The following is a 136004-nucleotide window of genomic DNA, read 5'->3' on the forward strand; positions in this document are numbered from 1 at the left end:
GCACTGAGACATCTCTGACTATCCAAACACCCTTTATAAATGCCGCAAGGTGACACACAGAGCCACTCTCGCAGCTCCGAAGAATAGCGTGTGTGCGCTTTTGGCGCTCTGGCGCTTCATTTTTTTTTTTTATTTTTATTTTTTTTTTAATAAATAAGTTCTAAAAAGATGTCCCTGCATTGCAGATACCGAAACTTAGAATATTACCAAGCTTCTTAGTACAGCGAGCACTAACTCAAAATAAGATCTCCTCCTTTTATTTCCTCCTTCCTTCGCTCCATTCATCCCTGGCTGCTGACGGCGACGGCGGCGGCGGCAGGAGGGTGATGGGCGGGACCATGTGGGGTCGGGGAAAAGCGGGGTGGTTCTTCTGGACGTCATAGCGCAGCGACGCGGTCGGTGTTTATCACCCGCTCGGCACCGTCATGTTCAAGGTGAGGAAATCGTTGCCCCTGTCCGTGGCGGTTGGTGTTTCCCGCCCGTCTCTCCCTAGCCCCGCTCAGTTGACAGGGTTCCCCGTCCTCGCCCCGGGGGGAGCGGGCGGGAGCTAGGTGTGAGGCACTTCCCTTCAGGCCTCGCCGCTTGGCCCGACCCGGGGCCTTGCAGCGGGACGGCCCGGTTCGCTCGGAGGCGGCAGGTTGGCTGCCCGTGCCGCCGGGCCCGTCGCTCCGCGGGTGTCCTTGTCCGGCGGGGCCAGGCCGGCAGGGGGCGGCCCGGGAGCGCGGCCGGAGGGGCCCCGCGCTGAGGCGGCCGGGGGCGGGTGTTCGGGCCCGGAGAGGCCCCGCTTCCCCTGTTAAAGCAGCGTTTGTGACGCGGTTGACGAGACGCGGTATAGCGAAGCCCCTGGCGTTGTCACCAACGTTTGTTTGTTTTGTGGGTTTTGTTTTTTTTTCCACGTTCGAGATAAATCTCTTCTAAAACGTGTGTTCTCTGGTGACAGCTGTACCCAGCGTACTTCGTCTATAGCTCTTACGAGCTGTTAGTTTTACGCTTGTTGCAGCAGCATAACCTCTTAACCTCTCCAGTATTTCCAAATCGCGTGCCCTGTCCATGTGGTGCAAAAAGAAACGCACAAACCCCACGTTCGTTATCTGAAATTACTTCATAGATAGGGCAGCACGGAGCTGTGAGTGAGTGTTGTTGCAGAGTTGGGATTCGTAGGGTTGTGTGAGTCCTCGTCCTGAAATCTCCCTTCCTTGCGTGTCGGTTGTCAGTGAAATCTGCGGAAAGGAATGAAACGTGCATGAATCTGGGCTTAAGTCAGGCAACTGTCTCTGATAAGAAGAGCCCCAGATCCCTTCAAGCTAAAACCAAGTTGTATGTTTCAATCAAATGGTTGGCATGACTACTCGAGAAGCTGGAGGTTTTTTTAAAAGCTGTTGTCATATATTGGTAATATATCAATCTATTGATATGCTGAGGCAGCCTATGCTTGCTTTGCTCTTGTCACAACTTTTTTTTTTTTTTTTTTTATACTTTAGTTTTGGGGCAATTGCTGGAATTCTTATGTAAGGATTTTATGTCAGAATCGTTGGGAATTCCATATGTGATGCTGAACTGTCATTAAAGGGACTATACGTGAACCTGTAGATTGAGGTAGTATGCATAATACTACTATTTTTATTCAACCATTGAGGTTAGGCAGATTCTAGTGCTTCAGGCCAACCTAATTTTTTGCCTCTAAGAGCAAAAGGAGAAGATGGCTTCTTGTCCTTGATATTTGTGCTCAAGAGTTTGGGCTTTGGGTTTTTTTTTTCAGTTGGGGTTGAGAGATAGGGGGAAGAATGGAAAAAGAAGAGACAAATGAAGCAGCTTCATACATTAGGGCAAATATTAGCTTTCACAGAAGTATGATTAAGGATGTTTTTCCTTTTGTTCTTCCTTTCCCCAGGTTAGACAGGCTGACAATAACAGTAACAAGTGAACTGAGAAACCACAGACAAGAGGAAAGACAGACAAAAGTTCCAGTTAATCTTTAGCTCTTCCCGCCCTCTCCCCCCTCCTTTTTTTTTGTATTGAGGGCTCATATGGGATTTATTCTTCCCAGAGGCATTTTTTTTAGTTAAGAATTAAGAACTTTGTCTTGCTTTACTGTCTGTCTTAATGGAAGATGAAATGTGATGGTCTTTTTGCCTCCAACTTTCAGATGGAACTTGCTTGTCAGTGATCTGGTGACTGCAGATAAAGTTGAGTTCTTCAGCTAGAGAAAGGAGTAAACTTTGTATCTTTTATTTTACTTAGAGTAAATGCAGAGCATTACCTAGAGAGAAGAATGTCAGCTCTACTTTTTTGGTATCAACTGAATAGCTGTAAGACAGGCAGCTGTAAGAAGGCACAGCTCAAACCAGTTGGTTTAGTAATATGTGGTTAATATGAAAGTAAGAAATGAGATCCTAGAGTGAATTTTGGAAACAGAAAGTAGAACGATTAATCTTTCATACTACCGAATAAATCTTTTAGGGTGCGCATCTATACGATTCTTTAGTACCGCTTGTATCTGTCCCATAAACTTAGCTGATATAGAAGACCATTGTAGTATCACTGGAACAGTGCATTTAAGGAGAGATTCTTCTTGCACTTTTAGTGGTTAATTTTGTTTTGTTTAAAATGTAAATGTGAAACCTTTGGAAAACATGTGCACTTCAGTATTTTGATAATATGTTTTCAGTATGAGTAGTTCTGTCATCACTGATACTTGTTTGTGAAACTAACAATCCTTACGCTCTGCTGTTTGTGTGCATCTTTATATACAAATCTCAAATATTTAAAATATTTGGTTTACTGTTTCTGCTGATGACATTTAGATAATTTTCAAACAATATAAGTGGTATTGAATAGCAGCAAAAAACACCTGTTGTTTAACACAGCAGACTAGATTTATTTTTCCAAAACAGAGGTTATCAATAATTAATTATACCTTAATTAAAGTATTATTTTTTGATGTTGCTGTTGGGTTTTTTGGGATTTTTGGTTTGTATTTTACTGCAAGGGACGCTTGTAGAAATGTTAAATAGAAAATGTAAAAACTATGCATGTGTATTCATGTAACAAACTTTTGCCGTATTCAGGAATTAAGTCTTAGACACTTGTCTCTGACTCTCTCAAGTTGTGTTTTTCAAGGCTTATTTCAAAAGCCTCCTCTGCTGGTAACCTCTTTTAAGTGTAGTATACGCCATTGATTTAGTAGTCGCTCCAGCAAAGCTCTCTGTAGCTTTAGACTTGTTTGAACTTTAGGCTCACATGAAATATTTGCACTGAATAAGGCTGGTCAGGTAACTGGTAGCTGTAGTTTAAATAAATTTGAAACTGCTTTGAGGAAAGTGAATGAAATAGTGAATGTCTTGATGTCTTTTCTAGCTGCTGTGTTTCATTCTTAAATGTTCCAAAAATCACAGGGAGTAATGTTTTACTGAAAGCATATTTTTCAGAATGAAAATGCATTTCAGATTTTTGCCTTTTCAGTGGCAGAACAGTTTTGCAGTGAAAAAAGGAAAGAATGAGGAAATATGTTCTACAGTTATTAATGGTTAGTGACGTTCACGTTTTTATCTTGGCTAATGAAAGTATGTGAAAAGTCTTTGTTTAAGCAAACGTTATTAAAGATTGCTCACATCTTTCCTTGGCTGTGAAACAGCTGATCTGGTTATTGTGGTGTTTCATTATAGTGCTGTAATAATGAGTCCATAAATACAAATAAGGAAAAACTTCCATTTTAAGCAAGTTTTTCCATACCTTTTGATCCATCAGATCCCTTACGTCTTTCTGAAAAGCCATCCTATGACCTAGTTCTTGTGTGCTGTTTCTGTACACGTAAATGAACATTTTCAGGAAGTTTGACAGCTACATAGTCGAGTTTTGAGTTTGAAGAGTCTCTTGGTTACATTTAATAAATGTTCCATCTGCAAAGCAGTGGAAGAAATTTAAGCTGCGAATACTGTTCCGTTCACAATGAGCAAGTAGTCTGCATCATTTTAAAGCTATTTTCTAACAGTTCTGCAATGGGCAGAAACAAAGTTTCAGAGTAATTGTCCTGGTGCTAGGTCAGTTGTCATCATAATGGCGTGAAGGATGTATTGGTTTGGCCAAGTCTTCAGTTTCACAAGCAGCTAGGTCAACGTAACGTATGTACCCTTAGTATTTCTGAAAAGGAAGAGGGCTTGCTACCTTCTCCTTTTTCATCCCCTCTTCCCTGGTCACACAGTTCCTCTGGTGCTTGTCAGGCTGTTTCACGGCTGGGTTCAACGTACTAACCCCGCACAAAGCTCTCCACTTCTTTTTCAGGATTAATCTTTTGCCAAATTGGCGAGGTGAATTGCCTCGCGGTGGAAGCGTCCGGCCACCAGAGCTAGGGCAAGGTGAGCAGCAGGACTTCTGGGAACAGATACCACGAGCAGAGCCAGACTTCTCCAGTTTGGTGGCCTCAGGCTGGTAGATCCACTTACACTGTGACCTGATACAACAAACCACAGGCTGTTGTAACTCGCCACGTTTGTCTGAGCAGCAGCGTGAATATGAGATGTTGAAAGGTTTCCCATCGGAACTGCCGTTGCTTGAGTTAAATCTCGCTGTCAATAAGGATGTGCATTTGTTGGAAAATGCTTTCTGTGCTTTCGTGATTCGCTACACATTGAAGATTTTTATCGTCTGTTTTTGAAGTTAAAGCAGTCTCTCCTGTTAAGAAAAACAATTTAGTGTAGGTCCTGAGTATGGGAAGAATTATATTTGCCTTATGGTGATTGTGTTGTGACTGGATTAAATCTGAAGTACTCAAAAACAGTCAAGTATCTGTCATGATGCACTGTAATTCATGTTTCTCACAGAAAAGTAGGAGACATTCCTAAAATTCTTAGAAAGCAGTGATTATGTTCTGATACTTTCAACTGTAAACCATGACAGTCTCTTTTTTTGTTTGTTTTTCCTAAATCTAGATGCAGATGATAACTAGAAATAAAATTAACTTTTTGGTACTAACTGTGGAAAAATGGAGGTGTTACAGACATTCACGAAGTTGTTTAAAATATGAATATAATACTGTTAATATCTGTACTAAATTGACAAAAATATGTTTCAAGTGAAAGAAAACAGAAGATTTTTTGTGAGATGAAAACTGATGAGATGAGCATTTATATCCACTGTCTCCTTTAGCCTTAGGCTTTTCTAGATACCACCTGAATAATTTAGGTGTTATCATTTGAGTGCCTGAGAGCATTAGATTGTGTACCACTGACTCCCCTTTCTCCTACCTTCTAAGCATCTTATTATATCACTTATTAACATATACAGGGACATAAACATTGTCTGCATGGATGTATTCAAACATGTTGCCATTTTCTTTCAACTTAATGATGTACAACTCTTCCTGTAATGTTTCTAGGTAATTCGGCTGGGGGCCACCCCTGTTAGCCTGAGCTTGCTCTCTATCCAGGTTTATGCTTCCTCTTCAGAGAAGGAGACTTCCAAAAAGGAGTTGCTGAAAATTGAGGAGGTAAGTATGGTTAGAGCCCTAGTGCTCTTCTATCTATACGGAAATATCTACAGAACTCTGAAAGACGTTATATTTTGATGCATGAAAGCATTTAGGTACGTCTCTTCTCCCTTTGCATTCTTGCCTTTAAACTTGCTTTCTATTTTCTTTAATAGAGATGTCGATACAGTTTTGCTTCCTTTACCTGAGGGCTGCATTTGATGCCCTCTGCTTGACAGCGTCAGGCTTGCTTCTGTGCAAGATCTTTTTTCCTACATTAAAGCCTTCTGTTTTTCATTCAGAAATTACCTTTTCACGTTTGTAGATTTTCTTCTGGTCATGTTTCAAATCCCCAGGAATATTTTCTTTGCTTTTTATCCAGGTAACACCATGTATTTTTTATTACAAGTACTGTTGACAAATTCTAATAAAATTTCATTTATGTTCTCCAGTAAAACAGAAAAAAAAGTTTTTCTTTCTAAAAACATTCTCTTTTTTTACAGGCAAAATTCTTGTCTGAAATGCTTTGAATCAGACATAGTAGCCTACAGAATTTTATCAGTTTTCCTTTCTTTACAGCATTCAGACCTAAACAACAACAAAAACAATAAGTAGGGATAATGAAAACCTGTTACTTTACTGTTTCTCTAAGACATTACAAACGTCTTGGTTATATCACAAGTAGAGCTTTAAAGCACCATGTTGAACTGTAGACTCACCAGGCTACAAAGGGTAGGCTTTTAACAGTTTCTAACATTAAAATAAAAAAAAAAAGTAGTTCATAACCAAATACAGCTTTATATCCATGAGAATTTGTAGATGTTTAAACATTTTAAGTACTTCAACCCAAGCTAAAGTGGTGTTACATGGGCAGTGAAACTAAATGAATCTTATTTTTGTGTATACTTAGGTGTCTTTGGATGTGTCTGCATGGGCAGATCCTCACGAGAGGGTCCATAGCTGAGGCAGTCCCCTGGCTTCACCCCAGTGAAGGAACCTTAGCTTGGGCCGTCGCGTGCCCTACACCGCCGCTGGCGTGAGTCAGTAATGAGGCAGCAGTTTGAAGTTACATGTGTGCTGAATAATTGGCTTGCCCATCAGCTTCAGCAAAGCAGAATGTGCAAGCCGTGGAGTTTTGGCTGCCTTTCTTACCATTCACAGAGTATGTTAGTTTGGATCTCCGCTCTGTCAGCTGTCTAGTTTCATAAAATATATGGGAATTTCCTTATCTCCGAGACTTCTGTCCCTGTGCCAGACATGGCTGTTAGGTTGTCTAACAGGATCAAAGTTAAACTGATTGTGACTATGATTGCCAGAGATGAACGGATTTCTTAGGGAAATGAGACTTAAAGTGCTTGTCTTTCAAAGTATTATGGGATGCCCAGCTGCACGAGTGATAGGATTATTTGATAAATTCTATGTCATTATATATTTTGTTACGGTTAGCAGCTTTTTTTATTATGATAGAGATACAGTTCTTTTCCAGCTTATCTTGAAAAGAGGGCTAGCTACACTTGGGTGCACCAATATGTGGAAACATCAGTTTATAATGAACTACCAAATATAGTAGAAATGTGATATAAAATACAAGCTTTTTGTACTAAACATCACTATAGTGTATAAACTGCTAGGAATTTGAACATCTTTTGTTTGGATTTAAACTTCGCTGTTCTTCTTCAACATTATAGACATCAGTCTTTTTTTTAATGGAATACAATTTTAAATATGTTTAGGTAATTGTAATAAATACATTGTGATGCTAAACACTGAATACGGTGGTTTAGAATTTATTATGTGAAGATGCCCATTGCTTTTCAGGTGGATGTTACAGTTCTTATTTGCTCAGCCTCATGATGCTATTAACGCTGTCAGTTGCTTATGTGGGTAATGATGGCAGCACTGGGATGTTGTACCATTTTCCTGCTAGGTAACAAACAGACAAATTTGTATCGGATGTTACCTTTGTTAGAAACTACTTACTCTTTAATGACGGCTTGTGCAAATATAGAAAATGAAATCAAAAATAGATTGTGATTTCAGAGTTCTAGTACATTTAGTATGTTAACTGGAAACCAGAAGTGCTGATTAAGACCAGAAACATTTTTCACAATTATGTTTTGTGTTCTCATTAAACTGGTTTAATATTAATTTATAACCTGTGACTTGGATCATATAGCAGCTATGGATGAATTGCATAGCAATTAGAAGTCATGTTCATTGTAATATATAATTTAAACTTTGCTCATAATGGTCGTCTCACAGCTGTGCCTGAATTTTTATTATACATTGTTTATGTAGTAAGCACTGTGTTAGGTGTCCTCTGGTGAGACTGTTCATGCCCTGAAGACCTACTTACACAATTACATCTTTGGTTTTAACCTCTTGTTTGCTAATATTCACAGCTGTCACTCTACACCTCTCCAGCTCGTGAGACTAAATATGTGGAGAATCCACAAACCCAATTGGAAGAGGGGGTTTCGCGTTTACGGCATGTTATGGAGCCATACACAGCCTGGTGTCAGGTATAAGGGGTTTATATCACATCTGGTAATGGGGCAGTGGTAAGGGTTGAACTGTGGGGTTTTTTAGACACACAATTAATAGATAGCAGCAAAGTAAAAGTTAAGAGCTGTAAAGAACTAAACCCTTGCTTTTTCACATTTTTTATGAATTAAAAGAATTAAAAGAATTAAAAGAAAATTAACTAAAGCATAGAATTGCTATCTGAAAGAAACTTTAAGCTTAAATATATCTAGGGATATCTGGAAGGAAGACAGAGAGTGATTAAATTTTCGTTCTCCAGGCTCAAGGAGAATGCCATAAAATATCAAGCAACGTGTTTTGGGGCGGTGATACAGAGTTGTCCTCACTGCAACTGTGACACAATGCAACTTTGCAGAACACCCGTCTAGTGGAGAGTGTCCCTGCCTGCAGCAGGGGGGTTGGAACTAGATGATCTTTGAGGTCACTTCCAACCCTAACCATTCTATGATTCTATGAAAACAAATTGGTATTTGTTGAACTGGAATGCTGAGGGAAGGAACGTGGCTCTCTGGAAGAGAGAAAATCCCAAGCCACTAGTAGTGGCAAACCTGGCCCCCAGACCTTACCCCAAAACTTTCTCATAAACATGCTACCTAATAAAATATATACTAAAGGGTCATTACATGCAAAAATAGTCTTTGGAGTATAGAGGAAAACCAAGGTCTTTGTAGTCAAGGCCTAAATTATTGATACTGGATTGCAGAGTCATGTGATGTCTTTCTTGCTCTTTCTTGGCCCAGCAAATGTTGAGGCTTACTTTTGAAGCAAGAGCATCCTTGTCATCTGGTTGCCTCTTGGCAACTTTAGGTGATTCTCTGCATGTGCTCTGGCTGTTGTCAGTCCTTTTCTTAAGCTGCAAGCTGTTCTTCCAGTTCTCTATAGAAAGCCAAGATGTTCAGATCAGGGTTCCCTTCTGTGTTGTGGTACTAACCTTTAATGGTACTGAAACATTTTTGCAGAAATACTCAAGGTTACTCAGTCTAGTGATGTGTTTCTGAAGTGCCATGAGCAGGAGTACTGACTTCAGTTTTGAAGGACAAGGGGGGATTTTCCACAGTATAGTTAGAGCTCTGACCTCCTGCACACATGGGTTCTGTTTAGTTGCCTGCCGTAACCGTAACCGAGAATGAAATTTGAGGCGAGGTTAGTTGCCCAGTTGGACTGACTGCAGGTAAGCCTTGAACAGTGCTTTATGTCTCACTGGCCTGTTGTCTTCCTATTTGCTTCATTTTTTTGTCTACGTGGTGATCATTTACATAAGATGTGCTCGTCTGCTCACACAACAAGCCATTTCCGGGCAGTGGTTTACTGACTCATTGTATGAAGTGGGCATGTAAACTTTATGGGTTTGGGGTCATCTTGCTTGCTTAACTGTAGTCAGAGGTAGTTTTGGTTTTACACCACCCCCACCCCCTGCTACATTAAAGAAAATAACATTTTAGGTGTCTCTTGGTTGACTTTCAAATTAAAAACATAACCCAGGATAATGAAAATAAAATTGGTCATGTTCATATATCTGTTTTACTTTTTCAAAACTGCTTGCTTAACCGTAGTGGAAAGTCAGTTCAAAACACAGATGTAGAAATGAGCCAGTTATGTGTGAGCTGTGACAGAAGATCAGACTTACATAGTCTCTGGGATCTTTAGAGTATGTCCTTTTTTTCATTGCCTTTTAATAAGACCAACACCCATTTAGAGCTGTGTTCTCTGTCACATGCTAACCCTTTGGGGGTTTTTTTTGTGACAAGTTTTTTAAGTCACTCTTGCCAGTGAGGAAATGAAAGTCCTAAAGATATTATCTCCCATGCAGTATCCTAAACAAATGATTTCACTTCTGCACAGCTACAGCTCAAGTGGCATTGTGAGCCCATTCTCTGCTTTAGCTTTGGCCATACATGTTTCTGAATTTATTCCCTAATTGATAGACAGTCTTACACTGTGTCTCTGAAGGATTATTAGCATAATAACAATTAGCAGGGTTGCTTTTATTGGGATTTTTTTATTGTTGTTTTAGTTTGATAAAATGCAATGTGAATTCTTTTACTTCTTGTGTATTTTCAGTCTGAGAAAAAAAGTCTAGGACTAGTTTGTGGGGTTGATGCAGTGCTCTGTTGATTTACTTTGGACATTGTATGGGCATCTCATTTTCCAAGTGGCCTCAAAATTACACTTTTTTTAGTCTAAGATATCTCTTGTGAAGTGGAATTTGTCACATCACAGAATGAGTCATGTACCCCTGTGAAGTGCTAGGGAGTACAACATTAATAAACTTCTCCCTTCCTTTGCATCTACTCAAGTATTTTTGCAATACCTACATAACACTGAGAAACCTGAGATAATCCCAAGTTTCAGCTACTTGATCAGGAACTCAGTGGAGTATTGAAGTCAACTTCTGTGTTGTGAGGTATTCTATTTCATCTGTGTCCAAAAACTACTTGGAGAAAAAGCTGTATGTTATGCCAGACATAATGCTGAGCAAGCATAGCCCTTTAACTGAAGGGTGGAAGTGGGAATAAAAAGTTTTTCTAGGGACTCAACACTTTTTTGGGTTTTTTCTTTTCTTTGTCAGGTCAGTCACAATCTGTAGTTTATATTTTACTTACTTGGTATCTATTTACTGTTGTTTTCTTTTTTTTTTTTTTTTTTTAGGATCTTTATGCCAAAGCTATGCCCAAATTAGAAAAAGCTGTTGAGCATGGTAGAGGTAAATCAGTTTAGTTTTCTTAATGAGCAATTTAAAATACAGGACCATGCAATATCTTGTGTTAAAAGGGAATTCTGCTAAGTGTTACATATATAATAATTTCTAATGCATTTAAGACTACTTTATTTGCACTGTATATCTGTTTAAATTTCCTTTGTAGGTCATTATGACACTACATTTCTAAACAGTTAAAATCCAAGACCTGCATCAATGTCAGCCAACGTCACTAAAAATGACAGTTATGCAGGAAAAGAAGGAAAAAACACCTCACAATTTATTCCAAGTCAGTAGTATTTGCTTGACTCAGTCTAGGAACTGAAACTTCCTGCAATGTTTATTACTTGTCACAAGTGTTAGGGCTTTTGTTTGTAATGTTTGCAACCTTTTCATTTTGGTTTACTTCCTTGGATCTCCTAAGAATTCTGAATAAATCTGAAATAATTTGTATTTATTTTTGGTTTTGGAAGCATCCTTCTATACTTAGGCTCATCAGGACTGAGCATGGATGCTATCTAGAGCTCATTTCAGATACTGTGTGTCTTTTCCTTAACAGTCTCAGTCTTTTGAATTCCTTTGTATGGAAGATTTTTTTATAGTTTTCCATTCCCCCATTGGACTCCCATCTTGGAGCGAGCTTTGTTTATGCTGTGTCTTTCCTTTGTTCTGTGATTTGTTTTTTGTACAGTGTTTTACTGAAACTAATTCTTGTTAACATGTAAATGTAAGAATCCATTTTGCAAAGGTTTTTGTCACTAATTTGAAAAAAGATATAATCGAGATGCAAAAGAGCAAACCAAAACAGATGGCCCAGGAGCAAAGGCAAAAGCTTCTATGAAAATTGGTAAATACAATACGATGTTCAGTTTCATTCATGTGTCACTAGAGAAGATCTCAAAGGCTTTGAATTTTATGCCAGCAGATCTAAAATGTGCATGATAGTTAAATGTGTTTTGATAACTCTTTATGTTTTGTAACAATTGCCAGCATGTATTGATGATTCCTTATCACAAAAACACTTTCACATTACATTAAAGCACTTTGTTCTGACTTCTCTTCAGAGGGCTGTGGATTTCTCCAAAACCCCCCTGCTGGATTTTATCCAAGGCTTGGTGTGATAGGTTTTGCTGGAATTGTTGGATTGTTTCTTGCTAGAGGTAAGTGGGAACCTTTTGAACTGCTTATGTTATCGTTTGGGATAAGTAATTTATTTGTGGGGTTTTTTGGATACTAATTTTTAATTGTGACGCATGAGATCTGACGTAACTGTACAAGCATGTTTCTATAGTGTTCCTCCAATAATAAAGAAATTCCATGTAAAAGGTGTGTAATAACCATCAATTATTGTTTATGAATGCTGTATTTGTTACTGGAATCTAGTCTTTGATCTTTTCCAGTTCTAGCTTATTATAGCAAAAGTAGGAAAGGGGCTTTTTTTAGCCTAAAAATCTTTTTAATTCTTTAAATTCTTGATCACATATGTCACTGTAGAAAACTAGAGAGCAATAAATTATGCTAAAATCCGGAGGATCCTGAGCTATGATTCCATGTACAATTGTATATTCAAGTTCCTTCAAAGTATTGTGTGTCCAGGCACAGAGCTGCTGCAGGTTGTGATATTCGGCAAAAGTACTTGTGAACTCTGGGTGTACTATAAATACATGCACATTTTGTGCTATAGAAATGTGATACAGTTAATTTCATCACACTGGTTGAAGAAACGAATATGTTTATGCTTTCATAGAAATAAATGTTATTTTAAGAAATGCTAATTGTGAAAAAGTATTTTGTGTTTGTATTGAGATATTCCTAATACATTGAAACAAAGTAACACAAAAAGAAAACTTGTAGGTAACAGAACTGTAAAGTTATAGAATTTAAATACTAGTGAGGATTTCCTTTGGACAAAAATACACCTTTGTGGGGCCTGTATATGTTGAACAAACTGGAAGTGTGTGCTTGGCTATGTAGAAATGGAAAGCATTCTGTAATATATGCATTTATGTATGCACTTCTCAAAAATATTTAGTTTTCCAATGAAAATGAGGAAAGCAGTACTTTAAAAAAAAAAAAAAAAAGAAAATCAAGGTCTCCATCCATTTGAAGTTCTTCCTCTCCAAATTCCTGCTCCTTGAGTTACGTGATTATAAATGAGATCAGTTTCCAGCATTTACAACTGTAGCAAAATTGGGGGGGAAATGCAGTCTTGAGGCTTGATCTGAGAGATTAGAGGGTCTTAAGTTTAATAAAATTAAAAATCCCTCATAATACAAATGTCTGATTTGTGAATCTTTTATGATGGGAGCCATAATTTTAAAACTTTTTGTCTGGTTATAGTTTACAATACTAACTGTTATTTCCAGAAAGTATTCAAACTGTAAAAGGAAGTGCCTCTTAATTTTAATGCTACAGAAAGTTAGAACCTAATTTCCTCTTTTTTATCCCTTCCTTCCTCGCACTGGAAACATTCCCTTCTTGGAAGGTACAGATAAAGTCTTCCAGGTCTAACCATAATACTTGAACATACAGTTGCCCACTAAGTAGAAACTACGGTATTCAGAGTTTAATCATGTGAATATTGTGCAATCATCCAGCTTGGTTTAAAATCCCATTGTAGATAATTTGTTCTAACCTTGTTGAGTGGTACTGGAATGGATACAGGAGTATTCCTGAACTTCCCTCTCATGGGTATCTCCAGCAGGTAGCAGCCTGCTGCAAGGCATTAATATCTTCAACTATTACATTTATTTCTAAAGTGATATTGTAGGGACACTGATAAGCTATCACTAAGGAAGATTTCATCATTCCCAGAAATTAATTTTTCTGACTATAAAGATGCAATAAAGCTTGCCTTTTCTGTACTTTCTAACAGCTAATTGGTGCCAAGTTCCCTCTTCACGAGACTAGCAACATCCCTTTATAAATGCCTTTTGTTTACTGCTAAATTTCTCATCTCATCATGAGCATACGTTAGTGGAAAAATGAAACATTTCTAATTTGCATTTCCTCTTCAAAATTCATTATTCCTTTATTAGAAGGATGTGTGGCTTCACATATAGAACAGGCTGTTCTATGAGAAACAGAACTACTGTGTCGTGACTCCTGTACGTCTGTCCTGTGACCTGTTGTCTCCTGTACTGCTTGCTTTTCTCCTTTGCCTGCTCCCTTATATGTTCCTGTCTGACTGGATGTGCTGCAGCAAGCCCTGTAACTGATTCAGTGATGCATATTGTCACTGGCCAGCTAGGATGCACAACCTGTGGCCAGCTATGATAAGAGAATGAACTTTTCAGGCAGTTAAATTATTTTAGACTTGTATAATTGAATTGAGAGTTCAAATTGATTAAAATGTTCAAAATTTAGTTGGGGACTAAGCAATAGGCATAATCATAAGTACTTTAGTTTACAAGTACTTTCAAATGCTTTGCAAATTGCTATAGTGAATTGAGAAAAATTATTCATAAGAGAAGTCGTGGAAGAAACAATATTTGTGAGTCAAGGTAACTTACAAAGTTTGTATTGGAATGTCTTTTGTTCTGCTTGATGTATCAGAAGAATGCTATCCTAACCTGTCTTTGCCTGAGTTTTTCCTTTTAGTTTAGAAAAGAGTGTCGGTTGGTATAATTTTCTTAAATATCTCTTAGCTGTGGTTTTTACTTCATTATTCAGTACTGAAATAAATTATCTATTATTACAGTAAATATAATTTAAGATAATTTTCACTATGGAAAGATGTTAATAAAAATGTTCTTTTAAAAAGGTTAAAAGAATAATTACTGATCAGAGTAATCATTTCTTAAACCAGTAGGACTGAACAGAAAATATGCTAAACTGTATTTAACAAAATTGTTTTGATTATAAATAAAAGGATAGAGCCAGCTGTTTTGGTTAAGATATGCTCTAACAATGTTTTGGGTTCTTTTGTTTTTTCTTGTTATGAAACAGGCTCAAAAATAAAGAAGTTAGTGTATCCCGCAGGTCTCATGGGTATTGGTGCCTCCATGTATTACCCTCAGCAAGCAGTTTCTATTGCAAAGGTCAGTGATGATATCTTTCTTTGGAGAAGTGTCTTTTACTTTGATTATTGCCTCCTACCTTCAAATTAACTGGTAATCCGTTTTTAAAAGCCATGTCAGTGTGCATGGCACTTAAAAGATTTTGTCAAAGAACATGCAGTCTAGGCTGAAAGGCAGTAACATGTTGTTTCTTTTGGTGACTTTTTTTGTTTCCTAACATCTGCAGCAGTGTCTTCAGTTTGAGGAACATAATTTCCTTTCTGAATCTCTAACCTCAAGTAATTATAAATTAATGTAAATATGCTTAGTAAGTGCAGTTTTCATGTCTACTTACAATACTAAAGAAGCCTGAAATATATTGAGAGCAAATGAAAACAGGATTTGAAGGAAAGGAGGGGAAAAAAAAAAGGCAGATTCTGTAGAGAGATCATAGGAACAACATTTTGAGATAAACATTGTTATTGAAGTTTTCCTCTTCTTGTTGGATAGAGTTTTAAGAAAGATAGCATGCACAGTATGAATTCTGCTGCTTATTGGATGCCTTTCCTGTTTATGCATTTGTTGTTTCAGACATAAGAAACCTGTTTAACTTAACTTAGAGTTGCTTAAGTGGATTTCCTGTGAAAGAAAGAACTGAAGAGACCAGACAGTTGCTTACGGCCCCTACTGATGTTCATTCATGTGCCTTGCTGTCCACACTTAATTGTACTGGCAGATTCCTCAGTTGTCCACCACATTCTTTTTTTTGAAATCCAGCTTTTAACCACTCGCAGTGCACGTATTTCAGTGTGTCAGAAATTATTTATATTTCAAGCTTTGGTAAATTTGCTATCTAGTTATTGGTGAATGACACTGAGATGTCAGGATGAAAATATGGTATTCTCAACAACATATGATGTTCTTTGAAAACTGAAAGGTCATTGACTTAAGGAGAGTCAAAACCACTGTGTTTGAACTCTGCCAGCATGGTGATAACCCGATCTTTGATGGAATCTTTTTTTTACTGCTTCCAGAATTCAGATGCTCTAAATGCAGATAGTTCTGTTGACTTATTCTCAGGGAGTGAAAATTATGCAAGTGGCAGGAAAAAAAAAAAAATCAAAATTTAAGAAGCGTAGACATTTCTGTTGGAAACTGTATTGAAATTCTAGTTGCCTTTGGAACAGTGAAGTGGGAAGTGATTGAATGGCGTTCAAGCTGATGTTATTGTTTTTAAAGAAGCTCAGTTCAGTCTTAACTATGGATTTGCTACTAACAGCTTCACAATACCTTGTTTATTTTACAAAAACTTTGAAGTGCGTGATTGCCCTTTGATTAATTCACAGTTCTTAGTTTGACTGTAACGAAAAATCTGATATGAGGCCATGAGCCTGAAACTTGATTGGAATAGCTTTGTTGACTTGGTCAGGACACTAGATGTATGAGTTTGGAAAATTCTGTGGAGAGAGTGATATCCTAGATACTGCTTTGGTTCCTCTAATCTGTCTTGCGCTTTTTTAAAAAAAGCAAAGTTTTAAGCATATTAGATCTTACTATCCATAATTTTTATGCTTTAATCTGAAATTGGAAGCAGTTCCCTGTCTAGTAATTAATTTGAAATGTTGCATAGGCCTTTCAAAAAAATTCTGTAAGCCTAGACAGGGATGCTGGCAGTACAAAGCTCATTTGTTAAGTTAATAGAACTGTATAGGAAATATTCTGGAACATAAATTTTGATTTTTTATTTATTCTTTATGTTATGTTGTTTTTATTTTTCTTCCATATTTGAGTACTTCATCACTGCTTTTTCATTTACAGTGGTATAGTTCCCTTCATTCGGTAAACTTTCAGATTTGACCATACTTTAAAAGACTAAAAAAGTTTTGGGTGGTGTTTGCAGTTTGTTCTTTTGATTGTTTATTTTTTTCCCCTTCCCACTTTTGTTAAAGATTTTTCATTAGATAAAAGATAGAATGGTTTGGGTTGGAAGGGACCTTAAAGATCATCTAGTTCCAACCCCCCTGCCATGGGCAGGGACACCCTCCACTAGACCAGGTTGCCCAAAGCCCCATCCAACCTGGCCTTGAACACTTCCAGGGATGGGGCCTCCACAACCTCTCTGGGCAACCCGTTCCAGTGCCTCACCACCCTCACAGCGAAGAATTTCTTCCTTATATCTAATATAAATCTACCCTCTTTCAGTTTAAAGCCGTTACCCCTTTTCCTATCACTACAGTCCTTTTCCAGCTTTCCTGTAGGCCCTCTTCAGGTACTGGCAGGCTTCTCTCAGGTCTTCCTGGAGCCTTCTCTTCTCCAGGCTGAACAACCCCAACTCTCTCAGCCTGTCCTCACAGGAGAGGTGCTCCAGCCCTCTGATCATCTTCATGACCCTCCTCTGGACTCTATCCAACAGCTCCATGTTTTTCTTGTACTGGGGCCCCCAGAGCTGGATGCAGAACTCCAGGTGGGGTCTTACAAGAGCAGAAGGGGCAGGATCACCTCCCTCGACCTGCTGGTCACACTGCTTTCAATGCAGCCCAGGACACGGTTGGCTTTCTGGGCTGCAAGTGTACATTGCCGGCTCATGTTGAGCTGCTTGTCCACCAACACACCCAAGTCCTTCTCTTCAGGGCTGCTCTCAATCCATATCCATTTGACAGTTGGAAATAAACACAGCAAAATATATATGCAGTTGAGGTGCAACACTTGATGCATCTGTCTGGAAGAAAACTTTCTTCTTTAATTAAAATTAATGAGTTGCTAAGTGAAGTTATAGCAATAGAGTTCATCATTGGTAATAGGTAGTTTTCAGACACTTCATCTAACTGGTGATGAAAGAAATGCACAGACTAATTATTTTTTTTCCTGCTTTTGTCATCGTTCTAACAAATCACAAAATTTGTAAGGGATTTATTTCCTCACTGCTAGCATTACTTTAATTGGTATAATTTTGAACAAATGGTTAGGCTGCGTATGTGGTGAGGGAACTGAATTTAATACTAAAGTTTATTTTGTTCTGGTGGAACTTTAACTAGTGTTTTGGAACTGTATTGCTTTCCAGCTAGTCATAATACGTTCAAAATATTTTGTATTTACTGTGACTTATCTTCCATCCAGAAAAAACTTTCCATTATGAAGTTATTTAAATCAGTCTCCTTATCATTAGAACTAATTTTTGTTCCTTGTTATTAGAACTTTTCAAATTTCCTGAAATGTGTTATGCTTACCACCTTCTTGAAAGAAAAAAAGCTTCCTCATACGTAAGTTCCTTTCTTTGACAACAAACTAAATTATTTCTATGTCTTTTGAAGCTATACCTCCTCCCTTGCCCAGTTCAGTCCATAAGGCACAAACAGTTGTACTGGCGCAACTGAAAGCATGACATGATTACAGGAGCTGTGGGTTGAAAAGAAGGAGTTTGGGTCACTTGATCCATGTTTGCTGTAGAATGAAATGCTTGTGAAATTGCGCTGTGGCTACTTTTGTTAACAATATAAATGTAGAAAAGCCAGCAGTTAAGTTTCACAATGTGCGATGTAGGTAAAAAAATGGCTAACCATAATTCTGCTCGATAATCTTGACCTATAACATATGGCATAGTCAATATTGTATGCTTCTGGTCCTGTGTGGAATTAAAATATGGGAGCTTGTTTACATGTCCATCAGGCCTTGGAGGCTGCTGATGCTGTCCCAGTAGTGCCTAGTACGGGTGTTTGTGGCCCAAGGTCACTTTTCGAACTATTTCAGAGTCCCTGTTGAGAACCACTCGATCTGACTTTTGAACTTGATTGTTCAAATTTTAGTGTACAAACTTAGTGTTGCATTGAACAGAGATGGTATTTTAGCATGTTGTAATTTAACACAAACAAGCTGGAAATTGTTATCTTCCAGGAATTAAGAATTCCAGATGAACGAATGGAAAAACTTGCCCCTCTTTTGAAAGGAACTCTTTGTATGAATGTTGGAATGAACACTTTGAACAATTGAACAAACTGTTTGTATTATTATTGTTCCTTTTACTTTTCCTGGTTGGAACTGCCACTCCCAAGGACAGTGGTGGCAACTGCAGTACCCACCTGCTTCCTCTTCAGCTGCTGCATGAGAGAAAAAGGTATAAACCACAAGCCTAACACATGACTCCAGTGCTGTGTCCATGAGAGGATGCGCTGGGTGGTTATAAAAATAACTTGTAGCTTGCAGTCTATATAGAACTCTGTTTTTCAACCCATGCGAACTGTGAACGTGTGCGTGGGTCCCAGCTCTTGGGAGGTGTGTACGGTGTTGAAACATAGGTTGACTGTGGTGGACTAACCTACCTTGTGATGTAGCTACTTTACTGCAGCAACATGAATGACCAGTTTATCAGTTAGTGCAATTCCTAATTCCCTTGATCATATAACTCCTATAATAAGAATATTTTTAAATTTGTACTGTTGGGTATTTAGAGTGTTTTTAAGTATTTTAATGGAGTATTTTTAAGCAGGAACAAAAAATGGCTTATGGATAGTTGTTGTTTCTCAGTTTATGTTGATAGCTGTGTCCTCAGTAACATCACAAACAAAACGCCCTCTGTTTGTTTATTGTGGTTCTTTTTCAGTCCTGGTAGGTTTGTACTGCTTGCACAACTGATCACAATATCTTACCAGATGAGCCATAGGCTCCTCTGACTTTCAGAACTAGTTTGTTGAAGTACTTGAGAATGAACACTCCTGATACTGAAAAAGAAGGTAACTGTCTATACCTGTAACGTTTGAATTGAAGGATTTGGGAGATTTAAGATATTCATCCCTGCAACAGTTGGTGTGCTTTTTTCTGATGACCTTTATCACCTTCAAATATAGAGAAAACTCAGTGCAGCATACAGACTTGTTTAAAACCGAAGTACAACTGTAATTGTCAAATGTGGTGACAAACATGCTAGCTCTTTGTATTTAAAACAGCCTATGTTTTGGATTTAGTTATGATTCGGAAATGTAGTTGCTGATTTGGGTTTGTTTTCTTTTAGTTCTAATTATTAAATAACTTCTGTAAGGTAGTAACATGATGTCTGCCCAGAAGCAGATCCCTTGGCCCATAACCGGTATAGTTAATTTTGTTCAGGCAAACAAAGGGAAGTGGTTCTTCGCACCGTGTGTGCCCAGCAATAGAGCTCCTTGGCGCAGGATGTTAAAAATCTGCACGGGGTTCAAGGGGAGGTGCAGCAAGTTCCTAGGAGGGATATTCCTTCGGCATTGTTATACATGTAGTAACCACCTCTAGCTCAGGAAATCTCTGAGCGGCAAATTGTTGGAAACTGGAAGAAACTGAAATTCATTCAGAAACTGTTTCAGAAACATCCTTTATGCTTGCCCTCTTCTCGTAGGTTTAGTTTTCCAGCTTTGCCTGCTGTGGGAGATACGGCGATACCTTCTTACTTCTCGATTTCATAAGTTTTTTTAGTTTAATAGCTGTCTGGTTGGGCAAATTGTCCATTTTTGCCATTCTTTATTTGTAAGAAAATTGGTAGTGATGTGACGGTGAGTACTGACCTGAGCCTGGAGCTGTAAAAACCTAACACTCTTGAGTTTTAAAGGATGCTATGAATATTACGGTTCCATATCATGTAAGGAGGAGGAGATACTCTTTTATTAGACTGAGGGATTTTTCCTATCATAAAATTACCTGTTGGTGTAATATATCAAACAACGTCTTTCCTAGCTGTCTTCTGTGTTGACAGTTGACAACTGGTTATTCATTGCAGCTATCTGTTGGGAAATTAGGGCTTTCTTCTAAATAGCAAATAAAAAGAAACAAAGGGGTACTGTTCTGTCAAAGCAGTGAAAATGTAAAACTGCAAAATAGTGACAAACTAAGTAGGGGATTTTTTTTTTCCTTTAAAATGGTCAAATTAAGAAATGATTTGCTTATGTTAAACCTGTTGAGTGTCGAATACTAAGAAAACCAGAATTATTTCCATGCAGCATCATTCCACCCCTTTTTATACAGATATGTGTTCAGGTGGTCTTCAAACAGTTTTTGAGCAAGTTGGCTTTTCTTACTGCTTATGTATATTTGTTTTTCCCAAGACGTATATTAATGCTTTATACCCTGAGCTTGAACAGGAAGATGTCGAAGATCTTGTGTTTTGAGACCTATTCCACTTAAAAAAGAAGCAAAATAATATTTCCCAGATTATTAAATTCATGCTTCCTAATATCTTCTGTTTCAAAGGTTGCTGGTACACAGCTGTATGACTGGAGTCTTCAGGGATATATTGCTGTAGAATCGCTTTGGAAGGATAATCCTAAAAAGAAGAAATCTGGGAAAAAAAGCGATAAGGTAAGAAGTATGAGGAACTTAAATTCTGAATTTACCATTGCATTTCTAGATAAAGAATATATGAACAATAGTGGGTTTTTTTCCACTCTGACTGAGCTTTTATTTCTGAAGACAAAGATTTCATTCTATCTTTCTAAGCTGTGGAAAAATACTAAGCTTATTTCAAGCTAAACTTTCAGAAATGCTGTTTGGTAGTTTTCTTTAGTATCATCTATGAAGTGTTTAATAGGAAAGTTGGCAGTATTGTTAGCAGAATGCTAGAGATCAAGGCTCTTGCAGTCTTGATTATTTAAAAAAGGAAACTTTTTTTAAAAGTAATTTAGTTTGACAAGCTCTATCTTAAAAATCTGAAATAACTACTTTTTTTTTTCCATTACATATCTCCTCTTTGAAAGAGAGAAAATCTTGTTTCAAATTTATTCCCTTTTTGGTGTTTTCTTTTGAATGTTCACGAATATTTGCTCTAGCATGATGATGTCATTGTATGCTGCTCTATTAAACGCTATTATCTAGTCATAAAACCAGCAGTTTATAGGGATATGCAGTTCTTATGGATTTAGTTGTAGATTTATTACTTACAGCTCTATTTTTAGGAAACTTTGGCTTAATCAGTTCTCATACAGAAGACTGCCAATAAAAATTGAGTTTCTTCTGAATCTGCTTTGAACTGGGCATCCTGGTGAGATATCGAGCGCAGTCATTGCTGAAAGTTTCTGCTTTCTAGATTTCCGATTGTTAAACACTGTATGAGGAGTCAGACTAACATTGACATATGTGATTATTTTTTTTACTTAGAATAACATTAGTATTTATTTTCTGTCCTACAAGTCAATTTTTTTTTTGATCTGGCATTACTGTTCTGTGTTATGCTAAGCAGACTGATGTCTTGCCTTAGAGATGCCTGCATCTGATGATGGAACAAATGCTAACATAATGGCTTTGTTTTCCAGAGTTTGGCAAGCACTGAAGTTTCTTTAAGACAGCATTTTTGAATTAACATTGCTAATACAACTAAATGAATGTCTACATGCTTATTTTTAATTTTAGAATGGAGCAGCTGTCTTTATTTCCCCTACAGAGCAGCTTCCCCTAATTCCCCTACAGAGCATCAGTGACACAGTATGATTTCCTTGCGTACTTCACCAGTGAAGGGAAGACTTTTTTCCAGCACTATTGTGGTCCATGCTTATACAATACCACCATTTTAAGGCATGTATGCCTTTAGTTACTTTAAATCTCAATATCTCAGCAAGTGTGCTCTTCCATAGTTGACTTATAGTCATCAAAGTAGCTGCACTATCTATAAGTCATATTATTCACTGTACGTGAATGAATTTATCCTTGGTTTTGAGTTTGTGTTTGCATTGGTATCTAGCTATTTGCTTATAGGTTTAGTGTGTGTTAAAGCAGTGCATATTCAGACTTTATATTAGGGTTTGGGGGTTTTTATATATATATATAAAATGTATATTATATTTCTATATAAAACCACAGACTGGTTGAGGTTAGAAGGGACTTCTGGAGGTCATCTGGTCTAACCCCTTGCTCAAGTGGGGTCACCTCAAGGCAGTTGTCCAGGACCATGTCCAGACAGCTTTTGAATATCTCCAAGGATGGAGACTCCACAACCTCCCTGGGCAGCCTGTGCCAGGGCTTGGTCACCCTCACAGTGAAAAAGTGTTTCCTGATGTTCAGACGGAACCTCCTGTGTTTCAGTTTGTGCCCACTGCCTCTGGTTCTGTCAGTGGGCAGCACTGAGAAGAGCCTGGCTCCGTCCTCTGTGCACCCTCCCTCCAGGTATTTACGCACATTAATAAGATCCCTGCTGAGCATGCTCTTCTCCAAGCTGAACAGTCCCAGCTCTCTCAGCCTGTCCTCATAGGAAAGGATGTTCCAGTCTCTTAATCATCTCAGTGGTGCTTTGCTGAACTCTATCCAGTATGTCCATGTCTCTCATATACTGGGGTACTTGAACTGGACATAGTACTTAAACTTTGCCTGTAGAGTTGGTCGAACATAATACGCAACTGTAGTGAATTGTAGGATTTTTGTGTATCTATAATTGTTTGCTTCTACAAATTGCTAGATGTTGTCCAATAGAGCAGTACACAGTGACATCATCGTGTTAGAGCAAATATTCATAAATACTCCCCCAAAAAAGTCAGAAATAAGATTCTAATTTGCTGCTTCAGATGCAAGGGTTATCAAGGTTCAGAAGACGTAAGGAGTATAGCCACTGAGAGATGTTTTGGAGAGACAGTTGCACTTGAATAGACTGCAGGTGTGGGACCAAGTTCCCTAAGTAGGTCTAGATGTGGGACTAGCTCAGACAAGCTGGGTTGGAGAAATGCCTGTGTGTCCTGTCAGTTGCCGAGTCTTATGAGTATGGAGACTTTCATCAGTGGATACTCATCCTGTATTGGTCCTAGGCGCTTCAGTAAATGCACTTATATAGATAGCTCTTTGAATAAACAAAGGTTAGTTGATTATACTGTACCTTTCCTAAAACCTAGGCTGACAAAAAATCTCAAAAAACCAGGCAACATTAAAATATTTCAGAAAGACAAACTGAAGGCATCAGTAAAAATTAGCTGACCTTTTTATTTTATTGTGTCCCAGGCTTTCAAAAGGAAACATGTGGTTGTTATTGGAAGGCAAAAACTTTTGAAGCTTTCATCTTATTATAAAGCTTATTCAAGCACTTGCTACCTCAGCAGAAAAACAAATGACATGCAAAATTGCAGAGACCACTAAATAAACACACTTCTCTCTCTTCCTCCTTGCAGAATCTTTAAATCACACCCCTTAGTTGCCGAAATATGTTACTTGCACAAAGGAGTGCCATTGAATGGTTTCCTCCTAAAGTTCATTTAATTCATCAGATACTGTTCGTGTTAACTGCTGCCATTTAACTGCATGGATTAGGCAAGATACAAAAGTCCTGTGACTCAAATGAAGAAGCACTACGCACTTAATGAAATCGCCTGCATTTCAGATGTTTGGTGATCTCTCACCACTGGATTGTATGGTCTCATTGTTTCTTTGTCCCCTGAAGTTGTTAAAGAGAGGGTATTGTCTCCCTGGTGTCTAGAGAAGCTGAACAGCAGTTGTTAGAAGTCACATGCTTTCGAAGTCACTGGAACATGGACTGAAACGTATTTCTAATAGAAGAAGTCTGCTCTGGAACTTCCTTTTGGCCAAGCAGTATGAAATACGTAGTTGAGAATTTGGGGGGATGGGGATTAGTTTGAGTTTTTTGGGGTTTTGGTTTTGTTGTTTGGGTGTTTCTTAAGACAGTATTATGATGTTCTGTCAGGAAGTGATCAGTCACAGTTAGTAATGAAAACCTCTACTTTTTTTTTTTTTTTTTTAATACATATAAGCACCAGTGTGACCCTAACATGAAATGTGAGAGGTGAAGTTTACCCTAGAAAAACTTTTTTAGTCTGTCTCTAAATGCTGTGTGGCTATACTAGTGCAATAAAGTACTTTTTTGTTCATACAGATTATTAGATCCACCAAATTGATATCAACTTTTCCAGCAAAAGAATTTCTGTTATAAATATAAGTTGCATTTTTATTGGTGCTTTTACTGATACAGAAGTGTCATGGAAGAAAATAAATACTTCTAACTGTCATGTACTAAAATTGGCAAAGCATTCTAGGATAGATTCTGGGACTTCAATCTTAATTTGACAGCCCTGTGAAAGAATTGAGTTGTTTTTATGTATTTATTTCATATCGTTGTACTAGGCAGCTAGATTCCTTAACTAGTGAAGGCAAATATAAATGTTATTCTTGAGCTGTTGTTACAGCAGATGTAACCCATTTAGTGAAACCATGCCAGAGCAAAAGATGTTATTTTTTGTTTGTGACATTCACTCTGGCATTTTCCTGTTGCTACACAAAGTATTCTTGCAAACAGTCAAGCAAGATATGGGTGGCTCTTCTTGGCTTGTGCTAATTTATGTTGCTCATAATTTGTTTGATAGTCATAGGTAGCACAGCTGTGCGTAACTTCATGTTTGTGCAGCAATGTGTCATTAAAATAGATGTGGTATGTTAATTTTCTGAAGGTTTTATGAAACAAAAACCTGTGCCAAATTGAGGTCATATCAACTGAAATCTAAGTTCTGCCAAGAAAGATGAATTCCAGGACCTTCTGCTGCTACATTTCAAAACACTATGGCTGGACCCCCTCCATAGAATGAGTCTGTCTGATAAGGTTTTGAATACACTGTTTACAGTATAGCATTCTGGTATCCTGAAGCTGGCTTGTTGAAGGAGCCAGCTCTTTGGAATGTCAGGATGAAAGCCCTCTGCTAAAACTATACAAGTACCATAAGTAAAAATTGGTGTTCATGTTTTTAATTTCCAGAAGGATGAAACATTTTTCTAATGGGGACAGCAGGAGTGGTCATTCAGCTTCTGTGTACTTTATCTTGATACAAAGTGGACAACTTTTCTACTTCTTCCCCTCCAGGTAGAGGAGATGGTAGAAGAAATGTAGCTATCTTGTTGGGAGGCCAGGAATATTTTAAGGGTTTTATCTTCTGAAAATCTTTTGTTTACTTGAGTGATCTTAACTCACAAGAAGTAATTCCACAAAAATTGGTGGAATTGGTGTCAACATTTATATCATCAGGTTGTAAATCCTTAGGGGAAGCGATAGTGAACTGGAAGATGTGTCCCTCAAACCTTGTTTATCTTAAACTTGGTTTGCAAAATTTGTAGAGAACTGTACCAGCTGACGCCTTTATACAGATTTTTAGAATGATGCATCTGAGACTCTTTTGAGTAGCCTTAGGCGGCATCAAACTTTGATTACTGGGGTTTTGCAATTAGAAGGCTAATACCCTGCATTGCCTTCAGCTAGTCTTTGTGAGTAACTGGTCCCCTGCTCTGCCCAATAATATCATACTTCATGCAAGATCATCTTTTTCTACATTTCTTTTCTATACTTCTTTGCCTTCCAGTGCCTACGAAAGTGTTGAATTAGCTGAACTATTAAGCCAGTGAAGTACAGCTTTTTTTTCTTCCCTCTCCCCAGCAATCTGTGTTTAATACTGGCTGAGTTTATCAGCTTTAATACCTGTCCTTAGGTCCAAGGGATGGACGAACCAGAGCTGCTTGAGGATTTTGTGCAACAGCATAAACTTAAGGGCTGTGGTTTTATATACAAAGGATTATAATTTCTTTACAAAACTGCTTAAAGATCAGTATTTCAGAACCACAGTTCAATATATACCACCTGTAAGTTTGGCAAACAGGACCTGATTGTTAGAGTCAGCTCATTTTCATGAAGTGCAGCCTTTTTGCCCTTTCTCCTCTGCCTCAGGTTTCAATCCTTCCATAATTTGTACTGTCGTATTGTGCTATAGGGTTGTTAGCTCTGATACTATGATGACTGCAAACGACAGGGGCATGTGTTAATGGCACCAAGTTACTTAAACCCAGACTTTGTTTCAGCCAATGAGCTAGTGTAGCAGATTCACAGATTGGTAGGGGTTGGAAGGGACCTCTGGAGATCATCTAGTCCAACCCCCCTGCTAAAGCAGGATCACCTAGAGCAGGTTGCACAGGATGGTGTCCAGGTGGGTTTTGAATATTTCCAGAGAAGGAGACTCCACAACCTCTCTGGGCAGACTGTCCCAGTGCTTGGTCACCTTCACAGTAAAGAATTTTTTCCTCACATTGAGATGGAACTTCCTGTGTTCCAGTTTGTGCCCATTGTCCTGTCACTGGGCACCACTGAGAAGAGTCTGGCCCCACCCTCTTGCCACCCAGCCTTTAGATATTTATAAGCATTGATCAGATCCCCTCTCAATCTTCTCTTCTCCAGGCTAAACAGGCCCAGCTCTCTCAGCCTTTCCTCATACAAGAGATGCTCCAGTCCCCTCATCATCCTTGTAGCCCTCCGCTGGACTCTATCCAGTAGTTCCCTGTCTTTCAGTGTGTACTGAAACACGCAGAAAAACAATTTTCTTCAGGTAGTTCTCACTTTGTCCTGTCTTTATACCACTCAAAGACTTTTGCTGTATTTTCAGCAATTCTCTCTCTCCCTCCAACACTGAATTGGGCACCCATTTTACTGAAGTGTCCAAAATGTGAAAAAGCAGAACAGCATCAGAGCTCTAAAACCACCCTTCTTTTCAGGTCTTCTTCCTTTCTTCATGTGTGTGCTCTTTCCCACTTTGGTTTAATCAGTGATAAGATCTTACAGATATTTTTTTTTTTTCCTCCTTCCTGTCTTTCATTTGATTGTTTAAACAGCTTCAGAGATTGAGAGAAACTCTTGTGGCTTACTGTTTGGTTTTCATTCCTGCCTGGTCCGTTCATAGACACTATTGGTGACTTACCAATACTAATATATAATAGATATTTATTTAACCTATAGATATTTATTGCACACATAAAAATATATAAATATTAAAAATATATCTATATGGCTATGTTCAGGTATTTCATTAAGTGCTAGCTGGTGACAGAGTGCTTGCAAGTGCAAATTCTGCTCAGTTTTGGGTGCTGGTTTCCTGTGCTTGCTCAGAACAAGCATCAAGGAAACTGTGGACATGAACTTTGCTCACCCGAAAGCTCTGGTGGAAGTTGTGGTCTCAGGGTGTTGACTGAGGAGCTTTACCGTCAGCGTCACAGATTGTGACCATAGCAAATCTTAAACTGTGTTTTAAGAGGAAAGTTTTTCAGTCACTTGTGTTTTGATCATCCTTTAAAACACAACCTAAGCAGCTGAGAGAGCTTCTTTCTGCAGCAAATGCTTGTAAGACTTGTCTTTGGTAGCTTCTGAACAGACAAGCAAAAGTCTGGTCATCTGAACTAAAAGATAAATGTCTACTTCTGACAGAAAATACTATTCACTGCCATATGCTCTCCTTTTATTGTTTGGTAGTAGGAACAACAATGGAGGAAAACTTGTAGGAATTATTACTTCTTTTGGATTGGATCCTTAATATAGGCAGTGGTGAATTTAAATGTGTTAGAGGTAAGAAAGACAGAATCTACTCTGCAAAAAGTTGGACTTTTTACGGCAATTTAGGGTAACATTTTAAAATGTGCTTCATATTTCTGAAAGCTAAGTTCAAGCTCAACTAAAAATAAAGGAAGGAGAATAAGTTATTGATTGACTGGGAGAGGATGAATAAGGTAAACCAGTGTTCTCTTTATTCTAAGCAATACATTGCAAATAAAAGAGGACAGAAGAAAAGGTAAATTAATAATCGGTAAGCCTACATGAGCCTTTGTTTTTCTTTTGTAGCTGTTGTTTTTTTCTTCTGGTGGCTAGACTCTGCCTTTCAAGAGTATTCGATAACCGTGAGAGATGTACACCTCCCTCTGGGGTCATGATTTCAAAGGTTAGGTGCCAGCATGAAAGGGCCTGGCAATCTGCAAGACTTTCCCAGAGCAATAGAAATTAACTTCTGCATCAGACTAGGCTGTAACGTGAGAAAAAAAGCCACCCCGCATTTTGGGTTTTTCACGTTAGGATAGGTTGCTTTGGGCATTTTACTCCATATGGAAAGAAAATTTTCAGAGAAATCATTGTGGTTTTGGGTTTTTTTAAATTTGTCATTTAAAATTTATGTCTCAATGTATCTCTGTTAGATACTGTGAGCTAAGTTGGAGTGTCTTTTAATCGCTCGTGTACTGAAACCTTACAAAAAGCATTGTGTACAGTCCCCTTGGCTCCAATATTATTCTCCACTTCAAAAAATGATTTTTTTAATATATTTTTTAAATTCCATGGAATCTCAGTGTAAAGGACATTTTACTAATGAATGTGTTAGAGATCTTATCAGTCACCTTTTGATTGAAATTGTCAGATGCATAAGAATGCTGCAAAATATTTCCCCTGCTGCTGTGGGGTAGGGCTGTGATGTATGAACTCTGCTGGCCACCCAGATATATTATGGAGTGGTTGTGTTGAGCCAGAAAGTAGAAAGACCGTCTTGAATATGTGCCTGCTTCTAATTATGAGAAGGCATTATGGCACAGAGGCAGCCTGTCTTCTGGGTCATTGATCTAAACACGTTTTTTGCTTCTGATCTGGTTTTGAGTGTAACTAGAGGACCTTGACACTTTGTCGTAAAATGAGGTGTGTGTATGTTCTGTGCTAGCGCAAAGGACGTCCTTTTCTGGCCACCCATATACTGTTTGATCAGTCTCCGGCTCACTATTTATGTAGTGGGCCCATACAGTGGATGGAGTGAAAAGAACTTCTTAATTGCTAATTCGGCAAATGAGTTTTGTGCGAGGACTGACAGTTTATCAGTGGATTGGCTAGAATTAAGTAACTCAGGCTTAATAGATCTAGTGAAGACAAGCCCTGTGATGAGATCTACCAAGGTCACAGAAGCAAAGGAACTGAGCAAGACCCCTACTTTCCTCTCTGTGTATGTGTGCGTGTGCGCGCATTCTGCTTTGGGTTTTTTCCCTCTTTCAGGACAAAAAAAAAAAAAAAGCTTACCTAGATGATATTTGCTTTTTACAAGTTACAAGAAAGTGGAAAAACATAAACTCTCTGTGAACAACTTATTTTTAGTTCATTTGTTCAGGATTGAGTAATCCTTGAGATGCCTCATCGTGAGTCAGATTATTCATTATAAGTTGGAGTAAAATGTCATAACTTACAAGTTCCTGTACAGGAAAATTATGGAGTAGATCATTATTCTGAAATGGGTGTGGTTTGTGGATGTGATTTCCTGTAACATGAAATATCCAAGGTAGTGAGCAAAACAAAATGGGTTTTTGAAAGAAAGAATTACTTTTTAAAGGTCTTGCTAGGCATATTTTGAATAAGAAATTTAAGAATTATCTTTGTAATTGAATCGTGATGTATTGAGTCCATATCTCCAGCGCAGCATATGCAGGGTATCATAGAATCAGTGCCTTATTCATAGGATTTAATTTATGCTGGGACAGAAATTTGACCCATCCTATGAAATGTTTATGTTTTCCAGTCTCTTCTGGCTTCTTTTGTTACATTTTACATCACATTTAAGTCATATTGGTAAAAATATATTTTTAGAATGAAAAGAAAATGCCATGTAAGTTTCATGTCTAGAATTTAAGAATGACTGAGACTGGGTGCTCCCTCTGATGATTTCATCCAACCCCCTGTTCAAAGCCTAGATGGCTTCTAAGTTACATTTGGTGGATCAGGCCTTGTGCAGTCAAGTGCTGAATATTTCCAAGGGTGGAGATTCAAAAAGTTATCTGGAAAACCTGCAGTGCTTGATCAGCAGTCTGATACACTTCCCCCCCCCCCCCCTTAGATCTAAGATAAATTTGCTGTGCTTCTGTGTCCTTTTGGTGTGAACCTCTGAGAAGAGCCTAGCTCTTCCAAATCTGTAAATGCCCATTAAGGAACTGTGGATAGCAGTTAGGCTTCCCCTTTGGTCTTCTCCAGGCTGGGCAGACCCAAATCTCTCAGCCTGCCCTTGTATGTCACGTGCTTCAGCTCCCTAGCCATGTGTGTGGCCCTTTAAGGTTTTTTTATTGATATATATTTAAAACTGTAATCACATGCCTGTTTGTTATAGCATACTTGTATATACTTAGTGTATATACACACTGTATATATGTATGTATATACTGTATATGTATGTATATTGTATGTATGTACTATATATATTTAGCATATATAGACGCTACAACAAGCCTCTCTCTGTTCTTTGATTTCTATCAGTTATTTTGGGGAAAGTACAAGAACACTCTCTCAAAGGATATGCACTAAAAGAGACCTATTGTATAAATCCACACAGAATTCAAAGAATGCAAAATAGCAACTACTCTGTGGGAATTCATCCTCTGTTATTAGTACAGGCAAAATGAGTCAATTAAAACATTTCTGTTGAACTACTTGTTCTTTCAAATCCTTTAATTGCTCAGCTAACTACAGGAAGACCAAAATCTAGAAACCGTTTGGGAGAAGAGCATATTTGAGTATATTATACTGAATTAGTCTCATCAACCACTTGATTTTGCAAGAAGTTTTTGTTTCAGATTTTGAAGAGGGTTTCTGTTCTAGCAAAACACTAATCATGGATTGTCTCAATTGAGATTTTGTGCATATTTTTTCTCCTCAAGAGTGATGGAGATAGCGACAAGCCCCTGGAAATCCATGCTTCAAGTGAAGAGCAAGCCCAGAAGTAGAACACCAGATCACTTGGCATCAAACAGGTAAAGGATAAAGACAAGGGCATGTAGTGATAGGATGAGGGGTAATGACTTTAAACTAAAAGAGGGTAGATTTAGAGTAGATGTTAGGAAGAAATTCTTCACTGTGAGGGTGGTGAGGCACTGGAACAGGTTGCCCAGAGAGGTTGTGGATACCTCATCCCCTGGAAGTGTTCAAGGCCAGGTTGGATGGGGCTTTGGGCAACCTGGTCTAGTGGAGGGTGTCCCTGCCCATGGCAGGGGGGTTGGAACTAGATGATCTTTATGGTCCCTTCCAACCCAAACCATTCTATGATTCTGTAACGGCATGTGGCTACAGCAGCAAAATAACCTGGAAAAGCTGAACATTTGCAAGTTTGGCTTGCAGTTTTCTTCTTTATATTAATGAAGAAAGAGGGGAAGAGAGGTAATAATTTCATTCATCTTAATATTTGTCAAGAATATGCGTGCTCCTTAACACTATTTAACTTACCTAAATTCTCCATCTTCAGAGCATAGCAAGTAAACATGTCTCCTCCAAGGGTTCTGAGTTAATTTAGCAAGGCCTTGTTAATGTATTGTTGGTTGGGGGTTTTTTGTGGGTTTTTTTTTTTTCCTTCTTCCCTTCCCATTTCTGCCTCCTGTACCAAAACCCTCTTTGCCCTCTTTGTCACAACTGTGCAGGTAAGGAGGGGAAAGAAACCTCTTCCCTGCTGATACGTTTTCTCTAAAGATTTGTCAGTGCCAGGGTAGAGCGTTATCTTACAGCCTGTAACAGTCCACCATGAGCCTGACCTTGCATGTTGATGCACCTCCCTAATGAGCCGTGCTTCATCAGTTGGGAATGAATGATGGAGGAAATGGGGGCAGCGTTTCCCAGTTCTCTGAGCCAGAAACTCGAGACGCCAGTTCTGTTTCTGACTTGGCCACTGGGTTGCTTTCTAAACTCAAGTCCCATGATTGTTACAGCTTCTAGAAAAGCAAAACAAAAACACTCTCTCAACTTTTTAAAGATGGTGCAATTTCATAGGACAAAAATTGCTCTGTATTTGAGGCTTATTAGTAATAATGATAATGTAATTGGACATCATTTAGTACCAAATATCAGATAATGTCTGCTCTGTCATCAGTTGATAAAGGATGTCTTTTCTAAACATGTTTTCCAGTTGCTTGTCTTTGCCCTATATTATTTTCATATTGTGTTAAAGACTTATTTTTCATTAGAAAGTGATCCTAGCATTGTAGGGACTCCTCATTATTTTTGTATGCAGTGTTCCACTTACCAGTAAAATTCCTTTTTTTTTTTTTTTTTTCTAACTGCCAACTGTGTAAATAGAGTCTGGATTTAGAAAATGACACCAATTTTTTCTTCCACGCACCATCAACAGTCACAAATGTTTGCAGATGTGATGGAATGCACACATCTGCTGAGCAACAGCGTTCCACTGTTACATGGTCAGCTTTAAAAGCAAAACTAGTTTCTAATGTTGTCTTTCCCTTAGTGTATTTTTAATTGCTCTAGCTTATGCTTACAATGGCAAAAAGGTATGTTGACTGGCTGATCTACTGTGTACATCAGTTTTACTTTCAGACATATGAATATAAAGTCTTTAAGAATACATGTTTTCCAAGTATTTTATAAAATAGCCACGTAAAATAAAAATAATAAAAAAAATAGGAAGAACAGTTTTGTTTTGAGTAAAGATACCCAGGAGAACCAAGAAGAAAGAAAAGCTTCCCTAAAATTCACTAAAATGTTGTGCTTGTTGTGAACTAGGACAGAACTACTAAATGATAAAAAGCCAGGAAAATGAAACTGTTGTTTATATAAGTGGGACGCTGTACAAACATCAAGGGTCATTACAAACAGAAACCTGTAAATAGCTTTTATTTTCTTTCAGCATTTCTTACTATGTGAGGTCTTTATGCACTTTTTGAAATGTTAGTGCTTTTTGCTGAAGGTGTGTTTTCATTTGAAGGAGAGGGTGGGTGGAAGAATGGGAACGAAAGCTGTTGGGAAGACTTATGCTAAAGTTCGTATCCAGACCCTTTGTCTTCAGGATTTTAATTATAGATATATTCATGCTATATAAGTAAGTTTTGAGGAAAACCTCAGTAACAGCTGCTGTCTCAGATGTTCTACCGTCTTTCTTTTTAAAGAGTGAAGAGAATTGGTCAGGTTCTTAAAGTACCTGGGTGCTGCTGGTTTTGAAATCTTCTTGCTTTGCCACATGTTGTTTGTGGAGGAGTTACATAAATGGAACTACTAGATTTTTGACCTAGAGCAACCAGATGGTGAAAGTTCAGTTCAGTATCAATTTTCAGCTGTTCTGCGGGGGTGGCAATTTGTTACTTCTGCTTGAAATCAAATCCAGTTATTTAACTCCATGCCCAAGTCCAGATGTTTTGTTGGATTTGGGTGATCCCAAAGGTTGGAGAATACTGCTGTGATCTTTGAAAAGACATATTTGTTTATTCTGAATGAGATCAATCCTTAAAGTCTCACTGTTTTTTCAACAGTTGGCAATATTCCTAGTTGAATCTGGTTACTAAAATAAATACAATCTCATTTTCCTCATAAAGATTTGCCACAGCATGGGTCTCTGAATTGTGAATGGTCAGCCAAGGACAAAAATCACTTTGGGTTGGAGACAGTAACATATTTCTCCATTCCTTTGTTACAGTATGTTTGTCATCAATTATTATATGCAAACATCCCATGGTGGGAGAAGCAAGCTTTAATTTTATCCAGCTGTTGTGCTGAAGAGTTGCACGGAAGTGACGTGGCTTTGTGTTTTTCCATGAAGATAGTGAATCTCATTTTCACTCTGTTCAGGTTCTGTATTTATGTAACTTCATTTGTTTGAGTTACATTACCTTTACACCAGAGTAAGTGAGATTAGGGAGAAAATGCAATTGATGTGAATTAGAAAGAATTCTATTTGAGAAAGTTGGTTTATTACACAATATTCCAGTTGGTGTTTTGTTGCTATGAAGCACTCGTTCCTTTTATATTTCCATACAGTTCAGCTCTAGAGCAGACATAATCATTAGTGCTCCAGTGTCGATGATATGAAGAGTTAAATATCTTTACTAGGATTAAATTGGTATTGAGAATGTTTCTCAAATAGATTTTGATCAACTTGCCACATCAAAGGAAAATAGTTTTAATTGCACCTTGGAGAGAAAAGGCCTCTGGGTACTGTCATCCTGCCTTCTCCCTCCTCCCCTCTCCCCCTTATCCTCTGTCCCCTTTCTTTGGCTACAGGTGAATAAAAATATAGATACGAGCAGCGATTTCCCAAGAAAGAGGAAAACCATCTGAATCCATTTTGATTTTGAATGTGACTAATCTGCCTTCTGCCTCAGGAAAGACTGACAATGTGCTGCTTGCGCTTCTGGTATGGAATCTGTGCAAGGACACTACATGTTTTGGGTCAGTCTTGAGACCTTGTCCTCAGTTCTGCAGTTGGACTCAAGTCTCCCCACGGTTGTCCCGTTGCAGGATCAGCATTGCAAGTAGCAAGTCTCAAAATTCCTCAGTCTCTTGTTATTATTTATATATAAAATAAAATTCCAGTTACACAAAACGATCCTGGGTTTTTTTTCCCTCCTCTTACCTTCTTTAAACTCGTGTGTGTGACATTTGCAGAATCTGTGAAAGGTTTTCGAGATGCTGTTGACAATGCCTGTATTTTTTAACGGTGAGGAAAAGCTTATAGTAACATGATGTTTTGGCTAACATTAGCTAATAGAATTACGTATGAGAACAATTACAATGACTCTTGTGTTTTGTTTGAGTCTCCCTCTCCTTTCTATACAAATCTTCTGCCTCATCAGTGCCAGCAGGAGGTATATAATGAAGCATCTGTGAGTTCCTGTCTAGTAGATGGATGGGAATGGAGCTGTTAATGTTTGTTCTTGTTTTTTGCTTGAATGCACAGCTCAGTGGGAACCAGAACGTTACGGTGGTGGGAACCAGCTATAGAATAACTTGGCTGTTTCCTTATTCCCAGCCAGGGGAGTGGAGAAAAAAAACGAGGTGAAGGGAAATACAAAAGGATTTCCAGCATGTTGAAATTGTTGCACAATAAAACCCTTTCATCATTTGTTGCCATTGCCATGAGTCTCTCTTTTGGGGCATGATGCTTCACAAGTTACTGTAATCCAAGTAGCTCAGAGCATTTAAAGCTCTATTGCCAAGTCTTAAATGTTCCTAAATTAATCAGTGAATATGAGAAATGGGGGAAGGATGGACTTAAATGTGTCCTTGTACCATACATTCACTTTCTAAAAAGAACAGGGAAGAAAATACAAAGCAAATTGGATCAAAATGCTTTTAAACATCTTTGTTATTACTTGGTTAGGTATTCTGGCTAAGCGTGTTCCACAAACTTTTAGAGAAAAACAAACACATCTTGGCAATGTGAATACCAGTCTGCGTAGGCATTATAAACCAGACCAACTCTTTTTTTTTTTTTTTTTTTTTTATATAGGCATAAGGCAAGTGGTTGCTTCAGGCAGAAAAACGGTATCTCCCAACATACTTTTTATGATTGTTTCAGGCTGGTAAAGATGGATGTTGATTTAGCAAAGGGAAGAGAGTTCTTGCGTGGGGTTTGGGGCGTGTGTGTTTTTGGTTTTTACTTTAAATTTGCCAACATAGTTCAAACAGGCTTGGGAGGATCAAAGTAGTATTTTTGTCAATAGCGGAAAGGAAACTTGGGAAATATCCATCATAGCTGTAACTGCTCTGGTATACCATTCTTGCAATACAAGTATAGATGTGTTTCTTCCATTAAAGATAGTCCTTCACTTATGCATTCTTATATCCTGTGTAAAATGATTACTACTGAGCTAGGAATACAGATTTAGGTGCCTGTATTTTTTTTTCAGTAGTAACCATGTGCCACATGAGCATTTAAGAATATAACTACTTGATAATTCAGGTGTTTTCACCCTTAGACTCCACCAAGATGTGCTTTCCTCATTCTTCTTTTTGATGCAGTTATTAGCTGTTCAGTTTCTTTTTACTGCCTGTGAGAGCAAAGTGAAACTTTTCATGTCCAGTCTGTTTCATTAGCTAATCCTAATGCAAACACAACAGTTTTTAATCTTTGTTTACATATATGTGTGTACAAGTTTATATATGTGTGTACATGTTTAAAAAATCCTGGGTTAAATAAGTATCACTTGATACTTGTTTTTTACTTGATCGCATCTTCCTACTGCATATTTACACTGCTGCTTAAAAATGTCCCAAATGCTAGACATCAAACCAGAATGCTTTCATCTGTCAGGAAATGACTGCCTTGGAGCACCTGCATACACACATGACAAGGAGAGGGCTCCAAAATGTGAGCAACATCACCCTAACTGAAATCCTTTCCTTACGTCGTCTGGTTTTTTACAAGTACAGGAAATAAAAAAAAGTTTCACGCTGGTAAGAGTGCAAGAGATCGTAAACATTCAACTCACTTGGCACAGACTTTCCTAACGAGGAACAGGAGTGCAGCTGACCACTATTCATATATATGTACGTATGCACACGTACACAGATGTGGGGAACTAATTTGTGTATGCACGTATTATCTTTTGCCAGACTTTGTGGGCATTACACCATAAGCTAAACCCAAGATACTCCCCACCCAAATTTCTCATCAACAGTTTGGTCATCCTTCCACTCCAAGCTTTTTGACTCGGTAACTGGAGCCTGTGCAACTGAGGAAATGGTGTTCTCATCTCGGCGTCCATGGCCGTTAGCAGATGTGTTGGGGCTAGGTTGCAGTGATCTCTCTTAAAAACACCATCTTTAATCTCTACAGCACGTGAAAATTGTAGAACTGGAGATTATCGGTGGCCTCTGCAGCCCTCTGTGCTGGGATGACAATTCCTGTCAGTAGTGTGTTAGTTGTCTGAGTAAAAGTGGACAGCATAGCCTCTCTTTTGGTAGAAGAGAGCTATAGATAACTGCAGTGCAATAAAAAGCAAGATTGGTATGGAGGAAATAATATTTTAGACCTAGAGAAACAGATACCCTGGGAGTTGGAGGGCTTTGCTACCGCTCTGTTCATTAGCCCTGGCAGAAAACTCTCAGTGTGAGCACATTTGCTTCAGAACAAATATGAGCTCCAGCTGCATGTGTTTCTTTTTCTCTTCATTTTTTGCTTTCTAAAGGTTATTGCCATACCTTCCCATGAATCCCAAGCTCCTTGTAAAGCCAGCTTTATCATAATAAACTGCTGTTGACAAAGAGCATTTTGGCTCTTCAGGCGTGCTGGGGAGGCATGTGTGACTTCCTGCTGGACCTTCCTGGATGGAGCATCCCAAAGCAGGGGTGGCGATTGCACCTGGATGGCCTGGCAGCTGGCTAGGTCAGCCCCACTGCAGAGTGGTTTTGACAGGTACAAAAGCTTCTTGTTTACAAGGAAAATCTTTGATAACAATATCGTAAAAGCAGAAGATGTTTTAGTAGAAAAAAGATGTTACTAATTGGGTAACAACCTCCTGTCCTCTTAAGTCTGGACCATTAGCTGATTCTGATATTTTTTGACTGTGTAAGCTTCTCAAATTGACTGAAGCTGGCAGCTTTCTCTGGGTCTCTCTGGAAGCAACATTGGTATATTGATGGAATTGTATTGTTTTCTCTCCTTTCATGTTGGTGAAGTTCATTACTGGTCATCTCTGGTTAAAAACCAAAGTCTGATCTGAACTTTCATCTTGTCTTGAAGTTCACGGATTCCACCAGAATGCTGCTCTCACCACCACATTTTCAGTCTGGTGTTACTGGTAGCCATTGCATTGGTGTTGAAAACTGGAGAAATCAAAGGTGGGCTCAGGATGTCTCACAGCTGGTTCTTCCTCTAAAATTACCTTTCTGCATGGGAAATGGAGCTACAATGCCCGTACCATCCTAAGTTTTCTTGACTCCTCCTGGTCTTTTATTTTGGGTGCATTTAAAGGACTAAATCTACCGACTAACACAAAGCCGTCAGTCATGTGGGCCACATCTAGCTGTGTCAGGTAAGCTGGGTGCGATGCTCCGTCACCAGGCCCAGTTACTGACGCATGAGCTTGTTATTGGTAAGCTTTGCTGGATCTCCTGGAGAGGAAGCTAGATGCTGGGTGACTTGCAACTGTGTGCCTGGGAATAGCCATGCAGCAGCCTGAGCTGTGCTTGGACTCACAATCCCAGAGTCTTTGTGCCCACCATGAAAACAGCAGTGGGGGCAATGGGGCAGCTTGGTCAGGGAACTTCTCTTTTTGTTTGTAGTGTGAATATAAAACTGCACAAGACTCAAGAATTTAATTTGACAGAGGCTAAAGCAACATGTGCTTTACGTGTAGTCTGAGGGGCCAGATTGTGGTCAGCAATCAAGTTTGTAAGATAGTCCCATGAAGTAACAAGATGGGTTACTTGCTACACACCTTTTGGCAGAGAGGGCAGATGCTGTTGCTCCTGTCCTTTACCACTTGGGTTCATGAGTCCTTCTACCCCAGGAAGGTGGTGTGCAACCCTGAGACCGCTGTGCAGACGAGTGCTCAAGAGTGCTTGAAGGGTTTCGTGTGAGCACCTGCCTTGCTTCAGGGGCTTGCTCAGCGTGTGTTTTAAGGTAGCAGTGAGATCAGCAACCGCATGCCTGGATAAAAGAATACCCTCAAGAGGAAAACCTCTTTTCTTCCTTTGTTGGCTGTCACGGTGTGAAGGCTGCAGTACCACCTCCCATACTGAAATAATTCAAAATACAGTGGTCTCAGTCCCACCGCATCCAAATCTCCCAACACTGTCTTAACCTGAAGTACCTTCACTCAACTCCAGGGTGCAGCACTCGTGCCTTTGAAGAAGTAATCTCTTTGAGCTGAAAATGAGCCACATCCAGCACTTGGGCGGGAGTGCTGAGGTGCCCTGCGAGCCTGCTGTGCTCTGCAGGCAGCCGGCTGGAGAGGCAGAGGAGGAAGGAAGGAAGGACGGACACCCCGAGCAGAGGTGTGCGGTGATGCTCCCTCCATGCCAACTCCCAGCTTTACCTGAGGGGTGTAGAAAAGGTCTCCCACTTTCCCAGCGATGGGGAGGATGCTGAAGCACGAAGCCAGAAGTCTTCGTGGCTGTATGCATGCACCAGCTAAGGGTCATAGGCAGACAGCTGCGGAGGCAGCCCTCATCATCCCCTTTACTCTTTTTTTGTTGTTAAAAATTGCGTACAGAAACATGTAGAGTTAGTTTATCAACCTACAGTGAAAGAAAAGGGATTCTTCCCTTCCCCCCATCCCCTGCCCTAGATTAAGTTCACGAACAGCCTCTCTGTAAATTTAGCAAGCTTCAGACTCACTTCCTTTTGTAAGGAGACCTGAAAGAGCCATTTCCTGATTCGTACAGTGCTCTTGTATGCACCCACTAAGTGCTCATTCATGCTGTGAATCATAAAGGTAACCTCCGTTCAAAGCACAGCTCCAATACTTTGGCGTTGTACAAAAAAAAAGAGGTTTTTTTTATTCAGCGCAGCACACTGAAGTCATCTTTGCATTTACCAGGAGCTGTGCCAGTGTGTTTTTTGATCTTCTGTTTAAAAGTATCATTTACAAACTGCCCGAACTAAAACAGGCTGGTAAAAGCACCAAAGCCAGCCCAAAGGAATATGTTTACTGTCGTGTGCCAGGCTTGACACATTTTCCATATCCTGCCAGAGATGAGGAATGGCATCAGAAGCTGCAAGTGAGTCAGCCTCGGCCCCCGGTGTGGTGCCACGTACGGTGCTTACGCAGCAGCAGCTTCACCAGCAAGCCCGGGCAGGCTCGGGGCTCGGCGCAACCCTTCGTACACTAGACTGAATGAAGATGCTGGAGAAAACTCAGCTGCTAGCAGCACCAAAGGACTTACTTTCACATCTGCAGTTCAGAGGGACATCAGTGAGGCAGAGTCTGTTGTGTTTATCCCTCCTGTGCCCACCCCCAGGTTTATCTGACAATAAAAGAGATGGGCTGTTACTCGGTGATGGAGGAAGGAAATGTGCATCTGCTCAGCTCTCCCCTATCTCTGCCAAAAGCAAGCGAGCCAATTCATACGCAGTATTGGAGTCCTCTGCCATTTAGCAGCTTTTGCGCAGCATCCAACTGTACAAGGACATGTTCCTGGGGCCAAACAACCTTTGGCTGTACTTTTGCCTTGGTGGAGTAAGATCAGTATGATCTATCCTTGTACAAGAGAGCAAAATACACAGATGTGAAAATCAGCAAACGTGCTTTGACCAAGAAGAAAACAATAAAGGGGAAGAAGTCGTAGCTTGTGGAAAAAAGAGGTAATACAATGTAAATGTAAGCACATCCTCTCTTACTACCACGACCCTTCTCAAACTCTTTATTTACTGGTTGCTTTTTAGCATTATTGTTTTTACACTATTTTCCTATTTGTAGATAACGTTAGCCTGCTACGAAGATTCTCTTGTTTGAGGAATGTTAGAGAAGCGCTGGTATAAAAACACCCTCAGCCCTGGGCTAGCCAGTGACTCACACCCAGAAGTAACAGAACTATGGGAACAAGAAACCCAAGTGATTTTAGGTTCCGGGTGGGTAAGCTAAGCTGTAACATGGATGTGCAGAACTTGTTATGTACCTCAGGCCAGAAGTCTCCAAGCTAAGAACATGCTGTGCTTGGAGCCTGTTTTTTGTTCTGGAAGGCTACAGGGTTAACTCCCATGAATAAACTCTAGCCATCAATTGTAAGTAAACTGCCATAAATAAATTCATAACCATTAAGGAGGTGTGAAGTGGTAATTTTAATTGGTAATGCTGCAGGATTTCCCATATGTTTGTATTTTCCTTGCAGAGTGAAAGGCACAAGGGGAACAGTTTTATTTGCACATGAGTTCTCCCCTCTTGCCCCGCAGCTGAAAAACTGCTCTGCCTGCGGGAAGGCCGAGGAGCATCATGTGAACCACCCGGCTCACCTGCCAGCCCTGGAGGGATGCTCCTGGAGCATCAACACTGTCCCTCCCAACTGGCAAAGAGGCATCCTTTCTGCCCACCTCTGTGGGAACTCAACCCCGGGGCCTCTAGGCAGAACATCCTGTAACGTTTCCATACTCAATCGTTGACTTAATTCTCTGCACCGACTTGTTTACTCTTGCCTTTTTCCTCTCGCTGCATTTGAGATCTCTCTGGTGGATGTTCCCAGCTTTGCCTGGAGCGCCTCCCTGGCCCAGGGGCCCTGCTGAGGTCTTCCCAACATTTTTCTCTTGCCTCGGTAATTTCCTTCAGGAATTCTGACACCTCACCACCCCTGCTTTCAAGGTTTCTCATTAATGGATTCCTCTCGCTGCTTCTCATGTGTGGTTACCACTAGCAGCTTTTATTACTGATTTTTCAGATGGCGTTTCCTTAAAACCTGGTCAGTTATTATTTTGAGAGCTGGAGAACAATCGGCTCACTTTTTTTTTTTTTTTTTTTTTAGTATAATTTGTTTTAAATGTCAAGGTTTCAAGCCAGATTAATTTTTAGTGGTGATGGCTGTGCTGGTCCCATGGCCTCATCTGACCCGGTACGGGGGGCCTCGGCTCTGCGCCAGCATGTCTGGATCACTCCTGGTGCCCCCTGAGCTGTTATTCTTAAACACGTGGTGCATGGGGCCATGGCACGTCACCCAGTGCCAACATGGGTGCGTGCAGGTTGTCTGGCTGTGCTGGCGCGGCAGCAGCCTCTCCTCCCTCGTGGGACACGCTGCAGATCCAGGCGGCCGTCCCTAAAAGCCTGGCAACGGCAGCTTTGCAACGTTTTTGGTACCCTGCAGCCAAAACCATCTGAAAGGGTGTTACAGCATGCCTTGCAAAAGAGGGATGTGTTTTAAGGATATGATTATTCATTTATGAAGAGATCGGCGTTGCATTTGTTTTTCTAATGCCCAGTTTACTGCTCGTGTGAAGGCAGCTACGGGGGACAGCCGGCCTGATGGGGGGGGGGCATGGTGATACCTGTGGGCAGGTGAGCTCCTCAGACCAGAGCTTCCCTCCCTGCTGAGTGCGAGGAGGAGGGCCATGACAAACCAGAGAAAAAAGAAACATCAGAGCAAGGGAGAACAAAAGTGTGTGATGTGATCGGAAAGGATGTGGTGAAAGCATGCAAAGAAACTATGGTAGACTTTTTGTATGCATGCTCTCCATTATTGACTTTCTACCCCCACTGGTAAGGACCACTTTCCTTCCTCTCCTTTCTCATTCCCAGCTCAGCAGTACAGATGGAGGGGGGCCACGCTCCTCCCCAGGTTAAGGCTTAAGGGATTTTTTGTGAGCGATTTCCAGCCATGTAAGAGGAACACTTCTTATTTCTCCAGGATGCGCAGGGCTGGTGATGGGCAGGTGCCCAGCCACACAACCCTCCCAGCCCTGATGTCACTCAAGGTGCTACAGTAGCCCCCTAAGTCTTGTTATAATCACTTTTTCCTAATGTACCCTTGTAGTTGCAAGAGGTCTTTATGTTATTTGTTTCGTGGTAGGGCACAACGAAGGCAGAGTGCTAATTTGTGTGCAGAGGAGAAACCCTGCCTGCTAATAAATGTAGGACAGTTTTTCTCCCCTTTTTAGGTGGGATTTAGTTTTTACTAGAAATAGCAATTCTTCAACAGTGTGCTGACAACAAGCATGAGAATTACATCAAGTTTTAACTGTTGAAAGGGAGTGCTCAAAGACATATTTCATGCTGACTTTTATTTTGATTATTCTAGGAAATATATTCTGTAAACATTTTGACATTTAAACATTTTGACTTCAGGAGAAGGAAATTAATATGAGATCTTTTAAAAATTTGTAGAGAACAACTTGTAGTAAGATGTACAGAAGAGTTGCTTGCTTCTCCTGGGATAGAGATTTAACCATTGATTTATTCATCTGATCTATTTAATTTGAAGAAAAGAAAAGAGAAAAGAAAAGAAAAGAAAAGAAAAGAAAAGAAAAGAAAAGAAAAGAAAAGAAAAGAAAAGAAAAGAAAAGAAAAGAAAAGAAAAGAAAAGAAAATAAAAGAAAAGAAAATAAAAGAAAAGAAAAGAAAAGAAAAGAAAAGAAAAGAAAAGAAAAGAAAAGAGAAAAGAGAAGAAAAGAAGGAAAGAAGGAAAGAAAAGAGAAAAGGAAAGGAAAGGAAAGGAAAAGAAAAGAAAAGAAAAGAAAAGAAAAGAAAAGAAAAGAAAAGAAAAGAAAAGAAAAGAAAAGAAAAGAAAAGAAAAGAAAAGAAAAGAAAAGAAAAGAAAAGAAAAGAAAAGAAAAGAAAAAGGAAGAAGTAAGCAAAATTGTGCTTACAACAAAGAAGAAACTATCTGGGCCCCTCCAAGCACGCCTGTGCAATTACAGTGCCTCAAATCTCTTTATAGATTAGCAAGCTTGAGCCATCAATTATCTTACTGAAAACAAAAGCAGACACCCTGAAGTAATATATCATCTGATAATCCCAGTCCGGTGGTGGTTTTGGATTAATAAATGTTATTAAATGCTTTGCTGAAAAGCACACCAGATGTTTTTTCCTGGTGCATTCTTGATAGTTACAGCTGCGTCTTGTAACCTTTTAGCAGCCACAGCAGAGGTGAGGATTTCCTGCTGAGCAGAGTTACCTGGGCATTATTTACATTCAGATGAGTCAGTGAAATGAGGGGTTGTTGCAGGGCAGGAAAGGACGGATAAAATTGAGTGTTGTGGAGCCTCTGACTAAAAAGAAACTGGCAGGTGTCAGATGCCCAACTGGTATTTTTAGGGCTCACTTGCAGGAAGCTGGTATTGCAGGCCGCGTTGGCGGGATCCCATGGCGTCAAGCTGTGCCGAGGCCTCTCGCAAGGTGACGACCCGAGGAAGGTGGTCTGGAGGCAATGCTGACACTCTGTGCTCTGCACCTTAGGACGACCTGGTCGGCCCCACGGGCTCACTGCAGGGTCCCTGCCCTTTTTCCAAAACAAAAGGCAACAAAAAAAGCCCAAATGGCACCCAGCCACCCCCTGCCCTCCAGGCAAAGAGGGGAGATGGGCAAGTTGTAAGCAAAAGGGATTGCACTGGAGACGTGGCTCGGCCATTAGTCAGCCCTGCTGCGGGGCTCAGCGGGATGTGGGTGCTCCTCCCTTGCCAAAAAGCCCCGTAACACCCCCAGGGAGGCAGCTGGCAGGTACCGGCTGGGGCTGGGGTGCTCTGCAGCTGCTGCTTCTCGCTGTGGGGACCAGCTCCTCACCCTGCTGGGACGCAGCTGGGGACACGCCAGGGCCGCTGGGTGCAGTGTGTCTTTCTCGGTTGGGCAAAGGGGACACAAAACATGGCACTGGGTTGCAATGGGCAACCATTGGGCAACCCCAAAACAGAGGGCATAGTACGCACTTGTTATTGGTGGTTGTTAAAGTCTCTTATTTAATGCTCTAATAGTACAGTCGCTTGTCTCAAGAATAAAATACTTAGAATAAATTACTTTATACATAAATGCAGCATTTAGTATCTTCAGCCCACTTTCTGTAGGCTTCCTTGCAATATGGTCATTTAGAAATTCACCGTTACTCCTTTAATGGAAATAACACAAAAATGCATCATGACCAGGTGCAACTTAGGCACCATTTATGCACGTTATCACTCAGGTACTGTATTTGCTGGGAATTAAGTAAAATTCCACTATATTTCTGTGGGAAAAATATTTTAACTATAGGTTTAATGGAGCAAAAGAAGAGGAGCTCATGTACATGTGCTCACTCATCCATTGTGCAATAACTATGAGGCTGTGCAATGTATTAAACTGCGCTGAAGAAAAGAGGATTTAGTTGGTGGCAGCTCTGTGGTCTGTCCATGGAGGTCGTTGGTGGGTGTCACAGCAAGGGCTGGTTCAAGGGCAGCCCTGAACATCCTCCTGGCCATACTCGCGCAGCCCCGAGGACGCCCCGGTGCTCTCCTGAAACGTGGGTGTGCAGGCCCCAACTGCCGGCAGCTCCCTGGCCAAGGCGGTGGCTGAGTTTGCAGGGTTTTGGTAAAAGAGGGTCTCTGGGAAAAATATTTATGTTTTGTGCCAGCGGTGTTGCAGAAAGCTGTTTGTGGGAACACCTGCTGTTTTGCTGCAGGGTGCTGTATTTATTCACTTATAAAACTCCGTGTTTTACCCAGTGTGCTGGGCAGCAGCCTGTCAGGCAGGTCCCCAGGTGTCTGTCCATGGCCCCATAACACAGCCTCTGCATATCACATTCAAGCCTGAAAGTCTCTTCAGATGAGACACTTCCTTGTCTGAAGGAGGAGAAGTGTGAGCTTCCTCTGTCCTGTGGTGTAAAATGGCCGCCGAGGGGGCCCGGCAGTGGAGCAGACCCGCTACCGGCCCTCCCCTCCCCTTGGTGTGCCTGGGCCTGCCCGACAGATGGTCAGATCCCCAAGCGCCTGAGGAGGGACGCACCCACGTCTGCTCCCCATGTTTTTCCTGCGTTCACCTCAGCGGGTTTCTCCTCCATCATGCTCCCACCATGGACCACAGCGAGCCCTCAGACGTGACTCCAGCTTTCACATCCCAGCAGGTGCTAAATCTTGTCTGCCCCAGCTCAGCCCCACTACAGAGAAGCTGTCTCGGACTAAACTGGGCTCTTCCCAAATACAGTTTGCTGTGTCAGGAGATTGCTGGTGCTCAGCCTCACTGGAAAAGGACACTGTTTTGGCTTTGCCTGGCAGCGGCACGCAGCCGCATGGCGTGTCAGCAGGCGCTGAACCTGCAGAAGACGTTCCCCATGCTGCAGCCGGGCAGGTTTGGCTGGCTGCAGTAGCACGAGGGACAATGCAATGAGACTTTGATGCTTGGAGTTGTCTGTGATCATTTCCCCGAGCAACCTGCTCTCCCGTGGAGTACTCGGTGGGACCTTCAGCTTGTGCACCAAGGGTCTGAGACCTTCCAGCTCCTCATGGCCAACACTGTGCCCTTCCACCCTGCACCAGCTCCCACAGAAGCTCCTCTGAAACACCTACTGCAGCACCTGTGACAGGTTTGGGAAGGGATGTGGGTGCTGTTTGGAGCTGTGTGACGTAAGGCCACCATGGCTGAACTTAGAGAAGACCACGAAACAGAAGGACCAGCTGCAAGTGCCACTGTCCCCATAATGCTGGGGCTATGAAGCACAGAGGGCAGCCCAGTTCGGCCCATGACATACTTGGGTTTCTAACCCTTTTGTTGCGAGCTGCACATGGCTTTAGGCAGATTTACATTTGTTTTACTTTCTTTACTCCTGCAAACACTAGATGCTTTATATTTTAAATGAGAGGACCATCATTTCTTAGAATCATAGAATCACAGAATGCTTTGGGTTGGAAGGGACCTCAAAGATCACCTAGTTCCAACCCCCCCGCTGCGGGCAGGAACACCCTCCACTAGACCAGGTTGCCCAAAGCCCCATCCAACCTGGCCTTGAACACTTCCAGGGAGGGGGTATCCACAGCTTCTCTGGGCAACCTGTTCCAGTGCCTCACTACTGTCACAGTGAAGAATTTATTCCTGATATCTAATTAAAATCTCCCCTTCTTCAGCTTAAGGACATCCCCCCTTGTCCTGTCACTCCATGCCCTTGTAAACAGTCCCTCCCCAGCTTTCCTGTAGACCCCTTCAGGTACTGGAAGGCTGCAATCAGGTCTCCCTGGAGCCTTCTCTTCTCCAGGCTGAACAGCCCCAACTGTCTCAACCTGTCCTCACAGGAGAGGTGCTCCAGCCCTCTCATCGACTTTGTGGCCCTCCTCTGGACTCTCTCCAACAGCTCCATGTCTTTCTTGTACTGGGATCCCTAGAGCTGGATGCAGTACTCCAGGTGGGGTCTCACAAGAGTGGAGTAGAGGGGCAGGATCACCTCCCTTGACCTGTTGGTCACGCTGCTTTTGATGCAGCCCAGGACACGGTTGGCTTTCTGGGCTGCAAGTATACATTGCCGGGTTATGTTGAGCTTCCCATCAATCAATACCCCCAAGTCCTTCTCCTCAGGGCTGCTCTCAATCCATTATCCACTCAGCCTGTAGTTGTGCTTGGGATTTCCCTGACCCATGTGCAGGACCTTGCACTTGGTTTTGTTGAATGGTTTGCATGGGCAAATTTCTTGGATCTCAAAGGCTCACCAGCTTCCTAAGAAAGAACAGGAGATAATGTCACATCCTCCTCTACACCTCATGAACCCTTCTTGCTTTTAGACCTGTGTTAAGAGGACCTTTGGCCTTTGCAGTCCTATGCTTATGCCAGAAAATATTCTAGTTGAGAAACCAGATGTATGTGTGTGTAAGGGAAGCCCCAGCTGCCTGAACTGTGCTGGAGAGGCACATGGCTATGGGTGCGTAGAGGCAAACGTGGTCCTGCCTGGGAGTGAAGCAGAGATGTCTGAGCACGTTGAACTGCAGGGGTGAAAAGTGCTTTGGCTTTTAACAGCAGAAAATAATAGCTTTCTGATGTCAAGCCCAAACGGCGAGAAAAGGAGCTCTGGAGTTCTGGCCATTGCACAGCTTCCTCCCACATGCAAAGTTTCCCCTGGGCACAACTCCCTGCAGTACTTCTGTAATCAAATTTCAGTCAAATCTTGGTGATGGCAAACTCAGCATGGAAATGCAAGATCATTTTATTACTTCCCTGTACTGAGAAAGTAGTCAATTGATGCCTATAAATCCTGAGTATTTGCTTATGAAAATTGATTTTTTTTTTCTTCTGGGATTCTTTAACCTTGTCTTCACCGTCATTTGGACCAGCTGTACTTTGTAATGCAGTGGACTTTGTTTTATCAGTCTTATTTACAGTCTGCCAGCTTTCAGAGATATGTAGTTACATGAAATGGGTATGCTTCCTTGCCTGACTAAGGAATAGCATTTACTGGCTGCCATTATCCCTTGAATTTTCAGCTAGTTTTGTTTAAAACTAGATTAATATATGTTATTTCTTTGATGCTAGTGCTTGTTGCTGCCTCTATCTGCCAGTTCTGCCTGTTGCTCTTCAGCAGCAAATAATTCCTGCTCCTGCACCACTAAATCCAATGCTTGCTAATCCATTGAGTTATGGCTAATGAGATGGATGGGAGGTAAAAATAATCTATAAAGTATTAGTTTATCCCCGGAATTTACCTCTGAGACTTCTCATTTTGCGAAGTGAGTCTTCTATTTTTTTCTGATTACATTTACTTGGAAATAACAAAGCCTAAACCATTTCCTTTGATGCCACTGCCTCCATGGAGCGCATGGCTCCCTGTGGCAGCCTACGTGGTCAGCCCCTGTGCCTGGCATCCCTTCACCGCTGCAAACCTCTCCTCCTGCCTCTTTTTTTCTTTACATTTTCTGCCCCAGTGGCAAAGCGACAGCTCTGTAAAGAGGTTATTATATTACCTCTTGGGGTGGTGAAAACAGATTTTGATCCTTCCCTCTACATTGGCTCTGAAAAAGGAAAAAAGGAAAAAAAAAGACCCACGTGCCTGCAACTGTAGCTAAAACGTATTCAGGCTGTGTGGTGGGAAATGTTCTTGTACGTTCGTGTTAGCCCATGGTAGGAAGTTGCCTGGGGAAAAAACCAAAATTCTACGTATGAGCTGATTGCAAAAGGCATGAGACTATAGACAAAAACTACAAGTCCTTTTGTTTCCTCCTGTACAAGCTGTGCCGTGGTGTTTCTATGTATGTCAGTGACTGAAATGGGTGAAATGCCAAAGTTCAGGCAGATCGTGAAGAGCCCAGACTGGAGTTTGCTCATCATGAGAGCAATTAGAGGAAGACTGTTCAAAGGTATCTTTGCAGTGATATCTGGGTGCCTAATTATAGTAATCAGCTTTTTGAAAAATTTCATCCTGCACTTTTACCAGTGTGTTTTGAAAACATCACTGCAATATCCAGGTTGCTTGGAACACTGATGAGCTTTCATGTGGAGAGCTACTGTCTCTCTCATGTTTTTTTCTCCAGGTGGAGGAAGGTTTCTAGTAGGAATTGCAGGGGTTCATGTCCCTTCCTTGCATGGTGGGCTCCTGGGAGCTGATTTGGAAGATGTTAAGCCACCTCATCATGCTGTACAGCAAACTATCAGGAGAGGACGTTCTTTTTAACCTGTTTTGGTGGAGAAGGGAAACAGAACTCAAGAAAATGGAGATGGCTTTTCCCTTTGAGTGAACGTGACCAGCTCACACCTGCCGTGTGAACAATAGAAATACGTAAAGGTCGAAATGCAAATAAACAAAGGGGAGTTTCTGCAACTGGTATTTGTTTTTCATCCTCATGAGCTAATTGTCCCCTGGGGCTTTTTATCTCTTTATTTGGCCTGCAGTAAATCTGTGAAATGAAACCGAAACTGGTTTAAGATGGAATTTCTTCTGCCCTTCCCCCCCGCTATTTTTGGTAGAGGTGTGTACCTGTCCTTTATTCTGTTATCAACCACAGTGAGCCTTTCTGATTGCAGAAGAAGTCAGGGCATGGCAGGGCAAAGCCTGGGGAAGAGGAGAAGTGCACCTGGCAGTGCTGCACTGGTGTCGGGCTGTGCTCCTACCCCTGAGCCCATGTCCACTATCTTCGGCCTTACACCCTCTCCTCCACGAGCTCCCTATGGGGACTAGTCTGAACTCCTGATGGGCTCTAAAGCCCTCCATCAAGGTTGCACTTACCAAAAACCTGCTTGACAGCAAAAAAAAAAAGGTAGCCAGGTCTTGGGGGGGAGAGAAGAGTCCTGGGAGGCAATCGGGCCTGGATGGAGAAGTTATGGCCAGCTTTGAGTTTGCAGTGAGATTAAACATTAGTGGCAGGCACATGAGTTGCGTGTGTTTTGTTTCAGAAAGCAGCTAACGCCTTTAGTTAAATTATGGCCACTTCTCTGAAACCTGAGTTCCGAAAAGAAAAAACAAAAACATGTAATCAATCCTGCCCAGACAAGCAAAACAACTGGGCAAAGCCGAGTCTGTTACGTGAGGCGAATTAGTTACACCAAGGCAAACAGCTGTGCGCTGCAGGTTTGATCGGTGCTGGCATCAGTCGGGGGGGGGGGGTGTGGGGTGTGGGGGTGTGTGTGCGCACTCCCTCTGCTCGGCTTTTGCTCCCCTAAGGCGTGTGGAGGGAAAGCCCAGGGGGGGTGAGCGCTATGAGGAGGAAACTTCTGCAAGCTGAAGGAAATCAACCTTCTCGTCATTTCAAAGAAAGGGAGGCGTGAAGCACATCTCCGTGCTAGCCTCTAGCCTGAGGTCACGCTGTTCTGCAGGGTGAATTACGCAATGGTTTCCTGAGGCCCTGCTACATACCTAGCTGGTGTTGTCCCTGCAGCTGCATCAGCGAGACCTCCGCATTCAGCTGGCCGGGCTCCAGGATGGCAAGTCTCCCAAGACAAAACACCACGTGCAGGAACGCATTAAAGCACCTATATGCTCTTTGGGGGAAAAGTTTATGTTGAGAGCAAAGGCTCTTTAAAAGAAGAGAGGAGGGGGAAGGGTTGTTTTTCTTGCATATATTGTGTTTTAACTCAAATTATGTAGGCAAAAAAGCCTCCTTCCATGCTGTCGCTATGGCTACAGCTCGGATCATTGTGTGGGAGCCTGCGAGCAGGAAAACGCCAAGCGGAGAGGGGGCGGCGAGCCCGGCACTCCTCGCAGCCGGGTACAGTCCCCTGCCGCGTCCTCCGGCCGCAAGTTTGTCCGAGGTGACCTTTCCATCCCCACCCGAGGGGAACGTGGAAACGCTGCAGTTGCAAAGTCTTCTGCTGGCTGGCTCGGCCTGAGGAGAACTTCCCAGGTCATGAGCTTGAGAGCGACAGCAAGAAAGATCTTTGCACCTCACCTGCCCAGAGATGCTATCAGCGCTGGCATAACACCTGCTCTCTAACTCTTCCCCAGAGGCAGGCATGCTGCAGTGAGGAAATAGGGTAAGGCAGAAGGCTGACATACCTGCAAGCCCCGCACAAGCCCTGTGCCTGTGCTGTGATGGATTGCCACTGGTGGGGTACCAGTGACCAGTTCAAAGCCTACTGGTATTGCTTAGCCCTGATCATATGCTCGCATTGCAGCTTGGTGGCTTAATCATGATACTAGAAACAAAGAAAGTCAAGCTGGGGGAGGTTTCTTCTGTGTCTAAACCCATAGCAAATACTCATCTGTATGTCTCGATGGTAGCTACAATCTGTTGTCTTTACTTTCATGTGTGAATATTTAAAATTATCACAGTTGGCTAGAAAAGGTCTTCTCATTTAGCACTGCTTCATTTGTTTTCTGTGGCTCCCTGAGACTCTATTTCAGCAGAATTCATTTAGAAAATGCAACGGTAAACTGCATGGGCAGAAGATGATGAACAAGATATGATAAACAGTTTTAAATTGATTGAAAAATTTGACTAAGCTGCTTACTTTCCTAATTATAATGCCTAATTAGTTAGCTTGTTCCATTCAGTCATGCAGCTTTGATAGCCTTATCGTGCCCCAATAAGGGCACAATAAGAAGTCTGGGGCCTGAGATTTAAGCAGGTCTGTCCTAGATATCTAATGAACAGTTAATTTGAAAATAAAAACATTTTTAAACTGCTCTACTAGTAATCACCTTCTGGACTGATATACAGAGCCAAAAGAACGAGCTTGAAATAACTTCAAACCAGATTCCACTAGGACTGAGATGCACGAGTAGGTTACTGCAGCTCTTTGAGCTACCGGTGCAGTTACTGCAGCTTCACTGTGTGAGAAGATACAACACCCTGACGCTCCGCAAGAGCTGCTGGAGGCCATCTCGTCCCTCCCACACTGCCTCCAGCTCTAGTTCTCGGGCTGGTTCATCAGATGGGCTTACTCTCACATCCTTTGGCTTACCAAATTGCAGAAGAGTACAGGCTCAGCGAGAGCAAGTAGGGCAGTTGGTGGCCTAGCAGTTCATCTGCTGTCAAGTGAGGAACCCAGATTTCTGTTCCCCTTGGTCAGGAGAAGGATTTGACCCTCAGGTCCCTGCGCACGGTATGAAAACTGTCACAGCTGAGGTGCTGCGCAGACACGGGGGAGTGCCTGGAAATGATGGTTTCTTTACGCAGAACCTGAGCTGCTAAATCAGGGTTATCTATGCGACAGATTCTGGGCTCAGTCCAGCCCGCGTTTGTGCGGACAATCACTTGGACATACGTTACCTCCTGCTCTCTTCTAAGAGCTCCTCTATGTCTTACTGGTTTTCTCATTCCTGTGGCAACAGCTGACAGCCATCTCTCACACCTGGGCAGAGCTGGCACACTGCTGCCTACACCTTAGTTAAAAACAAAAACAAAACAGAAAACAAGAATAGTTTCATGCTGAATGGCCTGTACAACCTGCTGCTAGTGCTAGGCAGAGGGACATCTTGTTCTTAAATTTCGGTTAGGTTTATGCATGGTTGAAGCAGTCACTGCCCACTCCTCTCTCGGATGAGAAGACATTTTCCAGATGACACAACTTATGCAGCAATCAAAATCAATTTAAAACCTTGTTTTATTTAAACTAGTGCATGTTACAAGGCAGGTAAGTCTCTTCCCTTCCTTTGAAGTGAAAGCAGTGCTGGCCAAAAGAAGCCTTTTATTGTGGGGTTACTACAGAGCAAGAGGAGAGCTGCATAAAGCCGGCACACATCCACTTTCACCATCAACTTCTAAGGCAGGCAGACACAGTATTGCAAAGTTGGTAAGTTTGTTTCCAAGCCAATTAAAAAGTGGGTAAGCAGCATTGATTTTCTCTCATTGCTGTACAAGGGTTTAAACATGCAGGATCAGAGTTTTTCACTACTTAACACAGCACTTAATTTCCAGCAGCTCACCACTGCCACCGACTACACAGCACTGAAGCACATGAAAAACTCTGTACAGTATCTAAGATCACATACATAAATCCAGATTACCAGAAGCATTCAAGTTTGATCTTTTAAGACTGACTAAGGGAGGGGTTTTTTTTTTTTTGTGGTTTGTAAAAATACTTTCTCCTACTCTTAACCAAAGTTATTTTTGCAATTTAGGCTTTGAAACCACAGCTAGATAGATGCATCTTCCCCTTCAAGACTACACCCTCCTGACCGAGATGCTCTGCAGTTAAGTGGAAGTCCCAAGGAGGCAACACCATAAGCTCCAATTTTTCTGGACCCCCCTTCCAGATGGCTGAGACCAACAGCCTAGTTGTAGGACTCCAAGTGAACCAACTGTAACTCAGATGTAGTTCACTGGCACCAAACACTGACTAGACAGGATGCTGTTGCACCACACAGGAAGCAGAAACTGATCTCAAACCTCTCCAACTGCTCAGCTCCAGCACAGGCACAGAGCTCACCCCCAGGTCCCACTGGCACTCAGGTGCACCCATCATCTCTCCAGGACTGCCATAAATCAAGCCTCACCCATGAAAGTGTTTGGGCAAATGAGAGTCTTCTGTTAATTTGCATGTTATCTAACTGAAAAGTGTATGTGAGAATTAAAGTCGAAACTATTGCCATGAAGTGAAAACACTATTTATTTTTATAAAAGGCAATAATTAAAACAAACCCTACCAGTGTGTACATTGTACACATTTGAATGACTTACAAGAATGAAGTTTCCATATACAAAGATTACAAGCCCACACTGGTAAAGGATGCACACATGCACATAATGAACTTCACAGATGCTTCAGCTCCAGATCACAGTATCAATTACTCTATGACCACACCTGCATAGCATTGTCATTATTAGCATCCACACTACTTTATTCCACTACAAACTGTACACAAAAAGCAAGAAGGAGTTTATTCAGAGATCATACACGTTCGCAGAAAGAATTTATTTGCTGGAATAATCTCTCACTCTTCTGTTGCCATCTTCAAAAGATACTCTTTGTCAATTTTGAAGAGCCTCCACCCCTCCTCAGTGGACAGATCAGAGGCACCCCTTCTCTTATAGAACCTGATGGACGGTTCATTCCACTCTGCAACGAGGAAGTGCATACTGCTGCAGCGGCACTTCACAGCAACCTGCAAAAGCACACAACAAGACATGTTTCAAACAGCAGCCCCAGATAAACCTAGTAAGAACTGGTGAGACTACTCAGCAACTAACTGTGTATCACCAAAGTCATCAAGTTCATTCTGTCAGTCATTTCAGCACTTGTCACTATTTAACATACTCTAGACAATGTTTTAAGCCATCTAGTGTCCTCTCACCTCCTTAAATTTAATTGAGTAGCACAGAAGGAGCAGCTCTTGTGCAGTTAGCAGAAGAGCAAGAATACTGCCTTGTCATGTGTCCTCAGTTCTGCTTGTTTTGACTTTTCACTTGGACATACCTGACTCAAGTTCTTCAGAATTTCTGACCCAATGCCCAGTCCTAAAAAACCAAAAAACAAACTTAGTTTCTCATTGTGTGTTTTAAAGAAGCAACTCATCTAATTCTGTGATACACACCTCTATACTCAGCCATCACATAAAAATCTTCAAGATACAGCAGTTTTCCAATCCACGGATCATAAGTGAAGTAATACATGGCAAAGCCCACGATGCTGTGTTCTGAAACAAAAGCTGTAACTTCAGCTAGTCTGAATTTAAAAGGCAAAAATATTAAGTCTTACATGCAAGTTTAAACATACAGATTTTCTTTCTGTGACATGCAAACATTTGCTATTAGGTTAGAATTAAGAATGACGTTTTGCAATAAGCACACAACTGAAAATATGAGTTCTAACAAACTTGTATCAACCTAACAGAATGAAGATTACCCTTGCCATACTCTGAAATCCTCAAAAATACTATTATAGTAAGTGCTGAACACAAGGCTTTTTTTCTACAAATGCATATACCTACTGATTTATCAGTACTTCCATTCTGGGATACAAGTAAAAACTTTACACAGCAGTTCACAGTCTAGACAATTGCTCCAACTCTGCTTCCTTAGCAACCAAAACAGTCTATCAAACACTAAAGAACACTGATCTTTCAATGTATATTCCTCAGAAACTACACTGTGTGAGAAGGCATGCTCGCAGGCCACCTTTACAGCAGCATTTCCAGCACCTCAACTTATCTTTCCACTGAGAGCACCACACTGTTTTCTTTACCTTCAGCGCTATAAAGTCAAGGTAAGTAAAGCCGCAGCTTCAATTACAATTCTGTGGCTCAAGATGGAAGAGAAACCAACTCTTCCAACAGCAGCCCACTCAAACCTAAACCTTGAGTATTTTAGCTACATCTGCCATAACACTCTGCACATACTTAAGAGAAGCGTGCAAATAGATTTCTGATCTACTGTGTCTTTGGTAAAGGTTTGGGAATAGCACTTGTCCCTGTAGACCTTACCTCATATTATGATCATCTACTTTATTGTGTAACGGATCTTTTAGTTACCTCCCCGCCCATCCATGTACACGGAAGGGCCATGTACATGGCGAAGCTAGAGACTGTAACCTGAAGATTGGGGACAAATTAAAGAAAAAAATGTGATTCAACAGGATTACATAAAGGTAAGTCAGGGTCAAACAAGAAAAGCCATTTAATTAATTGGAGTCAAGTACATTATGTTATACCTGATCTTCCCACGCCTCCAGGATTAGCAACTACTTCAGCAGAGTATCACTATATGTTACTGCATTTAACAGTTAACCTGTTCCTCCTATCCCAATTCATTGGTGGAACCTTATGTCTAATCAGTAACATTACGTATAAGATGCCTCCTGTGTATTTAACATCTAAAAGTAAGTATTGGGAAGTCTCACCTTCAGATGACCACTGTTCTTTTGGCACTTCTGCAACCAGACAGTGGTAGAAAGGGTGCTCACCAAAACCATCCTCAAGCAGTTCTAGAAAACAGAATAAACGGGCACCTCAGCTACAGATACCGTCACTAGCCTACCAACCCAGCGGTGAGCTGACACCGCTTTTATACCTTTCTCGGTTAGCACCACTTGATCCTCCATGTCCTCGTACTTCGCTAGTTCCTGGAAGAGAAGGACATGTCAGCGCACTCTCCCCGCAGCCGCTTCCCTATTGGCCGCTCCCCCCCCCGGCAGCCTTGCGCAAGAGCTTGTTTTTGCTCAGACGGAGGGCAGAGGTGCCCCCCCCCCCCCCCGCCGCCGCAGGCTGCGGATCTGCCCCAAACCCGGCCGCCCACCACAGGGAGACCGGCGCCTGACGAGCCCTCCGGCCCCGCCGCGCCCCTTCCCCGGCAGGGCATGGCCGGTCTCGCCTGGCGCCGGAGCGACTCTGCCCACCCCGGCCCCCCCAACCGGTGCCTTCCCTCCGCCCCTCACCTTGATCAGTCGCAGCAGGTCGGGGCAGTCCTCAGGACGCGCGGCGCGGATGCTGAATGAGGCCATTTTCGACGGCGCTTCCCCCTGCGGCCCCCTCGGCTGACGAGTCCCCGATGTGTGAACAGGAGGAGTAACTGCTTCTTCATTCGTGTCCCGGGCGCGGCGGCCACCTGCGGTCAGTCAGGCTGCGAGCATGTCCCGGCGGCGCTGAGCAGATAAGCAACCCCCAAACAGCTCCCGCTGCTATCCCGACTCCAAATGTGCCTGCCGCTCGCTCCGCGATCCTTATTTATAGACGCCCACGCTCCGCCTCTCCCTGCACGCAAGCCAATGGGCGCGCCCGTGGTACTCGCCCTCAGCCAATGATAGCGCCCCTCCCCGGATTCTGGCCTCAGCCTGCCAGCAACAGCTGGTGCGGGCTGTCTCGTGACTTCCCCCAATCCACTCCCTTTCCCCCTCCCGCGCGGTGGCGCCCCCTAGCAGTGCCGGGCGGCGCTGCAGGGCACCCCGGTGAGGCCCCGCCCCTTTTCCCTCAGCGGTGCGGGGGGCAGGTGGCGGGCCCGGGGGTGACGGGGGACCCCCTGCGCGGTTCGGGGAGCCCCCCCGGGGCTGCGGACAATTCTCGGCACCGGCTTCCTCTCCAGGGGCGCCAAGGGTTGTTCCCCGAAAAGTGAGCCTGTCGGTGCCCCTGCAAGTGCGACTGCGCCGGTCTGGGGGCTCTGCCTGCGGGGGCGCTGAGCGCTGCGGCACGATCTTAGGGGCCGTGGTGGCGCCTCGGCCGCAGGCGCTGGGCTCAGGGAGCACGGCCGTCTTCATCACGGTGTTTTGATGTTTTTTTACTGCTGTGTGTGTGGAAAAAAAAAAAAGCCTTTGTTCTTGCTTGAAATACTTAGTAGTGATCCGTATCAAACCCTGCGTAGGGGGACGGGGGGGGCCTAGTATGGCCCTGGGCAGGAGCGCCCTGAGGGAGAAGGTTTCGAAACATTGAGGTTTTACTTTGGGCTTGGGACATTTTCCAGCCTGATGCACACTGTAACCAACCCGGTTTGCCAGCCTGACTGGAGAGGAAGGGGTAGCGCTGGGAGAAGCACAGAGGACGAGTGTTTTCAAAAGAGGAGGGGTCAGCCATAAGGGAGGCTGAGACACCTTCCTGATGGAGGCACAGATGTTCCTGAGGAGAGAAGTGGGCGCGATGAAGAAATTCAATCCGAATAAACTCCCCAAAATGTCTTTGGAGTATGAAAGGATGGAGGAACTATCCCTAGCCCAGCTCTTCCTCTGAACATTACCTCCAGATGTAGATCTGTGCTGCAGACTGAGAGCTGGATCCTAATCTAGATGACCATGCGTGTCTATAGACCTACCAGCTAGGCCACCCAGAGAAGTATAATGCTTTAGCATATGTGTGATTTTGTTTCCACCCTCTTCTATAAACTTTGCAACTATCATGTCCATCCTTAGGTACTGTAAAGGAGCTCTTTATTTTACATTTAGCTTAATTGGACTTGTTTTAAGAGTGATTTGCGATATGGGAAGACACTAAGTCATGCTACTGCTGCAGAGTAAACCTTGCTTAAACCCTGGATACCCAAACACTCTCACAACAATTACACACTATTTTTCAGTGTATCTGACAACCTACAAAGTTCACCTTCATTTAGATAGAGGGCCCAGCATGGAACATGGTGCTACAAGAGAACTGTATAAAGAAGTGTGTATTCTGGTAGCTGATGTTAGCCAAGAAAATCCTTTGGCACATAGTGGAAAGTGCCTAGAGTCCTCGAAAAGTAATTTAGGATTTATGCAAACACCCTAACTGGCTCAGTTTACCTTCTGTCAGAGCAAAAATGGAGATGCCCAAAGAACAGAAGCATTTCCAAAACACAAAGCAACAGACACTGGTTAGTAGTAGAAAAGTTTTGTTTCAGGAGTTATGGATCTGGAAATGCTTCAGGACAGGGCTTTTGGCAGGGAGACTGAAACGGAATAAACTAGCAAAGAATAGAGTCAGCCTAAGTACATTCATTTAATGAATATACATGTTTTCAACCCCTAGAAGTGATCTGACTGGGATCAGAAATGGGAGATACTGTGTTGTGTCAACTCTTTGTTTTGCATTTCACAGTGAGGAAGTCATGCTGTCAAGAAACCTACTGTTGTGTAAGAGCAGAAAGTGCCTGGTTTCTTTCATTCTCAAGTCAGGACAGTCATATGATTTTAGAAGTTGAAGTTTCAGCAAAAAAAAAAAAAAGCATTTTCCACCTTGACTGTTTTTGAAAGTCCTGCTTTAACTTGCTCAGAAATATGCTGATAATACGTTACCTCAGTGAATACAGTTCACTGGAATTGGCTTTCAAATTCACCAGGCAGAAGAAAAAAATATTAAAAAAATTCCTAAAATATAAAAAATAGTTTCATGAACCAATAGGAAATGCAGAGAATAAAAAAAAAAAAAAGGAAAAGGACAAATATATAATTAAGACACCTAGATCTCAGAGACTATACTGTAATTACCTAGTTATGTATTACTAGAGGTATTTTTTCAGAATAAGGATAAGTAAGGCTAATAAGAATGGTAAGAATATTTTACAAAGAGGTTCTAACTCAATTTTGTGAATGAATCCGACTGATGTACTTTAGAAGCAGCTCCTTCCTTTTGTCTCACTTCTGTTCATCTCTGAGCAGGTTTTGTGTTATTTTCTGTTGCTGAGGTCAGTGGTGAAATGTCTAATGACTGGCACAGGGCTCAGATTTTATCCTTGAGTGGTCAGCTTATTTATTTGCGCTTCTCCTGGAAGGAATGAGTAGCAGTAAGACTCCTGAAAAAGATCAAATTTTTCAAACGTGTATGCTGGAAAGTGGTTAGCAAACGTGTTTAAGGTAAAACGATGTTGAAATAACCTATTATAATGAAGAACCTGCTGACTGTGAATCCATCTGCATTTCCACCAGGAGAGTTGGTACTTACTTCAGTGTTTAACGGGTATGAATGGTTAGAATTATCAAGACCATGCACATTGTTCCTTTTATTCTCATTTTATCTCCTCCCTAAATATTAGTTCTAAGTGGAGAGATGGAAAAATTTGTGCAAAATAGCAAGCAGCACTTTCTTTTTTAGTGTGCAACAGGAACTGGAATTAATACAAACACGCAGAGCGCTACATATCTTAATGAGGCAAGTTTTCCCCACATCCTCTCCAGAGATGGAGGTCTTGTCTAGTCTCAAGCTACAGGAAATGGCCATGCTAGTTTCTCACGATCCTTTCATGGCAATGCAACTCAACAATTTATTCAGAGAGTTATGGGACCTCAGCTGGATGCTTGTCTTGATAACATATTTTTATTTGCATCTAAATTTCTGAATATCTTCTCTTCTCGGAGGCTGGATGGAAAGGCTTAAAGTGGGCACCAGTTTTCTTCTTTACTGTTCAACTAATCAAACTCTTTTTACTTCTCATATTTTAGTTTTTTATTTCCTCCTTCGCTAGGAAGATTCCTTGAATTCCTGTATGAATGCCTCTCTCATGTCTCAAAGGTTCTCTGTTTACAATAAATGAAAGAGGGAAGGAGAAGAACTGCTTATTCCACATTAAAATGCAGTAAGTTAATATTTTTTTATTAGATTACTAAATGTTCTCAAGTAATCTAAATTGTATCTCCAAATTATATCTCCCATCAAATCTCTGGAGCAAAATACAGAAAATGCAACTAATATTCAGTGTTGACCTGTAATTTTTCCAGATTAATCTTTAGACAACATTCAGGATCCTCTTAGCATTTTCAACTGAGTAATTTCTTTCTAATACTCAGAACTTTCATTGACATGAGTTCACAGTTGCTTCCAGATTTTTTTTTCAAGCAACTTACAGTTTATTGACACTAGGCTGTACATAGAAAAAAAACCTATCAGAATAGTACAGAATAGTAAATAAATATTGCCGTAGCACTGCTCAGAATTTGGGACAAATGCAAAATGAACAGTTTCACATAATAAAACTACATTAATTTCCATATGCTGGAAATAAAAGGACCATCGTTTTATATTATTACCTTTGAAGACATATTTTAGGTCATTAGGACTCTGTTCCTGGAAGCTGATACATCTCATCTGTCATTTGTAATTATGCAATTTGATGAATTTGGGATTTAGACATAACTAATTATCCACCGGCATCCACAAATCATCTACATCATGCATGCAAATAATTTGGGGTATAAATATAGAAATAAATGTTGGGGAAAAAATCAAACCAGGCCTCAATTTTATAACTTTATGTTTTGGATACAGTAGGAGTCCCTTTGGCTCTGATCCTGTGATATACTTAAATCAGTGTTCTGGGCTGCAGCATGTCAGGCTCTAAAGAGAGACCCAGGGAACCTAAATTTTGCCTTAAAGCTAATGGGGGTTTGCACAATGAGCAGGTGTTTTTCTTAGACATCACAATCACAATTTTGTCTTTTGGCACAGTCTTTTGCTCTGTCCAGAGCTGATTCTTTTCAGGGCATCATGGTTTTTGAACCTTCAGCATGCACCCGTACCAGGTTTCCACATTTTCCCCAGATGAACAAGCAGCTTTGCAATAGCGCTCTCAACTTTTTCCTCTGTAGACACGCAGAGCTGGCGTATGTGTGGTCACGTAGGAAGAGGGGTGTGACTGTACGGGTGGGCATATACAAGGGCTGTAGCTGGGGACTGCACTTGTAAGACTTTTGGGGTGCGGGCCAGCTGAGAGGGGTCTTTCTGCTTTCATGCTGTGCCCGCCACTCTGCCTGCTCTCTGCCCCCTCCATGAAGGAAGATCACCCACCAGGCCCCTCGCTTGTGCCTGCTTATGTGGTTGTGAAACAGGATGGAAGCGCTGGCACCACATCTGTGACAGAAAATCCATGTTAGTAGCAAGGGTCAGTTCCAGGCGGGTTTTGCTCCGTGTACGAGGCACGCAACTTCAGTCTCTCCGTCTTTCAAAGCAGAAATCTCCACCCTATCACAAGTCTCATATAAAAAACTCGTACTGCCTATAGGCACCATTTTGCTGCCAAGTTGAGATGACCAGTGAGAACAACATAAATCCTGGAAAGTCACAGGCCGTGCCTGGCCACCTGTACTCAGTCCCTCGGAGGTGCGGACCCGTGAGTGGTAGTTGTTCTGTGACAGGCAGAGCTGTACCAGCTGGACGGCGACCCCGTGCAGGGCAGAGCTGCCTCTCTGCCCTCAGCCCCCCGACGCGGGCTGGTTGTCCTCTCTGCTCCAAGGTTCTCTAGTTCACGGTAATAAAGGTAATTCTAATTAATTCAATGGGTTGATTCCTCGCGTGTGGAAAGCGCGCACCTTATTTAACACGGCAGTGTTTCCTTAAACCTCTTCTTCCTAGAAGACATCAAGGCTCTTAATTACCTTCCCTAACAGTGCCACCAAGTGACCGGCCAGGGCAGGAGGCCGTGTCCCCCACCCGTGTCCTGGTTGCACACAGCCGTGTGGGCACCGGACCGGCTGCTGGGAACCCGCTGGCTCAGGGTGTGCTCTGCGGCCTGCGGGGTCTGGGCCCAGCTGTGTGCCCGCGGACCTGCCCCCTTCGGGACAGTGAAAAAAGGAGTATTTGTGGTGGGCTGGCCATGGCTGGAGGCCAGGTGCCCCCAAAGCCACTCTGTCACTGCCCTCCTCAGCTGGGCAGGGGAGGGAAAATGTATCAAAAGGCTCCTGGGTCGGGAAAAGGGCAGGGAGAAATTGCTCGCGAATCATTGTCACAGGCAAAACAGACTCGACTTGGGAAAATTAATTTAATTTATTACCAATCAAATCAGAGTAGGATAATGAGAAATAAACCCAAATCTTAAAAACACTTCCTCCCACCCCTCCTTTCTTCCCGGGCTTAACTTCACTCCCGATTTCTCTCTCTCCTCCCCCCAGGAGCACAGGGGGACGGGGAATGGGGGTTGTGGTCAGTTCATCACACGTTGTCTCTGCTGCTCCTTCCTCCTCAGGGGGGAGGACTCCTCACACTCTGCCCTTGCTCCAGTGTGGGGTCCCTCTCACAGGAGACAGTCCTCCACCAACTTCTCCGACATGAGTCCTTCCCATGGGCTACAGTTCTTCATGAACTGCTCCAGCATGGGTCCCTTCCACGGGGTGCAGACCTTCAAGACCAGACTGTTCCAGCGTGGGCCCCCCATGGTGTCACAAGTCCTGCCAGCAAACCTGCTACAGCATGGGCTTCTCTCTCCATGGGGCCACCGGTCCTGCCAGGAGCCTGCTCCAGTGTGGGCTTCCCATGGGCTGTAGGTGGATATCTGCTCCACCATCAACCTCCATGGGCTGCAGGGGGACAGCCTGCCTCACCATGGTCTTCTCCAGGGGCTGCAGAAGAATTTCTGCTCTGGCACCTGGAGCACCTCCTCTCCTTCCTTCTGCACTGACTTTGGTGTCTGCAGAGTTGTTCCTCTCACATATTCTCACTCCTCTTTCTGACTGCAATTGCTGCTGGTGGGGTTTTTTCCCCCTTAACTATGTTATCCCAGAGGTGCTACCACCATCACTGATGGGCTCTGCCTTGGCCAGCGGCGGGTCCCTCTTGGAGCCAGCTGGCATTGGCTCTATTGGACATGGGGGAAGCTTCTAGCAGCTTCTCACAGAAGCCACTCCTGTAGCCCCCACGCTACCAAAACCTTGCCACACAAACTCAATACATTCTACCCCTCACCTCTGTGAATCACTTATTGAAGAATTATCATTAAAATCCATATTCATCCCACAGTCTTCACAAACTTCAATCACATCCATGAAAAAAAAGAACTCCCCACACCAAAATCAAAGTAACATCATCACAACACAGAACGAAAGCAGACAATTTACACACACAATCCAACCCTCATCCCTTCACCACAATTACAACAACAGAAATTCACCACAATCATTCCACTCTCTAGCTGTGTTCAGTCCGTGTTTTGCCCATTACCTCTCCCAATTACTATTCTTATCTTGAATTCCTCATGCCCCATGTTGGATGCCAAAAAGGACTGTGGTGGTTTAACCTTGGCTGGAGGCCAGGTGCCCACCAAAGCTGCTCTATCATTCCCCTCTTCAGCCAGGATAGGGAGGGAAAAGAAATAAGATGGCACCCCCTCCCCCCAAAAATCCTTGTAAGTCAAGATAAAGGCAATTTAATAAAGCAAAAGCAAACGGCCATATGTGGAAGCAAAGGAAAACAGAAGATTTATTCTCTGTTTCCCATCATCAGGTGATGTCTGGCCACTTCCCAGGAAGCAGGGCTTCAGTATCTGTCGCGGCTGCTCTGGAAGACAAATGTCATAAATAACGAATGCCCCCCTTCCTCCTCCTTTCTCTCAGCTTTTAATGCTGAACAGTCCTCATATGGTATGGAATATCCCTTTGGTCAGTTTGGGTCAGATATCTTGGCTGTACCCTCTTCCAAGATCTTGCCCACCCCCAGCCCACTGCTGAGGGGGATGTTGGAGAGAAGCCCTGGTGTGTGCCAGCGCTGCTCAGCAGGAGCCAAACCCTGGTGTGTCACCAACACCTTGCTGGGTGCTGATACACAGCACAGCGCTGTGACGGCTGCTATGGAGGAAAAAAAAATATAAAATATATATATACACACACATATATCAAATTCACGGTATTTATTAAAAGCCAGTCCCAGGCAGAGCCCGGCGGGCAGGGCCTGCCCGCTCTGCCCGGGCCCGCCCAACGCGTAACTGTCGCCAGCGGCCCCAACCTCCGCCCCTGAGAGCGGCCGCGCCGCACGGGGCAGAGAGGGACCGAGGGACCGGCGACCCGCCCCGGTGTGGCAGGCGCGGTCGCTGGCAGGCGGCCGGGGCCGCCCGGAGGCGGGAAGGGCGAGGAGAGCCGGCTCCGAGCGGGCCTGCGTGGGGAGCGCATAGAGCATCGCGGTGGAAGGGCCGCGCACGGAGCACCTTCTGTGCCAAGCGAGCCGCGAGTCTATGGTGCTGGAGGACCGCGTGCCTGGGGCAGGCGTGGCCCCGCAGACGCTGGGCAAGCGGCGGTCCCGCTGACGGTCCCGGCTCCGGTCCCAGCCCCGGTCTCGGTGGCGGCGCGACGAGCACCATGCTGGCCACCCGGTAAGGCTCCCCGCGGCGGCGGGGCCGGGGCCGGCGGAGACGCCGCTCCCTGAGGGGAGAAGGTGGCAGTTCCCCCCCGCCGGGGCCCTGGGCCACCGCCGCCCTGCCCGCCCGAGGGGTGCCGTGGCCCGGCCCTGGCCCCGCGGTTGTCTTGTCCTCGTCCGCGCGGGGGGGTGGCCGGGCGCGGTACCGAAAGCTTCCAGCGACGCGCGGCTTCGGGTGATGGCGTCCGGCCTGGTCAGTGCTGGCCCGGGTGCGTGGGCAGCCTCTGTCACCTCGCTCGGCGCCTCTGAATGGCACCGAGCCGGATAAGGTCCCGCGGGGGTGCAGGCTGGGTTGGGCGGGAAGTCATTTGGTGTCTGTACCATGAGATGCGAGTTGGGTCCAGGAGCTGCACAGAGAGTTTTCACTATTGCTGTTCGTGTTGTCTCAGTTAAGGAGAGAGACTACTGACATCTGAGGGGGGTGCTTTTGTGTTTCCCCTTTTACTCTCTTAACTAATCCTGGTATACCTGCAGGCAAAGGAAGCTTGTGTGTACATTATATATATGTGTAGATGTGTACGAGGGATATATATATATATGGAGAGAGAGAGAAATGTGTACTTGGCCCTGCTTTTCCACTGGTGCCTGGGGACTTCCCTCTTTCTTTTTTGAGGTGTAACACCTGCCTCAGCTGAAGAAAATTAAGGGACAGGCAACCCATGTGCCTTGTCAGGATAATGCCGTGAACTATCACAAGGGGTTTTACTCCTGCTGACCCTCTGTGTTGGGTATTTTTTGTGCTACCAGTTTTGCTTGCCTGGAAAAGTCGTACTGGCTACTACCTGTTTGAGCGCACTGAATTGCTGGGCGGATTACATTCTTTGAAGGGTTTCATGGTTGTCCCTTCTTGCTGAACAGCTAAGCAGATTATATCCTGCACTTTAGGCTTGTTCTGAGTTGCAGCACTGCTAAGATGTGGAGGAGAAGACCAGGTTTAGCTGAACGGGACTGTGTTGGAGGCCTTGTGATATGCTTCCTGGGATATTCCATCTTCCACAGCTATGCATGCCAGCCAAGTGCAGAAGTGTATGGTTAGCGTCATGGATAATTTCCTAGATGCACACAGACCCTGTGTTAGGATGTCTGCAGGGTAAAAGCTGATGTTTGGTCTGAGCTATTTGTCCCAGGGCATTTGAACAGTCAGTGAAGAGAACAGTTACCAGCAGCGAACCATTCTTCCTTCCTATTTTCAGATAAGGGCAGATATCAGATGGGATTTCAGCTGGCTTGAACTGTTGTACTGATTGTATCTGGCTAAAAATAAGGAGTGATGTTTCTGAAGTAATCAGTGCCATTCCAAAAATAAATTCCAAATTATTTTAATGGCATTAGGTTTAATGACACTAAATTATTTTGCTCTGCCTATAGGTTGTGCACCATGAGGAAGCTTCCTTCTGTTCTGGCTAGGACACTCACTTCTGGGACCAGCGGCTCCTCAGTGCTTCCTGACATGTCTGAAGGTAAAATACTTGGCTGTGCTTCAGAAGATTTATAAATGTTTCTAAAGAGTTTATTCTTTCAGGTGGTGACCCTTCATGTGTTAATATGGTTTGGATAATGGACATGCCCTTGACTGTTAGTTCATAGTGTCAGTGTTTAAGAAATAGCAGAAAATCACTGTATGTGTTTGGACATTAATGGCAACAAATATGCATAATCATTGAAGTTGCAGATCTAGGGGCTCATCTGGTTCTTCAGTCTTAGAAGAGCATGTGATTCTTTTCTAGAGGGACAACTGCTTCTCAGGTTGGCTCTAGATAGGAAGTCAGTGTTGTGCAGATAGGTACTATGGTGACTGGAGAGAATGGCCAAGAAATGGAGGAACTGAGTGCAAATAATGTCTTACAGAACTTTTAATCTGTCAATACCCTTAATTTTGTAACCGTAGAGAAATCTGTTCATCAGATCAGCAGCATTGCCTCATGAAAATGCTCTTGTCAATAGAGCTTTGTGTTGAAAGATTGTTTTGGCACTCTAATAGGAATAAACTATAATGTTCCTGTTTCAGAAGCTTTTTTAAAAAAGTTTTCTTGTCTTCTGATCCCATGTACTGAGAGGAGGAAAAGAGCTGAACCCAGCTACAAATAATTCCTTCATGGAGTTTTGCTTGTTTCTGAGATCATCTTTTCCCCTTTGTTCTCCAAGTAGAAACCCCAGGTTATCCGTAAAAGAGAAAAGAAGGGTTATTGGTTGTTTTTCATTATTGTTACTAAGTAGTGATTTAGGAGGTTAACAGAGAGAAGCAAGGATACAGAATATTGCATAATTGCAAATATTACTCTGCTCTTTTATTTGGATATTTTATAATGATACCACCTAGAAGGCCAGTAAAAATAATGAAGCAGTGAGGCCATCCTGGCCTTGCCTCTGATTTGTTTCCAAAGAACACTGATATTTTTTGGACTATAATAACTGTAAATATTTCAGATTCTGTTCCAAAGTTGTAACATTTAAATAACATTATGCAAACTTTTGCTGATACATAAACTAGTTTCCTTTAATTTGGTATACAAGCTTTCACAAGACACCAAACACTTAGTAGCTTTTCACGCACTTCCTCCCAACTTTGGGTCCCAGTTGTGAATGCCCTCACTTCTTCATAGCTCTCCCAAAGGCTACACCAAGCAGGACTTTGCAAGTTTTCTCTGAGATAATTCTCATCCCGCTTCCTGAAAAAGGCTCCAGATATTCTTTCCAAAGTGAATAGTGTTTACGTGGTAGTACCAAGTTTGAAACATGGATTGAAATTACACTGCAAACAGATACTTTACAGAGCCAGTAGACAAAGGAACTGGAAAGGTGGCTTTGATGGAAAGACTAACTCAGTTGTAAACACAAAGATGCTGACTCTAAATCAGGCAAGGACAGGTTGCCTACAGTTGCTTATTAAAATTACGGAACGTGTGTGTAAATGGAACTCAAGCAGGTAGAATAATCAGGTAACCCCTCAATAGATGTAATTTGCATTGTTTCTTTTAATTGTTAATCTAACCTGTGTTTTCCACTCCGCAGGACACTTACCCATTCATGTGAATAATGGTGTGTTGTGGTAATCTGTACATATTTTAATATTTGCTATAACACTAAACTTACTCAGCTACTATTTTTCCTTACTTCAGCAGTCATGAAAAATGAATTGCTGTTATTCTTCTCTGTCGACTTGCTTAAAGCCTCTCTGCCTTCAGCGAATGGCTCTGATCTTACTTGTGGCAATATTGTCGTACTAGATCTCTGTCAGCGCACTGTATTTCTGGTGGTGTGCTGAATAACACGTTTCTAGGAGGCTTGTGGGATACAAAATCTCTTAGATAGCAGCTCCTGCGGTACTTAGCTTCATTTCAGACATTTAAATCTGCATCTTTACTGAAGCCCAGACTGAAGTCTATACCAAAACTGGTGGTAAAATACATCTCAGCGGTCTCCCTGAACCTGGGGAGGCACTGGCACAAGGGGGCATGGATCTCATTGGCAGAAATGAATGCAGTGACCTTGTCCAGTGCGCAGCACCGTGCAAATAAACTTGGACCCTGCTGCTCTGGCATTAATGATCCACTGATCACGGTTTAGGAGATACTGTGAAATATGCAACATGATAATGATGGATAAACCCCATTTGCTGTAATTGTTTTGCACATTTAAGACATTTGCCAAATTACAAAAGAGAAAGGGTTTATGGATTTTTATGCTTAGTTGCTTACTTAAATTTCTGTTGTAAGGTAACTAATATCTAGAAGAGCAATAAAGTTTTTCCAGGGGGAAAAAAAGAGGAAAAACTATGTGCTTATGAGTCTGTAAAATGGACTAGATCTAGCTTGGCAACATGTTAGAAACACTTTTACACTTTGTGACTTTTATTATTAAAATAAAAATTACAGCCTGGCGAATGTTTACTTGTATGCCTGAAATTGAAATTAGAAGTATTAAATGGGGCTAGCAGTGTATATACATGTTTGCAGGTTTGGACCTGAGATTTTTTTCAGAGCTTTTTACCTCTTTAGAGTAGAAAAGGAAGATGAACTTAGTTTAGACAAAGAGAAAGTGCTGTTTATTCCCCCTCAATCCCAGCACAGTCTGTACACTGTTGGAAAATTGAGGTTTTGTGTTCTAGAAGCTGTAACAGTGTTTCTGCTAACACTGTGTTGGTCTAATGCATGCTATGGTAGCATCACAGGTGGAGCATGAGTAACAGTACCTATTCTGCTGCTTCTTAAGAAAAAAAGAATCAGGCCTTCCCCCCCTTCCAAAAAAAAATCAACTCTAAGATTTTCAATCAGTTTCTTTCACTGAAAATTTGTTCTTAGAATTAGTAGTGGAACTCTTCTAATTTCAAAACATGTTTTTATCCTAATTTCCTAAAGAAATGAGGCCTAAGTAATCCCTTTTGTCTTTGTCTGCCTGTCTTCTTGTCCCCCTCTTCTTCCAGAACCTTTTGTTGCTTGATGTCAGCCAAAATAGATGAGCACAGATTTCGAAGAGAACCATGTTTCCACAAGCTTTGTGAAAATTGTCTTCCGAATCAGAGGTTGGTCAGGGTGCCAGAGCCAGCGTTGGGGTCAGCCACGGACCGTGGTGTTTGCTGGCAGCTGGCAAGTAACTGGGATCTGTGTGCTGGCTGGCTGGCAGCCCCTTGCCTGCCTCTGGGCTAACCACAGCTCATGCCGGTGCTGGTCTAGACAGCAGGCAAAACAGAAGCAGGCTGGGAGTGTAGGGACAGGAGCTGAGGGTGCCGCAGGGGAAGGAACAAGAAAAAGGAGTTTAGGGGTACTGCGGTGGTGGTGTGGGGGACTTGGGCAGGAAAGCAGCAGAAACTGAAATGACTGTATGGGGAGGGTGGGGGCAGAGCTGAGTGGGTCTGGCTGAGAGAGAGGTATGTGATTTGAATACCTAGGAAATCAGGCTCTGCTTGCTCCAGGGTTCACAGAACAGCTTGAAAAGTGCCAAGCCTGATGATGTCGAATAACCTAAAAGTATAAAGGATCAGTTGGTGAGTCACCAGCAGCCCTCTTTGTGTTTCACCATGAAATTTTGAATTTTTTTGGTAGCCTTTGCTTGATGTGTCCCTAACTATTTTGTCCTAGTATTTGAACCCCCTTGTATAAAAATACTCATAAATAAGCAAGGAATCCATACTATACAATTCTCAACTTTTGTTCTGAGCTTAGGAATTGTTACTGCTTGTTTTCAGATGTTTCCAAATAGCATACATTCACCTGCCTACCCGTGATGGAGTAGTTTGATAGATTTGATGGGACCTTAGCACACTTAATAGCCTAATTCGAGGAAAGAGTAGAAAAACTGCTTAGGCAGATTATTCTTGAAATTTAGGAAAAACTTGTGCAGAACTAGTATTAACTCTGATAGTGCAAACAGTGCCGGAATCAATTTTATAGGCGTGTCTTAACACTGTTCTTTGAGGCTGCTAAAAGTTTAGACCATCAAACCCTGCTGGCAATAGCCAGTCTGCTGACATTACCTGCCCTTCACAGGTGGGGCTGATTAAAAAGTACTCTCCTCATTCCCTGTCTCCCAGCTGTACCATTCCTTTTTATGTTCTTTTATGACTTTCTGATCTGTGTTATCTCCACAGTTTGTTTTTGTTTAGGCTGAAGTATTTCAAATCAAAATTCCTTAATCAGATCTTGATCCGCTGTCTCTTTCAGTTGTTAATTAGCATTGCTGGTGTTTGATTACATTAACAAACACTTGAGATGCCTTCTTTGTTGGCTGTACACAGTAAGCTACGGAATCATGTTACTCAACCCATTATTGTGATATGCCTACTAACAGCATGAGTGAATTTGGCCAAAGTTTGTTTCTGGCCTGCTAGTTGCATGACTTTGCTTAATTTTCCTGTTCTGGGATGAGGATTGCGCCTTTCAGCACCAGGCAACCTCACGTTCATCACCTGCAGAACTAAGTTTGATTTGCTTTGATTTTTTGTTTTTTTTTCAGTGCGGAGCAGATTGAGGGATATAGTGGGAGCATCTACCAACTGGAGGTACAGTGTACATTAAATGTATTTTACTTTATTTGTGAAACCCAGAGTGAGCTCAGGGTTGTGGTAGTGGAAGTTAACAATGTTAGCTTGCTGACTGGGGACGAAAAAAAATCCAGCTAAAAAGTAATGCAGACAAGGTTTCTGAATTGTTACTTTGTGGATCACAAACTTCTGAGATTTCTCTGGCAGATCTTTAGCACCGAAGGAGCAAAATACGTGATCTTGATGCTTACAAGATTCTCCCGTTAGCTTTGAATCTGATGGAAATTTAAGAGCTGTAGAGTCTGATGGATATGTTCTGGTGATGTTACCTCTTGACTTACCTGTTGGTGGAATACCCACATGGTGGATTTGTCCTGCGCTGGATTCAGAGGCAACTGAGCTGGTTCAGCATGAAGCAGGCTGCATTACGAATGGCCTGGCAGCACCCATTGACCATTTTGGAAAATGGTCAGCTTGAGGTCTGTGTCTCCTTAGTCAGGAGCATCTCAGGCATTTCTATGCTCTGCTGTAACTTAATTGTAGATTAATTTACATACAGTTTAAATCACTGATGTTTTGGCTTTATGCAGGTTACCTTCCTCCCTCTTTATTACATTGAATAAGCCAGACTTGACTGTAATCCTCTACTATTAGCAATTCTGAATAAGTCAGTGTAGCAGTCTGGGGGAAATGACATACTGCTGTTTGGTTAGTCCCATATTTATTGTATTGATTGTTGATTTTCTTATGGCTGTGTTTGCTGACCTCTTGTTTCACACTTTGTGCACTGATGGGGGAATGGAGAGGCTTGCCTGGGTAGAGTGTCTGATGTGTCCAGGCCTTCTGACTAGGTTTGTCTAAACAGGATTATAGGCATGCTAAAGAAAACACCTGAGTCTGGGAGGCTGATTTTTGCTCAGTAATACTAGTATCTAAGCATGAGGGGGCTTGAAATTTTTGGTAGGTCAGCTGAAAAGTGCTCTAGAAGCTGATTTTCAAAAAAAAGCCTTTCCTGCAGCCCAGAATGGCTGGCGAGGAAGCATGTCACATTGAAATGTCATCTGAGGAACGAGATTTGAGAGGGCTCCGGTCAAGCCTGATCTTCCATCCATTTCTTTTCCCCTACTGCCCCCACCCTGGAAGGAGAGCAGACTGAAGCCAGGATCACCACAGCAGTGTTTTTCTTAGATAGGTATGTCTCTTGTGCTGTGTAAAATACAGTAGAAATGGTTGGCAGAGTACTGTATGCTTCAACTACTATGAAGAAGAGCCAAGGAACCCATAGCTGAGTGCTTGAGAAGGATGGGTTTGATATGGGGAGGTTTGGAGGACATGGATCATGTAGCTTTTGAGATCCCACTTTTAAAATGGAGTGACAAAAAGGAGATACATGTGGAGACTGAATAGCCAGTGCTTTAGTTGAGTTAGACCACAGAATAACTAAAGAGGACAAGCGTAAGAGAACAGCTTGATGGGGGTGCCAAAATGGGGACTAGGGAAGGATTGATGCACGTACATCTGGATTGCCAGGAGAGGGGAGAGATGCATGTTGGAGGAATGCCTTTGGCCGTTAATTTTGCTAAAAGGAAACTTTGGTCTGTGATTTCTCTTGTAAAGGCCAGTGGCGTTTTGTATTAGAGAGAACTGTCTTGCTTATATATTTGTTCAGATTTTGTACTTAAATTGTAATTAAAACTATTAATCTGTTCATTGCTAATTATAGTCTAGATACAGTTGTGGCCATTTCAGAAATAAATAATGTCATTTCTTAGAAGGTTTAGGGCAGGTATGAGTTAATACTTAGATGAAGTATTGTTACTGCATGCCTAGTACTGCAGTGTGTAACAGTATTTATCTGTTGAAAAATGTTATTGCCTTGAGCCTAATATTTCCATATATTGAAAGCACATTCTGAAGCCGAAGCCAAGAAGAGTTGTGCTGCTGACCTCAGAGGAGCCAAGATGGGACTGGTGAAAACAGAATATAGTTGAATTTTTATTGTTTGGTTTCTGTGTGTTTGTAGATAAATTTCTGATTTACTCTCTGATTAATATCTCTCAAACCTTTCACTGAAAGACCTTGAAGAGAAATCTTTTAAAAAACATAAAGGTGCATCATCTTGGACATTGCATTTAGTATATTCTATTTCTATGCAGTGGCATAACTTCAAACATTAACAACCTTCTGGAGGAGGTGATCTTTCTATTTTCTCTAAACTCTCTAGTAGTCATGTTGCCCAGATGAGGTAAACTGTATTTCATATTTAAAACAAACAAACAAATAACTGAAATTTTCTGCTAGAATTTTACTCTTTCATCATGGATTATTCATATTTTCCCCAAAATTATTAAATAGAAAAGAGAAAATGTAAATATGTTGAAGTGTGACTGCTTTGTACCTCTCCTCTCCCAAAAATAAAACTCAAGCCAAAAAAATCTTCATCTTAAATGGCTAACACCCAGAATTAATCCAAAGTCAAAACTTACACTTTCTTTTTGGTGAAAAGGTTCTTTCTGTTGATTTTGTTTTGTTTTGTTTTTTTTTTAAAATTGGTTTTGTTAAACACAGCGGCACTCAGATCTCAGCAATGCAGCATGCAGTACTGGATGAATGGCACATATCCACAAGTTTAAAATGAAGTTTGGTTACTTAGTGTTTTCTACCTTCTCTTGCTCTATGAAATGGATTCATAGTTTTGCATACTCTTTGGCTTTATGCTGGAACTGTTGCATGTGTAGCCCTTAGGTTTTTAATGCTTTATTATTGATTCTAGGGATGTTATGAAATACTTGCTTTGTTCAGTCAGGTTGTACTTTTAAGGGGAGGGAACTTTGGAGGAACAGGTAAGAGTGAATGCTGGGCAAGGTTGTTCTATCTTGGAGATACTTGTGCAAGGAACCAGCGTGGTAGATCAGGGAAAAAAAAAATAAAGTGACATTATGTTGGCCCTTACTCCCTTGTGAGTGTTGCAACCCCTCTGACTTGGTGGTGCTGGAAAACCAGCTCTGAAGGGGTAGTGCTCTGTTTTCTGTAATGTTTCTTTCCATAACTATCCTGTATGGTCCTAAGACAACTGGGTAGGAAGAGAGAGGGAAATAGCTTAATTTTCCTTTTCTTTTAGTTTGCTAATTTAGTGTATACTGTGTGGACTGATGCTGTAAAGGGAGGAGTCACCTGTGGATGATAGCAAGTCTTAGCAGATTAGTTCTCTCTGTTGTCATTACTAAGCAGCACTCTACATCTGCTTTACTTCTTGGGAGAGATTGTAAGTTGACAGTCAGTCCTTTAAAATAGGCACTGTAGGAAGAGTTGTGATACAGTAGCTATGGAAGACATGAATATGCACAAAACCTGATATGTTAAATTATGTCTGATTTGTTCTTTTCAAGGGCAACCATTTTGGTAGCATTCAGAATTAGATAAAATTTGGTCATCTCTTTAGTGTGAAGTATCTGCTTGCCACACATACACAAAACTATTTAAAACTTTTCTGCAGTGGTCTTGCTTAGCATATCTGATTATGTGCATTTCGCTTTCTCTTCAAGACACGCTTACTGTGTCTTGCTATTTTTACTACTTTTTTGTTTTCATTTTGATAATCTTTAGTGTGACATCTTTTAGCTAGAGTTGCAGTTCTGTTGTCATACTGCAGACAGAGGTTTTTTTTTTTTTTTTTCTTACCAGGGATCACGTACAAGCAATGCAAGAAAGAAAAGCTCTTCATACTTTACTGGCAAAACGGCAGGAAGATCTCCCTCCTAGGAGAATGAAAGATAGCTACTTGGAAGTTATTCTGCCTCTAGGAAGTCAACCTGAAATAAGAGAAAAGTATCTGAATGTACACAACAGTGTAAGGTAACAAACCAACTGTGTTACACATACAAGAAAGTGTTAACTTTCATTTACTATGGGTGTAGATGTAAGTAGTTAATTGTCGACCCTCCTCGTACCTTACAGGTTTGGAAGGATACTTGAAGATCTTGACAGTTTAGGAGGTACGTATCTGTGCTCTTGTAAAGAATGCACAAGTAATGCAGACAAGGTGAGTCTGAGTACTGTGGAGTGCTATTTGGTATGATACAGTACAACCTCAGAGAGGGAATCCCATCAATGCGCTATCTTGAAGGGGAAGGAAAACAAGGAAAGATACTGATGCTGAAAGAGAAAGAAGGGTAATAAAAAAGAGACAGAAGCAAAACTGCTCAGCCTCAGCCAATTTTGTAAAGGATCAGCTACAAGAATAATTTACTGAGAAATGATCCTAGGTTATGAATCTGCATTGAGTGTTAAAACAAAGAAAATTAAATTAAAATTAAAACGTATGATTTTTCTCTTAAAAAACCCCCACAGAACAACACACAAAATCCAACAGATAGGGAAGGGCAAATATTTTAATCTTCCCTTTGGGGAGAAGAGAGTATAAGCTGCACAGAAGAGAATGTATCCATTGAGAACAAATGAAAAACACTTGGTAAGGATTCTTGGGTTCTGTCTCCGAATTGATGTTAAGGGTAGAAACAACTAAGTTGTTTCATGAGTTAGCTTTCTTAAATTTTTTTTCTCCTTTTCATTTATTCATGGTCTTTAAAAGTTCAAGATCTTTGACTTTTGTGTTGCAGCTAAAGTGCGTGCTACGTTGTTAATACAACTTGGAGATGCTTGTCTCTTAAAATGTCACCAGGTGACTTCCTTCTTCAAAGGTCTGTAGCTGGTTGGGAGCATTTTGATGGAGGTTTTTGATAAAGAATAAGTAAGGGGAAGTTCTGAATGGAACAATTTTTTTGTCAGAAAAGAAAGGCCTTTTATGGGTCCAGATGGGCAAAATTGAGTAAGGCAAAGAAACGAATGCATGTCACCTATCAAAGATAGACAAAATAGCTAGATGATTTATATTTCTTTCTGGAATGTGGAAGATACTGGCTTCAGTACCTGTCCTGAATTAGAAAAGAAGACTTGAAATTATTGTCTGCCCTCCGTTGGCGGATGAGCCTGTTTTTCATTCCGTGCCTTGCTTATTTTCCCTGGAAATCTGTGAAGATCTTGGGTGTTTCCTGTTGCAGCGCAGAATGTCGTTGCCTTGTTTGTAGTCATACTGGGCTTCAGTCAGTTCCCCTGGGCATGTATTGTTTTGGGTTAATCAAGATTCTGTTGCAATTACACAATATTCAGGATGGTGGTCAGCAGTTTTCACAGGAAAATGTAGCGTTTCATCCTCCCCTCAGTATATTCTGTGATCTCAGCAAATGTACTACATAAAGGTCTGGTGGACGTCCAGTTTTTTTGTCTTTGGCAAAAGGATTCTGATGAATCCCATTCAGCCTCTTACTAATCATACTGATGGCATGAGTTGATAGGCATAATGGTTTTTAGAATTGTGACTTTAGTAATGTAGTAATTTAGTAATTTTCCTTCTCTCATCTCATTAAGTACAAACTTTTGATTGTGGAAATCTGTGTTGAGTGAAAATCATGAGAGTACTAGAAAAACAATCTTTGCAGCCTTGTATTACTCTAAGGAGTCTGTTTACTTGGATATGCTCTTGTGAGCAGAGCTAATTAATTTAAATAGCGGTTTGGCCAGTAGTAATTACAGTGTGATAAATACCTCTGACTATGCTTTTATGCCTGTAAGGCACAGTTTATCTAATCTACACCTCTTTAAAGAAATCAGTATTTGAAAATAGGTTCCTAGATAGCATGTATACTCGGACAACCTGCATTAACTCAAAATAGAAGGTAGGAAGGATCTGAGATGGTGGGCTGCAGGAGTAAAGGGAACAGATTAAGTGGGATTGCAAGTAGAGGGGTGTTGGCTTGATTTAAAGTGCTCAGCTAAACTTCTCTTTGTAGTAAGTAAATGTGCATATAGCTGAGACAGCTACTGAATCACTGTTTTCTTTATAGCAATCCTGTGAGTCACATACATGAAAATGTGGAACTTATGTGCACACATACAAACATGATACTTTAGTTTTGGAGGTACTTCTCATGCTTCACAAAGATGGCTTTGATCTGCTCTACTAAAGTTTTTGTTGAAGTATAGGAGAACTGAGAGCTAACTCCCATCTTTGGTCTCTCCACAGTTCTCATTTGTTACACTCACACCAAGCAGGAAATGCAGCCAAGGTCTCCCTTATCAATAGTTACAGCTCTGGTGGATAAAATCAGTAAGTGGCAATTTCATCAGTAGAAATGGCTCTATCTGTTTGTCTTAGTCTTTCAGCAGCTGCCGCCTTCCCATGGTTGTTACTGAAGATACCTTCTTACCTCTCCTGCTTAGTTCACTTCATCTTGTTTTGGCTTTGAACTCTGATTGCTGTGGCTTTTGTTGAAGGGAGAGGAAGAGGGTTTTGTAGATGTTTTTCAGCATTTCTGATTTCCTTTCCTTTCAAAATCTGACTTTCATGCTTTCTGCACTTCCGTGTTTGGTTTTATTTTGAGTTTCTTAGCTTCATTATTGAACAGTGTTTGTTCTGGTGGAGCTGGGCCTTGCTTGTGTCACGTGTTCTGCTGAAGACCTCTGCGGGTCTGCCATCCATCTGCCACTTGTACGCCGTCTTCTTCCTCCTGTTCTGGCTTTAGAAGTCTGATGAGACAGAAACTGCAGGCTGGCAGTGTGGTCCCTTGCAACAGCTCTCTTTTCTGGATTGTCTCTGTGTGTGTGTGTTGACACTTCCAGAACTGAAAAAGGTCTTTGAGAATCCAGTCTTTCTAATATTAGATGTCCCCAGTAACATCTAATGTTTGTCTTGTAGATTTGTGCAAGAAGATTATATATCCAGACTGTGACATTAAATTCACAGGCAATGTTTCTTGGGTTGGAAGGACCTCAATGGAAGTGAAGATGCACATGCTGCAGGTTAGTTCCTGTGACTTCTCTCCATTGTACGACAGTTATGAGGTGCTTCAGGGTGAATTCTGGATGATGACATTAGCAGTCTAAATGATATTTTCTAGAACAACTGATTTTGAAGGGCTTGAAACAGCCCTAGTGTTTCAAGACCAAGATGACTTCCAGTAGTCTAGGTCCAGCTAGATACTCTGTTGCTAATCTTTCTGTCAAGACATGCATTTTTCTTAACCAGCATTTTGGAATTAAACAGGAACACAGTACTCCTACGGTAAAAGTAGGTGGCTCTGCATTTTCTTAAAGAAGGTTCTCCCTGCTTTTGAAAAACTTTGTTTTCCTTATATTTATACATTTTATATATTTGTAAATTTTAATGTTGGTATTCAGATTCAGTATTAAATTGTATCTCTTGTGTTCATCTTATCTACTGTATAGCATAATTATTGTAATATGTATTAAATTCTAAATAATAGAAAATAAATTAAATGAAGAGTGTTCCCAGGCTACACTGTGCAGGAGCAGAAGGAATATTAATAATTCAATTAAAAAATCCTTAACTTTTCTATTGACTATTTACTGTCAGTTGAACAGCTAACTGAAATATTAATTCAGTAATTTAATTACTTAGAGTAAGAAAGATATGCTATAAGCAACCAAAGTGGTATTAGTGGCTACTAATTCAGATAGGTAAATATTTATTGATTCAGTTTGTCTCCTTAAGTAAAGTCTCTGCTGTAGAAGATAATGTTACACCTTTGTGTAACCTCTGAACTCCTGCTGGTGCTGGCATTAGCAGTAATTTGTTTTTGACAAGAAATTGTTGTTTTGGCATTTCTCAGAATAAAGGGCAAGTGGGTCCTTTTACAATGCCTGTGTTGATTTCCTCCTGCCCCCCAGATGAAACTAGTTAATAAGCATTCCCTGCTTACTGTTCACATTGCAGAATTCCTGAAGCTAGAGTTGTGTCACCAGTTCGATAGATCTTGGAAGGAATGACAGAAAGTGAAAGTAAACAACATTAACAGTGGGATCACATAGTTGATGTCAACTGAATAGCTTGCTAAGCACATTTACAGCTTTAGAGTTTAAAAATATAATTTTTTCCTGTCTGTCTCAGCTACATGATGGTGATTACAGCCCCGTGTTAGATGCAACCTTTGTCATGGTGGCCCGGGATCCAGAAAATAAACGGTAATTTGTGGGACGGGAAAATAGTCTTCAGACTCTTGCTATGGTAAAAACAGCAAATGTAGCAGCTTGCTATGTATGCATAGAAATCGTACAGTGTAGGTGATAAATAAATCACATAGTCAATGTTTTCTGCTGGTAAGTGTTACTTTCCTGGGGCAAGCTTCAGAGCATTGACTTCAGCAGTCACATATACTGGGGATTGCTGTTAGTCTTGGGATCGGACCATTTTCTTTAATAGATTTTCTCTATGTTTGAATGACTGGCCTGGTGAACATAGAAGTGAATGAGTTGGCTAGAAACCCACCTGCATTCTACAATAGTTGTTAGAATTAATTGCTTTCTTGCCCTAAAAGAAATGAAAGGGTTGAGTCTCAATGGTTAAGTGGCCTTTGAGTGAATAATGCCATTAATTCCCTAATAGACACATGATAGGTGTCATCAGAATAACTCAGCCTAAAACTTGTTTAGGTAAGTAACATGGAACTGATGAGTATTCTCACAGAACTAAAACAAAATGAACTTTCTTATTTTTCTGATTTCATTCTCTCTGTAATTCCTTAGTCATTAAACTAACAGACTGCTCAGTTTCAGCTTTGGGTTATGTGATTCCAGCAATAGAAAAACCTGGTTCTATTTCTTACCTTTTTCTTGTATAGCCTGCAAAAGTAATAATTTTCTGTTTCTAACTAGTTTAAATAATTGCCGGTATTTAATGAAGAGGGATATGTTTAATGAAGGGGTTTTGCTTAACATAATTATTTATTCCTGATAATATTATAAGTAGTTATTAGGTTGGTTTCCTTCAGATTTATGAGATATTTTTTAGAACTCATTAGCATACTATACATTTAAATATATATATATGTGTATATATACACTTATGATTCTCATTTAAGGACTTATTTTGCAAAAGCATTACATCAAACCTGATGGAATTATATACTAGCAGATGGACTAAGGACAAGCCTACATGGACTTGTGCAGATAGATTAAAAACTTCAGTGGCTGTTCTTCAAGCCACTGCGTTTTGGAAGCATTCTGTCCATAGAAGCAGGGTATTTATTCTGTGTGAGGTAAAAACCTTTCAGAGAGGTACAGGGTATGTTAGGTTGTTATAGTGCCACAGAAACATGGTTGTATGGCTTTTGGACTATAGCAAACTTGCATCTCGGCAGCTTGGGGCTTGGGCAGGAGAGCTGATGTAGATGTGTCCTGAGCTGAGGAGAGGGAGAATGACCTCTGCGATGGAGAAGGAACTGGTGTGTCTCCAAAATACGGAGCGTTAGCAAACTGGGAAAGAGCAGTTTGTTCCAAGAGAAAAGGTCCTCTCTGCGTGCCTCTTGTCACCAGCTCAAGTAAAGGTAGAGGTGAACTGTTCAGCAAAAATAATAATTGGAAATTATGGGGAAGAATGGCTTGCCTTGTGAAAAGAAATAATTAAATGTTATATAATTAGGTTATTTGTGCAGTAAAATAAACATACAAATTTGTACTCAAGGCAACCTCATATCATCTTCTTTGATAAGTAGTACATGTGGTAAACAGCTTTTGGCTGTTGATAAGCCTGTCATGGGAACGTGTAGATTATAAGAACACTTGCTAGCTACGGCACTGTGCTCTTTCTATTCCAGGAGGAATGATATCGTTCAAGTTTTGTGTATCTCTTTTAGACTATGATGGATCATCGCATCTTCACTTGCTGAGTTTCTAAGCAGCTTTCTGCTTGAATAATCTTAATTATAACCTATGGGTACAGTTTTAGCTCTTTAAGCCATGCATCTGTGCTTCTTACTCTTTCTCAGTTATACTGGATAGTAGTTGGATCATTTACCACCTTCTTCAGAGTTAAAGCTAATATGATATTCTCTTGGTGGCTGCCACATAACCTGAAGTGTATCTTTTCATCTTGTAACGTGTATGTAAGCAAACATGGAAGACTGTTATAAAATATTCACAGGACAAATTCTTATATTGCTTGTAACTTAAAGAAAAATTCCTGTCCGTAGGCCAGCATTTGTTAATCCACTTGTTCCTGAGACCCCCGAGGAAGAAGAAATCTTCAAGCAAGGGGAATGTATGTCATACTTCCTGGTAGTATGCGCATCTGCTTCAGGTTTAACTTAGTAGCTGGAAGGAAGTAGACTTCAGAAGTTCTGCTGCTTAGAAATGCTCCTAATTTGTTTAAAATAAGTTTTTCGTTCTGTCTCGTGTGTCAGTAGTGTAAGAGAGTTTAAAAGCCTGCTGTCGCATTCATGGAAATACTTTGGCTAAACTGACAGACAGGGGCACTCCTGATGTGCCCTGCACCCTGCTAGACTTCCCTGTTTCTGGGGTGCTCACCCCACTTCAGATCTGAGTGCAGCACAGGCTTTCCTAACACTCTGGCTGATTGATTGCCCCCATGGTGGGTCTGCTAGGTGCATCACAGCTCCTTACATGTGCCCATGTTCCTTTTGGAAAGAAACTTGGAGAAAGAAAGGGGGAGAGCAGGGGAAGGAGTGTGTAGCTTCATCTTGTTTTGTTTCAAGCTGGGATTTTAAAGCAGAGAATGAGAGACACATAAAAGACGGAATAAACTGAACAGTAGATCTTTTAGGGTAAAATTTCAATCATTGTGGCCTATGGTAGTAAGTTCTGTCGTAAATTTGCGTTCTTGTACCATTGGCAAAACCTGAAGAAGATTGTTTGTTCTGTAGGGTTTCTTGTTATGTTTTTCTGTACTTTGAGGGGAGTACTTAAGTTTTCTGTAGCAGGGGTTGGTGAGTATCACAGTATATGTATAAAAGGTCCTCATCACACTGTTGAGGTAACAGTGAACTTAGACCTTATTTTTAATTCCATGTAGTCAATTCTAAAAGTCAAATTTTTGTTTGAATCTATGGGACTGTGAAGTTACAGTTTTTAACTTACGGGGGGAAAAGGAAAAAAGGAAAGAGACAGCTGATTCCAGGTTAAAATTTCCAGAGCCAAGTCAAATGGTTTTGTTTTTTTGTTTGAATTCTAATGTGATTTTTTTTTTTTTTGGGTTTTTTTGTATAGTGAACAAGCTGAAGAGGATTGATTTCAGCACTGCCTCCTTACTGAAAATGGCTCCCACTGCAGAAGAAAGAAACATTATTCATGACATATTCCTTAATACGTTGGACACAAGGCAAGAAGGGGAGGCGTGGAGGAGAACTGCAGCCTTATGAGAGGGAAGAGTAATGTGCCTTTTGAGTGGTTGCTCTAAGAGGGTAGTCCGGAATAAATGCATGCGTTTTGTTTTGCCATTTGGCGATTTGAATTCTGGGGCATTTTATTTGAAACCCAGGTACAAAATTTAATATGACATCTATGCCTCTTAAAAGAGTCTTCTGTCATTCAGGAGCATTGAAAGTGACAGTGTTAGTACAAAGAGCTTCTGAGCAAGCTGTTAGGGATAATCTTGAACATTAGCAGAAGAAAGATCAGGAGTGTAGGCTTATTGCAGTAGGAAATCAAAGTATCACTTCAGATAAGGCTTCAAGGTCAGTTGGAACAGTTTTTAGTGATAGCATTTCTTGGTTTTGAGGTTTGTTTGTTTTGGTGTTTTTTTTTTCTTTTAGTGTGTGTCTGCATTTACTATTTGTGCATTTTTGACTTGCTGAATTCTGCTAATGTGGCCTATAAAGTTTATTGTCTCTTCCAAAGGACAGTAAGTTTCCGGAGTCGTAAATTACCACCCAATTCAGTGTGGATGGAAGATGCAAAGCTAAAAGGCCTACAGATTTGCCATCCTCAGGTATTTTGAAAAATATTAATGAATTATAGAAACAGTTACTTATGAATTGTCTTGTAAGTCTAGTCAATCCATTATTTTCTTTCAGTTCTGCAGTCCTTGCAATGTATTTAGAGCTTAGTATCTTTTGCCATTTTTGTTATCTGTATGGATTGCCACTGTGAATTAGAAGATTTTTAATTACTTTGTTTTCTTACCAGACTATTCATTTCATGCAAAGTGTGTAAGTTAGGCTTCTGGTTGCTGACTCAATTTTGAGTTTTTATCTTATGTTGTCAAATGAGTCAGATGAGCTCCTATTAAGAACAGTTGCCTCAGCCATTTTGACTTTTATGTATATGTATATTTCAGTAGTGCTTTTTATACATTCAGATACTGTGAATTCTGTTAAATACTGTGAATGAAGTATTCAGACTTCAGACACAATGCTTTGAGAACAATATGTGTAACGTATCAGTTTGAATTTTGTTTCTACATACAGGAACGGAACATCTTCAATAGGATCTTTGGGGGTTTTCTCATGAGAAAGGCATTTGAACTGGGATGGGCAACTGCTTGCAGTTATGGGTGAGTTGTAGAGCTGCAGTATTTATATAGTCCAGAGCACTCTGCACATATACAAAGGTTGGGAAGCTGAGCTCACCAACCTAATGACAGTTTGAGTGGAAAGGACCTAGGTGTCTAGTAGAATCTTGCACTATTAGTGCACAGCACTGTTTTATGTGGAGCATCTGTTTGTATTTACCAAGAGATTTGCATCTTGCTCCTTGGAGCTTGGTTTTTAAGCGTTACGTGTCAAGATAGAAAATACATCCTTCTTCTATTTTCTTTTATCATACCAAGCTATTGAGATTGACTTTTGAAAATATGTTTTCTTTCTAACCATATAAAATAGACGTTCTATCAAATAAATATTATAGCTTTTCATTCTGTACATGAGAGGAATGGTTTCTGAACAACTTCTAGTAACTGCTTGGGCTTAGAAAGTGTGACCGAGGTCATTACCGAGCAAAGATCTATGCAGAAGTTTAATGCTGATAGAAGGTGAAGTGTTATATGCCAGTGCTTGGAAAACTGAGGCCTAAGCAATGATGGCATGAAGATTGCCTAGCGAGTGTAAGTCATGAGACGCAATAATGATACAATAATGTATCCTTAGAGAATGTGTATTTCTATGCATGTGAGAGATTTCTTCTGGTTATTTTTGTCTTGGGTGATGACATAATTCTTTAGCACTTCCTGTGGCCTGTGTTTAAGAGAGAAATCTATTTTCTAGTAACCCTTCATTAACATGCTGACAATTAAATATTTGAAATTTCTCCAAGCACCCTTGTTATTCTTGAGGAGAAATTTCTCTTTTTCTTGCTCAGGGGTTCCAGACCTTTTATTGTATCCGTTGACGACATCATGTTTCAGAGGCCAGTTGAGGTTGGATCTTTATTACTGCTTTCTGGACAGGTAAGAGTTGATTTCTTTTTGAAAAGGAGAAAAACTTATCTTTGCTGTAGTCACTGTTAGTCACTGATAATGAACAATGCATTATGAGAGTGTGTGACTTTTCTTGTTAAATAGTGCAGTGAAGTCTGTTATGGTTTTTCAGTGCCACTGATAAATTACGACCTATAACTCTTCTTTTAACTGTGTAGGTCTGTTACACAGAAAAAAACTACATCCAGGTCCGAGTACACAGTGAGGTTTATGATGCAGATACCAGGGAGCACCAGACAACCAATATCTTCCATTTTACGTTTATATCAGAAAACGAAGTCCCACGAGTTGTCCCCAAAACTTATGGAGGCAAGTATCCAATTAATGCATTGTCATCATAACTCTGCAGACAAGACGGCTTGCTTTCTGTAGGAACATTGGTCATTTTACTGGGTGAACTATTGGCATTTGAATAAGCTAACAGGATTTCATGGCAAACCACATTTATTTTATGCTTTGATGACAGTGTGGAATTCTTTGTAATCTTACCCTTCTGTGTAGCTGCTTTAGTACTGACAGGAAGTTACTAATGCGGTTCTCTCATTTCTCCACCTTATTTCAGAGTCCATGTTGTATTTAGATGGGAAGCGACACTTTGCTGCCATCATGAAAGAAATCTGACACACACTGAAAATGCCGCATCAGCGGTGTAGCAGCGTGACGTCTTGCAAAGAGCTGTCACCAGAGATGGCTAACAGACAGGTGCTTGCAACACTGAAAAAAAAAGCACCCCAAAACAGAACCCAAACCCCACAACAAAAAATGCCTTTTTAGTGCTATTTATGTATTTGCATATATTTGGATTTTTTTATTCTCTGATACTCGGATTTGTTGAAATCTACTTTTAAGTGCTAATGCTAGGAAAAAAGGATGAAAAAATGCAATCGTAAGCTTTAGATAGCTTCTCTCTGTCTGCTTTGAGAGATCTCATTAGACCTTTGCTGTCTTGTCACCATCTGCCTTTTTTCCCTTAGTAGCTCTCCTTTGTTTTTCCCTGATAAGGGATAGAAATTCTGTTAGAAAAATGTGTGAAATAAGTAAATACATACAGATGAAGCTATTTGACCTACATTCTTGTGTAAATCAAGTTTAGGGTTGTCTTTTTTTTTTTTTTTTTTTAAACAAGGACACATGCATCTGGGCTGCTCAGAAGTTACTAGTGTGTGCACAATGTAAAGCAGGTGTTTCCCATCAGCTGGGGTTTTACAAGGTCGTTGCAGCTTCTGTGTTGGAAGGTTTCATGTTCCCTTGGGAGGAGACTGGTTTTTGCAATGAAATGAGGTGGCCAGATGGTCTCTTCTGGCATTCTGTTTGTGTATAGCCAGTCCTTGCCAGTCTCTTCTAATTTTTTTTTTTTTAAATATAACTGTGAGTTCCTTAATGAACTATTTCTCCAGGCCTGTAGAGCAGAGATCTGATTGGTGAGATTGGGTGGGACTGGGAAATGGTATTGTAGAGCAGAACATTTTGGTTTGTTAGGGATTGGGAGCAGAGAAGGTAAAATGCTGCTCAAATGGTAACAGTTGTGTTTGATGCTGACTTAGGGGTCCAGAGAATCTGTGTTGAGCAGCTCCTAAGTCAGCTGCTGAATGGTGGGAGCATTTTTATCTCCCTGAGGGGTGGTTCAGCTTGAGGACAGCCTCCTCACTTGAATTATTTGTCTGGTTCCTCAGTAGACTGTAATGAAATATGAGTATTGCACAGCTTTAAAGGTTGTCACGTTTGCCTGTGAAGGACTGAGTAATTCCCCACCACAGAGGGGACACCACGGTGGATGTACTGTGGCATGTAAGTAACAGGAAGAAAAAGTACTCAATACTGAAGTGCTTCTGATGTAGTGGAGAAAGTTTTAATAATCTCCCAAAATCTGGCAGATGAAGCCCAACATCCTGAAATTGGGAAGGTGATTAGTCACAAACACAAAATTGGACCTCTGATACCTTCAAATTAAGACTGATACCCTGTCTGATCAAGACACCCATAGAGGAGTAGTTGGGCTCAGTGGTAGGATGAAATATGATGTCTTATAATACACAAGAATAGACTCCAACTTCCCTGCTAGGTTTAAAATCTTTTGAAATCAAGAAACAGCAAGTAGAAACGATGTGACTTGGCACAGATGCATGAAATAGGTTGATAAAAGAAAGCAACCCGTTGAAATTTTATTTCTGAGTAAGAAAGCTTGAGAAAGTCACAATTAGGACCAGCTTCCTTTGGTGCTAGGATGGTGTGAAGTTCGTGGCTCCTAACAGCTGATTGCTATTCATATGAGGAGAGTGAGCACTGTAGTAACCAGCATGTTCTGCATCAGCCTTCCCTTTCTAAGATCTGGCTGCCTGTATTTCTAAGTTAGGGAGCTTACTGGTGGAGGCACAGGGGTGTTGCCTGAGCCGGATCAGATCAATGTGTTGCAGTGATAGGAAGCTCCTCGTTGCTTACGTAGAGTTTCTCTCTTCAGCCATGCTGCAGTGCTGACTCAGCTGTATGATGGTTAATCTTTATTGGTTATGACGCTGTGGATATATATATATCCACAATATATATATATATTGTATTTTCTGTTTGTCTCCTTTTTAACACTCTTTGGAAGCTGAATATACTTGACTGACCACAGAAATAAAGAACTGCAATTCTATCCCAGCTTCTCCCCTGCCTTGCTGCATGGATCGCTGTTGGCTATTAAAAAATAAGTAGGAAGGCAGGAAGTGGAGGGATCTATTTCAGAACTATGTATTACTCCTGAGTACCTGCAAATTTTTGTCATTGACCCAGTCTGGGTCCTACCTCGGTCACTTTTGTATAACGTTTGCAAGTTAAGGGGGTACCAAGTTCTTCCTCTGCTGCCTTTTCAGCTGTATTTAAATACGAATTTATCATAATTTCAAATTCAGCCTTCAGGAAGGGATTGGAGAGGAGAGAAAGAGGTAATAGAGTAGGGAGCAAGGCGTGACATCAGAACGTCTGGACATAGTGAAGAAGATGAATCCTGCAATTGAAGATGCTTAGAAGAATTAGTGTGTTTTCAGAGTTCATGCTGACTTAATCACATACCACAGTCACAGTAGTTACAGAAATGTATATACAGTCATACAGAATGTGTGTGTGTGTGTATATATATAGATATGTAAAAGATATAAAATATATATAGTAATAAAAAGAAAGATACAGAATATGTGCTTACATATTTTTTACTCCGAGAAGGTAACTCCAAGTTGTCACCCTCCCTGATAATAGGCTAAATATATCTTTGTTCAAGGGTATTATTTATGCAGGTTGCTGTATACCTTTGTGTGTGAGAGAAAATTGTTCTCAGATCTCACATTCAGAATTAAAATATTTTAACATAGTAATTAATGTTGAGTTTATATTGCAACTTCATGAACAACCCTGTAAGTGACTGTAAGTGACTAACCATCACCACAGTAGCCTAAAGATATTAATAGAAAATCTTTCTATTTATAGTGAACCTATCTGTGTAATTGGCTGTGGCTCTGTAGTGGAAAGTAAATGTTTTTGTGCCCATCATGTCTTGGAATACCATGAGGAGGAGGAAGTCTGTGGTACCTGGATTGCCTCCCCTAACCCTCTCACTTAACGGTGATGTAAAAGGAGATTTCTGGGGGACTGGCTGAGCTCAGTGCCTGAAAAAGCACTTTGATTTAAATGTCTTTAATTTTTTGTGTTTAAAAAAATAAATATTAAAATTACATACTGAAACTTACTGTAACAGCTTCTGGTAGGCCTTCTTCAACTCGATACGATTCCTTTGCAGCTACGTGGTGGTGTGCAGCATTCTGGGAAGCAGCTTGCTGGAGCTGGTGCAGCATGGGCCACCACATGAGGGTGTTAGTTCAGAAACCAGCTCTAAACTTACTGCATGCTTAATAGGTGTTACTGCACGTTCAGTCCAGCTTTTGTCTTGTCCTCTCTGAATGCATTGTGAACTAGCTGGGGGAGAGATTAGTTCTTCACGGGCTAGGCACTAGCTAGCAGGAAAATAAAAGGGTAAATATTCAGCTTTCATGAAAGAGAAACTGGGGACTCCTTTTGTGGAAGGTGTAGTTGGATGACAGTACCTCCGTAGAAAGTACACCAGAGCACTTGCCCTGACAGCAGGGGATCCTCGTTCCTGCGGGGCTCCTATCCTCGGGGCTGGAGGCACTTCTGCTCCTTACTCTTTTATCTTCTGTTACGTAGCAGAAATGGGAAATTTCTGGAGGAGGGGAGCATGGCTCTGGGTACAGTGGTCCGTACGGCTTCTGGTCATTGCTCACACTGTTGCTGCTTTATCTGGTAACTTCAGCAGAAAATTCAGGTGCAGTCCTGCAGGACGGACTGGTTCCCCAGGCCCTTTGTGTCCGCCTGTGAGGTGGGGAGCCTATGAGGGGTCATCCCCAGAATTAAATGCTGCTAAAAACAACTTTATTCGTACAGGCATCTTAAGTAGGCTAGCGCCAGGGCTCTGCACCGCAGGAGAGGCAGGGCTGGCTGCCTGGGGAGGTAGAACTTTCTCAGAGCATCCAGGGGTGGTGAGGCAGCATCTGTGGGTGCTGTTCAGTGAGGCAGGCTTGCTGGAGATCACAAAAGGTCCTACCCCAGCTAGATCTGTCCTGCTTGGAGAGGTGGCTTTCACCTGCAGACCTCACCGCCATATAAAGTTTCTCTTTAATAGCTGAGCGAGCAGTGGAGGCGTGAGAGGCTTGCCCGAAACAGCAGTGGAAGTTGAAGGCAGTGTCTCATTACTGGGAAGTGCTTGCTTTGCAGGAGCTCTTTGCTTTTTGTTTTGAGAAGATGCGTTCACAAATGGCAGCTCCAGGCACCTGCGTTTCACACACTTCAAGAGAGGTCTGTGAGTACCGCCCAGGGTTTGGGAAGCAGAGTTGTTTGAGATTTAATTCTTCCACTGTTCCAGACCTCAGGTGAAGCGTACTGGAATAACAGACCACTGTGTCATTTGTTCAGTTACTGGTTTGTGAGAGACCGCTGCAGGTGGCACTGCCCAGTCTGCCTGAATTCACTTGAGGTGGTCATGATGTGGGTCGGCATTTCCAAACGGGCGGCTGAAAATGAGGTTCTTGGACTCGGCTGTCTGCACCAACATTTGAAAGGCTCGTATTTCAAGCAGTGCTAAGGATGTCCAATGTAATGTGGACTTTGGTGGATCTTCTGTCTTTCTTCCAGAAGATGACATCACTTTGTTGCCTAAAAATAATTAGGATTTAAATTTTTGTCCTGCTTGTTCTTATCTGAAGATTTTGGTCCTAGACCTGCACATAGATTAGATATTAGGAAGAAATTCACTGTGAGGGTGGTGAGGCACTGGAACAGGTTGCCCAGAGAGGTTGTGGATGCCCCATCCCTGGAAGTGTTCAAGGCCAGGTTGGATGGGGCTTTGGGCAACCTGGTCTAGTGGAGGGTGTCCCTGCCCATGGCAGGGGGGTTGGAACTAGATGACCTTTAAAGGTCCCTTCCAACTCAAACCATTCTGTGATTCTATGATAAAATGTTTCCAGGTATGTTAACAAGACTGTGGGAACCCCTAATCCAAGCACTAGGCGAGAATTAGTGATGTGCCCATGGCAGAGGAGTGGGTTTCTGCACTTTCTGCATTTGATTATCACCAAGGAGTCAGAATCAACTTCAGCCGTTTCACTGAGGCTACCTGTATTTTATCTTTGTCAACTGCAGAACATACATGATACTAAAGTACTCAAGTGTTGCTTAGTTTCCCAGTAACTGTCTTTCAGCTCAGACATATTTCATATGTGCTTAATATGAGGCAGAATTTGAGACCAGAACTAGAAGGATGATTGCAGCAGTCTGTTCACTGAAACACAGAGGGGCGAAGCAAACCTTTAAACTTCTCTGCCTGCAGGCTAATCCTACCCGAGATACTGGTACTTCTAGACTCTGATCTCGAAATTAGTTTTTTTCTTGAAGGTTTAGCTGCTTTTTGTCACTCCTTCCTTGACTTCTCCCTGGAGCCGGGGAACAACCACCCAAGGAAGCTCTGTTCTGCTGAGAGGTGCTCATCAAGCTGTTGTGTGATGGAGGGTGGTATGACAATCAGCTGATGCCATTAAATGGTACATGGTACCCCAGGATGTGCTGAAACCAAGTTCTCAGTAGTAAACCAAGAGGAAGGCAGTTGCTTTAGTAGGTGGCGATGAGCTGGATCCTCAGCTTGCCACTTGTCTTGCACATCTGCAAACCCCAATGATCCCAAACCTACAGACTTCAATGTTTCTCCCTCCCCACCCCCTGCTGAGTTTCCAATATTATTATTCTATTCAGGGACGTCATCTTCTGTCCTTTGCTTTCCCTTTTTCTTGGAGGCAGTGTGTAACTGAGATTCTGCCTTTGCTTCCCGCTCCCCCTCCCAAGCTCTTTCTACTCCCCCTCAAACATTAACTACTTTTGCATTTTTTTGCTCAGTCTTTTCCTTCCTGAACTTCCCTACCAGCATATCCAAGTCTCTGTAAAACCCCATTCTCTCTTTCCATAGAAATAATCTTTCATTTCAAATATGTAATGTGACATAGCGGCTCAGCTCTTTGCTTAAGGACTATTTCCCTAACACTTTTTATTCCTGTTGAACAGCTTTTAAAAAAAAAAAAAAATTCCTCAGCCCATCCCTTGCTATATGTGTTTTGGCACTTCAAATTTGGGATAGCCACACTGCTGTGGACATAAATCTGCAACGTTCAAAGTGTGCTGATGGCCTTGTTTGTTTTTTTTTTCAGTCAGTAAATGTTCTCAGTCCTATTTTCTTTCCTCGGCTCAGGGTTCATGCCGTTCTCGATGTCCGCTTTTGTTTGATGCTCTTGCTGCTGTGATTTTGTTGCTGTAACTCAGTACTCCTCCACAAGGAGCCGTGGGCTGGATGGAGCGTGTGGAACGCGTGGGCAGTAACTCAGCTCTGACTTTATAATGTCTCATTAGCTTCCTTAGTGCAACAGAAGATTTTTTGCTGCTGGGAGAGCGTTAGGTGTGAGTGAGAGCAACCTAGCTGAAGAGGCAGCCAAAGCCTCTGAAGAAGGCGGCCCAAGCACTATTTCTTAGGCAGGCATGAGTTTGTTTTGTGCCTTGGGCATGCATTTGTCACGCTGCAGTTGCTCGGACTTATGTGAACATTCTCTGTGTTGATGTTTTTGGTGTTTCAGGGTTGATGAAGGCTGTAAACAAAATCCTGAGTAAAATTCAAGTGGCTGGTTTACAGCCTGGTAGCGTGAGAAACTGCCTCTCTACATGCTGCCCTCTGGTCTTTGAGATCGCGTGGAGGGGAGCAGCATGTGATCCACCTTTGGCGTTTGGCCTTGGTCACACCATGCTCTGTTACCCTCCGGATGGGATCTGGAGCTCCAGCTCCTTTCCCCAGGCCTGGCAGGGACGGGTAGGCTGGGGCTGGGGGAAGTTCTGCTTGCTCTGCCCTAGGTGTGTGCTGGGTGCTGTTTGCATCAGAGCTGAGGCAAAAGTCAAGTGTCCGCCTCTGCTTTCTGTCTGCAGCGACTAAGCTGGAGAGCTGCTCAATACTCGCCGAAGTCTAGAAAAATCAGGTAACTTTGCAGTGAAAATGCAACTGCTGGTCTAGTTCTGCAGAACTGTACTGAAGTGTCTGTGAGTAGGGAAGGGAGATGTATGGTCTGGTGTGGGAAGGGGAAGCGACTTCTCACAAGTGTGGGATACAACCGAGAGTAGTAAGGTAGCAGTGCTGGACTGGAGCTAGGAGAAAGCCTTCTCTGCGGCCTTTTCCAGATCAATCTGGAATTGATCTTATCAGCATATGCACCACAAATACAAGCATGGAAAAAATGACTGGTTCAGCTCTTGAATCACATGAACTGGCATAGCTGTGTTCTTTTCAGTGCAGTTGTACCGATTTCTTAGTAGATTAAAAATGTTTTCCAGCTTCAGACAGACTGGAAATTTAATTCAGCAACTGTAACTTAACTTGAAAGCGAGAAATAATGGCTATTGCCTCTGGACTACACACTAATGTACCATAACCAAGGGGCTCTTTTCTAGCTGTAGCTCCTGGAATGTGACCAAGCAAACAAGATTTTTGCAGAAATTAAGTAATCTATCAATAACAAAAGTCATGAATCTAAGTCTGAGATGCTAAGAGAAGTAAATTTGGGGAAAACCAAGCATCTAAACAAGACTTATGGGGAAAACATATTTCAGAATAATATCTCTGATAATTAACAAGGTACCCATGGCTTCATATGGGTTAGACTCCTGTTTAAACAACAAGACCTTTAATGGTCTACTGCAGTTACGTATTAGTCAAACTCACGAAAGTAACAAAATTAATGAAATTTTATTGGCAAAAATCAAGTTGAATGTGACCTATCTAATTCCACAGAAGCAAATCTCAGTTTAGTTTATCAAAATACTTCAGTTTTCCAGCTGGATCTGGAATTATCTGTGCAAGAAAGAAAATGAAAACATTAGTCTAACAACAAAACCACACAAACACAACAAACTATAAAACAGAATAGCATAGTATTTCATAATCATAGAATCACAGAATGGTTTGGGTTGGAAGGGACCTTAAAGATCATCTAGTTCCAACCCCCCTGCCATGGGCAGGGACACCCTCCACTAGACCAGGTTGCCCAAAGCCCCATCCAACCTGGCCTTGAACACTTCCAGGGATGGGGCATCCACAGCTTCTCTGGGCAACCTGTTCCAGTACTTCACCACTCTAACAGTAAAGAATTTCTTTCTAACATCTCATCTAAATCTACCCTCTTTTAGCTTAAACCCATTACCCCATGTCCTGTCACTACACTCCCTGATCAACAGTCCCTCTCCAGCTTTCCTGTAGGCCCCTTCAGGTACTGGAAGGCCGCAATTAGATCTCCCTGGAGCCTTCTCTTCTTCAGGCTGAACAACCCCAACTCTCTCAGCCTGTCCTCACAGGAGAGGTGCTCCAGCCCTTTGATCAGCTTTGTGGCCCTCCTCTGGACTCACTCCAACAGCTCCATGTTTTTCTTGTACTGGGGCCCCCAGAGCTGGACGCAGTACTCCAGGTGGGGTCTCACGAGAGTGGAGTAGAGGGGCAGGATCACCTCCCTCGACCTGCTGGTCACGCCTCTTTTGATGCAGCCCAGGACACGGTTGGCTTTCTGGGCTGCAAGTGTGAATTGCTGGCTCATGTTGAGCTTTTCATCAACCAACACCGCCAAGTCCTTCTCCTCAGGGCTGCTTTCAATCCATTCCCTGCCCGTATTATGATCCCTATATCATAATGTGATGATAAAGCCAACCCACAAGCAATACCGAAGAGTAATTTACCAGTTGACTTGATACTAGGTTACTGTTTACCTCTAAAGACACCTACTGGCAGTAGCAGAAAGGTTTAACTAATTGGGGGAAGAGAGAGTGCAGGCTACCAAAGGAAGAATTTTGACAGTTGGGAGCACATACATATATGTTGCTCAGCCCAAAAGCAATATATTTTAATAAATTAACTGTAATCAAGACTCTTAGAATTTACTTACAGTTCTTCCCTTGGCCACCACACTCTCATGGCTTCCTCTGGTTTGATCTAATTAAATCAAACACATTTAGAAGGCATAGCTACATCGTCAATAAAGTCCTTTTGAACTACTTTGCTATTTAAATTATCTGCATCTTTTGCACAGAGAAGAAAGAGAATGCTTATGTATTGTTTTAGATCTTTAAATTGGTAGTATTTGAGCTGTTAATCTAAATATTCTAAGACTTTTTTAGAAAATATATTAAAGTCATATTATTTAGGTAATCCATGGTTATGGAGGGCAAAACTTTTCAGTGCCAAAATACGTCTAGTAGGCCAGCCAGCCCTCTTTCATTTTACAGTCTTAATATCCAGCTTCCCCCACTAAGCCACTCCTCTGCTAGCTTGGAAGAGGTGACTCCTAGCCTCTGGGAAGTTTTCACATCCAGCAAAGAAACATGGTTTAACATTCCACTGGTTTTACTATTAATTACAATGCTCACTACTCTGCTTAGAGGCTGCTGGGACCTGCTTTTTGTTGAGACAGCTCTTAAACAATGACGCTCTGTCATCACCAGATGGTTCAGAAGCAAGCCATGCACTCAAATAAATGACAGTGATCTCATCTGAGCTAGGCGGCTCAGACCTCTAGTGAACGTTTCATTATTCTGCTGAGGCTTGATGCAAGCCCAGAGAACACAAACAAGTTCGACGGGTGTTTATCTGAACCCTAGCTCTTCTGCTGGTAGTCACATGGAGGCGAGTAGTAACAAAGGAGGAAGAGCTATTGCGCAGCAAAGCAGTGCTCTCTACTGGAGTTCTGACAGTGGCAGGCTGGCTCTGTCAGATACTACAGCAGCCTGAGAACTTGTATCTTTCTTTTTTTCGGTAGTGCCTAGGATCCACAGTAACGCTTGACGGAGCCAAGAATTTATATGAACAAATAACCGAGAAGATAGGACAGACTCAGGAGTTTCCAATTTCCTCTCATCAGGTGTTTATAGGAATAAAGTTCTTGATCACAAACTCGTTGCTGCTCAAGAGTTTTTTTCATATACAGGGAATTTGAAACAACTGGAATATGTCTAGTGTGAGGGAAACGAGCTCCTAATGAAATCAGTAATAATCCAAAAGCTGTAACTATAACAATGTGAGTTTACTCACATCATCTCTTTGAAAGTTGCAAAGATTTTGGATTTGGCTTTAGTGGAAATAACTGAGTGGTTTTTAGTAGTATGTGCATTTAAATATAAACAGCGACTTACTGTTTCACTGCCAGGTTTCCAACCAGCAGGGCAAACTGGAAGAAAAAAAGGACAAAGTCAGTAAAAGTATTTTTACACACACTTACTTTTGTGCACTGAATATTCTCTTTCTGAACTGCAAGTAAACCAGCACACAAACGTCACATGTAAATATCGGCAACTATTAAACACACAGTTTTCTTTACAGATGGGATGGTGTCGTAACAGTTTATACCCGATACCACCTACCACTTCTGTTAACTGGAAACAGCATACCTCTAGCTGGATGTCTATGCTTTGGTTTAATTCTCGTGCCCTTCCAAAGTACTGGCAAAGCAGTATCTGAGAACGAACACCTACTCTAGTAGAAACAAAAGTTTCATGATAAAATTCGGGTGACTACACAGAGACCTACCTTTCTTTCTTTAAAACCAATGATAGGGGAAATACTTTAGCAAAGAGATCAGTTCAAAGATTCCACAAGAGATGGAGTGATTTCACTTGAAGCCTTGCTCAGGAGTAAAGGGATTGTAGCATGCGGTTAACATGCAGTGAGGCTGGGGCCCTGTGACCACCTGTAGAATTGCACATTCTGGGGGTGAAGCTCTTATCTGTTCAGAGCTCTCCCTCTGAGGCTTTAGCCTGATGAATTATGCCATATGACGCTGCTTTAAGGCACGCTGTCAGACAAAACACCACAAAATGCAGTTAGGAATTGTGGAGAACTTTTTTTCCTGTTCTGTGCAAAGAATCCATTAAGGGGGCCAGGGAAGGTCTCTGCACTGTTCATGCAAAAGCTGGTGCGATTCCACGTACAGCTGGGAAAAAAATGCAGTACTCTGGAAAGCCACTTCTGTAAGACAGCTTTGTAACTAAATGAGAGAGACTGAATTTCCTTAGTCAAATGTGCATAGCCTAAGTAACAGCATTTATCTTTTTAAATCTGTACAGCAAAGCATAATAATGATTTGTACCTTCAGATAAAGCTACTTTCAAATGCCAGGTGAAACTCAGTTGAAATGGAAGTTAAGCTGCACAGGTGTATTCAATATTTAAGCAACTATTTTTAAAAATGAATGTGTTTGTTTAAACATATTAGTTAAAGAAATGTAAAAAGTTCACCCTATGCTTGAACTGGGGCGATTCTTGACAAATTCTTGAGACAAAGTAATGATCTGAAGCCTGTGAAAGCTTCTTTGTCAGAGGGAGATGATCACATAGCACTTGTAAAGAGAACACAAGTAATGGCGGTCTAATTTTCACAGTATCACCGTGTACCTTGACATGAAGCACTCTCAATTACTCGTCACAGATCCTCAATGAATGACGCAGGACAAGGATGGCCTGCATCTCAATTACTTTAGTATGCCAAAATGTACTGAAATACTGCGCCTGATTCTTTGTGGACCCATATTTTGTACAGATTTATGCTTGTGACAGGTGGTATGTAATACCTTAATTCAGACTAAGGAATGCTTTATGCTCTGCATTCTCATGAATGTGAAGCAAAATGTGAATTACTACACTAGAAACAACCTATGGAGGTACCAGGACCACAGAAACTTGCAGCAGGGCAATCAAACCACTTCATTCACTGCATGAGGCTAGTCTCTAATACTACTGAGTACCTTGCTTCCCAAAAGCTACAAATACATCTTCCAGTCTAAGGAAACAATCTTCAACATGAAAGTATTTAAAAAAGCACCTTCTCCATGTTTGTCTGTGTACTGGAATGCTTGTACTAAACGAAGCGTTTCATCCACTGATCTCCCAACAGGAAGGTCATTCATCGTGATCTGTCGAAGGATTCTCTTATCATCAATAATGAAAAGGCCTCTGTGAAAACATTTTTTTTTGGTGTGTGTTAGGAAACAGAATTACAGTGCTGTGTTTACACACTATTTTATGTCTGTTGAATGGCAAGAATTTGATGTCTGTAAACACCATACAATACCGACCACCTTAGAATACTACTAACCTACTATTCTCTACGTGGGGTATCAGATGACATAAGCTGATAGCAAGTTAAAACCAAAAAACAGGATAGTTTTTTGCAGAACATAAACCTAAGCTTTGGCAGGCCCTGTCAGGGGATGCTGCAGATGCTATGACCTTTCAGGGATCACAAAAGCAACTAATCAAGTTTATGAAGGACGGATCTCTTGAGGCATTAGTTACCCTTAGTCTTGACTCCACTTAGACTTGGAGGGTCCCTGAGTAACGGCAGGTCTGGGGTATTCTGCATGTTTGCCCTACCCCACGTATCTGCTGATGACTGCTGATAAACAGGATACTAACCTCCATCCCCATTCTGACTCATTACGGCTAATTTTTTATGATGTTCTTCAATATCTATTTTGTCTCTCAGCAGGAATCCCCAAGAAAAAACTGCTCTCAAAGAAAAATTTCAAATGCTTCTTTAGATATAAAGTAGTAAGTGCTACTCCAGCAGAACAAAATGAACAGTAACCAAGTGAAATACCTAAGTGTATGCCCTTGATCTTCCAGATATACGCCATAATCCTTTGAAATTTGGTGTGTCAAATCTGAAAGAAGCGGAATCTTCATAGGTCCAAGTCCCCCTTGTTTTCGAGGAGTATTAATCCTTTGAAAGAAATGAGATACAGATGTATTTCTCATAAAGATTTATATTCCCTACACAAAGTTAAGTCACAAACCAGAACAGTACAGACAGAAGGATTTAGTGCAAGAGACATTTTTCTTGTTCTGCACACAAGGGAGATGAATACTATTTATGGTTCAAGCAAAATGTTCAGTAGATCTTTTGCCAGTTTTGGCCACATCTATTAATAGTGACCTCCTTCTTATCAGTCATATTCATTTCATACCAATGTCCTCATGAATTGGGCCAGTGTAATGCGTTTGCAGATACTTGCATCCTTATCTCTTTTTTTCTTTTGTATTTGAAATATTTTTTTGGACTGAGACCATATATTTCAAGCAGTACATATGAAACAAGCTTCAAAGATAAAGGTACTTTCACACACTAGGGTTACAAATTTTTACTACTGAAAAATATTTTAAACATTTGTATCAATAGCATCACGCTTTTACACATGATGATATACCTACATAGGCTACAAATCTGGGGATACGGTTTTTCAGCTAAGATGGACCCATGAATGATTTTTAGTAAAAGACAAGGATAAGATACATACCATGCTAAATGAGTGAACTTTGAGTCCACAGAACATGCTACTACTTCGGTATTTATTGCTCTGAATTCTTCAATTCTGTCACTGAAGGCGATTATCTCAGTTGGACATACAAATGTACTAGATAATTTAAAACAAGACAAAGTAAAAATTTCATTACATCATTTACATCCAGTAAATTGTCTGTTTAACTTAAAATGGTGGATTTATCACAAATTATTTCAGCTTTTACTTATTTTTTATCGCTTCTTCAAGTATTTAACCAAAATGCTGCCTGACAAATCTTCCAGCCTCAGACTCTAGCTTGGTTACAAATGAAGAAGATTATAAACCTGCACTTAGGTTACAATCTGGACACAAGTGTTTTTACAGTTACTTTCTTTTAGACTTTATGAATATTAAGTGGCTGAATTTGAGCACAATATGCCAAGTTTTTTCAGAGGAACATACTATAATTTCTTGTTACCGTGCATGTCTGCAAATTTTAACTATTTTGACTTGAACTTTTTCCACTTCAGAAGAAATAAAGTGAAAAAGATCATGATTTCTAGGGCCTCAGAGCTAAGGGCCAAGAGCCATGTTATTTCCTTTATAATGTTAAGGTAGTTACGCATCTCTGTCCTCTTTTCTTCATTTTGCAGAAAAGAATGGGATTGTCTAGTAGAAAACTGAGGTGTTTTCACTCAACCAGTGAAGTTACTGCATTCTAAATAAAGGAGGGTAATAGTAGATGTTCCTAGAATGTTCTGGGAAGAACTTAAAGGGAAAACGCCATCCCAGTGTCCTACATACACTCTGGAAAATATAGACGGGATGATATCTTTTGTTTGCAGCAGTGATTTACAGCATCATACAGAACGTAAAGGTTGCTACAGACTGAACGTTATTTTTTTGTATGTGGAGACACAAATCAGTGGACGCACTTATTAGGACAAAGATTGTGTTACAGTTTTACCAACACATGATGAAAACACAAATGCAAAAATATATTTTCTTCTGTCGCTCCTTTCTTCTCCCCCAAACCCTTACCAAACAAAAAACCAAGACCTCAAAAAAATAGAATAATTAATGAATTACATGTCTAGCATAGCTGCACTCAGTCTTGGTGTGTCTACAGTGGTCTTACTTACAAGTCAAGAGGATAGAAGAAGAAGACAAGATATTTTCCTTCATAATCTGTTAATTTCAACTCTTTAAACTCTCCATTAATGACTGCTGTTCCTTCCCAGTAAGGTGCTGGCTTGGAGACTGAAATATGAAGAACGTTCAATTAAAAGTCAGAATACGAAGCACATGTTCAAACAAAGCTGTTCATTAGCTAGCCTGTGTGCAAGGCCTCTTGCTTGAAAAACAACCTACTGCACACAATTACAAAGTGAAACTTTCTTACCACTTTAAAAAGTTCAGAGAGGCAGAGGTTACAGAATGATGAAGAAATGTAGGTTTCAGTACACACAGAAAGTAAATAAAAAACTTGTGCTAATAGTGAGCCCTGTCAATCACTGATAATCAAGGCCACACAAACCTTATCTGGGCATACTGAAGAAACCACGTGTGCACTACCAGCTTATGGCAGAACATCTGTCAGACTAAAGGAGAAGCTGTTTAAGACTTAGGAACCCTCACTATTTTGTTATGAATACCTGTTGTGAATCAGAAACATATGATGCTTCAAATTCATATTGTTACTTTTGAGTCAGAAAAAACTACCTGAAATTCAAGTCCACACAAAAATACGTGCTACAACACGTTTGGAGACCAATGCCTAAAACTGCAGTGTATATTTATTAAATTACAACTCCTAAGCAAATTGTAACTTGAAGACAGTTGTGTTTTAAAAAAAAAAATCAATCCAATTAAAACACACAAAATGTAGTTACTATTCCTATCAAAAGGGATTAACCTTGAATTTAAAATAGTAAAAATTATTCTGCCAGGTACTATTTTCATAGTAATGTGAATTCTGAGACAAAGGATAGGGTATGCTGGAGATACAAGGTGATCTGAATACACTTGTGATGTCAGGGACATTGATGTACAGCCCCAGGAAGTTTGGGAAATGCTGCTGAGGAGAATAATGTAGAGAAATTTAATTATTATCTGGATGAAGACTGCATTGTTGGCTCTCCTTTTCTTAGGACAACCCACAGCTTTAGAACATAGTGAAGATCATCAACAAGGACTGCAAAAACTACTCCAAATCACCAGACGGACTGGGCCCCTGGGTGGGCAGGCAGTCTGCTTGGGGTTCCCTCGATGTAGCTCACAAGGGACGCAGCAATACAAGTAGAGAGAGTCAGTAGGCGTGACTGATAATTTTAGTTTACATTTTTTTTGAAGAAATGTTCTTCTTCCTCTCAAGTCTTCCATGGAATTCTTTCTGACCAGATTTCAAGATCCAGACTTCTAACTTTTTTTTTTTTTTAATTGAGGCTTTGTAGGTATGGGACTGTTTTCAAGTGAGAGCAATGATTAATCTTCAAGTTACTTTGAACCATCCGCAATGTTTGAAATGTTTCTTTTTACAAAATAGTGACACTCCTAATCTAATATAGTCTCTCTGCAACTGGCCTTCAGATTGCTAGGGAGAAGGAAAAGAAATTCGATATGTGGTATCTTGAGCCACTTTTAAATGAAGGTGATATTTTTGGTTTAAAAATACTCGTCTAAAATGCCATAATAACTTACATTACAAAGGGAGGAAAACCCAAACAAAACTGGTTACACCTATCTTGACCGGTTTTCCATTTTTCTCTAGTAAAAGACGTTTGCACCTAGGTCTGCCACAAAGTATTTACATCACAAGAGAGCGTAGGCACAAAGCAAGTGACAAACCGAGCCCGGGATTAACCGGTAAGCGTGATGAGAGGTGACGGTTCAGCATTTCTCATCACTGGGTGCGCGTTGCGTTCTAAGCGTTCCCCCGACGGGGAAGAGCGGCGGGACCCCGGGGGATCCCGGGAGGGAAGGAGGGAGGGCCGACGCGCTCCGCCTGACGTGGCGCTGCCCGCCGCTCTCCCGCCGCCATCCCTTCCCCCCCCCCGCGGCCGTTAACGGCCCCGCGCGCCGCCGCAGCCTCCCTGCTCCCCCGCCCAGCGCGGAGCCAGTGGAGGCGCATTGCGGGCGCCTCCCCCCCGCCCCTCAGCGGCAGCGCAGCAAGGGGAGCCCGCACGGCATCCCCCGCCCGGGGTCCTCTCCTGCCCGCCCGCCGCCCCCTGCACTCCCCGCTTCCTCGGCAGCCCCAGCCCCGCCCGACACCTACTCTTGGCCTGGCTGAGGTGCAGCGAGTGGTCGGACACGGGCAAACGAGCCGCCTCCCCGGGGTAGACCTGCCCCCCCGCGTAGTAATGGCACTGCTCGTCCCCCCGATGCCGCGCCGAGCGCTGCTCCTCCGCCTCCGCCGCCTCGCCTCCCAGCGCCGCCGCCAGCAGCAGCAGCAGCAACGCGGAGCGCCGGGCCCGCGCCCCGCCGCCCGCCCGCCGCCGCGTCGCCTCCATGGCCCGCCGAGTGAGTGCACGTCCCCCCGGCGCGGCGGCGGAGGGGCGGTGGCGGGGGAGGAGCTTGGCCGGTCCGCTCGCACACGTTCCCAGCCGCACGGCCAGGCCCCCCGGGACCGCTCCCGGCGCGGCCGCCCGCCACCACCGCGGCGGCTGCATGAGGAGAGACGGAGGGCCGGAACCCGCCGCGCTGCCCCCGGCCTGGCACCGCCACCCCCAGACCTGGCCTTTCGGTGGGGCCGGGCGCTGCTGCCGCCTGGGCCCCGGGGCCGGGGCAGTGCCGGCGGGGCTGTGGCCTCGTGTGCCAGCCGCCTCCGGCCTATCCCCTTTTTAAGCCCCGGAGGAAACGGTGAATTATGTACGTGTCTAGAGAAAAATAGAAAAGCAAAATGCATGTGTGTGGGGGGAGAGAGTGTGTGTGTGATTGCAGAAGGAAACTCTGCCGATATGTGAGATTCCCTGCCCGGTATCTCTCCTATCTGTGGCAGCGTGGGTTCTGTGGGCATTTCATCACTTGCGGTCATACCAATCTATGCCAAGTGCAGCGTTATGTTCCGACCTAATGAATCCGCAAACTGAAAAAGCTGAAAAGGTCTGAAATCATGAATTGCCACCAGCTGGGCAGCAATTCGTGAATGAGCTTCACGTAGTGCACGTGGTGGCTGCATTAAGTGTGGTTAAACAGAAATGAGACTAAGTGCCTTTTAATTCATAGAATCATAGAATCACAGAATGGTTTGGGTTGGAAGGGACCTTTAAAGGTTATCTTGTCCAACTCCCCTGCCATGGGCAGGGATACCCTCCACTAGACCCCTCTGAGGGGTTCCAGCCTGGCCTTGAACACTTCCAGGGAGGGGGGCATCCACAGCTTCTCTGGGCAACCTGTTCCAGTGCCTCGCCACTCTCATTGTAAAAAATTTCTTCCTTATATCTAGTCTGCCCTCTTTCCGCTTAAAGCCATTACCCCTTGTCCTGTCACTCCATGCCCTTGTAAACAGTCCCTCTCCAGCTTTCCTGTAGGCCCCTTCAGGTACTAGAAGGCTGCTATAAGGTGTCTCTGGAGCCTTCTTTTCTCCAGGCTGAACAACCCCAACTCTCTCAGCCTGTCCTCATAGGAGAGGTGCTCCAGGCCTCTGGTCATCTTCATGGCCCAGATGTCTTGGTTCAAGTTTGCCTTGTGAGAGGTCATTTTGCTCAGTGCTGAGTAGATTGTGGTTCATATCACAAAGTAGTTACATATTTGTCACAAGTAAGCATAGCTAGAAGGTAATTCAGCAGTGCATTTAATAACAAGATTTTGAAGACATTAAGTAGGCTGTGACAAGCAGTAGGTAAGGCTTTGCAGCACAATGGTCAAAATAAGTTATGCTAGGCATACCTATTTGACTGGGACAGTTCAGGTTGTCTGTCAAGTCTGTCAGTTAAATTGTAATCAAGATCCTTAAAAATTAAGATGTGAGAGAGCTGGAGCTATCTCTTACCACAAATGAGGACATCATTGACCTTTTGCTCTTGGAGCACTGTGGATGGCATTCTCTGGGAAAACTGGTGGTTCAGTAAAAAAGTTACTCCAGACTGACAATGTCAGGCTCTTAACAGATCATTTGCATCGCATCCTGTCTCTGCAGAAGATTTGCGATAAATGTACCTTCAGGACAGTACAGTACCCATGCCAGAATGGACACTACAATTTCTCTCTTTCAAAAATGATACAGAACAGGCCTGTAAAGATCAGAGCCAAATGAAAATACTGAGGGCCATTTCAAAGAACACAGGCTCTGTAAAGAAGAAAGGGATTAGCAAGGCACCTATCATTATATATTGTGTCTTGAACAAATCCTACTATTTTTCTGGTTTTCTACAACAGAATCCACCCTTTAAAAGATATTTCACAAAATTAAATTTGTAGAAGAGAGAAAAACAAGACCTTGCAGGCTTGCTTGCACTTCTTAACCTGTGATTTTAGTGTTCCTTTCTCCCAAAGCTTTGACTCCTCTCCAGAAGGAGCTCCTTTCCTTTCCCACCTCTTGTCATGTTTGCCTTTAATTTCTAGTCTAGGTTCTACAAGTTAGGGATCATGCTTGTAAAATGCCACTCATACTGTTACTGCCAGAGCAATAATCTTACTTGGGCGTATTTGCCCACCTGAAGGGATTGAAGATTACTGAGGATCAGAAGGATAAGGCTCTGGAGCAGCCCTCTGATAGCTACGGAAGCAAAATACCTACATAGCTATCAGGTTTGATCAGCATGTGTGAAATGGTAAAAAAATTGTATTAAATGTCTGTCTACAGGGGAAATGGACTTGATGGCACATCAGATACCTTGTCCTGTTTTTTCACAGTGAGTTGATGGTGGCCAGTCTCTGATTATACCTCCTAAAGTGTTGGAAGCAGGATAAAATCTGATTTTCTTTTCAGTGCTGCTCTTTGACTTCCCTCCCCCACCAAGGGCACGTCATTAAAGGAAGGGTGAACAAAACCCACATGCTTATGTTAAGCACTCTGGCTCTGGTGGAAAAAAGCACTTCAACAATGTTTATACTCCCACTGATTTCAGATTCAGGCGTGCCTTACATTTAAGCTTGCTAACATGTGTTATTAAATTACTGTCTTACATGATCCAAGTCTAGTAGCACTGAATTTAATATCAAGCTTTCCTCATTCTCACTGCTTGTAAGGAAAGTGACAGCCATGGCCGTTGCGAATTCACAGGGAAAGTTATGTTGGCTGTCCCTGCTCTTCTCTTTTTGCTAGTGTTTTGAGCTGGAGGAAATGGCAGTGATTTGAAAAGTAGTCATATAGTGAAGTTGAAAAAAATGAGCAGTTGAGAGGTATGCACTTTGCATAATGTTAACATCCCTCAATTGAAAGATATTCCCAAATACCCATAAATGAGAGAGAACACTGGTAAAATCAATGCAGTAAAAGTAGAAAGAATCAGGCCTCTTGTGAGTGGAGAAAATGCTGAAGGACAAAAAGGGGGTTTATCTGCAGAATATAATGTTAGTTAAATAGCACTAATTTGAGGTTTGTATGTGATTAAGTATATATGGACGTGGGATAGAGTTCAAAAGAGCAACAAGAAAGACTTTCTGGCTGCTGCTGTACTATCAAGACTTCTGCAAGTGATTAAAAAATGAAAAAATTTGTAAATGAAATGCAAGATGAAATCCAAATATATATCACTCTTCAGTGTCTGAATGGAGGATATGGGCAGCCTTCTTTCTTTGCTCAGTGATGAAATACTTGATCGGAATGCTGATTTTTGTGTTTAAATTGATGAAATTAAGTGATGCTGTTAATACATCGTACAAGGAACAGTATGCTACATTCATCCAGTTGTACAGCTGTTCTGAAGTTGGTAGGGGTTACCACGTGCAAAGGGAAAGCTCTTAAATCCTTCCTTTCCTCCACTGCATTACAGGCTGTGTTCCTGCATGCCATGCCATATTCAGGCCCGCAAGGATGGTTCAGTTTTGGCAAAGGGCTTGACTGTGGCAGGGTGTCATTGCCACGGTGGCACTAAAGTTACGGAAGCAGGGAGTGATTTAGGCTACTAAAGCAGTTTAGAAATGGCTATGGAGGTTCAGTCTGTTCTTGCTTGTAGCAATAAAATACCTTGCTATCATTCAAATGACCTAATATAAAAATATCTTGGAAAAATTAGCATAGTATATTGTAGCAAGATGCCCGTCGCCATTTCCTGGGACAGATGGAGCAGATGTTCAATATTGTGCTGCTGAAACTAGCAGTTGGTTTTATCCTCCTCATGGTTTACAGGGACGTTATAACAAATATATTGCTTGGCATGCATGACAGAAAATCTAGAGTGTAGAAAACTTTGCTGGAGAAAGGAGGGTAGAAAACATCTGGTTTGTAGGTGGTATTGGATCAGAATGACCATAACTAAAATTACCAATTAGAGAAGTCTTCTCCTTTTTGCCTCTTGATAAGGCTAGACTGGTGGGATCAGCTGTGTGTGCGCTGACTGCAAAGGGTCCTTGAAGAAAAAGCGTATCAGAAGTGCTGGGTGGTGCCATTTGCTTTGATGGGAACTTCATCCTGACTTCTAACTGCTGCTAATATTGTCAGCTAGCTGAAGCAGGATGGCTGAGTAAATATAAGCTTTTAAAATCTGCCACTCGGTAGTGTAGAGGTATCAGAGAGATATTTATTCCTGTATCCTACCTTTGGGGAACGTGGTTATGTTTGGAGATGAATTTAGGTTTTTCCTCTGCAAACACACCTGCCATAGAAAAATTCTGCTTCATTTCTTTCCCTTTCTCCTCCAGCCAGCTCTGCTTCTTGCGGCATCAGTGTCAGAAACCCAGCGGGGCCTGTGTGATAGGAACAGGATCGAGCATGTTATTAATATGTTTGACTGAGCGTGGCAAAAAAGGGTGATTGATACTGCTAGTCGCTGGGTGATGGGGCAGTACAGTTCCTAAAACACCACCTGTTCCAAGCTTTCTTCTGCCTCTGTAAGTTTATATTCAGTTTGTGAATATAAACAAATATTATGAAACCACTTTCTTCACCTAATAAACAATGTAGTCCTTGCGGGGCCCTCTTAGTTCTCCTTTGACTGTCACCTGGCGGGGGGTAAGTTACAAGTGTATTTATACTCTATTCCATTTTTTCTTCCTTTAACAAGTATGTATTCAAAGAAAGTGCCCAAAATGTCTCTGAGCATTAGCACAATTTTTGGACAGTTGCACTGACAAGCAAGGACAGAGAAAGTCAGTGCTGAACAGCACCTGTTAGACATATGTTGTCCTCTGCAAGTCAGTGGACTGTGAAGGATAGTTGAGGTATTGCACTGGGAAACCGACGCTGGACGTCTGGACCTGCCCTTGGCGGCATGCTGCTGATGTGCCCTGAGACTGTCACAACTGGGAGCTTGTTAGCCAAAAGAACCTAGCTAGCTTTGTCTGGTGTTGCCGACCAAGAGAGACCTTCACCCACAGAGCAGTAACCCCACTGTGTCAAGTGTGGTGGTCTCCGTCAGTGTCATCTGTGGGGGTTCACAGGCTCCTGCCCTCTGGGTCTCACCCTTGGTTCTGCCTTCTCGGGTCTGAACTGAGACTAACACGCTCTGGTCTAAGCCTTGAGCTCAGTCAGCTTTTGGGAAAAGGTGGAAAATTTATCACCTCAGCTCAGACAAAAAGTGAAACTGCGTCCTGCCCTCGCAAGTGCCTGCACCACAGCCTTGTGGAAAGAAACCCTGTAGTGACACAATTTCAAATTCTCTTAAACCAGAAGAGAGACAGATGTTGCTGATGGTTGCTGATGACGCCTGGGTATGCCTCTTCCATGGGTGGTCACTAAAGTCTTGTTCAAGCTTGTGGGTGAGCTAGCTGCCTTGCATTCGGGCTAGGTGGAGGGAAATTAAATGTTTAGCTGTTGCCAAAAAAGTAGAGCCTACTGCCTGAAGCATGGGTGATCACATCAAGGTGATCTCCTGCTGTGGAGGAGAGGGGGCTGCATTCGCACGATACCGGGAGAACGTGGTCTTAAAAAATTGCCAGCTCCTCTCCTTAGGCCTGCCTGTCTGCCCCTCTTCAGTCCTCTCTTGAAAAGCTTTTTGTATTACCTATTTTCTAGCACTGTTCCATATCTAAATTTGCCTTTCTTTTCTATTTGGACTTGTGAAAGAGAAAAATGGCTTTTGACCAGAAATATTCATGCACCTCGATGTGTTAGTCGCTTTTACATTGCTCACTAGGTGGCAGTAAGATGCTGTTACACAGATTACAAAAATTGTCCTGTGTTCTGCAAGTGCCTGGAATTTCTGAGGATCTTGTGTCAGAAGCCCTTTTTTATTTGGTTTTTTTCCCTAAAATACAAGGTCCACAAGATGAAATCTATATTCAATACTCATAAACAACCCCAGTTCCTGTGAATTTGTTACAACAATATAGGTAATCAACCTTGTACAATTTTTCAGTAAGAAGTTTTCTCTATTCTGCCTCTGAGAGTGAAGATGCAAGGCATACTAAAGTAGTCTCTTAAAAACGAGGACAAAATAAGAAGAAACACAACCATAAAACTCGAGGTGATAGAGGTGCAAATTTGTAAGTTTTAACCTGGTCACTATGGAATACTGAAATCAATATTGGATTTTTGTTTCTGCTTCCTTTTTTGCTAGCTACACACAGTTTTCTGAGAGTTTAAATACCAGTCCAGAAAGCTATCATCTCTGCTTTTACTAAACTGAGTGGAGTGCACAGGCCCTTGTTCTTCTCTGCTGCTTCAGAAATTTCTGTGCTCCATTTAGAACTGCTGTAAATAAATGAAGACTTTCCATTTTTTGTGGTAACATCTTCATCCGTTCCAATTCCATTTTGCATATATTTCAGAGATTCAGCTATTTCAGCTTGGCCACTTGGGCTAATGGAGGGACCTAGAGTTTTCCTTGCAAAGCAAAATTTCTTAGTCATGGCAAGGGAAATAGGTGTAATATTTATGTTGCCTAGGCCATAGGTATATGTCTTGAATCTCCTTCAGTTAACCCCTATAGTCTAATTTAGCATACAAGTTGTGTTGGTAGTGAACTGTACATTAATTTAGGCCAATACTAACCTAACCCCTGTTTGAGTCAAAGCTCCTTCTCTACTTTGGATCGTCACCTTTCCAGGGGACCCTGCAAAGCCATGCCTCTCTGCAAGAGCCAATATTTGATCTACCACATCTAAACTTGAAGTCGAGTGCTGTTGTTTTCCCATAATTAAAGGAAAAAACCCCTCATTGTTTATAGCTAGGAGTTTCATTTATTATTGCGTGCTTACTTTTTCTTGAGAAAGGCATTATTCTTAGAAGTTTAGAAAAGTTTGCAAGTTTACAAACTCTTAAGTGAAAACACAAGACACTATGTGTATTCAAGATAGTACACTTAAAGTACACTACCTGTGTGCAAAGCATTTATATGTTTATACCCTACAATCCCATTCACCATTATAGAATCAAACTATGGAGAAAAATGTTTAGAAGATATTAATACTTGCTGCAGTTGAGTGCAGCTGATTTCCTTGTGTCTGCTGCTCTCAAAGCCTAAAATAAAGCATGGTATGCAACTTATGTACTTAAATCAAAATGCAAGAGTGAAAACCAAAATACACTGACTGTTTTCTTCAGTATGGAGCCTAAAGTGATAAAAAAGGGAATGGATTGATTCATGGTAATCTGAAAATAAAACAATTAACAGTTCCCATTAATGCTGAGGGCTGCTGCCCGTGCGGTTCGAGGCAGCAAAGCCTGTCCCTGCACACTGGGACGGGTACATCCGAACCGCTCCGGAGCTGCAGCTGTCTTGCCAAAATTCGCGTCATCTCTGCTGTTCACTGGGTGAGAGTGAACTAAGTAATTCCCCCTATTTTTGAAAAGATTTAAAAACTCTGAGATTTTGCAGAGGGTAAGTATTGCTGAGATAAATACAATAATGTGTTGACCTGCTAGCTGTTACATAGAATTATTCCTCAGGCCTACGCTTTGAAATAGTTGTTATGAAAAGTTGGCTGAGGGAGCTGAAGTTCCCAGTTACGAAAGCTGATAACACAGAATAGTTTGTGGGGCAGAGTTCCTCTCTTAGACCTGGGTGTTGATTTCTGAGATAAGATTTCTGCCAGATGGTATTTTTAATGGAAATGAAACAAGTAGCGCTTTAGGAAAAAAAAAAAGGAAAAGTCAGATTCCATATCTCCTGATCATCCTGTAGGAAAGCAGACCTCAAGGTCATTTGCCACGTTTGCTGCCATTTCGCAGAGGGCTGACCTGATGCTTTTCATCCTGGTGAGTCTGCAGCCGCGTTACTCCACGTTACCGGAGTCTCTAACTGTTTAGCAAGGAATTAATTTTAAAAACACCTCACTAATCTCTTTGGTGATTTCATTTCAACTACCCGCAAGGTCAGTTTACTTACTGGAAGACCACAGATAGAGCCAGAAACATCTGTGGCAAGTTGGCATTGATACTGAACAGGCTTGGCGGTGCCACGGGCTTTGTGCTCGGTTCCTCTGAGGCAGCGGCAGTATGCCTTGCAAATCAGCCGCTCGCTGTGCCTGGCGCCTGGGCATGTTTCAGTAGGTCACCATAGGTAGCCACTGTTTATATTTGCCAAATTATTTGTTAAGGGTCAGTAGCTCATTATAATCCCATGCTGCTTCATGCTTCAGCACATCCACGTTCCCACATCGGTGCTCCTGGGTGCTTCTGATAACGGCAGGAAAGCCACTGCAGGGTTGTTATTGTGGGAGGGAGGGAAAAGACTGTCACCAGCAACCCCTCACCAAGGGTTTTTTTTTTGAAAAATGACAAAAAAAGAGCAAGCAGCAGGCTCCAGATGACAGAACACATAGCCTGGTCAGTAAACGTGATAAATCTCTCTGCACCCACTCAAAGAAAACGTGAGTCTGCATGCCTGTAGCTACAGAGGCTGGCTGTTTTTTGGATGCTGTAAAGATTTTGATTTTAGCCTGAACATCTCTGGTCTGAAGCCCGTTGTTGGTGACGGCAGTGCTCCCACAACTGAAGATCATGAGCTTTGCTGGGCAGCAGTGATCTGCAGACCAGTAGAGGAAGTCCCAGGACTGAAATTGCCCCCTTTCCTCACCCCCAGTGGCATGTAACAGCCCCAAGCCTGGAAGAAAGGAAATGATGAGCCCCATGCCTTGAGCTTTTGTGCAGTGTTGCCAAATCCAGATGCTAAAAGGTCGGGAGATGGGAAGCGGTAACAGTAATAGACTCGGAGATCTTTGGACCTGTCCGGTTCCTTGTGTGGGTGTAGGGTTCACATGTCTGGGCTTCCATCAAGGCCCAGAACTGTTGTTTGTTTTAAATGAAAAGTGAGTTTTCATGTAATTGTGAGACTTTCAAAGGAGGCACTTTGGGAAAAGAAGCAAATATTGTGGTGCTCCTGAAGAACTGTGCCCAGCCTTTGGGCAGCTGAAGGCAGAAGAGCCTGGAGGAGTCTCCTCCTTTTGCCATGGGCCAGATTTGGTCTCGGCTCTTATGCAAGGTGTCTGTAAGGGCAGAGTGCCCGGGGATCCGTGCGGCCGCTTAACCTCTGCTGTGCCTGCAGGCTTGTCCTGCCGTGGGCTGCCTGAGGGAGAGGCCAGCAGCTCCTTTCGGCCTCCCTTCCCCAGCAGGCAACTGCTGCTGGGAGATGGAGCAGGGTCAGGGCTGTTTTCAGAAGCTGGTTGGAGAAAAGGGGATTTCAGGCATCACCGGGAGGAGTCTGGCGTTACTCTGCTTCCACTCCGCCCAATGGACCCCACTGCCCTGGTTAAATACCTCCAGACAGCTGGGCCAGGTCTGGATTTGGAGGGATGTCATCTCCGAAAGGCTGACTCAGGCACCTCAGGGAATTAGCATGGAATAAAGACTTGAGGAAGCTGAACTGAGTCTGGGCATCAGCAATGTATCAAGAGACACAAATATTGCTAAAATATTATATGAAATGCACATTAATGGAAAAAATGAAGCATTAGTGAAGCATGCAGAGCTGGAAACATTGCTGTGGTTGTTTGGTTTTAATTAGCTGGAAACTGTTCATTCAAACTCTGCTTCTGTGCAGTGACTGTCCTAATGTGGTTGAGTTGCTGGATTTTCCCTTCTTTATGAGTGCTAAGTACTGAAATATTCATTATACATGTGTCCTCCTGGCTTCCGGAGTGCTACGGAGAGATATTTTTTTGTAGACTAAATTTTGCAGTAAATGATACCAGTTACTGCCTAGTGGTACTTGCTGTAGCCCCAGTGACACAAATGGTCCTGTCCAAAAGACCTTTCATCTGAAATAAAACGTCTGAGAGTGTTTCACAAAAGGAGAGCAGTGCCACCTTTCCCATTTCACCTTTCAATTTTAAAAATACCATGAAGCTCAAAGCATTTGTTTTCACAATGCTCCACGAGCTCATGTGGCCATCTTTAGGTACATGCACACACACAGACACATACATGTGCCAGTGAGAAAACTCAAATTTGTTATTTTTCTTCCACTGGGAGGTTTTACCTCTTCAGTGGAGAATACTCCATTAATATTAACATACTTCACAATATCCGTTTTCAGAGACGGGGACATTTTTAATCCCCAGTCTTGCTTCACATGAGTGGGTACAGAGCCACCTGTTAACTAGAACATTGGTATCTTGAATTATAATGGCATATTTTTGGGCATCACTGTGTGGTCTGTTTTCCGATTTCCTGTCTGGAAGTCTTTATCTTTGCTATCTTATCTGTCTGATGCCTTCTGGAAACAATTTTCCCTTTACACCACTTCATAAACTTCAGCATACACTAGACTGGAGGTTCTGGGCCATTTCTCACATTTTGTAATGAATTTTCTGATTGAATTCTTTTACAGATAGCACCTCATACATGCAAAGCAGTGCCTAAGATCCTGGTGGATTTTTTTACTGATTGTATGTATAAAGTTCTAAGAACTTGTGACGTATTCTGAAAAGCTAAGTTGCCACTGCAATTTGAACGTTTGTATTTTTCAAGGCATTGAATGAAAAATCTGAGAAGGAATGAGAATAAGATAAGAATAAGCCTGTTAACATAAAAATAAGTAAATTAGAAAGAACCAAGTATGTTTGCATAGTTAAATTTTATTTGGAATTACCACAACAATTTGGAATAACTACCAGATCTGGTAGCTGGATTTTATTAGAGGAACTCTGTTACTGGCATTAATTTAATTAATGTCTCAGGCTTTAGATGAGTAGCCATAACCTAGAATCATAAAGGGAAGAGCCAGTATGGTTGTGTGGGTTCAAAATTTTCACCACTGGGCTACCCATATGAATTGTAAATTGGGCTTTCGTTAACGCTCCGTAAAAGACAGCTCTATCGTGTGACGTTCATCAGGGGTGGCTGAACGCGAGGGAGAAAGGCAGGGGCCTCACCCCTACGAAAACAGATCCCCAGCCCTCCAGGTGAGCTCCAGGAGGGCCTGAGCTCGCAAGGGAAGTGCAGCCTGGTTGCCGAGGGGAAGGTTATTCTGCGGGTGGTGTGTGTGTGTGATTTGGCATTAAGGGAGTGGAAGCAATCCACAGAACTGGGCAGCTGAAGAAAAAAACCAGGAGTGTTAGTGGGGAAAGCACTGCGATGGGGAGGCAGAGTGCCGTTGTAAGCAGCGCGAGTGACTGCTTGCTGGAGCCACTAAACAGGGAATCCCCGGGAGAAGAAACGCGCTTGGCGTCATTGAGAAGGGCGAGCGGGGCCTCGTTTGCACCGTTAGGGCTGGAGGGACTTTAGGTCATTGCAACTGCAGTACTCTGCTTCAGCGAGCTTTCTGTAGCAGAGCAGGAACACCCACACCCCCTCCCCCAAATCCACTGTGCTAAAAGACCACAGAAAGGGAAAATGGCAATTTGACCCCAATCGTTAAAAAGGCCTTTGGAAAGATGGCAACGTGGCTTGTCGAGGGAAATCATGTCTGAGAGAAATCCGCTGCTGTTCATCTGAAGCACAGGCATGCGTGTGGATTAGGGTGATTTGATTGGTATGGTGTGTTCAGATTTTCCAAAAGCTTTTGATAAGCTTCTCAGTCGGGATATCCTAAAGAAGCAAAACTGCAGGAGGATGAAAGGAAAGATCCCTTCTGGAAGTGATGTGAGGGGTAGGAATAGATGGTCAGGTATTTCAGTCGGAGATAACAAGTGGAATCCTGCAGGGATCTGCACTAAGATCTGTATGTCTGGCATATTCATAAGTGGTCTGGAAAATGTGCTAAATAGTGGTGTACTGGATGTTTCTTTAACTGAGTTACTCAGGATAGGAAAAATAAAAATCTACTTCTAAAACCATGGCAGAATCTCATGATACTGAGTAACATTGCAGTAAAATGGCAGCCCACATTCGGTGCCAACAAGCACGAAATAATGCACATAGGAAAAAAAAAAAAAAACCAACCCAACTGTACGACACTGCAGATGGGCTTTAAACTACCTCTTACCACTCAAGAGATGGCTCAGAGTGGCTGTCAGTAATTCTAAGAAATGCTTGCTGAGGGCAGAGCAATGCTCAAAAAAGCAAATAGATTGTCAGAAATTGCTAGGGAAGACACAGAAAACAAAATAATAATTTTGCTGTGCATTCACCTCTTGATTACCACACACTGTTCTGGTCTCCTTGTCTAAGAAGAGGTATAGCAGAGCCCGAAAGCGACAGAGAAACCTGACAAGTGTTTTCAGAAATAGAAAACGGCTTCTGAATTGAGATTGATTAAATAGACTCTTTAGAGGGGAAAAAAGAAGGTAGAAAGGCATGCGATAGCCGTGTTTAAAATCATGAGTGGCATGGAGAAAATAAGTAGCAAATGATTATTTGCGTTTCTCCCAGAACAAGAACGAGGGCCATCAGGTGGAATTACCGGGTAGTGGCTTAAGCAAACAGCAGCAAACAGCTTGGTCCTTGCGGTGTGTGATTAAACTGGAACCAGTCTCACAGTATCTGCCGGATGTCAAGAGGTTAGACGGGCTCAAAACCGATCAGATGAATTAATGGGGGAAAAAAATCCATCAGGGGCTATTAGGCAGCAAGATGACATTCCTGCCTGAGGAACTGCCCGTGTGGCAGGCTGCTGGATGCGGGTAGGAGAGAGTGGAGAAAATGCCTGCATGGTTACCCCTTCTTAAAATTGCTTCCCTTGGTATTTGCTGCTGGCTCCTGTCAGCGGCGGGAGACCGCACTAAATCCACCTTTGATCTGATCCGATGTAATTCTTCTGCATAATGTTTTTATGAGGAATCATTCTGGGAGGAAGGCATTTAAAATACCCAGGGACCCACAGGGTCCCGAGGCTTGATCTCTACTTAAAGTATTTAGACCTAGCCTGGATGTCCACTTGGAGTCTCAGGAGAGAAAGCATCGAGAAGGTCGTGTTGATCCAGCCACCTGAGGAGAGCCCTGAGGACTACTGTAACGAACCAAAGAGACACCCATGCTTTTGGGGATTGAATTCTGTTCCTTGTGGGGTGAGGAAGTACAATGAATACCGGTGCTGCACCTTACACGTTATCCCGTGGTGCGTCTTGGTGGGCTGAAAAGAGTCACTTGGGAAAGGTAGAGTGTGGTGAGCATGATACGTGGCTTTCCTCATCCTATAATTCAATGTTTTGTGGTTCTCTGAAGAGTTACTACTCCACCTTTTGCATTGTACAGTTTATTGTTCTGTTTTCTGAGCTTGTGTATAACACAGATGTGCAGGAGCAAGCCAATATATTGTCATTGGTTAGAGAATGCCACTTTAAAACAGTGACAAAATTACAGCTAAAAGTGCAACCATGAGAACTGTATTTTGGTATGAGGATAATGTTGAGCTGGAGTTAAATTGAATGTCTCTTTCTTCAGGGAGGGTAAATTTAATCAGGTGCTCAAAATCAAATCAAGGTGGAAATCAGTTTGGAAAAATACAAGAATTACAATCCAGCTAATGACCTGAGGTAATACTGGCAAGAAATTTGCTTTCGCATTGTAACATGAAAAATTGTTTCTCTAAGAGGGAGCTGCTTGTAGCTCGCGGTTGCCCAGTGTAGTTCACAGCCCGGCATTTCCTTGAGAGAACAATTACTACGTGCCGCCCTTGCACCGTTTGACTTCCCCTCCATTATAGTGATACCAACAGTTATTATGCTGTGATCAAGCCTGTCAGTGTTTCTATCGTAGTGTTATTTTCTGACTTGGCCATTAAGCTGGAAATGTGTTCCCAGTCCAGCCTGAAACAGCCTCTGCAGCTGGTGGCCCATGAATAATCCAGAAGTGTCGTGTCTTCTGCAGAAACATGGGCTCGCCTATGGCACGAGTCCTTCTAAGAAATGTCCCTACACTTGGGAATAGAAAATGGATCCTGCATTTGGCTGTGGCCTTGCTGCAAAGAGGGATTTGGATTTTAACGTACACATTATGCTGATTAACGTAGGTGAGTAGAGAGGCTTTATTCAGTGTGGTTGGAGGGGGCAAGGTCTTCCCCTGCCGATTTCCTTCCTGTACAAAGGGAAGACTTTGAAGGATCTGTGGCTCCAAGGTACTGCTGCTGTTCTCATCCCCAAAGGTGTTCCTTTCTAGCCTAAATTTGTCTCTCTTATTGATGGAGAATTTGGAGATAGTGGCCAGAAGCTGCAGCCATGATTCAGTTGGAAGGGGAAAAGTGCTGCTCTGATATTACCTGGAATTGCATTTAACTTAAACCAGCACGGTGCCTTGATCTTCTGTGACCTTTACCCATCAGGAGTTATTAGCTAATTGAATTCAGAAGGTAACTCCCTAACTGTTTTCAAACTAAATTAACTTGCTTCAAGGGACCAACTTATGTTTGTATTTCCACAGAGATAATGAGTTTAGGCTTCAACTGAAACCTTGCCAGATAATGAGGAAAAAATAAATCAATGACCTCACTCTTATCTGGTCTTAACAGGCAGGCTTGCCTTTGCTAAAAGTGACCCTGAAATGGTCTGGATTGATTCACATAAATACCAAGCCCTGCGTCCTGCTAAAGCAGAGCCGTCCTGGGGAACTCTTTGCTCTGTGAGGAGATCTAATCCGAACATCAGCAAAGGTGCAAGCTTTTGAAATGCAGCTTTTCTTAGAGTCAAAATTCAAATGAGCAGTAAGATAAAGAGTTAAGGAGGAAATTAGCTTCAATACTAATTAGAGGGAAAAAAACCCATTCTCACGCTTGTGCCTGGGACAGAACAATCTCCATAGGCATATGCTTCTCTGATTCTCCATAGACATACGCTTCTCTGATTATTTAATTACCTGGCATTGTTAAATAAGAAATGTTTTTCAGATGTTAAAGGGAGATCGTTGCTTGGTGAGAACTGGTGTAGCTGTGTTGGTGGAGACCTTTCCTTTGGTGCCTTGATTAATGGCAACGTGGCCCTCCAACAGTGTGTACCTCCTTACTCTCTCTATGGATCTCTCAAATGAAGGCTTAAATCTTCAGGTAATAAATGTGGTTAATAACAATTTAACAGAATATATGAGGCTATCTATTCAAGTATGCAGAGATAAGAGGCAGGGGTTTTTAACTACTGGTAAAGAATCCGTAAAACCTACTCTTAAAGCCCAAATGAGAAGATTGAAATTTTATAGTAGCAATAGCAATAGTACTCACAGCAACCATTTTGGTCTAATAAGAGATGTGACATTTTAGGGAGAGATGGCATCTTTTATTAAATCAGTTGATACAGGTTTTATACTAGCACTGCTTCTTTTAATGTTGAACTTTATAGGAAAAAGTGCCCCTAGGCAAAACTCATGCCTTCCTGCTAAAAGACAGGTAAATACTGAGAGAGACTTTTTCAGTGCTTTCAGGTGATTGACTAATAAAATTGGAACTGCTTTAAGAAGGAGGCATCTGTATCCAAGTGTAGCCAGTCTGAAGACACTACAAAATTGGGAGCAGTGGTTGATAACACCGGATGGTTGCGCTGCCGTTTGGAGGGACCTTAAGAGGTTGGAGAAATGAGCTGACAGGAGCCTCATGAAATTCAGGGCCAAGTCCTGCCCCTGGGACTCAGGGGCACCAGTACATGCTGGCTGGAAAGAAGGTTTGTAGTAAAAGCCCTGGGGGTCCTGGTGGACACCAGATTGAACATGAGGCAGCAATGTGCCCTTGCAGCAAAGAAGGCCAATGGTGTCCTGGGCTGCATTAGGCAAAGTAATGCCAGCAAGTTGAGGGAGGTGATCCTTCCCCTCTACTCAGCACTGGTGAGACATGCCTGGAGTGCTGGGTTCAGCTCTGGGCTCCCCAGTACAAGAGAGACATGGACATACTGGAGAGAGTCCAGTGAAGGGCTGTGAGGATGATTAAGGGGTTGGAGCATCTGACGTATGAGGAGAAGCTTAGAGAGCTGGGTATGCTCAACCTAGAGAAGAGAAGGCTCAGGGTGAACCTCATCAGTGTGTCTAAAACCTGATGGGAGGCATAAAAAGCATGGAACCAGACTCTTCTTATTGGTGCCCAGTGATAGGATGAGACACAAACTGAAGTACAGGAAATTCCATTTAAACATAATAATTTTTTTTTTTTTTTTTTTTTTCCCCTACTGTGAGGGTGATCCTGCAATGGCACGGGTTTCCCAAAGAGGTTGTGGAGTCTCCATCCTTGGAGATATTCAAAACCTGACTGGACACAGCCCTGAGCAACTGTCTCTTACTGACCCTACTTTGAGCACAGGGCTGGAGTGGATGATGTGCCTTCCAAATTCAACCAATCTATGATTTTGTGAACCCAGAATACATTTTTGCTCAGTGGTTAGGATCTTCTCATGGGAACAGGAGCAGAGAACAGAGCCCATGTGTCCTGTAGGGATAGTTGAAGAAGACTCCAAAAAGGGTTTCTCTGTATTGAATCAAACTGGGCTCCTTGAGATCCTTAGCTTTTTGCCCTTTTCCTGAAAAACCAAAGTCCCACGCAGCTTTCACACAACTTTCCTCCTGGGGACTGGCCATGATTCCAGATTTATCAACCTGCCACCCATGCAAACTGTGAAATATTGGCCTTTGGCTGTAAGTGACTTGGACTCAGAGCAATCTTCATTTGTGACAGAGTTTTGCAAATACTAATGCCAGCTTTCCATATCTTTTAAGATCATAGAATCATTTAGGTTGGAAAAGACCTTTAAGATCATCAAATCCAACCGTAAACCTAACACTGCCAAGTCCACCACTAAACCATGTCCCTAAGCGCCACGTCTACATGTCTTTTAAATACCTCCAGGGATGGTGACTCAACCACTTCCCTGGGCAGCCTGTTCCAATGCCTGACAACACTTTTGCTGAAGAAATTTTTCCTAATATCCAATCTAAACCTCCCTTGGTGCAACCTGAGGCCGTTTCCTCTCATCCCATCACTTGTTACTTGGGAGAAGAGACCAACACCCACCTGGCTACAACCTCCTTTCAGGTAGTTGTAGAGAGGGATAAGGTGTCCCCTCAGCCTCCTGTTCTCCAGGCTAAACAACCCCAGTTCCCTCAGCCGCTCCTCATAAGACTTCTGCTCTAGATGTCACAAGGGGGGCAGCAAAACCTTTCCATCCTCTCTTAATCAGAGCTCGTTAGGAAAATTCCATCTTGGCCAACATGAAATCCAGTGTCTGTCTCTTGGTTGTGCATCACCCGACTGTCACTGTCCACTTGGTGCGGGGGGGGAAGAAGCTTGGGCTAATCTGTCCTGTCCTGGACCTAAAGCAGGATGGTGGCTTCCCACTGGAGTGCTTGTGTGAGCATCCTTTGCTCTGGGCGTACTCAGCTTCTGTTGTGTCCCTAACCTGTGTGGGCTGATTTATCCTCAAGTGGCCCTGGTAGCGTCGCCTGCAAATGGCAGAAGCAGTGAGGCATGTGAACAAACAAACGCCGAGGTTTGTCAATCCTGGTGGGACCCCAGGTTTGAGGCAGTCCCCATCTGCTCAGCACTGTGTGGGCATGCTCAAGGACTCAACTTTAAGCACCAGAGGAGCTTTAAGGCTGAAAAAGCAGGTGCCTATAGGCATGTAGCACTAGACAGTGAGTGTATAAGTCAGACCTGTTAGATTTGAGGCTCTCAGTATTGGACTGAAGTGCCTACAGGGGTCAGTAGATAGTAATTTCCATCGAATCCCATCAGAGGTATATATTTTTTTTCTCTAAGGGAAAAAAATAATCATTCCTTGCCAGTCAGAGACCATACAGAATGCAACATGCTAGCGTATAAAAAAATAAAAATCAAAACCATATTCACGGTGAAGAAGTTGGTAAGAAATTGGCTGCTATTTGATTAAATGCTTCCTTTCCTTTCCTGTAAGCTGTTGCCCTGCCCATATAATATAGTCCACTCAACAACCAGGGCTCCATCAATTTTATCAATGGTCATCGATTTTCAGCAATTAAAGATGGCAATTCCCCAGTCTCAGGACAGTTAAAAATACATGAGTAATTTTGTGTGTTATTTGAGGCATTTCCTTCTCATATGAAGCTTATGTGAGCTCACAGATGTGCACACTTAGACCCCAAGCACAAACACATCTGGTACCTTCTCATTTCAGGTCCTGAAACTAAAAAAGATTGAATTATCCCAAATGCTAAAACCAAATGTCAAAACATATAAAAAAAGAAGGTTTGGATTCCTGTGGCTCTGGGCTTTGTGTCTGGGTGCTCTGCAGCCCACTAAGGTGTGAGTGCACAGCGAAGCCTTTCCCACACTTGAGATATTCGTAACTGCTTGCTTTCTCTCTCTCGTGTGCAATCTGGTTTCTAAAGAGGTGGGAGTTTGTTCAACAGCCTTTCCCTCACAGGCAGCATTAATGAGGTCTTTCTCTTCCACCCACACCCTATTTTCTGGAAATGTGTGGGAACTTAATATCTTTAAGACTTCTTCTTGCTTGTCTTATTAGATCAAAATTGGCCAACGGGCTCACAAAAGGTTAGGGAAGAGACATACAAAGAAAAGACAAACAGGCACCAAGATCCTTGTTTCCTTAAGAAATGTTAGCAATTTAGCTTCCTCTTTTAAAATGAGAACCAAAGCTGACTGAAGGAACGTCTGGAAAGAAACAGTGCTTTTCTGCACACATGGTTCTTCAGACCTGCAGATCTTCAGGTCAGGTCAGTGGCTGAAGGAGTCTGGCTGTTGGTGTCAAGGTCTCCTCTCCCATGCTTGATCAGTCTGGACAAGTCTGGACATCACCTTGTCCCTGCTGACCTGCTGAGCCGAGGCAGGGCTTCAGGGGTTTTCTCTCACATTTGCAATCCTTGCTGACTCTCCCTTGCTCTGCATTTCCTGGTGGTCTTGGCTTTAAAGTCTGCCAGGGTATCCGCTCTGACCTGAAGGAGGACATCATTAACATGTGCCAAAGTGGAAAATTGTTCTACTAATTTAGTCCTTTAACAAATTATTCAGAGTTATGCTTTCCTCAGCAGCTTGCTTGCAATGATCCTTCTTTCTCCCCCTTCCCACTACCAAATGTCACAAGCCTGAATAGGTGAAACCACTTGTGAAAAGAGCTGGTACCCAAATAGTTAGGTGAAAACGACTTCCATAACTGCTGCTGGTATCAAACTTCTTCCCTTGGAGGCTTTAAACTGGGCCACCCTTTATTCTTCTTCTCCCACCTGCTGAGTTTCCAAGTGCAGGTATTCTGTGCCGGCAATAACTCACTGCTTAGAGTCATACGCCGGACCTATAATGACTTACACTTGTCTAGATGGGTTCTGGATACTCTTTTAGCCACAGCAGTGTCTTATCTCTAGTGCCAGATGAGTCTTTTCCAGGTACCTTCAACACTGTTCCCTAAAACACTTGCCAGCAAACCTCGGCTCCCTCTTGTCCTTGCCCCAGCGCCCTGCCCAGCTGCTGGGGCTGGCAGGAGGAAGAAGTCCAGTATTGCTCCCAGCAAACCACCGACCAAAGTGGCAGCCCAGTCTTTTGTCCCAACAGGGGTTCTTCTTTTATATAACCATCTGCTTAAAATAACAGTGGCTTGAAATTTTATCAGAGGGTATAGAGGCTGCACGCTTTGGAAACAGCGATGCTCGTGCAGGTTGTTACTGCGGTGTGGGAAGTCTCAGAGCTTGAGCTCCGTGGTTTCATTTTGCTCAAGAATAACTGAAGTGAAATGAAATATCAGTGCTTAAAATATTTTCTCTAGACTTTTTCCTTTTTGCAGGGGAAATCAAAAAGTATATTTTGAATTCTAAACCAGAAAGGAAGTTTCTTTTCAGAATTACCTGAAGATGTGATTTTGGACCAGTGGGTCTCAAAGTCAAGATTTCTTGTCTGGTAATTCCTGCCAGCTCCTTGTGCTATGTAAAGCAGGGATTGTTAGTTTGAAGGCAGCAGGTGATTACAGATGCTGTAATATTTAACTTTCAGTGATACTATTGAAAGAAAAGCAGAAATAGTCTTACAGCTTGTTAGACTTTAGACAGTTTAGTGTACCATCAAAATGACATCACAGCAGCTACCTATAACTTACTGAGGATGGAAAACAATTTAATGTGGAGTCGGTACTCATAATTATGTTCAAATTCTGTTTTAATAATGGGGTCCATATTTGGAATACTGTAAACGTGAAAATGAATTTGGCTGAAAGAGTGCCAGTGTGAAGCAGCATATAATTTTGTTTTTGTTTGTGCTGTACTCCACATAATTACTGTAATTATGCATATTAGGCTGTTCTGTGTAATGGTGCCAGAAGGTAGATAATTTTGTCAATAACTAGCTGTTACAGCTTATATACATTTTGCACCATCCACAGAAGTGCTTTGAAGATCATTTAATAGTGCTGATTTGCCCATAATAGGTCAGAAATTATTGCTGCTGTTTCCAGAATATCTATCTGGAGGAGATGTCTTCCAGAAAAAAATCAGGTGCTTCTAAAAAAATCAGGACTTTGTGTCTGAGAAAACAGAGGGGAAAAAAAAAAAAGGGCATACATTTTCAAAGAAGGTAAAATCTTTAATTAGGTGATAGGGCTACTATCAGTGTAATATGACAATGAGCTACAGCAGCTTTGAAATCCTTAGAGGTGTGTTTCAGTTCAGATTATACTTTGCACAAGAAATTGCAAATATGCTCAATGCCATTCACTTTTTTGACAGAACAAGTTTAGATCAAGATATTTTAATGAACTGACATGAGACCTCGATTTTAAAATGAGCCTAAGCAGAATCACATTGGTAATACAGAAAACAAACAGGGGAGGGAACGCAGGTGGGAAAACCAGAGTTAGGCAGGGTGCCTAACATGACGTGTTAGGACATGCGTGAGACGCTACCTGGGTAAACTCAGAGCTTCAAATGAAGGGTGGTATTTAGGAGATGGTTCCTTCAAATGTTCAGGAGAAATACTTAAAAGTTGGCATTTGAGATAATAGTTAGTAGTGGTGTTATGTTAACTGGAGCCCTCAGCCATTTTTCCGAGAGCATTCTGTGCACAGGCAGCAGCGGGGGTGACGGCCGCGGCGCCGAGGCCAGCTCTCCTGCAGCTCGGGCTCCACGTGGGCACCCAATTGCAATGGCTGAGCCTTTCTCAGCACCGAAAAACCTGACACAGTGGGTCCTGGGGAGCCAGCCCTGTCCCTCTATTTGAGGCAGAGGTTTCTGGGTGGTGGTCTGCAGACACCGTCACCTGGGAGAGCCTGGCGCGTGGATCTGTACCTGGTCCCATGCTCTCTGTGAGCAGCGGCCTGTTGGCAATAGCCATTTTCTCAGCTGCGTTGCTATCCCTCGGCATGATGGGAATTGCACGAGGCTTTTTTTTTTCTGCCGAAACACAGGTGGATGAGTAGTGACTCATTTGCCAGAAAAGTTTGGAAACTAGTCACTGAAAGCAAAAGCGGAGGTGTCTGGAGAGATGAGCAGGGCACAGGGTATAAAGCTGTCGTGATTCGCTTCTGTATGTTATGTTCCGCATACTCATCAAATTAGGACTCAGTTCTGTGGGAAGGGACGCCTGAGTGACACTGCTGGTTAGGTGCATTAAAAATGTCCTCAGCCCTGGCAAAGCAGGAATGCAGCTGCTAGATAAGAGCAGTTTCTTTGGGAGGATCTGCTCCTGCTTTATGTCTCCTCGGGTTGAATGGATTCACTCTGAAGTACAAGCCGCATGAAAAATTTCAATGTCATTTTTAGCTCTGCTTCTACAGGCATACTTTGGCAGGGCTGATTTAAGATACACGGTCTGTGTGGGAAACACTGTTATTTATCATGTATTGATCTGGCAATAATAACCCGTGCTTTCCTGAGATTTAATGCTTGTGACTCCCTTCTCCTTTGGTAAAACTGATCTGCCACTTGCAATTCATTCAAAATGCAACAGCACACCTTATCGTGGAGTTGAGCTAGCACGTTCATCCTGCTCTGTTTTCTTTTTTTTGCCCAAATCAGAGTAGTTATAAATATATATAGCTCTGAAAGGGACCAGAATTGGTTGTATCCTCTCCTTCATCTCTGTTTGATGGGACTCTGCACTCACATGTCGTGTGGGATTCTGGGTTTTGCCGCCATGCTAGAAGTCTGAAAGTAATTATGATTTTGCTATGGTGGTTCTGGCAAAAGGTCATTTATTCCCCTCTGAAATTTGGCTAAATTAATTTCCACTCTTAAAAGCGGCCACAGATAAACATATTTTTTCCCGAGTGATTTGAAATTATGATTGTTGCTTTATTGACTGATGTGTTTTTCAGTCAACCCACTCTTATTGTGTTGACTTTGTAGAATATTTAAGTTTATAAAATGTTGTTTTGTCTTTGTTGGTCACCTTAAATGTATTTGTGCTCTTCAGATAAAATTGTTATTGCTTTGGTTAGTATCTAAAAAAAAAGGTTACAGGAGTTGCATAGCATTGCTTATCAGCACATAGTCCCAGGGAAGAATGCCATCATAATTTAAAACTCAAGTCAAACTCTCTCCTTAATAAGCAGGGTCAGAAAATCCAGTCAAATGACAGAACATTGGTAAGAAAAGATAAAATTAATCTGAAAATTCAGAATTAAATTAGATTTTTAGATTTAACTGTAGACTAGTCAGCTAAGGAAAGTAGCTGGACTGTCACTGTGAGAATGCTAAAGAACAAAATTTGAGCTCAACAAGTTAGTCACTTGTCAATTAATTTCTGATCTAATTAGAATTTGTAATAAGAAGTTGATCTGCTCTTTGAAACTTTGCTTTTAAATCACATCATTGACATCTAACAGAATGATAGTTCAAGTTTCAAAGCTAGTCTCCAACAAGCACTGAAGGCATTCCCTGCGTAGGTCTGTCCCTTCCCAATGGATTACCTACGGTTAGCTTCACAGGAATTTAAGCATGTGTTTACTATGAGCTAGGGTCCAGTCCAGTTTCTTCTTTGCAGTTTGTGAATGTGGGATTTAGATTTAGCACTCCATGGGTAGAAGTCTCTCCGGCAATCCCTCTCCAGGATGAGTGAGACCTACGGTTGGGTACTAGGATGGAAGGTGTAGTTCTCCATGGCCTTCTGGAGTCACTGGTGCGGCTGGGGCCAGTTTTGTTCAGATGTGCCCGAGGTCTGAACAAATTCTTCAGCCACTGCCCACCTTATTTCCCCAGGAAGTTTACTGGCTGAAGATTCTCTGCACTGCTTTTTTTCTGATGGCAGTTTGTAAACTTTGCCAGCTGCTGCTCTGCTATTAATGCTCTTGTTCTGAGCACATCTTGGCCCCAGTTTTTAATCTATACTTTCATTCCTGAGATAATTTTTATCCTTTGTATAGAAGTGTATAGAAAAGAGGAAGTGACATGGATGGAAGCATAGCCTCACTCTGTGCTGCACTTCCCCTGTGATATAAGTAGTTCTCAGAGTGCTTCATATAAGGTCAAGCAATGCAAGTGTACTTGAAGAGCTCAGACATACAGTTTCACTCTGTTTTTCAGGAGATCTCAAATGAAAGTCTGTCTTGTTTTGATGCATGAGACTTTAGTGGTACTGCTTGCCTAAACTAAGTTCTGCAGCATCTGAAAATCAATCAAATAGTCAAACTTCTGTAGTGGAAAGTCTAAATGTCATTCATTTACTTGCAGGGACATGACAGTCTTTATTGACTTCTTAAAAATAGTGAGTTATTTGTACTCCTTGGAATATCAAAAAAAGAAGTAAGAAAGGTGTCTAGGGAAGCTGATGTCACCTCATTCTTCTTCTGAATTCCAGATATCAAATTACAGCCAGTAGTCCTACCTAATGTAAGCAAAGACATACTGTGTCAGACCAGGGACCACCTGAACAGGTATCCTGCCTTTTGTCCAGGGGGAGATACTTGAGCGAGAGAGGAAGATCGGAGAATGCAGACAGTGATACTTCCCTGAATACTCTCCCAAATGCCAGGGATTTGTGGCTTAAGGGCTTCCTCATTGCAAGCCTGCTGAAGTCTGTGGGCAGGTTTGGCACCCTCAAGCCAAAAGTCTCTCTGGATGTGCTGCAGAAAGAGCCCTAAGCTGAGAGGAGCACTTGAGCCTCTCGTGTGTCGCAGGCCATCCCGGAGACCTCTCCCGCCCACGGGAGGGAAGGTTGCCTCCAGCTATGTGAGAAATGCTGCTCTTATCCCGGTTGAAGGAGCAATTGGAGCCGCAAGGCAGAGAAGGACAAGTGTTAAATGTTATAAGCCACACTGCATAAGAGCAATTGGTCTGGTCACCATCCCCGCAGTGAAGTGCATGGTCTTCACTGGCATTGACCTGACCCAACTCAACAGTGTCACCACAGGTGGAAATCCTTACAGTGTCTATTCCAGCATGCAGTGGGCCTTCTCTCCTCGTGTCGTGCACAGTTGTTTGTTACTGAAACTATAACAATTGTTGTAGAATAACCTGTACAAATAAATCTGTGCCAATTTTTAAACCTGAAGAGTTCCTTCACGTTAATAATGCTAAATGATTATAGCAAAGCTGTCCGTTCTATAAGAAGTACAGGACAGACTGGCACAAGTTTTTAAAATGAGTTGTGACTCTCAAACTAAATTAGGATTTTTTGGGTATGAGCCCAATAGAGCTCAATAAGTAGAAACTTGGTTATTGGCAATGGTTAAATTGATTTACTTCAAGTAAATAATAATATATGAAATAAGTCATATGCTAAGTAAATCGTGGACACATAAGTTTCTTGGTTAAATTTGCCAGCATGTTCCCAAAGAAGGACATTTTAGTTTTTGATAGAAAAGCAGTTTGGTCTGGTTTTGAATGAGTCAGTTAATTTTTTGCTTACTGCAGCTTTGCTTGGAGAAGTTGATAATCAGTTGAAAATTGGACAAAATACCATGAATTCGTTTGTTGTCAGTCTTATGGATTATAGCCCTGACTTAATGAAGAAAATCAATGATGTCCCCACATTATCAATATGTGAGAAACATTGGCCTTAAACCCCAATGTTGTCCTAAATAAGACTTACAGGGAGAAGTTTACACAATTTTTCAGGAAAAGCACTAGGTCTCTTCCATGTGTTCTTCTTGCTAATGTGATTTCTTTTACTTGTATGTTGTGTGTGTATATATATATATATGTATCTCAGTAATGTATTATGACTTGCTGAATTATTTTCTTCACCTTACTTCCTTTGCCTTCAGCTATTACATCAGCATGTCCTGGGTGACATCTGAGTGCTTTCAAATGTAAAATCAGTGACGGAACTCAGCTACTTGTTTGTGGTCATAGTGGTAGAACCTAAAAGCTAAGAAGTTACTACTTTTCCCCTTTGCCTCTGATTAGTTGTTTTCATTTTGCAATTTTTATTAAAACTCAAGTTAATTTTTGACTGACAGAGATCTCCAGATAGACATAGTAGAACCCTGCCATGCATACATGACTACATCAAGCACCTTTTGAAACAGTTCAGTTACCACACAGTTATACCTCATTAAAATATTTCATATTTTCATAAAATACTCTCAGATGCTTTAGTGCTGTGAGTCTTCACATGATTCACATAAGGCTTTACTTATGTTTTCATGTAAAGAGCTGGTGCAGCTATAGGTAGAGATCTGCCATGGAAACCTACCAAGGGCTATATTGTCAATAAATCTCCACATGAAGAGCGAGTTGTCCATATCAATTGTCCACTCCACTTGTCCAGTTCCACTGCAATGACACCATACCTTGGGAGATTTATTAAATCATTTAGCACCAGAATAGGCAGCAGTATTCTGGCTGTGAGTCATTAATAATCTATTTATATTATTGTATTTATATATAAACGCACACACATATACAAACGTATATAAAAATCGAAATTGTCATATGCAATTATGCACAAAAGATAATTGTCTATGTCTATGCACACAATTATAAACAGGGTTTCCTCACTTCTATTTAATGAGTGTCTGAGTTACAGACTGGATGTTCTTTCAGAAAGGGCACTCAGGGAATGGTCCGATGTCCCAACGCGAAGGCATGTCCAATGTCCCAACGCACTCTACTCACACTGAGACACATAGGGATAGGGCATTTTGAGTGAATAGGCCTTTGGAGGTACACATCTTGTTCCATAATTTGTTAAGCTTTTGTAATTTTTAAGAGAAATCACTGCTGTCCCATCCTAGCTTCTGCCAGATAAAAATGGAAATTATATTTAGGAATAATATACAAAAGTACATACAGTACAGGAATTTTTACTTTCTTGACCTCTTTTTTTTTCTTTAGATAGTTACAGCCAAGGTTGAAAATGGCAACATGTACTAATGTAAATGATTTACCAGTTCCCTAACCCATTGTGTTGAGAAGAAAACAACAAATCCAACAAGGAGAAAAAAACAAGAAGGGAATAGATGCGAATGTTTATAGGCTCACAAATGAATACAGATACAAATAATTCACGTTGCATTCTGTCTTGCAAGGCTTCCTATTAGAAAAGTTCAGGCAATATGGAAATAGAAATGCTTTTGAACATTGTAAATGAGCTCCCTCTTTTGAGGCCCTGTTGAAAGGAAGTTAAGTCTAATGTAAGAGTATCATATTATCATTAAAATAACTTCATAAAATAACATCACTTACATAGCAAAGGGCAAAAGTTGTGGGGAGGGGCCTGCAGATTTACCAAGGTCCATTCAATCATGTACAGTGGAGATAACGGCAACTTGAGTTCCTGTTTTTAAAGCAGCAGAGATGGTCAGATAAAGGAACAGAGAAAGAAAGAAAAAGTCTAGACATTTTTACAGATGATAACAGCACATACTTGATTTTTGATTCTTATTTAATTTTTAAATTTCTAGAATAAATGTGTGGGATGGCCTGCCACTAACAGGGTAAGGCCAATGAGCCCACGTGCCAATGCCATTCACACTGGTGGTGATCCTGATCTTTCTGACCACTTCTTGAGGCACATCATCCTTTATGGGTTTTGGTTTTCTTTACTACGCACCTGGAGTTCGCTGCAGCTTGCTGGAGTGCTTTGTGGCTTGTGGTGACTGGAAGGGAGCAATGGTCCTCCATACTTGTGATTGCTGGGGGCTGGACTTGAAGTGACCCATAGCTAGATTATGTGTCTTCTTGAAGCTACCATCTCCATTTTCTTGTCCTGTGTCATCTAAATTCCACAGTGGCTTTTCTGTCTCCTAGCTAGAAAAGGATCTTAAAGTTTGGGAACATCACCAGGATCAGTTTTAAAGATGAGACCCAGACCCAGGAGGGAGCAAGACATTGGTAGGCAAAAGCTTGCCTCAACTGTTGTGTGTGTCAGCTGGTTGGATACTCTTCTGGTCCTGTCCTGCTGTGGCTCTAGATGGAAGAAGAGTGGCTGTCCCTGAAAACCTGTTCTTTCAGTCCCTCACTGCAGCCTCTAGAGAGACTCAAATGCCATGGAGAGTGCTGGTACATATCTTCCTTGTGTGTGACCTATTGTCAGGTGAAGAGAAGTCTGAAGTCATGGCCAGATCAGACGCATGAGTTATAAGCGTCCCACATGGAGTCAAACCTCCCACTGCAAGGCGCACAGGAGATGCACGGAGAGCAAAGCAAAATTTTAGCTCTCAGACTGTCTTCTTCAGGCTTGAAAAGTAGGGCAACATTTGTAACTTTGGTAACTTTTTTTTTGTGAAGAAGATGGGATGAAAGGCACTGAAATTATGGATGAGCTGGGGCTAGAGAGAGTCCTTGCTGTAGCGCGAGGTGATGCCAGTGCAATCATTGCTGGTGCCAGCGCAGGCTCTGAGCTGACAAATGCTGACTTCTAAGAGGAACTCTGAAGACTGCAGAGAGAATTGAAGTTATACACAACCATAAATATTTAATTCCTATTATTGCATGCTGAGAATTGCAGCACCATCTGCAAAACACTATAAAACATAGCAGTGTAAAACATATCAGCAATGCAAATACACTGTAAATATTGTAGGGAAAACAGAAGCATAAAATTAACTCTTAAGCTTATTTATAACTATAGACCTCAGGATTCTCTTGTGCATTGTGGTGATATTTCGTAATTATACCAGCAGTTCAAAATGACCAATTTTCTCCTGGCATAAAATATGTTGCTATTTAATTAAAGGAGAAAGCTAATTTAAGTGGACTTGAGAAAGACTAAATCAATTATGAAGAGTGCTATTATTAGATTTGAAAGTCTAGCAAAATTAGTCAAGTTGTATAGCACCACATTTTCTCCCTTTTAATGTGAGAAGAAAGATTAGTCCACCATTATTTCCTATGGTTCAAGGAGGGTAATTCACAAAATTTGAGGAGGTAACATTTTCAATCATTAAGATGTAATAAAATAATCACTCAGACTTCAATGGCATTTTGGCAGAAATAAGTACTTCTTTTCATTGAAAACAGAGGTAGTCTAGCCAAAACCTATGCCTTTGGCTTTGAAGTGCTGTGCCAAATCCTTAGGAAAGCTGTCATTTATTTTCCTCATGCCCCCGTTCTGCCCTGTAAGCCAGGTATCTCAGAAACAATGATTTTCACGAGTGAGGGGGAATGATGTCACCAGGCATGACAGGACATGCAGATGGACCACAGAGCTTGGCCTACAGCAGGGGCCACATGAGTCACTCATATGGCAGTTACTAGTTCTGCTTTGCCAGTGTTTTTGATGAAAATATATTCTTTTTTATTTGAGATTTTGTCTTTCTGTAGCAAAAGTCAGAAACAGTAACCTGCTTTTCAACTCCTTCTGTTTTCAAACAAATTTCTTATCAACTAGTTTTAAAGAGTTCTCCTCGATTGCCCTTATCCTGACCTACACAAGCTATGTATCTGGATTGGTGGTTACTTTTCAAATACATCAGTATGTTAAACCTATTGATCAAGTAACTGGTGAAAGTGCTAGAGGTGTGTTTATTATTCATGCATGTTATGAAGTGCCAGTGTTTCCACATTGCCAGAGAAGAACATTGTCTTCTCAATACACATGCCTTCCGCTCTTCCCTGTCCACTCAGTAGCTTGCTTATAGAAAGCTAATGAATGCTCAACTGAAATAAGGACAGTATCAACTTTTCTAGATGAAGAAAACTCCCCAGGGGACAGTTTAAGAGGCTGGAGCTGCTAACAGAAGTTACAGAATCATAGAATCATAGAATGGTTTGGGTTGTTGGACCAGTGTGGCTTCAAAGAGGTCCTATGGCCGGGGAGCTGAAGTCTGGTAGGATCAGAGTGGCAGGACTGAATCGTTGCTGATCTGTGGTTTGAGAACTGATATTTCTGCCTGTTCATAAGAGGGATGGAGAAGTGACCATAAATCCTGACAAAATGATGCAAGTGGAGCACTAGGATGTATCTTCTTGGGTCATGGCCATAGGCTACTCTAGAAGTAGCGTAGTGTAATAGCTTTACTGCCCAGGCCTCTTATGTTATCATCAGGCAAATGCAAAACCCTGAGTTGAAGTGGTTCAAAAGGTTTTCAGCGGAGAAGCTGTGACTGCTTAGCTTGCTCTCGGACTGGAAGTTGTTTGTTGAAGCTGCTCAGGGTGTGGGGGTGGTGATTTCTACCTCAATATCAGTGCTGTCTCAAGCTGTCTGAGTTGGAATAATCCAACCTGCTGCACTTTGTACTAAACTGGACTGAGGGTATGTGCAAAAGCATTCACTACATCTCAGATGATAGCCTCTAGCTGAGCAGTAGTAATTTCATTGCTTACAATCGTGTAATATAGCAGGAGTTTTTATAAGCTTCTAACAGCAAAAAGTTACATTTGGCATTGTTATTTATACCAGGTATATGAATAAAACAAATGAGGTTAGCTAAAATGATTTTCAACAGAAATACAGCTATGCTGTCAAGTCTAAAAATGTCATATGATCTCATTTCTCCGCTCCTTGTTTCCTCCCTCTCTCCTCTCATTGCTCTCTCCTTCCCCATATATACATAGGAGATGATTATACTGGCAAATAGTCCAAGAGTGGACCTTGCCTTAGATGAGGTGACAATAAAACCCCACTACAGAGAGAGAGAGAAAACTCCGGTAGGAATTCCCACTGGGCAATTTAACTCAAATGTCTGTGTGTTTTCGCTTTTTCCAGTAAATCTGTGTCAGTCTGACTGAGCACTTTAACACTAATTCTGAATGTTCCTGCTCCTGATGGACTGTCTCACCTCACAACAACATTCTCTGGCTTCGATGTTCAGGAGTTTCTTTCTCCTATAGTAACAAAAAAAATTTCTCCTAGAAGTTTTACAAATGCTGTCTAATGATTGGCCATATGAATTCATAAGTTAATTTAAAAAAAAAAAAAAAAAAAGTGCTTGGAAGCTGGTAGATCTTCAATGAACATTTAATACTCCACGCTTAAGAGGGTGTACGTTGTTGGTATTTTATCAGCAAAAAACTTTTCAGTATTCAGACAAACTGCTTTGCAGCACTCAAGCAAAAAGCCAGCCACGCTAAAGTGAAGTCTTACAATGCTTTAGAAATTAGTTTTAGAAATAATAGTAGTAATAATGTATCTTCTTGCAGGAAACAAAAACCTTGCTCATAACTTTATGTATCTTGCTGAGAAGTTGTCTTTTCAAGGCGTGCATGAAATCAGCTAATGGTGTGCTGTCAAGGCTCTGATTTCACTTCAGCAACAGTTTGTATTAATTTTTTAAAAATTTACTATGAACTGGCTTAATCTAAACTGTGAGAAAATGCTCTTAATTTCAATAACACTGTCTACAGATGATTGTGCAATAGCGCAATATTGGCTATGAAGTTGATTTAATTTAATCGGCACAGCCAGTCCTTTGGGGCTCTCATTTTAGAAGACGGCGCTACGCGTTTCTTTTGCACAGCACCCTTGACTTCCATTCCCCAGGACTCATTTGCTACATTTATTTGGCAGGAGGAGCAAGTTTCTCAGTTCGACTCCTGCTCTCCAGCCGCTAATCCTTCTGGATTTGTCTGCAATTTTGACTGCAAAACACCGCCACGGTACCCAAACCAGACGACCTGCTTCGACACGGGAGGCAGCTTTGCCCTGGCAGCGCGCGGCTTCAGGCAGGGTTGCTCGCCCAGCTGCGCAGCAGCTCTAGCGTGACAGAGGACAGCACGCCGACGCTGCGGACCCTGCTCGTACCTGGCATAAACTGCTGCGGTGCTTTGTTCTGTGGGCGCATTCCAAAAAATGTCCCATTACAAGTAGGTGGATGAATGCAGAATTAAACCTTAGCTAGTATTTAGACTCCTTTATTTACTATAAAAAAGCCTGTAGTGTGCAGCATACCTCTAACGTCCTGAGACTCCTGTTAAATATTAATTTACCAGCAGGTTCTGAATCTACACTCCAGGTAAAAACTTGTACGTTTGACATTACGGTTTAAACTGGTGCTTGCTGCAAGTCACTCAGAGATGGATTTTTCTCTTTTTTCAGTTTCCCACAGGAAAAACTGTGAAGTTCTGGCCAGTGTTAAAGATGGGGGTTATTTTTATATGATTCTAAAAGTCCCCCCCAGGCTCTCTAAGGTTGCCTGTTGGGAGAGTCCTTGTTGTTGGCGATGACAAAATGATACTGCGTTGTTAGTCTTAAAAATTAGGGGAATATATCTACTGTTTACTCAGAGCTGGCCCTGCCAGATTAAGAGCTATGGAAAGCCCTTTCAAACTGATGCAAAATCATTAGTAACAACATCTATAAGGATGAAAATGAACTATTGTGATATTTTTGTGGCTGGTCCGTTTGTTAATGCCAAGAGCTGTTCAGGCTGCGGCTGGTTCATGGACTACCTGCCAGGATGCTGCCCCGTGCTGGTGCCAGTCGGCTGCACTGGTGTTAGCCCGGTCGCTGGTTTGTGCGTTCAGCTTAGGACGCAGTGTACACTCTTGCTTTTCCTTCGCCCTGCAGTAGATGGGGAGGCAGCTTTTTCTGCTTGTGTTCTCCTGGATCCTTCCTCTCCCTGGGAATGCAGGTCTGGGCATCAGGTCCTTGTGAGCTGGGATGTACCTGAGGTGCGTCGCTGGAGCTGAGGAGGAGGGTCGTGTTCCTGGTTTGCAGAAGAGATGTCACTGCTCAGATCTTCTAGTCTTCACCAGAAGAGTCTTACCTTGTAGGTAAGACTTCACCAGAACGTCTTGCCTTTTTAGCCTTTTGCTTCCTTGGACTCTCTTTCGGCTGGTAGCAGCTCTCCTGTTTTTCCGTACACACTCAGGGTTGTCATCCTTTAGCTCCTGTGCTGACGTCCTGCCAGCCCGTTATTACTTGCAAAACTTAGCGGCGAAAGTCCACGGTGAAATATCAAAGTAGCTAATGTTAAGTTTCCTCCCTGCAAAGCATTTCCTCCTCTTTTGTTTTGAAATATAATGGCTATGCAGCTCCTAAGTGTTTCCAGGACTAACTGAATGGTTTCAGGATTGCTCTTGTTCCAGGAGAGGATCCAGTACCCAAATCCTTATTTGAGGGTTGAGATCTAAATTAGGAACACTAACATTTCTCAGTTCACTGATATTAATGAGATGTTTTCAGAGTGCCCTGGCAGCGCCCTGTCTTTTCCCAGCAACAGGACTTCTGGATGTTTATTCAAGACACTCCCTTATTCTGGCTTATTTTACTGCTGCCTTTTATTGCTGTTGTTTCTCCAATTTTTTTCTGTTTCTTTTCCCTGCCTGTTTCTTTTCTGTTTTCCATCCGCTTCTTTTTAAATTTCTCCTTCTCAGAGGGTTTCACTGACCACTCACACTCCCGCAACATTCAACCCCCAGGTTGCTGGTGCTGATGCTACAGTGTTATAAGTAAACTTGGTTTTGCTAAAACCAAATGAGCAAAATTAAATGCACGTTAACTCACTATTTCAGGCTGCCTGTGGACTGCAGCTAACAGCTCCAAATCCATTAGTGCTCAGCCAGCAGTAAAACACTTTTCATCATATCCGTGAGAGTTAGAAACACATATTAAAAACCATGTGGTTAAGGCTCCTGATGATCTGAATGCCTCCTCCAAGCCTCGTAAATACATGAAGTTGTCACATATTTCACGCTCATAATTTGCAGTGAACATGAACTACCAGTGTTTGCTTATGTAAGTTGAAGCAGAAATGAGGACTTTCATTTCTTTTATTTCAAAGTGTTTGTCAGGAAAGACGATGGGAAGAATGGGAAGAACACTAAGTGAAGGATGATTTGTGCTTTTTCTTTTTTTTTTTTTAACCTGACTTTCCTTCCCAGCTAACCCAGGTGGCATTTATCGACTAATAGGCTGACTACTCACTTTTATCAGCTGCACTGTCATAGCTAAATACCTCCTCAGGTCAGGGTGGTGACAGTTGTTGTGTGATGTCTGCTGTGTTTCGGGGTGCCCTGGGGACCCAGCCGAACAATTTCAGTGCTGACAAGGAATCTGCCGTTGCTTGAGGTGGAACATCAAGAGCACGTATAGAAACCAGGAAGGAAACTGTAATATGAGCTCACCTGGGGGTTACACTTGACCTAACGTTTCATCCAGTTCTGCATAATGGAATTGAGAGAGAGGTGCTTGATAACACTAATTAGGAACTGGGTATTAAAACTGATATCGCTGAGCAGCAAATGCAGTTGAACAGAGAGGATTAGAGGAACAGGCACAGGTCAGAACTGAAATATTCATCTAATTATTTCCAATTCCAGTTATGCCCAATGCACGCTCTGAACTGAGTGTGTAGCAGCACCTAGTGTGTCCGTTACACACTGAGCTCCCCCAGCAGCAATAGTTTTCACTCACTTGAGAGAGAATTTTTTTAAGAGATCCTAAACTCTACAGTGAAGCTGCCCATGCTGTAAACTCAGGGACAGAAGAAGAACCCCAAAGTGTAAAATAATTTCCATGATATCTGTGGCAGATGGAACCCTGCAATTTCTAGCTTTAACATTAAAAATCACAAACTCAAAATGGAAACTTTTGTGGACAGGTGATAATCAGTACGCAGTGTCAGCCAGATAATAATTTTGTCAATAAAGATTCAACTGAAAAATACTGACAGAAAATATTGCATCTTCCTGGCAGCTGTACAAATGCAAAAATGGTAAGCAAGTCTTCAGTGTTTTGCATTTCTACTGGGGTTTTATGCAGTTCAACTTTGAAAACCCATAGGTACATTAACAAGTTTTGAGAACTTTATGTTTTGCAGTACAGGCTTTATGCAAGTATGTTTTGAATATACATACACCCGTACTTTGTGGAATACCCTCCAAAGGTGATGCAGAGGACCCAGTATAGAAAGAGTAAAATTTTTTTCTGTGTGACTAATTCAAAAAGTGATGAGCCAAACACTATATAAATGTTAATTTTAGAGATTTGCACATGATTAGGCAACATTTAAATGTCCTGCAGGAGTGGGGTTTTTTCATCATAATTTTAAAAATTAATTTGTGTCTTTTTCTATCAGGAAAGACAGATTCAGTGTTAACTAATGAAAACACAATTGCTATAGGCATGATTCATCCTTGAAAAAAGGGAATGGATGTTTCGATCCCTGGAGAACCAAATAGATGCTTGTGCTTCACATAGTATGTGAATCTGCCTTTCATGTAAATGTGCTGTATGCTTTGCTGGAGCACCGCCTTGTTCCCAGGAAATGAGGATGAACTGGAAGCTTCACTTTCTAGAGCTCCAAATTCTCTACAGCTTTTGTGACTGCAGAAGTGAAAGTGTTTGTTACAGATGTTTCTGGTTTTGTTATCTTTTTGCTTTGGCACCCCTGAGGCAGCTAGCACGCTGGATACAACATGGATACAACCTCCTTGCTGTTCAAGACAACGTTGGGGGGAAAGATCAGGTTTGCAAAGCCAGCGTCGGGCTGCGGTGTTAGTGACGTGTTTTGCCTCCGTGCTCGACATGGCTTTAGTGGCACTCAGTCGGTCGTGCCCTCCTGCAGGAAGGCGTTTTCCAGGCATCCTGGTCGGCAGGGATTGCTTAGCTTGACTCATATCGTTAAAGATCCTGGAAGATCAGATGATGGACAGCCCA

The 136004-nt window shown here is 42.0% G+C and overlaps 4 protein-coding genes across 8 annotated transcripts; 2 read left to right on the plus strand and 2 right to left on the minus strand.

Annotated features, from left to right (window-relative positions):
• Nucleotides 1–343: 343 nt before the first annotated feature.
• Nucleotides 344–34785, plus strand: APOO (apolipoprotein O). Of its 2 annotated transcripts, none has more exons than XM_075775260.1 (9): nucleotides 344–434; nucleotides 5375–5485; nucleotides 7867–7986; nucleotides 10658–10712; nucleotides 11771–11866; nucleotides 14655–14746; nucleotides 20915–21022; nucleotides 31127–31219; nucleotides 34464–34785. In XM_075775260.1, the coding sequence occupies exons 1-8, from the start codon at nucleotides 426–428 to the stop codon at nucleotides 31190–31192; spliced, it is 657 nt and encodes a 218-aa protein (XP_075631375.1). In that variant the 5' UTR covers nucleotides 344–425; the 3' UTR covers nucleotides 31193–31219; nucleotides 34464–34785. The 2 variants fall into 2 exon arrangements, with proteins under 2 accessions (XP_075631375.1, XP_075631365.1); XM_075775250.1 differs by lacking the exon at nucleotides 344–434 and adding an exon at nucleotides 3482–3526.
• An 18793-nt stretch (nucleotides 34786–53578) lies between these two features.
• Nucleotides 53579–56623, minus strand: SAT1 (spermidine/spermine N1-acetyltransferase 1). The gene is made up of 6 exons (XM_075774933.1): nucleotides 56360–56623; nucleotides 55996–56047; nucleotides 55826–55909; nucleotides 54522–54623; nucleotides 54404–54444; nucleotides 53579–54092 (listed from the first exon to the last, which is right to left on the minus strand). Exons 1-6 carry the CDS (start codon nucleotides 56423–56425, stop codon nucleotides 53922–53924), a joined length of 516 nt encoding a protein of 171 aa, XP_075631048.1. The 5' UTR covers nucleotides 56426–56623; the 3' UTR covers nucleotides 53579–53921.
• A 7437-nt stretch (nucleotides 56624–64060) lies between these two features.
• Nucleotides 64061–86399, plus strand: ACOT9 (acyl-CoA thioesterase 9). 3 transcript variants are annotated; one of them, XM_075775199.1, is made up of 16 exons: nucleotides 64061–64455; nucleotides 65868–65959; nucleotides 67512–67538; nucleotides 70452–70497; nucleotides 74164–74334; nucleotides 74437–74474; nucleotides 76562–76645; nucleotides 77234–77337; nucleotides 78446–78519; nucleotides 80526–80593; nucleotides 81559–81670; nucleotides 82189–82279; nucleotides 82758–82843; nucleotides 83647–83734; nucleotides 83923–84073; nucleotides 84327–86399. In XM_075775199.1, the coding sequence occupies exons 1-16, from the start codon at nucleotides 64442–64444 to the stop codon at nucleotides 84383–84385; spliced, it is 1305 nt and encodes a 434-aa protein (XP_075631314.1). In that variant the 5' UTR covers nucleotides 64061–64441; the 3' UTR covers nucleotides 84386–86399. The 3 variants fall into 3 exon arrangements, with proteins under 3 accessions (XP_075631314.1, XP_075631330.1, XP_075631321.1); XM_075775215.1 differs by lacking the exon at nucleotides 67512–67538 and adding an exon at nucleotides 72385–72449; XM_075775206.1 differs by lacking the exon at nucleotides 67512–67538.
• A 5666-nt stretch (nucleotides 86400–92065) lies between these two features.
• Nucleotides 92066–101339, minus strand: PRDX4 (peroxiredoxin 4). 2 transcript variants are annotated; one of them, XM_075775230.1, is made up of 8 exons: nucleotides 100931–101339; nucleotides 98799–98916; nucleotides 97672–97788; nucleotides 96975–97097; nucleotides 96198–96328; nucleotides 94514–94548; nucleotides 93271–93317; nucleotides 92066–92189 (listed from the first exon to the last, which is right to left on the minus strand). In XM_075775230.1, exons 1-8 carry the CDS (start codon nucleotides 101322–101324, stop codon nucleotides 92186–92188), a joined length of 969 nt encoding a protein of 322 aa, XP_075631345.1. In that variant the 5' UTR covers nucleotides 101325–101339; the 3' UTR covers nucleotides 92066–92185. The 2 variants fall into 2 exon arrangements, with proteins under 2 accessions (XP_075631345.1, XP_075631339.1); XM_075775224.1 differs by lacking the exon at nucleotides 93271–93317.
• Between the last annotated feature and the right edge of the window lie 34665 nt (nucleotides 101340–136004).

This window comes from Balearica regulorum, chromosome 1 (assembly GCF_011004875.1).
Source record: "Balearica regulorum gibbericeps isolate bBalReg1 chromosome 1, bBalReg1.pri, whole genome shotgun sequence".
Taxonomy (NCBI): domain Eukaryota; kingdom Metazoa; phylum Chordata; class Aves; order Gruiformes; family Gruidae; genus Balearica; species Balearica regulorum.

Excerpts from the sequence above, each read along its gene's own strand:
- APOO (XM_075775250.1), top strand. The coding sequence starts at position 3,497 with ATGAGGAAATATGTTCTACAGTTATTAATG. Across the intron at positions 3,527-5,374 it reads ATGTTCTACAGTTATTAATG|GTAATTCGGCTGGGGGCCAC; the intron begins GTTAGTGACGTT and ends TAATGTTTCTAG. Across the intron at positions 21,023-31,126 it reads CTGGGAAAAAAAGCGATAAG|AGTGATGGAGATAGCGACAA; the intron begins GTAAGAAGTATG and ends TTTCTCCTCAAG.
- SAT1 (XM_075774933.1), bottom strand. The coding sequence starts at position 56,425 with ATGGCCTCATTCAGCATCCGCGCCGCGCGTCCTGAGGACTGCCCCGAC. Across the intron at positions 56,048-56,359 it reads ACCTGCTGCGACTGATCAAG|GAACTAGCGAAGTACGAGGA; the intron begins GTGAGGGGCGGA and ends CTTCTCTTCCAG. Across the intron at positions 54,445-54,521 it reads TGTGATGGCTGAGTATAGAG|GACTGGGCATTGGGTCAGAA; the intron begins GTGTGTATCACA and ends TTGGTTTTTTAG.
- ACOT9 (XM_075775199.1), top strand. Across the intron at positions 82,280-82,757 it reads TACAGATTTGCCATCCTCAG|GAACGGAACATCTTCAATAG; the intron begins GTATTTTGAAAA and ends TTCTACATACAG. Across the intron at positions 84,074-84,326 it reads TGTCCCCAAAACTTATGGAG|AGTCCATGTTGTATTTAGAT; the intron begins GCAAGTATCCAA and ends ACCTTATTTCAG.
- PRDX4 (XM_075775224.1), bottom strand. The coding sequence starts at position 101,324 with ATGCAGCCGCCGCGGTGGTGGCGGGCGGCCGCGCCGGGAGCGGTCCCG. Across the intron at positions 98,917-100,930 it reads GCACCTCAGCCAGGCCAAGA|TCTCCAAGCCAGCACCTTAC; the intron begins GTAGGTGTCGGG and ends TTCATATTTCAG. Across the intron at positions 92,190-94,513 it reads GGAAACCTGGCAGTGAAACA|ATAATTCCAGATCCAGCTGG; the intron begins GTAAGTCGCTGT and ends TTTCTTGCACAG.